This window comes from Saimiri boliviensis, chromosome 12, assembly GCF_048565385.1.
Source record: "Saimiri boliviensis isolate mSaiBol1 chromosome 12, mSaiBol1.pri, whole genome shotgun sequence".
Classification (NCBI taxonomy): Eukaryota; Metazoa; Chordata; class Mammalia; order Primates; family Cebidae; genus Saimiri; species Saimiri boliviensis.
Window position 1 is genome coordinate 22296618 of NC_133460.1, and position 121896 is coordinate 22418513.

A 121896-nucleotide genomic window follows, 5' to 3' on the forward strand; every position below is an offset into this window, starting at 1 on the left:
AGTGGCTCCTTTTTCCTATTAAGAAATAAAGGGAGTCACTGTTAAAACGGTGAGGAATTTGAGCACATGACATGGGAAGCCTGCAGTCCTGGTTTGTGGTTCGGAGGTCTCCAGAGGGGCTTGAAGGAAAGGTTTTGATAAGGTGCATGAGGAAACAGACCAAATTAAATAACCGATGGGTTACAGTTCTGTAGTTGCCTTATTTAGACTATACAGGTGAAAGTTTCCTGCTTATATAGTCAGGGGTGAATTGAAGGGTTGTGGATCGTTAAGTCTGAATTTTGTTTTCCCCTAATGTTGTAATTTACAAGAAATGCATTGGTTTGGTTTTTCTTCCTAGAAACCCAGGGCACTGTAACCACTTCCGTACGATCGCCTGCTTGTTAATCATCTTAACACTGCCCAGAACTGGTTTTCCCCCTGCGGTTTCCTAACATGTGGCACGCAGAGTCCGAAATCCACCATTGCGTTCCCCCAGCCTAACTGGGGTTTGCAGTAAAATATTAAATTTCCAGTTTCTTCCTGATATTTCCAAAGACTGGTTTCCCCTCTCCAGTTCACTGCATTATTAACTATTGGTCATTTACTGTACATTTCAGACAGAGTATTTTACTCGTTAATCATTATTTCACAGAGCAGTGGATGACACTTTTTTAAAGTTTAGGGTTTTTTTGGTATACATTTCATGTGAGAGAAAAGCAGAGAATAAATCCCTGACACTGCACTGCAAAAAAGTCTTTGTGCCTCTTTTTCTTTAATCTTCCCTAGGCACAGAGACATCAGAAAGAATGTCTTTTGACTTCAAGTTTTGCTTTGGAAACTTTACACGGCCCTGTGTAGCCACCCTCCGTCCAGTCTTTTCCAGTTCCTGAGATTCAGAACTGTCTGGGATGACTCAAGATGCCCACAGTGGTCATGTGTCTTGGAGTGTTTAGTGACTGTCAGCCCCGTGTCATCTCTTAGAGGACCGCCCAAGGTATGGAAGTGTAGCCCCCTAGGGGAGTAGCTGGATGCTCTGGGGCTGAGAGAAATCTCCTGGGATACCCTTAACCAAAAAAGCTAACCCCCTGGGACATAAAGATTTTATTCAAACCTAGTTTTCATCCCTTGGAGACACATTGCTGGTCAGCCAATCGCTGATATTTAGAGGAAACAGTCACAAATGATTCCTGCCCTCTGGATTCATTATTTGTGAAGGGAGAAAAACTTCCAAAGGACCAAAAAACAAAAACCCCACCCCAGTGAGGTGGTGCAAACTCCGCTGCAGTGTTCATGGGGGCACAGTGCAGGATTTCCTGGGAGGAAGGTCCCTGAGCATTTTAATGAGCAGTATTGGGATAGGATAATGTCCCAAATGATACCGTGACCTGACTTGACACTTGAGCCAGCTATGTCTGTGTTCCAATTAGCATTGCCATTCCCTGAGTTTGCTGCCTTAGAAAGATTTGTTCATTTATTTCAATTTCAGTTTTTTAATTAGTGTACATTTCATTAGTAGAGCTTGAAAGATAAAAAAAAAACATTTCCAAGGCTGTGAAAGGTGGATTTCAGAAAATTAAAATATCAAGTCATATACTTCATTGTTAAAAATACTTATTGTCCTTTTCTTCAGCAGAGTGAGCATAGTAAGTTTCTCAGAGTGTTCTTATTTTGGGAGTAATTTAAAAGAATCTTAGGGCTCACCTTTGGAAATGCTGTCTGGGAAAAGGAATGGAGAAATGGAGAAAAATCTTTCATTATTGACTGTAGAAAGTGAATACATTTTCACAACAATGTGTGGTAGATTAATTGGTGAATTCTATAGATTCATCAAAACATCAGTTTTTCTTTTTTGTAGGGTGAAGTTGTGACAGTGGATATCTTTGTTCCAGTGGATATCTTTGTTCTTTATCTTCTTGTCTGGATGTTGAGTTTATTTTTTATTTTTTGTTTTTGGAGACAGGATCTCCCTCTGTGACCCAGACTGAAATGCTGTGGTGTGATCATAGCTCACTCAACCTCCTGGGCTCAAGTGATCCTCTCACCTCAGCCTTCTGAGTAGCTGGGACTTAAAGGGGTGCTCTACTGTGGCTGGCTTTTTTTTTTTTTTTTTCTTTTTGTAGAGATGTGGATCTCACTACTGGGCTCAAACTCTTGGGCTCAAGCAATCCCCCTGCCTTGGCCTCCAAAGTGCTGGGATAACAGGCACGAGCCACCATGCCTAGCCTTGGATATATGGTTTTAATGCTAAATTTTATGAGACAGAACGTGGCACCTGCTAGAAGTGTTTATATATGATTAATTATTTACTAAATGATCTGTCATTATGGAAATAAGTAAGTGGCATATTAATTGTCTGAAAGGGATGGATACTTTTGCATTTTCTGTTGAGGTATAACTTGTAAAGGTGTTTTAGTTTCCTTCACTTCTATGAACACTGAGTAGTTTTGCTTTCTTCAAATGCTGGGCATTTTCTCATTTAATACTAAGTGAATAACCCTGACAGGGAAGCAGAAGGCTGAGCTCAGTGAGTGCAAACTAACCCAGTCTTGAGCCTGCAAGAAGAGGTCACTGAAGGCCCAGTTAGTTCTTCCTAGGGAGCTTCACCTGCAGGTTTCCCAGCCTGCTCACCTCAACCATGGAAGGAGCCCTTTATACTGAGAAGCTACAGAACCCTGGAAAGCTGAAAATGCACAGAAAGAGGCAGATAGGGTTGGGATGGAAGTAGGGTTGGGAGGCTCTTTCTGAGGATACAAATTGTCATTGTCCTGGGGCTATTTGGTTTGGTTTTTCTCCCTAGAAACTGCGGGCACTAAAACCACTTCCATATGGTATAATCGCCTACCTGTTAATCATTTTAACACTGCCCCCAACAACTGGTTTTCCCCCTGTGTTTTCCTAATGGGTGGCACGCAGAATCTCAAATCCACCACTGTGTTCCCCCAGCCTGAGGCTTGCAGTAAAATACTAAATTTCCAGTTCCTTCCCCACATTTTATTTGATTTTGTCAAATAGGACCAATTCAGGTTTAGGTAAGAAATTCCTTAATTCTAAAGGAGTATTGCTACAGGGGGAAAGCACCCACTGTAAGATCTTTGTGGATCTCAAAGGTTGGGCAGACAATGGCTTTCTTTCACAGGGAGGAACAAACAAGCACAGAAAGAAGGTGGGAGGGGAAGGGCAGGATTAGGTGCCAAAATCAGATTCTAGATCAGAGGATGTTTCACGCTGAGGTCAGCCTGTTCTTAGGAGGGGCAAAAGGAGGGGTTGAGCTGTGGGTATGTCAAAGTCCAGCAACCTGGAGAAAAAAGGTTGGTTAAGTAGTTCATTCTGAATACTGAAGACACAACTGTTCAGCTGAGTCAGAAAGGGGGAGTGTGGAGAGTCTGTGGCTTTGTGATGACTAAATCAGGGGCATCATTGAAGTCATAATAGGGTGGGTGTTTGCAGTAAGCTACTCTTGGGGAACACAAAAGATAGGGGATTTCTTTAATCACAGCTATTTACCAGGTTACTATTCCTATCTTTTCCTACTGCTTTTCTTGGTCCTATATGTATTTATCCCATTTGGCTGTTCTGAACTCTATCCTTATGATAACCTGATAAACATAAGTAAAGTGATTTGCTGAGTTCTGTGAGTAGATCTTTGAAATGAGTGAACTTAAGGATAGGGTTATGGGTGCCCTTGATTTATAGGCAGTAGCTTGGAAGTATAGTTGTGCCTCCAGGAATTGTGACTGACATCTGAAGTGGGGGCAGTGTTGTGGGACTGAACCCAGAACTTGTAGGGCCTGTGCTGACTCTGGGTGGTGTCAGAATTAAGTTGTTTGCCAAACACCTTAATTGTTGGAGGATTGGTTGGTCTTCAGCAAACTCTACACGTTTGGTGTCAGAAGACAGACCTCACAGGGGCCTGGGCTGGAGAGAGACTCCAAGTGTCTGGGGGAAGGGAGGCTCTGTTCTGCACACAGGCTGCCCCACTGTGCATCGTCCTTTGATTCCAGGAGTGCTAGGGTGACAGGGGACTGAAGACTGAGAAGAAAGGAGTTCTGGGAAGAGACCCCCTCCCCCACCGAGCTGCCACTATATGATTCCTGCCCACCACTCCTGAACATACCCACTAGGCATTGACATGTCCCTGCCCCTCCCAGCAGAAGGCTTGACCCTCAGGAATTGCACCGACAGCACTTTTGCGTCTAGTTTCTTGCCAAAAACTCACACAAGTGCCTGAGGGCCCCTGACTCATCAACCCAGACACTGAATCTGTAGCAGCGGCTTACTTTCTCCATCAGCCTAGGCTTGTGGACCACCTAATCATAATCTCACCTGCCTGCATGGACCCAGGAATATGTCAGAGCATAGCACCACCTGGGCCAGTATCTGTAGCACAAACCAACAAGTCCTTCCACCAACTTGGCACTGGCCCCTGCTCGTGGTTCCCCAGTAGCATCTTCTTCTTTTCTGCCTTTTACTTCCCCACAAGCCCCCTTTTTTTATGTGTACAATGTTCCCAAGGTCACCCCTCAGGTGCCTGAATCCAGCACCTATCGGAATTCAGATGTCCATGAGCTCAAGACCATGGCCCTAGACCTGGCTGTTGTAAGAGCAAATACAAATGAGGAATACAAGACTTAATCTTTCTTGAAAATAAGATGATCGGGTGCAGTGGCTCATGCCTGTAATCCCAGCACTTTGGGAGGCCGAGGCGGGTGGATCACAAGGTTAGGAATTCGAGACCAGCCTGGCCAAACACAGTGAAACCCCGTCTCTACTAAAGGCACAAAATTAGCTGGGCGGGGTGGTACGTGCCTGTAGTCCCATCTACTTGGGAGGCTGAGGCAGGAGAATCACTTGAAACCGGGAGGCAAAGGTTGCAGTGAACCGAGATTGCACCACTGCACTCCAGCCTAGGCGACAGGGCAAGACCCCGTCTCTAAAAAAAAAAAAGGAAAGAAATATTTTTTTTCTTAAAGCATTTACTTTGGAAAAGTTTCATATGTAAATTATTTTTGTTTTACAATCTGTCTAAATCATTCTAACAGCTAAATAGGCCATTTGTCAGTCTTTTTGACTCAGGACTGCCTTTCTCTAGGAACTGGGAATCACTGATATAAAATGTAAATAGCAAAGAAAATACAGCTGTATCCCACAGTTTCTCTAGGAGAGCAGGCACCTAGCTCCAAGTTGCAAATCTACCTGTCACGAAGACATGAAGTTCATTTTTCCATTGAATATAGCCAGTTAAAAAACAAAGATGGCCTCCCAATTCCCAGGTGAATTTAGCGTGAAATATATCTGACAAATAGTGCTGTTAGGTCTTCTACTTGAGGACTAATTATGGTAACTTTCACCAGTGGATGTTTTTCTAGTCTCTTCGCAGGTTGCCTATTATGTCCTTTACATTCTGGTCTAATTGTGTAATAAAACAGTTTTCTTTCTTTTCTACCATTGTAGATAGTTTTTCTGGGGTTAGAGATGATTTTGTGATTTTCTTCTTAATAACATTTTTCAAACATTGCCCAGAATTACCCCACAGAATATAAACATGTAAGATGCCCATAAGACTTCACTCCAAAGGGTCCTTTCCCTCTTCGATTTTCATTCGCAACCTACAGTTGTGCAGCAAAGTGCCCATTGCCCCCAAAATCTGTAAGCAGAATGGTCTCTCTGCTTAGTTGGGATCTTCAGTCCTTTCTAGAACCGTTTGACTAGATTTCTACAAAAATAAGTTCACAGGGCATCATTTAGCTGTTCCACTTCTGTCTTTCCATGCCCCTGGCATCTTTAGACCTGAAACTGATTCAGAGACCACGGGGCCTGGAAACCAACCGGGCACAAACACATGCATTGAGTAGACCTGAGAATCTCAACATTCCCCTCATCCTCCTGCCCAAATGCCCACGAGTGTGCATAGGGCGCCTGCCACTTCCTTGCCCCTCCAGCAGCTAAATCCGCAGCTGCGACTTCTGAACCCAGGTCCTGGGGTTCTCCAGGATGTGTGAGAGCAGCCTTCCTGAGGAGCTGTTTCCTCTAGTTTTCCTTTCTTTACAGCAACACTCAAGAATGCAGAGCCAGGTTGATTCCACCTGGAGTCTGGAGGTGAAGGCTGATCACCACCTGGGATCCACAAGACAGGGCCAGACTCTGGACCAAGGATGTATAGAAAATCCAGGGGTCGGCCGGGCGTGGTGGCTCAAGCCTGTAATCCCAGCACTTTGGGAGGCCGAGGCGGGTGGATCACGAGGTCAAGAGATCGAGACCATCCTGGTCAACATGGTGAAACCCCGTCTCTACTAAAAATACAAAAAAAAAATTAGCTGGGCGTGGTGGCGCGTGCCTGTAATCCCAGCTACTCAGGAGGCTGAGGCAGGAGAATTGCCTGAACCAAGGAGGCGGAGGTTGCGGTGAGCCGAGATCGTGCCATTGCACTCCAGCCTGGGTAACAAGAGTGAAACTCCGTCTCAAAAAAAAAAAAAAGAAAAAAAAAAAAGAAAATCCAGGGGACATTTTCTGCATTGTGAGAGATCAACATGGACTTTGTAACGCCCTCCTTTTGGAGTGAGGCCCTCAGAGTTTTCAAGATCTTGCCCAGCGAAGTACAGCAGTTCTGTGAGGGGTTCCTTTTATAAACAATCTGGTGGCAGAATCTGTAAGTGTAAGACAGCACCTTAGCAGTGGGAGGGCAGGGCCACAACTGTCCAGATCTGTGAGTGAAGCTACACCTACCCGTGAGCTGTGTTACTGGAGTAGGGTAATCTTGTCCTCTCTTGTACCCAAGAGTTAGCTGATCAGGTGTAGGTAATAACATATCTGGATCCAGGAACTGGGGCCCTACCATGACAACTCAGTTTTCTACTCTGGTTCCACAAGGACAATTTGAGTCTTTCCTGCCTAAATCACCATTGGGTTTTCATCCCAGGGTTACCAGGGACTCTTCACCAGCACCTAGGGATCCTTGAGATACTTGGTTATATCCTGTGCAGGCGGGGTTCAGGCTGACAATGGGCTAATCTTGCTTCAGTCTCAGAGGAAGAGGAATGAGTTATCCAGGTTTTGTTTCTCCTTTAACATAAGGAATGTCTTTATTTGGTATCCAAAGGGGCATTGCTCCAGTTTTCTAATGTGTGGGTGAAGAACAAGGAGGAGGTCTGAAGACTCATACTGATAGGTAAACCAATTGCTTCCATTTCATATGGCCATTAGAAAAACAGATGTAGCAGCGATAGTCCCTACTATCCAGGAACTTTCAGTCTAGAGCAGATAGATAATGGTTGAATTCACCATCATGTCAGGAGCAAGAACAGAGGTGTATAGGGAACTTGCGCTTCATTTGGGACACTGCCTGTATGTTAACATTGTGAGTTCTGATGTCAACACATGAAGGGCTGCCCATGGACAAAATACTTGTTATTATAATTATTATTTATATTGCTTTTTTTCTTGTTAAGGATAATTGTATAGCTACTAATATAACTTTCTTAGAAAGCCCTACGTATTTTGGTTAAATTGCTTGTTATTGCATGTTACAAAATAGGATGAAGCTTAAACCGTTAAAACAAGGCAAACCATGGGAGTCAAGTTCTTGTTGGTCAGGCTTAGGAAAGACAGAACTGAAAATAAACCAGCAAGGTAGAGATGAGAAGCCTAGGGCCCACTTCCACCCTCATCTGCTCTGTCCAAATCCACCCTCTTCTGAGCCTTGGCCAGGTCTGCCTCTACCCTGGAGCCTCCCCTCACAGAACTGACTAGAGGAGATCGGATTTCTGGGTGGCTGCTGCTGCCATTTCTTCAGAGGTGGTGCTCACAGTTTTCCCAAATCCAAAGCAAGTAAATGAGAGCAAAAGACTCACTTTAAAAATTGTTTGGAAATTTAATTTTTTTTCTTATTGAAACCAGTACCTCTAGAAACATTCCACCTGGCAACCTTTTTTCTATTTCTGCAGATCCAGTAGTTGCTCCACAAGTTGTAATGAAGTCAATGTAAAGATGTAAAGACAATAATGAGAAATTCTGCTCTCGCTCTGTTCCCAGGCTGGAGTGCAGTGTTGCAATCTTGGCTTACTGCAGCCTCTGCCTCCCCAGTTCAGGTGATTCTACTGCCCTAGCCTCCTGAGAAGCTGGGATTACAGGCATGCCATCACGCCCAGCTAATTTTTGTATTTTTAGTAGAGACAGGGCTTCACAATGTTGACCAGGCCGGTCTTGAACTACTAACCTCAAGCGATCCACCGGCCTTGGCCCCCCAAAGTGCTGGGATTTCAGGCATGAGCCACCGTGCCTGGCCAAGAAATTCTTCTAAACTAAATTTCACTCCTTTCAGTATCCCTCCCATATGTCTATAGTTAGCTTTTATAGTGATAGGGAAACAGAAGAAGAAATAGAAAGGCTGGGCCATCATCTAAATCCTGCTGGGAATTATGGGATCCTCAGGACCTGCATCCCAGGGGTTTATATGGTTTAAATCACACCATATGATGTTCTCAGCACAGTGCATGCTGTGAGCACATAGTACAAGCTCAGTAAACACTGCTTTAATGCAGGTATCCATGCTGTTTTCCAAATGCTGTCTTAGACGTTACTGTCTTCTCCAGCCTCTGTAGACTTTAAATGGCTGGCAAAGGATGTGATCTTTCAGGACAGTGGTTGGTGGTTCTTGCTGTGAACAAAAAGTATTCGTGTTGTGAGGAAAAGTACTGTGGGTGAGGGACCCTGTGTGCTGTGTCTGCTTCCTTTAGCTGAGTGACATTGATAATGGGTCTAGGAGGAGCAATATCGGCACTGACTGCGGACTTGTTAAAGAAGCCAGTTCATGGAAACTTTCCAAACATGCAGAATCACATTACATAGAGGGGGCCCAGAATGCCAAATGGTATGTATGCATATTGAACCTTGAGAGACAATGCTTAGCTAAGTGATTCTCAGCCCCGGCTTCTAAGTAGGGTCACCTGGCCAGTTTGAGGAACTATGGTCACCTGTATCTTCCCCCACAGATTGCTTTTTATGATTATACTAAGATTATGATTTACTTTTCCCCTCCACTCATATCACAGCAGTGATTATGGGCTCATCTGTACATCAGCACTATTACCTATTGGTCTTATTACAGCCGATGCTAACTTCATTCACCTGGTTCAGGTGCTCTTTGCCAGATTCCTTCACTATAAAGTTAATCATTTTTCTCTTTGTCTTTAATGAGTATCTAGGAGGGAGGATTTACTGAGTGATGTGTATAAACCATCACATTTAATCCAGAGACTCCCATTTCTTTTTAGTTTCCCTTTGCTTGTAGCTTTCTTTGCAGAGTGAAGGCTCTTACATTTGTTGACAGGAGATAATAGCTTTTGAGCCTGAAAGTTCTGAAGCAGCTCTTAGTTCTGTAGATTTCCATTTTATTTCATCTCATGTCACAAGCATATCCTTATTCCTTCTCTATATTTTCAGAGAAAGAGCAATAATTAACGTATAGTAAATATAACATAGTAAATATATCTATCGTCTATTAACATATACTAAATATGTCTTATTGTCTATTAACATATAGTAAATAAACATAGTAAATATGTTGTCTTGAAATTCTAAGATATATAATAGCACATAGAATAAACATAAGAAAAACTTGAAAAAAAGTACCAGACTCAGAAACAAGAGCTTTTAGTTTATATCATTGTATGTATTGGTCTTTATAAAGTTATTTAAAAACACAAAGACATCATCAACAAAGAGTTTTATAGTTTTTATACAATTTTTAAAATTTTCTAATTCTGTTTACACAGATATATTCTCTTACTTTTAATGTGTATATAGTTACCATTTCTGTGTGTGTGCGCAAAAAATGAAAGCATTATTTGATCAATATTGTGTGGCTGCCTTCCTGTTTTCATTACTCAGTTACGAAATTTTCTCTAAACATTCCGTTAAGGTTGTTTTTGTATATTGGTCTGCATGTCCTTTTGAGATAAATTCTAAATCAGATAAACTGAGGCAAAATACAAGCTTTACTATGTAGCAAACATTTGGAAAATATTTTTCTATAAGAGGAAGAATCCTATAATTTTTCTCATACATTATTTATTGGGTTTTGTATATGTAAACAACTGTTAGGATGACATCTGATATACAGTATATGTTCAAAAAGGATTACTACCATTCTAGCTATTATGTTGTAACTTGCAAATTTCATAAAACTCTCAGTTTCACATCATGCCTGAATTCTTTCCTCAGTGTTCTGCCTCTCTGCTATTCAAAAGTGGCCTCTGGGCCTGAAGCATTAACACTACTGGTGAACTTGTTAGAAATGTAGATACTCAGACAGCTGTGGTGGCTCATGCCTAGAGCTTCAGCTACTCAGGAGGCTGAGACAAGAAGATCACCTGAGCCCAGGAGGTCGAAGCTGCAGTGAACCAAGATTCCATCACTGCACTCCAGCCTGGGTGGTAGAGCGAGACCCTGTGTCAAAATAAAAAATTAAAAACCATAGAAATGCAGAAACTCAGGCCAAAACCTAGATCATAATCTGCATTTGAATAAGATCTCCAGTTTATTGTTGTATACAATAAAACTTGGGAAGTATGCCTCTAAGTTACCATGACTTTTCCACCTGAGAATTATACATAACTGATTCTGGGTGGTGGAAATATAGCACTCAAAAATGTATATTCCTGTTTTTGAATTTTAAAGTGTTGGCAACAATAGTTTATGTCGACCAATTTCTAGACTCATTACTAGAATGAAACTTACACATCACCTCAAATAAAAAGGCAAATTTCAAGATCAAACATGAAATTTTTTCTACGTCAGATTATAAACAGATTATAAAAACATACATTCCCAGCCTTTCTAGTGTTTTTGCAAAGCAAAAAAAAAAAAAAAAATTGTACAGAAAGTGGCAGTGTTGATTCATTTGAGGGGAATAAGATATCTTTACAGTACCAACTTACATTAAATGCAAAAAATTCTAATGAACATATTGGTTTTACTAAAAAATAATGAAGCCAGCTAATTACCATCAGGTTACAACTTAACTTTACAAAATGAAGCAGCAAAGAGCTAAAGCAGAAAAGACATAGTTTTATGTTTTACATATGCTTGAGTTTTATATTTTACATTCTGTGTAAATAATATCTGCACTAGTTTTGAGAATTTTATGTAACTCTCCACAGAGATTGAGACTACATTAGAAAATACTACTGTGTTAAAAATTATCTTATTGAATAATTCAGGTCACTCATATAAGTCAGAACCAATAACTGTCTTTTCATCTAGGGACAAATGAAGAACTCTGCTATGGCCACATGGTCAGTATATTATTTATTTTTATTTCAGGGACTGTTGACATTCAGGGATGTGGCCATAGAATTCTCTGTGGAGGAGTGGGAACACCTGGAACCAGCTCAGAAGACTTTGTATTGGGATGTGATGTTAGAGAACTACAGAAACCTGGTCTCTCTGGGTGAGGATAACTAAGAGATTTATTTCTTTTCTTTTCAGAACGTCTCTTGGGATCTTGTGCTTTCTATGAATTAGTTTCAGATTCTTGTTTTCAGGATAAAAAAATGGGGGTTTTGCTGATGTAGAAAAAAATGTCATAATGTTTGATCTTGATGTTTGCCTTTTTATTTGAGGTGATGTGCAAGTTTCACTCTAGTAGAGTCTAGAAATTGGTTGACGTAAACTATTGTTGCCAACACTTTAAAATCCAATATTTTAAAATTTTGATTCAGATTTATAAGAGAACTCAGGATCCCCAAATTTAAAATGTTTCCTAAATATTCTAAAGAAGCTGGTAGGAAACAGTATTTTGAGAAACCCTTTTCTAGAATCTTCTACAATGTCTTCTTTTTTCTACTGAGCACAGTAGAAAAAAGAAATTAGAAATTGTTAGAAATTAATCCTGTCCTGTGGGGCCAAAAAAAGTATAAAAACATAAAAAGAACTGTCAGAATCATGTGAGTTTTTCTAATAAAACAGGTCTTACTGTCTCTAAGCCGGACCTGATCACCTTTTTGGAGCAAAGGAAAGAGCCCTGGAATGTGAAGAGTGCGGAGACAGTAGCCAGCCAGCCAGGTAGGTGGGAGTGAATGAATAGATGACATGGGTGAGAGGTCCAGAGGTCAGGAAAGAACCAGACATTGATGTGTGGATTGGGAAGTTCTCCAGTGGAAGTGATTTTTTAGATGGCTGAGTTTATTTCTCTTGCTGTCACAGAGGGACATCTTCTGTCTCATGCTCTGAAATTATCTAATGATTCTCCTTTCCCTTCCACGATCCACCATTAAATTCACAGTGACAGCCAAAGTGCTCCCCTTGGCCTGTGAGGGCCTGTGTGATCTGACTGCTGTTCCATTGATTTGGGGGCTCTGGGAAAGTCTGCATGTTTCTATCTCTACATGAAACCACTTTTAAAGTTCTGTTTTTGCCTCATGTCAGAAGTGTGTGAGGGGAGTGATGGACAATGGGATTTTTTTCAGAAGTTCCAGGAATTCTGTGGACAGATGTCACATATTTTTGATATGTTAATTTTTAATTCTATTGTGGTTTCTGGGGTGATCCTACCGAAATTAAGATGCAGTAATTTTATCAAACCACAAAGCATCTTCCTAACTATAAGAAAATCTAATTTTATGTTTCACTTCAACTTTTCATTTTCCCTAGCTTGAGCTAAGATGAGAAATTTAAACCCTATAGGCACAAATTCCACAAATGTAAAATAGCTTAATGTGTATTACTCATTATGTAGAATTCTTATCTAACTTTTGTCTATGGGAAGCTTAGAACATTGCTTAGTATGTAACAAACCCTAAACTCTTGCCTTGTATCTTAACTATCATTTTATAATTTTGTCTGGTTAAGTATGAAGCTTACTGAGAATATGTCCTTTAGTTCTTTTTTTTCTTGACATAAGTATAAATGATATCTATTTAAAGGGTACATCTTGATGATTTGATATGCATACACATTGTGTAATGACTAACACAACAAAGTTAATTACCATATCAGTTATCTCATATTAGATGCCAGTTGTTTTGTGTGTGGTGAGAACTCTTAAGATGTACACTGTTAACAAATTTCAAGTATACTATAGAGCAGAGGTCTATAGTACTGGTCTGTGACCTGTTAGGAATCCGGCCATGCAGCAGGAGGTGACCATTATTGAGCCAGCAAGCATTACTGCCTGAGCCTGCCTCCTGTCAGATCAGTGGCAGCATTCAGTTCTCATAGAAGTGTGAAGCCTATTGTGAATTGTGCATGTAAAAGATCCAGGCTGTGTGTTCTTTATGAGAATCTATCTAATGCCTGATGCTTTGAGGTAAAACAATTTCATCTCCAAACCATCCCCCCACTCGACCTCCATCCATGGAAAAATTATCTTCCATAAGACTGGTCCCTGCTGCCAAAAAGGTTGGGGACTGCTACTACAGAGTTTTGTTAACTATATTTACAAGGCTTTACATTGGATATTCAGAATTTATCTTGTAAATGAAAGTTTGTATTCATTACCATTACGTCCACCTGGTTTATTCATCCATGTTGTAAAAATTGTAGGAGTACCTTCTTTGTTACGGCTGAAAAATATTCTGTGTATTGTGAATAATTGGCTATGAACATAGGGGTACAGATATATCTTTGACATACTGATTTTATTTTCTTTGCTTATACTGTTAGAAGTAGGATACTTATATTTTTAATTTTTTTGAGGTGCCTTCATGCCATTTTTTCATAATGGCTGGATCAATTTACATTTCCACTGACAGTGTACAAGGGTTTTCTTTTCTCCATGCTCTGACTCTTATTATTGTTAATATTTCTTGACTCTAACAGCAGTCATTCTAACAAGTGTGAATATTTATTTCTTGACTCTTTGACAGTAATTATTCTAACACGTGTGAGGTGATATCTGTTGAGGTTTTACTTGCATTTTCCTGATGAATAATGCCAGTGAGAACCTTTTCATAAATCTGTTGGCTACTTCCATGTCATATTTGGTGAAATTTCTACTTGGGTCCTTTGCAAATTTTTAAGTCAGATTTACTTTTTTTTTTGCTATTGAAGTGTGTGCGATTCCTACATATTTTGGATATAAGAGTCTTATCAGATATATTTTTTCACAATCCCTGGGTTGCTTTTTCGTGCTCTGTGTTTTCTTTGCTGTGCACACATCTTTTTGTTTGATGTAATTTTACTTGTTTTTATTTTTTGCTTTTTTTTGCTTGTGATTTTTTGGTGTGATATCCAGAAAAATTATTGCCAAGGCCAGTGTCAAAGAGATTGTTTCTTATGCTTTGTTCTAGAAGTTATATAGTTTTTGGTTTTGCATTTAAGTGTTAATTCTTTTGAGTTAATTTTTGTACATGGTATAAATGTTCAATTTTATCCTTTTGCACATGACTAATTTTTTTCAACATTATTTGTTGAAGAGATTATACCCTTAGTGTATCTTGGTTCCCTTGTCAAAGTATTAGTTGACTGTATACACCGTGGGTTTCTTTCTGGTTTCTGTATTCTATTCCATTGGTCTATGTGTCTGTTTTTATGTCAGTATCATACTCTTGATTAGTATAGCTGTGTAATAGTTTGAAATGAAGAAGTGTGATGTCTCTAGCTTTGTTCTTTTTCAATATTGCATTGTCTATTTGGAGTTATTTGTGATTCTGTAGAAGTTTTAGAATTTTTTCTATTTCTGTGAAAAATGTCATTAAAATTTTAATACAGATTGCATTGGATTAGTAAATCACTTTGTGAAGTATGGACATTTTAGCAATATTATTTTTTCTTATCCATGAAAAAGAAATATATGTGTCTTTTTCAATTACTTTCAACAGTGTTTTATAGATTTTGGCCAGATCTTTCACCTCCTTTGTTAAATGAAGTTATAGAAATTCTTAAATTTTTTATACTATTATAAATAAGATTTTTTTGTAACTTTTTTCTCAGTTTATTGTTAGTAAATGGAAATGCAACTAATTTTTGTATATTTTTGTGGCCTCAACTTTACTGAATGGATTTATTAGCTCTATTTTTTTGTTTTGGTTTGGTATGGTCTTTAGGGTTTTCTATATTTTAAAATCACCTCATCTGTAAACAGTGAGCAATTTTACTTCTTTATTCCTGATTTGAATTTTTTTTTGTTTCTTTTTCTTACCTAATTGTTCTGACTTGATTTCTCACTACTCTGTTGAATAGAAGTGTTGTGATTGGGCACCCCTGTCTTCTTTCTTATACTAGAGGAAACTTTCAGCATTTCACTGTTGAGTATTACCTGAAAGCTTGTTATGTATATGGCCTTTATTGTGTTGAGGTGGATATTTTTGTATGTATGTTGTTTGGAGTTTTTATTATGAAAATGTGCTTAATTTTATCATAGGCTTTTAATAGATTTTTTGAGAGGATTATGTGATTTTCATATTTTTGTTATTGTATTAAGACAGTCTTGCATCTCAGGGATAAATCCTATTTGATAATGATGTGTGATCCTTTTAATGCGGTTTTGAATTTGGTATCTAGTATTTTGTTGGGAATTTTTGCTTGTATCTTTATAAGGAATATTGGCTTGTTCTTTTTTTGCTGTGTCTTTATCTGGCTTCATTATGAGATGTTGGTGGTCTCATAAAATGAGTTTGAAAGTGTTTTTTTCTTTAAATGAATAATTTGTCTTCATATATGTGGATATACAGTTTTTTTAAGCAGCAGTTATTGAAAAAACTGTCCTTTCTTTAATGTATGTTCTTAACATCTTTGTTGAAAATTAGTCCACTCAAGGTGTGTGGAATTGTTTTTTGGATTCTCTATTCTGTTCCATTGATCTCTGTGTCTGTTTTTATGCCAGTACCATGCCATTTTGGTTACTATAGCTCTGTAGTGTAATTTCAAGTATGGTAATGTGAATCCTTAAGTTTTGTTCTTTTTGCTTAGGATAGCTTTGTTAGACTGAGTCTTTTGTGGTTCCATATATATTTTAGGATTGTTTTTTGTATTTTTTTGAAGGATGTCATTGGTTGTTTGATAAGAGATTGTGTTGAATCTGTAGGCTGTTTTGAGTAGTATGGATATTTTAACAATATTGATTCTTCCAGTCTGTTGACATGGAATATTTTTCCTTTGTGTGTGTGTGTGTGTGTGTGTGTGTGTGTGTGTGTGTGTGTTCGTGTCCTGTTTTTTTTTTGTTTTTTTTTTTTTTTTGAGATGGAGTCTCACTGTGTTGCTCAGGCTGGCGTGCCATGGCACGATCTCAGCTCACTGCAACCTCTGCCTCCCAAATTCAAGTGATTCTCTTGTTGCAGCCTCCTGAGTAGCTAGGACCATAGGCACATGCCACCATGCTCGGTGAATGTTTTGTATTTTTAGTAGAGATGAGGTTTCACCATGTTGGCTAGGCTGGTCTCGAACTCCTGACCTCAAGTGATCTGCCTGCCTCAGTCTCCCAAAGTGCTGGGATTACAGGTGAGAGCCACTGCACCCAGCCACCCTCTTCAATTTCTTTCATTCATCTTTTATAGTTTTCATTGTAGGGATCTTTCACTTACTTGGGTAAGTCAGTGTCTAGGTATTTAATTTTATTTGTGGCTATTGTAAATAGAATTACTTTCTGATCTCTTTTTCAGATTGTTCCCTGTTGGCATATAGAAATGCTACTGATGTTTGTATGTTCATTTTATATCCTGCAACTTTGTTTATCTGTTCTAATAGCTTTTGGTAGTCTTTAGATTTTTCTAAATATAAGACTATACCATCTGCAAACAAGGATAATTTGACTTCTTCCTTTCCAGTTTGGATGGCATTTAGTTTTTTCTCTTGTCTTCCTGCTGCTTTAGGTAGCACTTCCAGTACTATGTTGAATAACAGTGGTGAAAGTGGGCATCCTTGTTATGTTCCAGATCTTTGAGAAAAGACTTTCAGGTGTTTTGTTTTGTTTTTTTTCTCCATTCAATATGATGCTAGCTATGTATCTGTCATATATGGTTTTTATTATTTTGAGGCATGTTCTTTTATACCCAGCTTTTTGAGGGTTTTTTAAAAATCATCAAAGGATGTTGAATTTTATTAAATGCCTTTTCAGCAGCAGTTGAAATGATCATATGATTTTGTCCTTCATTCTGTTGATATGATGTATTATATTAATTGCATATGATGAACCATTCTTGCATCCCTGGGATAAATCCCACTTTGTCATAATGAACAGTCTTTTAATGTGTTGTTGAATTCTGTTTGCTAATATTTTGTTGATTATTTTTACATAAATATTTATTATAGATATTGGCCTATAGTTTTCATCCTTTGATGTATCTTTTTCTGATTTAGGTATTATGGTAATACTGGCCTCAAAGAATGAATTTGGAAGTATTCCTTCCTCCTCTTATGTTTTGGAAGAGTTTTTGAGTATGGTGGGTATTAGTCCTTTAAGTGTTTGGTAGAATTTAGTGATGAAGCCATCAGGTCTTGGGCTTTTCTTTACTGGGAGACTTTTTATTATGGCTTTGATCTTGTTACTTGTTATTGATCTGTTCATGTTTTGGATTTCTTCCTTGATTAATCTTGGTAGGTTGTATATATCCAAGAACTTACCCATTTTTGCTGGATTTTCCAATTAATTGGCATACAGTTGTTAATAGTAGCCACTAATAATCTTTTGAAATTCTGCAGTATCAGGTATAATGTCTCCTTTTTCATCTCCGATTCTATTTTGGCCTTCTTTTTTTCTTAGTCAAGCTAAAGATTTATACACATTATTTATCTGCTTAAAAAATCAACTTTTCATTAATCTTTTGTATTTTTTAATTTCAATTTTATTTCTGCTGTGATCTTTATTATTATAATTTTTGGTTTGTTTTGCTGTTGTTTATTTCAAGATGCAACTTTAGGTTATTCGATTTTTTTTCTTTCTATTTTGATATAAAAACATACTCTATATATTTCTCTCTTAGTACTTCTTTTGCTGTATCCCATAGGTTTTGGTATGTGGTTTTTTTCATTATTTGTTTGGAGAAGTTTTTCAATTTGCTTCTTAATTCCTTTATTGATTCACTTTTCATTCAGGGGCATACTGTTTAATTTCTATTTGTTTGTACGGTTTCCAAACTTCTTGTTACTGATTTCTAGTTATATTCCATCGTGAGCAGAGATGTTTGATATTATTTCACTTTTCTGAATAAGTCTTGTTTTGTAATGTAAAATGTTGTGTATCTTTGAAAATTATGTGTTGAGAACAATCTGTGTTCTGTAGCCATTAGATAAAATGTCTGTTAATATTTATTAGGTATATTTGGCTTCAGATTAAGTCTGATGTTTCTTTCATGATTTTCTGTCTGTAAGATCTGTACAATGCTGAAAGTGGTGTGTTAAGTCTCAATTGTTACTGTATTGGAGCCTCTCTTTTTAGCTGAATATGATTTGCTACATATGTCTCAGTGTTTTAGTGTAGGGTGCATGTATATTTAAAATTATTATATTTTCTGGCTGAATTGATTCCTTTATCATCATAAAATGACTTCCTTTCTGTCTTCTTACAGTTTTTGTCTTGAAATATATTTTGTCTACATATAGCTTCTCCTGTTTTTTTTTTCTCCCCCATTGGCATCAAACGTTTTTCCATTCCTTTATTTTCAGTCTTTGTGTATGTTTACAGGTGAAGTGTGTTTCTTGTAGGTAGCAGACCACTGGGTCTTTCTTGTTCTTTTTCTCACTCATTCTGTGTTATTTAGTTGGAGTACTTAATGCATTTCCATTCAGTGTTATTATTGATAAGTATGTGTTTACTTCTGCCATTTTTTTTCTGGTTTTGTATCTTCTCTTTCTTTTGTCCTTCCTGTCTTCATTTTAGTGAATGTGATTTTTCTTGGTGGTATAATTTTTTGCTTTTTATTGCATTGTTTATTTGTTGTATTTTTTTTTTTTAATTTGAGGTTACTGTGAAGCTTACAAATACTATTTTATAGCCTATTATTTTTAATTGATGACTGAACAAATAAGCAACAGTAAAACTAGTAAAAACTCTACCTTTAACTTTGTTTCCCCATTTTTAAACTTTGTCGGTTCTCTTTATGTCTTATTTTACTGTCTGTGTCTCGAAACTTATTGTAGTTGTATTGATTCATCAATGGGTATTTCTACTTGAGTATTTTACATACCACAATTACCATATTATATTCAGTTTTTCTCTGTGCTATTACCAATGAGTTCCATACCTTCAGATGACTTCTTATTTATTGTTCATTAACATTCTCTTCTTACAGATGAAAGAGAATGCCCCTCAGTATTACTTGTAGGACAGGTCTGGTTTTGATGAAATCCCTCAGTGTTTGTCTGGGAAGGTTGTTTTTTCTTTTCTCCTTCATGCTTATGGGATATTTTCACTGGTTACACTATTCTAGGGTAAAAGCTTTTGTTCCTTCAGCACTTTAAATATGTCATGCTACTTTCTTCTGGCCTGTAAGGTTTCCACTGAAAGTCTGCTGCCAGACATACTAGAGTTTCATTGTATGCTGTTTCTTTTCTCTTGCTGTTTTTAGGATCCTTTATTCTTAATTTTGGGGAGTTTGATTATTAAACGTTTTGAGGTAGTTGTCTTTGAGTTCAATATGCTTTGTGTTCTGTAACCTGATTGTACTTGGATATTGATATCTTTCTATGGATTTGGGAAGTTCTCTGATCATATTCCTTGAATAAACTTTCTATACCTATCTCTTTCTCTCTTTAAGGTGAATAAGCCTTAGATTTGCTCTTTTCAGGCTTTTTTCTAGATCATGTAGGCCTGTTTTTTTGTTTTTTTTTTGTTTTTTTGGTTTTTTTTTGTCTTCTCTATATATTTTCAAACTGCCTGTGTTCAAGCTCAATAATTTTTTCTTCTGCTTGATCAGTTTTGCTATTAAGAGACTTTGATGCATTCTTCAGTATGCCAGTTGCATTTTTAAATTTCAATTGCTGCTTGATTCCTTTTATTTTAATGTTTGTTCAGTTTATCTGATAGAATCTGAATTCCTTCTTCATGTTACTTTAATTTGTTTCCTCAACACGACTATTGTGAATTATCTGTCTCAAAAGTAACTTATTTTGTTTCTTCAGAATTGGTCTCTTATTCAGTTTGTTAAGTGAGGCCACATTTTCCTGGATGGTTTTAATGTATAAGTGTTTGTCTGTGTCTGGGCATTGATTGTAGCCTTCACAGTCTGGACTTAGTGCCTACCCTTGTTGGGAAGGCTTTCTAGGAATTTGAAGGTACTTGGACATCAAACTCAGTAATATAGTTCTTGCAGACTCATAGAGGTACTATATTGTTGGTCTTGGTTAAAATCTGAATGAATTATCTGGATTACCAAGCAGAGACTCTTGTTCTCTTCCTTTAGTTTCTTCCAGACAAATGGAGTTCTCTGTCTTTGCTGTGTTACCTGGAGCTGGGGTGGGGTGACACAAGCTTCCCTCTTGCCCCCACCACTGGGACTGTGGTAACTTAGATCTAAAGTGAGCACAGCACTGGGTCTCACCCAAGGCCCAGTGTAACTACTGCTTGGCTACCGCCTAAGTTTACTCAAGACCTTAGGGGTCTACAATCAGCAGGTGGCAACAAGCCATGTTTGTGTCTCCTCGGGGCTATAAGTTACCCTTTGGCCCCAGGTAGGTCAAGAGATGCTGTGTGGAAGCCAGGTATTGAAGTCAGAAACCTTATTTATCTCATGTTCTGTTCTACTGCAGCTGGCATTCAAACCACCAGACAACATCCTTCCCACTCCCTTGCTGCAGGCAGAGGAGCCTCATGCTCTCTGCCACCACCACCAGTCACCACCACCAGCCCACAGGGGTTTTCACTGGGCTATCACTGATGTTCATTCAACACCCAAGTGCTCTTCAGTCAGCTTGTGATGACTGCTTCCATGTCTGGAACTTACTCTTTGGTCTAGGGCAGGTCCAGAAATGCTGGCTTGGGGACCCCAAGAGTCTGCTTGGTTCTCTATCTCACTGTGGCCAAGCAGTGCAAAACAGAGTCCCCTTTGCTTTTTCCTCTTCTTTGCTGAAACAGAAGGTGTCTTTCACTATACCCACCACAGTGGGAAATGTTCTGGGTCACAACTAAAGCCAGTACATCTCAGAATCCAATGTTCATGTGTTACTGGAGTATCACCGTTGGTTATTTAGAGATCAGCAGCTCCTAAGTCAGAAGGTGATGAATCCTGCCAGGTCTACGCTGTGACAGAGCAGCCCTGGGTTCTATGTAGTCCTCTAGTCACTGTGCTCTCTGTCTCCGAAATGTACAGTTTTCTCCCAGTGTCATGTAGATGCTGCTGAGGGGCAAGGGAGGGGTGGCATAAGCATTCCCTTTCTTCCACTGTTGGTGTCTTAGTAGTTCACATGCCACTTTATTGTAGTAAGGTTATTGTATTAAAGTTTGCATATCAGTTGAGGAAATAGGACCTCAAGCTTTTCACTCAACTGTTGTGTTCTTAACTTAGCATAATTTTGTATATTAGATTTATAAAATATATGTACCTGAATCTAGTAATTGGAATTCTTAAAACTTTTATATCTTTCAGATATGTTTTCACATGATAACAAGGACCTGTTGACAGAGCACTGCACAGAGGCATCATTCCAAAAAGTGATACCGAGGAGACATGAGAGCTGTGATCTTGAGAATTTACATATAAGGAAAAGGTGGGAAAGGGAGGAGTGTGAAGGGCACAGTGGGTGTTATGATGAAAAGACTTTTAAATATGATCAGTTTGATGAGCCCTCTATTGAAAGTTTGTTTCACCAACAAATACTTTCTTCTTGTGCCAAAAGCTATAACTTTGATCAATATAGGAAGATCTTTACTCATTCATCATTGCTTAATCAACAACAGGAAATTGATATTTGGGAAAAACATCACATATATGATAAACCTTCAGTGTTCTTTGGGCAGGTCTCTACTCTAAATGGTTACCAAGATATTTTTATTGGAGAGAAAAATTATCAGTGCAATAATTCTGATAAAATCTTGAACCAAAGGTCAAGCCCTAAAAATCATCAGGAAAATTATTTTCTAGAGAAACAGTACAAATGTAAAGAATTTGAGAAAGTCTTTCTTCAGAGTATGCATGTGCAAGAGAAGCAAGAAGAGTCTTACAAATGTGATAAATGTGTAGAAGTTTGTACCCAGTCATTAAAACACATTCAACATCAGACCATCCCTATCAGAGAAGACTCACATAGATATAATAAATATGATAAAGACCTTAGTCAATCATCAAATCTTAGAAAGCAGGTAATCCATAACGGAGAGAAACCATACAAATGTGAAAAATGTGGTGATAGCTTTAACCATAGTTTGTACCTTACTCAAAATCAGATTGTTCCTACTGAAGAGAAAGCTTATAAATGGAAAGAATGTGGCCAAGTTTTTAACCTTAAGTGTAGTTTATACCTTACTAAACATCAGCAAATTCATACTGGAGAAAACCTCTACAAATGTAAAGCATGTAGCAAATCTTTTACTCGTTCCTCCAATCTTATTGTGCATCAGAGAATTCATACTGGAGAGAAACCCTACAAATGTAAAGAATGTGGCAAAGCCTTTCGCTGTAGTTCATACCTTACTAAACATAAGCGAATTCATACTGGAGAGAAACCTTATAAATGTAAGGAATGTGGCAAAGCTTTTAACCGTAGTTCATGCCTTACTCAACATCAGACAACTCATACAGGAGAAAAACTTTACAAATGTAAAGTATGTAGCAAATCTTATGCTCGTTCTTCAAATCTTATTATGCATCAGAGAGTTCATACCGGAGAGAAGCCTTTTAAGTGTAAAGAATGTGGCAAAGTCTTTAGCCGTAGTTCATGCCTTACTCAACATCGGAAAATTCATACTGGAGAAAATCTTTACAAATGTAAAGTATGTGCCAAACCTTTTACTTGTTTCTCAAATCTTATTGTGCATGAGAGAATTCATACTGGAGAGAAACCCTATAAATGTAAAGAATGTGGCAAAGCCTTTCCTTATAGTTCACACCTTATTCGGCATCATAGAACTCATACTGGAGAAAAACCATATAAATGTAAAGCATGTAGCAAATCTTTTAGTGACTCCTCAGGTCTTACTGTGCATCGGAGAAGTCATACTGGCGAGAAACCCTATACCTGTAAAGAATGTGGCAAAGCCTTTAGTTACAGTTCTGATGTTATTCAGCATCAGAGAATTCATACTGACCAGAGACCCTACAAATGTGAAGAATGTGGCAAAGCCTTTAACTATAGGTCATACCTCACTACCCATCGGAGAAGTCATACTGGAGAGAGACCCTACAAATGTGAGGTATGTGGCAAAGCCTTTAACTCTAGGTCATATCTCACTACCCATCGGAGAAGTCATACTGGAGAGAGACCCTACAAATGTGAAGAATGTGGCAAAGCCTTTAATTATAGGTCATACCTCGCTACACATCAGAGAAGTCATACTGGAGAGAGACCTTATAAATGTGAAGAATGTGGCAAAGCCTTTAACTCTAGGTCGTACCTCACTGCACATCAGAGAAGTCATACTAGAGAAAAACTTTAAAAATGTAAAACATGGAGCAAATTTTTTACTTGTTACCTATATCTTATTGTGCATCAGATAATTTATATGGGAGTGAAACCCTACAAAGGTTAAGAATGTGCATAACCTTTAACCATTTTTCAAGCTTTAGACAACAGCAGAGAATATAAACTGGAAAAAAGCCACACAGATGTGGCAAATTATTTAAACTGTGCTTAACCCTTACTCAGGGTAATCCATACTAGAGAAAAAGTATAGATATAAAAATGTGAAAAGTTTTACTCAAGATATCAAACTTATGAGTCACCTAGGGGTTCATAGAAAAAGTTTGCAGATGTGGTAAATGTGAGGAAGTATTTAATAAAAAATGAAGTCTAAATGTGTCAGAATTTACTCAAGAAAGGACTGAAGCACAGACACTTTCAGCCTTTACGCTAAATAAGAGTATTTTTTATACAGAATAAAGGCAAAATAATTAGATAATTTATTTGCTTATATGTTTTAAAGTAGCAAGAACATTGATATTTTGACAGGTACATTTCGTGGATACTTCATTTGTATTTACAGTATTCAGGGTTTTTGGAAAGCAAATATTATTTATATAATTCAGCTCTCAAATCCATTGCTGCTTTTCCTTAATCCATGGTGTTCATGTGAAAATATGTGTTGTTTTTTTTTTTTCTGCATCAGAACAATGTGAGATCCTTCTACAGTAGGTGAACATCACTATTATCCACATTTTTCATGGAAGTTTAATACCAAATGTAAAACACATGAAGAGAATGTTTAAAAATATGCTCTTTGTGTTTGAATAAAGTGGTAATGGATGTAAACATATGATATGTGTTTAGAGCATTTTTTTCTATATTAGAGTAAGAGGGATATTCTGAATTTTTAAGAATATCATCAAATTACATCATCAATTCCCCCGTAAGTAAAAGAAAACAAAGTTCATTTAAACCAGGGGTCCCCATTCCCCAGGCTGCACACTGGTACTGGTCTGTGTGGTCTGTTAGAAACTGGGCAGCACAGAGGATGTGAGTGGTGGGGGAGTGAGCATTACCACCTGAGCTCTGCCTCCTCTCAGATGAGTGGTGTTACTAGATTTTCACAAACCCTATTGTGAACTCTGCATGCGAAGGATCTAGGTTTGTGCTCCTTAGGAGACTTCAACTAATGCCTGATGATCTGAGATAGAATATTTCATACCAAAACCATCTCTCTCCTTGCCGGTTTGTAGGAAAATTGTCTTCCATGAAACTAGTCCCTGGTACCAAAAAGATTAGAGACCACTGAGTTAAAGTACTAACATATCTTTAAAATAGAATAAAGAAGGTGTCTTTGGTATTATTTGATGTGATAGAAGACAGTGAAAGAGTTGAATATATGATGTGATGAAAATAACATCTTCACCTGTATCAGGGAAATATGAAGATAGTTCCTGTTAACATTCACTAAGTAATTAGCCTCACTTTAAAAAAAAATGTAGAAACAGAACTGCATGATTAGTATATTTGGACAAAGAATGCTTCTTGAGTACTTGCAACTGTATTTTGACCAGGAAGAGTATAGTGGATTTTAAAATGCTCTGCTTAGACTATGGGTGAACCTACATTTCTTTTAATAAAATTAGATGGTTTTTAATGTTTTAACACTGATGTACAATGAATGAAATGTACTGCCACTAATGTTAAACTATTCTGTCTTATCTAAGATTGTGGTCAACAGATGAAAATAATATACTGTGGGATAACTGTGAAATGTCTTCCCTAATATTTCTTTTTTTGGAGGACTTAAACTTTCAGTAATTTGGAGAATAGTTTTCTCATAGTGACTGTCTTGTTATGAGTAGATTAATGCAGGTAAGACTGAAAGGCCACAACTTAGCAACAAATGTTTTACACTCATTTGAGAGCCAGTTTGGAAGTAGTTCACCAAAAGGTATTGGGTTAAAGCAGTGGTTTGTATTAACTGTATAGCATTCTTATAACAGAATACAACTCAGCCATACAAAGAAACAAAGAACTAAAGCTCATACCCCAGATGAATCTCATAGACCTCCTAAATGAAAAAAGCTAGACATAAAATTGTGTTTTGTGTTGGGCATGGTGGCTCACGCCTGTAATCCAGCACTTTGGGAGGCTGAGGCAGGCAGATCATGAAATTAGGAGTTTGAGATCAGCCTGACCAACATGATGAAACCCCATCTCTACTAAAAAAAAAAAAAAAATCCAAAAAATTAGCCGGGCATAGTGGTGCATGCCTGTAATCCCAGCTACTCAGGAGGCTGAGGCAGGAGAATCGCTTGAATCCAGAAGGCAGAGGTTGAAGTGAGATATCATGCCACTGGGTGACAGAGTGAGACTCCATCTCAAAAAAAAAAATTGTGTTTTGTGTATTTATGTATTGTATTATTTCAAGCAAAATAAACCTATGGTGAAATAAATCACATTGATAGCCTCTGGTTAAGGAAAAAAAGATTCCTGGGACAAAACACAAGTGAATTTTTTAAAGATGTTGAAAATTTTCTGTTTCTAAACTAGGTGAAGGTCATATGGCCTTATTTGTCAAAAATTTATAGCTAGAGTTTGTGTCAGCCAGTTGGTGCTGTGGAGTCTATGTCATTTGGGTTGGGACCTCATTCCTTGGGTTGGGACCTCACCTCACTGAATTTCTGACAGAGTCTCTAGAAGAGATGTGATGATCTTGTCCCAGACCCCAAGAGTGGTTTCTTGGATCTCACACAGGAAGGAATTCTTGGTGAGTTGCAGAGTAAAGTTATAATAGTTAATTAGAGATTACTCAGTTACAGAGTAGGGCAGCCTCAGTAAACAAGAAGAGGAATGCCTTGCAGTGAGAAGAGATAATTTATTGAACCTACTCTGTTAGAGTAGGCCTTCCTCAGAAAGCAAGAGGAGAAATCCACCCATTTCAAATGGTTATGTAGGTGAAGAATAGTGCACTTTATTACAGAGGCTTGTAATCAGCTTGTGACAGGCTATTAGCATTGTTACTTTTCTATGTTACTATTGATTTTAGCAAGAATTTATGAGCGTATTATTTTTAAAGGAAAACAAATAATTCTTTTTGTTCTTAAAATACTGTGACATTTATAAGTTTTGAGTTTTATTTAGTTGGTTAACATCATTAACTCAGTGTCTCAGGCATAAATATCTTGGGACCAAGAGTGCCCAACCCCCTTGGGAAGTAATCCAGCAGGTTTGGCATTTTTTTTTTTTTTTTTTTTTTTTTTTTTTTTTTTGAGACAGAGTCTCACTCAGTTGCCCAGACTGGAATGCAATGGTGCGATCTTGGCTCACTGCAACCTCTGCCTCCCAGCTCAAGCCATTCTTCTGCCTCAGCCTCCTGAGTAGCTGGGATTACAGGAACCCACCACCACACCTGGCTAATTTTTGTGTTTTTAGTAGAGACAGGGTCTCCCCATGTTGGTCAGGCTGTTCTTGAACACCTGACCTCAGGTGATCTGCCCACCTTGGCCTCCCAAAGTGCTGGGATTATAGGCATGAGCCACCGTGCCCAGCCACAAGGTTGGCTTTACCTGGCCTTTATTCAACATAGGGTCACTGGTTGGGATACTTCTGGCAGGTTTAGCATGATTGTTATCTGAGAGCTGTCTATCACACTGCAGTGAGGAAGGGTGGTGAGCAACGACTGAGGTTTTAGCAGCTCCTCATTTGGTTACAGAGGTCCAGCTAGCAGCAAAAGCAAAAGTATAATGACTTGACTAGTAATTACAATTAAGAAAAGAATCATTAAAGAGCTCTACAGTCAAACGCTGACTTATTAAAACTGATATTTAGTCTATGTACATACTCATATGCATTATTTTAAGATTCTCTGTAAAACAATCAGTCAAATGAATTCTGTTTCTCCATTTACTTCTGTCTTTCCTTACTCTTGCCACTCCAAATGTCACATGAGGGCCCACCCCAAGAAAAGATTGCTAACAAGCCTAGAATCACTTAAGGAAAACAGAAAAGCAGGTTCCTCCCAAAAGGAACCTGCTTTTTCTCATGAGGCTCTCAGAGTTGTAAGCAGACAGATTCCTCTGAGGTCTGACACTCTGCCCTTTTTTTGTATTGCATCACTTGATCTCCTTGGCTTTGGGGGATACCAGAGATTGCATTGTATATTGTGAGAGAACTTGACTAGGTGTGTGTAATTGCTGATGAGTCATTGGCAAGAGCTGTGGTGTTAGAGGCTGACAGCAGTTGCTTACAGTAAATGTTTATCACTCTAGAGAATTGCTTATTTCTTTGGGTGATTGGATAGAAAAATTCCCACCCACCTCATTGAGGGGTAGGACACCCATGTGGGATGGACTCATCATAGTGTGTGCTAACTGGCATAGAATTGCCCACCAACCTCAAAGGAATGTCCCTCTACTGAGGCACACTGTGGAATCATTGAACTGTCCAGTCCTCTGGCATTTCCTTTCTTTTGGGAGCCCAGAATTCAATGTAAAAATGGGATTCTTGATTTTTGAGTATCTAAGTGTTTTGCCTTCCAGCTGTTCCTACTTTGCACATATTTAAATATTAAGCTCTAAAAACTGCATGCATGCTTTCTTTGCTTTATTAAGTGGCTCCACCCTGAAGCCAGCAATCTAAGAAACAAGCTAAGTTAAGAAGCCCACCTATCCAACTAAATCCGTCTCCAAAATGTGCAACTTTCTGACATTTAGCTGGCTGGTTTGATACTCTTTGGAAAAAAAAAAAAAAAAAAAAAAGCTTTAGAAAACAAACTCAGAAATGCTTTTCTCCAGGACCGGGAACAATGTATTTGAAATATAAATATGAAAAAAGATAGTGCCCTATTCCACAAGTTTGCAGTAGGATAGAAGCCTAATTTTATCAGGAGCTTAGCTCCAAGTTGCAAAACCATTTTCTGTCACAAAGATTAGAAGTTTATTTTTCCATTTAATAAAGCCAATTATCAAACCTAGATCATCTTTCTGGTTACCAGGTGAATTTGGGATAAACTGTGGCAGCTGGTGCTGTCAAATCTTCCTACTTGAGGACTATTATTATTAATCTTGACAACACATGTTTTATAACTCAAACCAGACTATGATGTTTAAACGCTATGTTTGCCTCTGATGCACATCACATTCTGTTTTGAGTTACATAAAACAGTTTTATCTCTCTTCTGCCTTTGTAGAAAGGCATTCTAGATTGGGAGACAATTTTGTTTTAATTATTTTCCCAAGCACTGTTCAGAAATACGAGATCAAATATAAAAGGTACCCACCAGGCTTCCTACTAGAAGGGCCTTTGGCAAATACCCAGCAAATTTTCTTTCAGGCTTTCTTCCCCCAAGCCACAATTGTTCAGTGAAGATCTTGCCTGCCCTCAAAATCTGAATGTAGTATGATCTCGCTGCCTATTTGGATTCTGCAGTTTCATCTGGGGCATAGTTAGAAAAGATTTGTAATAAAATAACCTCAAAAAGTGGCAATCATCAGTTCCAGTCATGTCTTTCAATGCACCTGGAGACTTTATAACAAATCGATTCAGAGGGCACGGGGCCTGGAAGCCCAATCAGACAAGTACTTGTGCATTCAGTTGACCTCTTCCACTCCCTGTCTCTCTGGGGACCTAAATGTGCACCTCTAAATTTTGAATGCAGGACCCGGGGCTCTTCAGAATGCTCTATAGCAGCCTTCCGGTCTCTTCTCCAACTTTTCTTGCCGTCAAACCCAGGAATACAGAACAGGTGTGATCCCCACAGAATTTGCATATAAGGGGAATTTGTCTCCCCCTGAGGTTCATAAAAAAGGAGCAGCCTTCAGTCAGGATTACAAAAAATGCAGGGCAGACCTGTCTTGTATCATGAGAGATCAATATAGACTCCATAAAGCAGGAGGATGGCTCAAGGTGGGGCCCCCAGAATTTTTTAGAGCTTGTTCATGGACCTGCTGCCATTGTGTGAAGGGTTTCTGGTGGTCAGTGTAGAATCTATACGTGTAAACAAGCATTAACATTAAAACCAGCACTTCCAGGGACACCAGAACCTGCCTTGTTTAGAATGTTAAATATATATTTTCCAAAAAATTGGCCAGCATATCTAATCAAAATATTATAACTGTACATTAACACTTACATAGAAAGATGTTAAAATTCTGTATAACTTTCCTGAATTTTGTTTATCTAAATGAGTCACCGTGTTTTGAAAGAAATCTCAGGAACATATTCCACTTTTGGGATTCTCATAAACAGTTTGGCCACAGTCAAGGAGAGAACACTGGAGTGTCTGAGAGCATGAGTCTTGACTAATTTTAATCAGGGTTCCTAAGCACAGAGGACATACCCTCCATTTCATTCCTGATTGAATAGTTGATGTAGTTCACATTACTATAATCTTGTTACTGTGATACACAGAAATAGGAGGTTAAAAGACCTTTAAATCTTTTAGGAAGAAAAAATGTTATATTTTGCTCATCTTTTTGGGTTTTGTGGTCAGAAGCATGCACTGGCAGACAGGATTTTTAAAGTGTCCGATTATTTGTAGCTCAGGATTTGTGTCCAATGTTTTTCTGTCTCCTAACCCTGCACCTTCTCTGGCTCATGTTTTTCTCACATGAGCTGAGAATAAATTGTCTTGAGATTGTGAGTGTCCGTGATTTCTAATGTATTTTACTCTGTTAAATAATGAAAGGAAAAATAATAATGAAAGAGTAGGTATACACATGCCATGGTGGTTTGCTGCCTCCATCCCCCCATCATCTACATTAGGTATTTCTCCCAATGTTATCTCTCCCCAATCTCCCCAACCCTTGTTATCCCTCCCCTAGCCCCCCATCCCCAACAGACCCCAATGTGTGATGTTACTTTCCCTGTGTCCATGTGTTCTCATTGTTCAACACCCATCTATGAGTGAGAACATGCAGTGTTTGGTTTTCTGTTCTTGTGTCAGTTTGCTGAGAATGATGGTTTCCAGATTTATCCATGTCCCTGCAAAAGACATGAACTCATCCTTTTTTATGGCTGCATAGTATTCCGTGGTGTATATGTGCCACATTTTCTTTATCCAGTCTATCCTTGATGGGCATTTGGGTTGGTTCCAGGTCTTTGCTATTGCAAACATGGCATGCATATACCTGTGTAACAATCCTGCAAGATCTGCACATGTCACCCAGAACTTAAACAAAGAAAAAGAATTTAAAAAAAAAAAAAAAAAAAAAAGAATAGTAGATGCATTTCAGCTTTTTGATGGCATCTAAAGTACCATAATTCTTATCTTGCCATTTGTATATTACACAAATATTTAACAAAACTGTTATAGCCAGGAAGGGCAATTCCCTTTTTTGATATTTCCAGCTGTGTTTCTTGGGTTGCCACTATTGCCACTGAATGAAAAACATCTTTCCTTCATCAAACCAGGTAATCTGCAGTTCTCATGCTTTGTGCTGTTGATGAGTAGTCATATGTTTTTCAGTGCTATTTATAAAATACAGTAAAATTGATGAGGAATATGATGCTTTTGATTGTTATACTAATAAAACAGGATATTTTGTGATATATAGCTATACTTAAATATGTCAGAAGAATGCAAGTAACAATATTATTCATAAAATGATGTCATAGAATTCCAAATTCTGGCTCATGTACCTGATGCACAGCTGAGGCCAAACTGTCACCGGTGCTTGAAGATAGAGAAAGGTTTATTCAGTGGGGCCAAAGTAAGAATGTAGGAGAAAAAATTTCTCAAATCCACCTGAAAAAAAAAGAAGCATGAGGGGATATTTATTCATCTAGAAGATAAGGAAAGGGGAGTTTAAGGGAATTGAGAGGAAAAGTCTGTATTTCTTCAGTTTCAGATAACTTGACCAACAGGACTTCTCGGTGACATCAGCTGGTTAACGGTGTCCTTCAAGGCATGTATTTCTTCTGCAAAATGTTTTTGTAACCCTTCTGCTTGACAAAGAAAATTACCTCTTCCTGCTTGACAGAGAACAGTACCTCAACAATTTATAATTTTATTGTAGAAACAAGGGATGCTGGCTTTTGTGCAAGCAAGCAAGGATTTAATTATACATTTTATTATTTCAGTCACTAAAAATGCTGGGGTGCTGAAATCTCAAGGGGCTTGGTTATAATACAACACTAAACAGTAGATATTATTATAAAACTGAGGAAATACATCTTGTAAAACTTTTTTTTTGTCTAAGAGAACATTCCATAATACAAAATAACATTGGTTTTGGAAATGGCTTGTATCTTTCTTTGAAGTCCTTATTTTTTTTCTGACATTTGATCTAAGCCCATAGACTTTATGATTAGTTTTTAGTTCCTGGTTCACTTGATGATGTTTTTCCTAACATTTCCATGATTGCATAGATGCTTTCACGCTTGCAATATCATAAACAAGCTAAGATGAAAGTAAGAATAAGGAAGATGAACTTTATCTGTCTCTCAGAGTACTCAGGGGCTTCCCCCTCAGCCCAAGGACAAACTGTCACTGCTCAGAGCAATCTGAGATGTGCATTCAGATCCACATGTTTGTATGGTATCAGATAGGACACAATTCTCCTCCATGCTCATTCCAATCTATGTGACCTCTACGGGTTTTTCTTCTTTTGCTTTTCTCCCAGGTTTGCATCATGTTTTCAGATCCTATGATTATTTCATGCTGCAGTTGATGGATTCAGCAGGTAAAACTACCAGACACACGGTTACATCCTAAAAACAGAAAGACAGCTACAAACTCTGTAGTACCAGCATTTGGATACTCTATATGTAATTCACTATCTGAAAGTTGCTTACTGACTATCTTACACTTTATACACGGGAGGATAACAATGCAGAAACGAGGTACCTGCCAGGAAGCAGTGTCCTGGGGAGACGCTGAAAAGAGAAGCTAGGTCAGCCAGGGAGGCTGCTGGCATCTGAAACCAGAGCTCCGGATGGAAGTCTTCACTGGGACGGGGACTCACGGCCGTACTCAACAGGGCAGAGTCCATCTGAGGGGACCTTCTGTTAAACAGTGGCCTCAGAACATAAAGCAGCTTGGCAAGATGACACTGAAACCCAGACATGCACAGGACACTGCATGGAAGGGGCCTCTGTGTGCACCAGGCTCCTCCTGAGAGTCACTGCTACTCATACCATGGTCATGACCTTCAGGACTGTGGGTTGGAACCTGCAGATCTTCTCCAGGGCATTGGAGGCCTTAATATGGCACAGCTTGAGCAAGGGGGACAGAAGTGGTCTTGAGCTTACAGGGGCTTTATTAGTTTCAAAGAATTTCATCATTTCTGCTTTAATTTCATTGTTTACCCAAAAATCATTCAGGAGCATGTTGTTTGATTTCCAAGTAATTGTATGGTTTTGATCAATTTTCTTAGTATTAATTTCTATTTTTCTTGCTCTGTGGTCTGTGAGTGTGGTTGTTATGATTTGTTAAAAATTTGCTGAGGATTATTTTATGTCTAATGTGCAGTCGGTCTTAGAATATGTGTGCCATGTGCAGATGAGAAGAATGTCTATTCTGGTGTTTGGGGGAAGAGAGTTCTGTAGATGTCTATTAGGTTCATTTGGTCAAGTGGTGAGTTCAGGTTTTAAATACTTTTGTTAGTTTTCTACCTCAGTGATCTATCAGATAACTCTGAATTAGTTGTTGAAGTCTCCCACTATTGTGTGGTTAAGTTTCTTCACAGGTCTCTAAGAATTTGCTTCGTGAACCTGGGTACTTCTGTGATATGGGACTATATATTTATGATAGGTGTTTTTGTTTGAGTTCTTTACCATTATGTAATGTCCTTCTTTGTCTTTTTTGATCTTTGTTAATTTGAAGTCTGTTTTGTCTGGAATTAAAATAAGAATCCCAGCCTTTTTTCTGTTGGCTTGGTAGAGTTTTCTCCATCCCTTTTCTTCAGGCTACAGGTATCATTGCCTGTGAGATGTTTCCCTCAAAGACAGCATATCATCGGATGTTGCTTCTTTGTCTAACTTGTCACTCTGTGCCAATTACTAGCACAGAATGGATAATAGAAGCCATAATCTAACCGTATGCTGTCTACATAACATTGAAAAGCTCAAATTGTTTAAAAGTGAAAGAATCAAAAAAGGGTATTATAGTCATGCAAACAATCACCAGAGGAAAGGTGGTCGGTATACTAATATCAGAAAATAACAGGCTTTACATCAAAGTTGTAACAAGAGACAAAGGGCATTATGTATTGATAATAGGGTCAATCCAGTAAGAAGATATAAAAATTATAAGCATATGCATATGTTACAGAAGGATCCTCAAATATATGAAATATATTAAATACACAATGTTAAAAATGGACGGAATTCAAGAGAAAATGAACAGTTCTCCAGTAATGAATGAATACCTCAATACCACACTTTCAACAATAAATAGACACTCACCATCAGACAGACCATCAATAAGCAGTAGGGGACTGGTACAACACTATGATCAAATTAGACCTAAGAAATACATATATGAAACACTCTAGCCACCCCTACAATAAAAGCAGAATACTTACTTTTCAAGTGCACATGGAACAATTTCCAGGATACATTATATATTGTTAGGGCACAAAAAAACTCTGAAATTAAAAATGATTATAATTACACAAAGAATTTTCCCTGGTCAAATGGAATAACGAGAAATCAATATCAAAAAGGAAAACTAGAAAATCTGTAAATAGATTTAAATAAAACAATAAACTCAAAGAAAGAGAAATCATACTTTTTTTTTTTGAGATGGAGTCTCACTCTGTCACCTAGGCTGGAGTGCAGTTGCACGATCTTGGCTCACTGCAACCTTTGCCTCCTGGGTTCAAGTGATTCTCCTGCCTCAGCCTCCTGAGTAGCTGAGATTACAGGCTCCTGGCTAATTTTTTGTATTTTTAGTAGCGATGGGGTTTCACCATGTTGGCCAGACTGGTCTGGAACTCCTTACCTCAAGTGATCTGCCCACCTCAGACTCTCAAAGTGCTGGGATTACAGGCGTGAGCCACCACACCCAGCTGATAATGAACATTTAAAAATACTTTGACACAAATAATGTTAAAAATTAACCTACCAAAATTTAAGAAATACAGCAAAAAGAGAAATAACAGGCAAATTTATAACTGTCAATGTTTACATCAAAAAGAGAGATTTATATTAGCCTAACTCTCTACCTAAATGAATGAGTAAAAGAACAAATTAAATGTAAACTGACATGAGGGTAATAAAATTAGAGCTGAGATCAGATAAACACAGTATCCAAAGACAAAACATTAATCAAAACTTTTTTGAAGATTTTTTTTTTTTTTTTTTGAGACGGAGTTTTGCTCGTTACCCAGGCTGGAGTGCAATGGCGCAATCTCGGTTCACCGCAACCTCCACCTCCCGTGTTCAAGTAATACACCTGCCTCAGCCTCCCGAGTAGCCGGGACTACAGGCGTGCGCGATCACACCCAGCTAATTTTTGTATTTTTAGTAGAGATGGGGGTTTCTCCGAGTTGACCTGGATGGTCTCGATCTCTTGACCTCGTGATCCACCCGCCTCAGCCTTCCAATGAAGTTTTTTTTTTTTTTTTTTTTTTTTTGAGACGGAGTTTCGCTCTTGTTACCCAGGCTGGAGTGCAATGGCGCGATCTCGGCTCACCGCAACCTCTGCCTCCTGGGTTCAGGTAATTCTCCCGCCTCAGCCTCCTGAGTAGCTGGGATTACAGGCACGGGCCACCATGCCCAGCTAATTTTTTTTGTATTTTTAGTAGAGACGGGGTTTCACCATGTTGACCAGGATGGTCTCGATCTCTTGACCTCGTGATCCACCCGCCTCGGCCTCCCAAAGTGCTGGGATTACAGGCTTGAGCCACCGCGCCCAGCCCCAATGAAGATTTTTAATGTCAACAAATTTTAGCTAAGAAGGGAGAGAAAAATTAAGTTAATAAAATGACTAATAAAAGGCCTTATAGAAATAAGGAGGATAAAAAGAGGATACTATGAACAACTGTATGCCAAAAAACTAGGTTGAAATAGGCAAACAAAAAAAATACAAAAAATGACATTAGAAATAGAAAATATAATGAGGTAAATCTGATGCAAGAAATCAAATCCACAAACAGGAAATGCTCAACTAAGAGAAGGCCAGGCCCAGATGGCTTCACTGAATTCTACCAAACATTTATAAAAGAATCGACTACTCTTCTAAATCTCCTCTGCACAAAGAGGAAGAGAAAACACTTCCTGACTCATTTTATGATGTTAAGATTGCCTTGATATCAAGGCTATAAAAAGACACTAGAAAATAGAAAACGTCATACCAACCTCCCTTAAAAATATAAAAGTAAAAATAATAAATACAATGCTAGCAAACTTAATTCAGGGGATAATAAAATGTTATATATCATGAACACATGGGCTTTATTCTAGGAATGGAAAGGTATTTCAACATAAAATATCAATCAATTTAACATGCAATACACCACATTAACAAAAAAAGACAATTTTAATTGATGCATGATAGGCATTTTACAAAATCTAATAGCCATTAATGGAAAAAAAAAACTCAATAAATTAGAAATAAAAGAGAGTTCTGCAACCTGATTCAGGTAATTTATGAGAACCACACAGGTAAGATCATATTCAATGGCTGAACACTAAACTCTCTCTTCTTGGGACCGGAAGAAAGACAAAAATGCCCAATTTTGCCACTTCTAGAACCACACAGGTAAGATCATATTCAATGGTTGAACACTAAACTCTCTCTTCTTGGGACCGGAAGAAAGACAAAAATGCCCAATTTTGCCACTTCTACTGAATATCATGATGATAGTTTTAGCCAGAACATTTGGTCACAAAATTATTAAAAAGCATGTAACTTGGAAAACAAAATGTAATACTATTTATTTGCAGGTGGACTGATACATAAAACCTTTAAGAAAATGATAAAATAACTATTAAAACTAAAATTTAGCAAATATCAGCACAATAACAATATTTTATTCCTGTATACTAGCCATAATCATTCTGAAAAATAAACACTATTACATTTACAAAAGCATCAAAAAGAATAAAATAGGTATCATCAAAAATATGAGGTAGGGAACTGCAAGGTCTTATTCCCACCACAAAACCATCACAAAATAAACCAAAAATGTCCAAGCCAAACTGTACAGAACTCTACAGAACATATCAGCCTGGAGCAATGAAGCAAATGCTGAATAAAATAAAAGACAACTTTAAAAATGATAGAAAACAGTAGTGTATGTTTTCATTGCAATTGCCTTATTTTCTCTCTGCCTTAGCCACAGTTGTTAAGACAGCAACATGTTTTTCCAGTGTGACATCCTAGTACCTGGTCACAGAAGGAGAATAGAAGACCCTACTCACAAATTATGTGTTTGCATATTCAAACCTGTCTCAGGGATACCGGAAATATTGAAACAAGGCACTCATTTCTGTTTTGCATAGCTGAGAAATCAGAAAAGTAGTGATCCTTGCTGAAATATTGTTTAGGAGATTCAAAACAACTGTAACAACCTAGTAACCTGGGAATAAGATTGTGATTAATCTTTAGTCAAAAATAGACAAAATAGACAGCTGCTATGGTCTAAATGTTTGTGCCTTCTTTAAAATTCATGTTGCAGCTTAATCTCCAATGCAATAATATTGACAGGTTGGACTTTTAGGAGGTGATTAAGTCGTGAGGGTTTCTCTCTTGTAACTGGGATGAATGCCAATACAACAGAGGCTTCTCACAGTGTTTGCTCCTTTTGCCCATTTGCCTTTCACCATTTGAGAATACAGCAGTAAGATGCCATGGGAAGCAGAAAATAATTTTTACACAACAACAAAATTACCAGTGCCTTGATCTTGAACTTCTCTGCCTCCAGAACAATGAGAAATGAATTTCCATTATTTACAAATTTCCTAGTCTCAAGTATTTTTCTATAGCAGTATAAATAGACTAAGACAATAGTTTAACATCTGAGATGAAAAGTTGCAAAGAGAATAAAAAGTGACATCGGAAACATGAAAGACTTGGAAGCTCCAGAGTCTGGCCCCCATGGCAACATCAAATGTACAACTACCGGCTGAGTAAAATACCTTTATAGCCATTCTAAAAGCTAGTTAATCAATGTCAAGAAAAAGACATTAAAAGTGGTAGAAATTTTTGTGTCCTTTTAACTTATCCTTGCCCCAACCCCTTCCTGCATGGTGTAACAGTCAGAGGAAGTGTGATCCAAGTCCCAGTTCCCACCGTTACGAAAACGAACAGCACGTAGCTTGATTGAAATGTTCAAGTTTGTGTGTGGCCTACCCAAAAGACTGGGTTCTGTCTCCCCTGACTTGGAGTTTAGACAAAGAAAGGTGGCATGGTGTGGATGTCAAATTAGATTCGATGGAAGGAGAGAGAGCTGCTCTGATAAGCAAAAACTACAGAGGGATACTAAGATCCTCAGACACCTATGAAAAAGAAACGAGAGAGGAATATAATGGCAAATTTAAGACCCTGGGAAAAAGCTTGGGTGATAATCTTTTAAAAAATTAAGACAGTTAAATGCAGGTAAGAAATATTGAAGAAAATAATAAAACTACAACACAGGCCCAGACAGTTCCAGGCCTGGAAAATACCTGATGATTCCTTATGTCTTCACTCTAGGATAAACTCAATGCTTAGAGGCCTGCTAATTAGTAAAGGTCTTTCTTACCAGTCTACAAATAGTGGGAGATGTGGCTGCTTTGCTTCATACCAAATTTTGACAGAAGATTACAAGGCATACCAAAAAAAAAAAAAAAGAAAGAAAGAAAGAAAACATGATCCACTGAAAGAGAAAAATGGATATCCACAAACAAACCCTATAGAAACATAGATATTTGGTGACTAGATAAAGACTTTAAAATAACTGTCTTAAACATGTTAAATGTCTAAAGGAAAATATGGGCAAATAACTAAAAGATATCAGAAAAGCAATGTATTAAGAAAATGAGAATGTTCATAAAGAGAGATTAGAAAAATAACCAAAGAAAGACCCAGGCATATTGAAAGAGAAATTTTACAAGATATGTAACCAACCATCAGGGAAACACGAATCATAAACACAATGAGACATCATCTTATCTCGGTTGGGATGGCTATAATTAAAAAAAAAAATTACAAATGCTGGTATGTGGACAAAGAGAAACATTTATACACTATTGGTGGACATTTAAATTAGTACAGCATTAGGAAACACAGTATAAAGATTCCCCAAATATTATCAATGGAACTACCAAATAATTCACCAAATCCAATGCTGGATATATATCCCCAAAAGAGTAATCAGTATATTGAAGAGACATCACTTCCATATCTAGCACGGTTTACAAGAGCAAAGACATGGAATCAACCTAAGTGTCTATCAGTAGATAAATGAATTTACAAATGTGGCACACATACACAATGAAATACTGTCCAGTAAGATTCTGTCCTTCGAAGCAACATGAATGAAACTGAAGGACGTGTTAAGTGAAATAAGCCAGGTATCAAAAAGATAATACTGCATGTGTTCACTAATATATGGAATCTTAAAAAGTTGATCTCATGGAAGTATGAGTGGAATGGTGGTTACTAAAGGCTAGAGGGAGCAAGAGAGGGAGAACAAGAAGAGACTGGTTGATGAGCACAAAGTTACCGTTAGGTAGGAGGAATCTATTCCAGTGCACAGTAGGGTGACTATGGTTAAAATTTTTGTATTATGTATTCTTAAATAGCTAGGAGAGGGAATTCTGAATGTTCTGTTTTGAATTTTGAACAATTCTGAATTTCTTCATTAATAAACGTGTGAAGTGATGGATATAAATCCCCTAATTTGATTACACACAATGTAAAAAATGTATCAAAGCATCACACCATACCCCATCTATATGTACAACTATGGTGTCAATTAAAAACAAAATTGAAAAAAAGAAAAATGAGGTCATCAGCTAAACTTCTGCCCTTTAATTATACAGAAAGACATACATATACAGAGAATTGCAACTCACCAGAAGAGAAACCCATAAGCGAAACCTGCAGTAACAATCTCTACTGGGGTGGGAACCCAACACTGTAATTGAGGAATCACTGAGGGCTGAGAATGGACAAGTTTAAGAGTTAACTCCAGAGGGGCCAGCCTTGGATCCTAGTTTTCACTTTTGAGAGTTTTTTTTTTTTTTTTTTTTTTAATTTTTTTTTAGATGGAATCTGGCTCTGTCGCCTAGGCTGGAGTGCAGTGGCATAATCCTGGCTCACTGCAACCTCTACCTCCCGGGGTCAAGCAACTCCCCTGCCTCAGCTTCCTGGGTAGCTGGATTACAGGAACCCACCACCAAGACCAGTTAATTTTTCTTGTATTTTTAGTAGAGACAGGGTTTCACCATGTTGGCCAGGCTGGTTCAGAAGGCCTGACCTCAAGTAATCCGCCCACCTTGACCTCCCAAAGTGCTGGGATTACAGGTATGAGCCACCGTGCCCGGCCCTACCTTTGAGTTTTATTTTCAGAAGACTTACCAGATTCTCACAAGTATAGGTAGAAAAATCTATCGTGTTTCTGACATAGGGAAGGGAAATATACCCATTTTAAAAGTCATTCAGTGTACTCTGTTCTTACCAAGCTCTGCCAGGTGTAAAAGTGTTTTAGCAGCGTTGAACCTACTGGGGTTTTGTCAGAGGTTAACCAAGCTGAGGTAAGGGAAACAGCCATCTTAAGACTCCTCTAGTTTTTAATGGCAGAAAAGAGAAATATTCTACTTTGGACCACTAGAACCCTTCATGTGAGGGAAGGGACATAAGCAACTCCCATCTCTTCTAGTCTTTCTGTTAAACCTAGGGGAATGGGAAATGTGAAGCGTTATCTTATTTTCTAAGATAACAGCACAGAAACATAGACTCACTAAAAGCCCTATGCTCACAGGGGTTAAAATGAAGATATCCTTCTGTGCTCAATAAATGCAACTGAATAAATTAATGGAGGGGCAGGGGTGAAAGCAACCTTCATTTTGCTCCCAATATCTGCTATTCTGAGATGTATCCTTTGGAGGACTGAACACTTTGCCTATGTAGATCTTATAGAAATCACATTTTTCTGATTTCCACAAACACTTTTTTTTTTTTAATCTAATTATGACCCTAAAAACTAGAGACCACTGAGTGACATATATGAAAAACACTGAATCACTGGAACCAGCAGGAATACACTGGGAAATTTGACTTTGCATTTTACTCATTTTGAAGGTCGGATTATTGGGAGACATGTTGTTTAAAGAACTGAGAACATCAAGTATACTGAGCCAGAGTAGATGAGCTCACATATGAAAAAGTTTGGAGCACAGCTGTTCCTGTTGTGTTTTGCAAAATTATTTAAGTTTCTTTTTCCCTATGGTGACTTCCTTTTCCATCATAATATGTGTAGATATTGTCCTCCTTTTCAGTTGACATAAAAATTATAGGCCTGGAGGGAGATGAGCTAATGGCATTGTCTTCTTATAATGATATCCTGTGAGCCTCATCCTTTATATGTGGACTCACTCCAGGATTTACTGGGGAAATGTCTATCTGTCAGCATTATTAACAGTGGAAGTGCAAGACACAGGTGAGTGATAGAATGAGGCAGGATTTTTCACTGAAGGGCTGGAGAATCATCTTCTCATAATTAATATTTCAGTGCATAATAAGTACAGTAGATATTTCCAAATCAAAAGGTTAGTTTTATAAATCTTAAGAAGTCATAAATGTGCTCATTTTAAACAGAATCTTGGTAATTTTGTACTATTGTATTTGCGTTGCAATTGTATTTTACTGTTTCTTACTTTTCTTAGTTTAATTTATGATGCTCGTAGGTTAAATTTCATATTTCATAATAAGAACTCTGAGCTAATTCTGAACAATTTAGTCATTCTTTTTAAAATTTTAAAATACCTTAGTATAATATTTATAACCATTTAAAATAAATGTCATAAAACATAAGATTACTTTTTAACATTTTATATTACTTAACTTTTAGCAAATGACCATAAAATTATTTTGTTCTGTTACATTAATGCTAATACAGATATGTTTCTGGTTGTTAAAATCTGTCTAGTGTTCATGTTGTTATTTATTACATTTTAAAAATAATTAGTGTGCATAGGTTACTGTAGTTAGTGCCCTATACTTAGTCCCCTTAGGTTTAAGAGGTATAGGAGCTTGTAATATTAACCATGATTACAAGTACTTAAATTTAATTTCAATATTTAGTAATTTATTAATATACTAAATTTTATAAAATGTTCTCTGTATTAGCAAGAGTAACATTTTTTATTTTTCATTCTATTTATTTATTTTTTGAGATGAAGTCTCACTCTGTCACCCAGGCTGGAGTGCAGTTGCACGATCTTGGCTCATTGCAACCTCTGCCTCCCAGGTTCAGGCAATTCTCCTGCCTCAGCCTCCTGAGTAGCTGGGATTACAGGTGTGTGCTGCCACGCCCAGCTAATTTTTGTATTTTTAGTAGAGACAAGGTTTCACCATTTTGGTCAGGCTGGTCTCGAACTCCTGACCTTGTGATCCACCTGCCTCAGCCTCCCAAAGTGCTGGGATTACAGGCATGAGCCACCGCACCCAGCTGAATAACATTTATTATTATGAGAAAACAATTATTTGCAAAGTCTGAAGGATGTAACATTCCCTTTTTATTTAAAAAAGTCGTCCAAACTGTGTGTCTATATAGTCTCTGAAAGTTTCAAATTTGTAATCTGCTTATTGAAACTTATATTCACAAATGTGACAAGCATATTTCACTTCTGTTGTCAAAATTGACAAGTTAGCATCATCTGATTTCAGTTGGGATAGTGCCCTCATATCGTCTATGTTTCCTACATGAAGGCCCAGAGAATGGAGTAAGGTTAACTAGAAACAGAAAAAAAATGATGATTGTCCATTTGTGATCAATGAGAGCACAAACCCATCAAGAAAAGTTTACAGTACAAAATCATGTGTCTGTGAATGTTAGACAAAGATATTAAAGCACTTTAAATGCTGAAAAGTTCTGCATTTTATGCATTTAGGGTAGAGGATAATGTCAGAACCTCAATTGCTTTTAATTAGTGAACATAAAGAGAAAAGATGCATTTCTTCTTATTTCAGTTCCCACTTGGAAATTTTCCTTCAAATTTAATTTTTGACACAGTTAATAAGTGTGACTTATAATCTCTTTCCTGTGACACACAAGGATATCATGGTTTTAAAAAAAAGCCTTGCAAGCCTTGAGGAAAGAAGGGTATCACACTCATATCTTCATGGTTGAGGTGATCAGAAAACAAACAAAATATAAACTAAAAATGTTTCCATACAATTTTTAGTTTTTCAAAATTGGCCACACATGGTTGTAGACCACATCTGTCCTGTGATTTTTGTGCCTCCTACTTCTGCAGTGATACTTTCCCTGCTTATGCTTCTCCCCAAGTCAGCTGAGAATCAAATGTATTGGAATTAGCAATAGGCTTGTCAGCAAGAGTTGTGTTTTCAGCTGTACCCCAAAATAGGTTTAATTTCTAAAGAATTGTTGATACATTACAGTCATTCAATGATATCTAATGCTTACCATAGTTGTTCTTTTGGCATTTGTGTATTTTATACAGACGTGTTTAAGGCACTAACTTTGGTGGAAAATAAGTTTTTCTTTTCTGGATTTTCCAGCTGATTTTTTTAGGTTGATACATATTGCCACTTATCAATTAACCCTCTCAAGCTGACACCCAAAATACTCATAATCACTTTTTGCTATTAAGACTAATCACAAGTCTTAAAAGATGATGCAACTAATGTAGGAAAATTTGTGATGAAAAGAACACTTTTGATTAATATAATAATAAAAGGTTTTCTTCAAATGAATATTTTAAATCTTTAATAGGCAGAGTGAAATAATATTCGTGATATTGTTTATAAAAGTTAAATGTTATCATGAAGATATGAAAACAGAATTTTATCTAACTACTTTTTAGTCAAAAGAACATCATCATTTGATGCAAATAGCTCTTGGATTTCTATAAATGGCTTCTTTCTTTCATTATGCCCCTCCTCTGTTCTTCAGATGTCTGATCTAAGCCCACACACTTTATGATGTCTTTTGCTCCTAGTACATTTAATGGTGTTATTTCTTTACCGTTATTCATGATTATGTCTCCACTTTGGAACTTACAATACTGAGAACAGTCCTAGGGGAAAGCCAGTATAATGAAAGTAAACTTGATCTGCATTGATTGTTCCTGGTTGTGTTCAGAGGCTTCATCTTCAGCTCTGGACATCTCTAGTTGTCAATTCTCATAGTGAGAGCTAAAATGTTCATTCTCACTAAATTTTTTAATGTATCAAATATAACTCATTTTTATTGCATTCTGACCAAAATGTAGGTAACTTCTCATTGATATTTCTTCTGTTTTATGACTTCCAATTTGTTAAGATATTTGAGCAAATCCTATGACTTTTTCATAATGGAGTTGTCAGAATTATGTTTTTTAAACTTTCTGAAAGTTTAAAATGTGGATATAATCAATAACTTTTTGATATATTGAAAGCAATCAGCAGTTTAGTTCTGACATTTGAGATAACATTTTAAATGCATAATAAAAATGAGTTATTATAATCAATCATTTTTACACCATAATCATGGGAACCATGGTTCTTTACTGGCCTGGCTCAGTAGCCATACCCTGCAGATTGTCATGGAGAAACATAACATTTGAGAATCTAGAAAATTAAGTCCTTTTTAGTACGTGATGGTCACTTCCAGGGTGAAGGATATGAATTAGAGGAGATGAGCTGAATATCTGTCGGTAGTGAAGAAAAGAAATACTGAACTTATTTTTGACATTACTTTAATTATTTGTACTGTCTATATTTCTAATGTATGGCTTATAACCTAGCATATATACTAATAAAATTACATAAAGATAGTTAATAAAACATTGTACACAGACGATTAGTCCATGTCCAACTATTCTGTTAGTAGTACTAGAGTGTGAGTTTAATATCTGAAGAACATTAAGCTATTAATTTAATGTGATCCACCATTGCTTCTGGTTCCAAATTCCTAGTACAACCAAACTGCTAACAGTGCCAGTGTATGCTGCTAGGCGCTCTCTGTATTTCGGTTCTTGCAACTAAAATAAATGTGTTCCCTTACTAGAGTAAGCCTTTAAAGAAATCACTTAACTAACTATATCATCATGTAGACACTAAAAATCTATAAAATCATACACATTAGGCAACTTTAGAGCAATTTTTACTGCAGCCAATACTTTATGATTATTAGGCAGAAATGTGAATTGTCAAAAATTTGGCATTGTCTGCATATGTATATTTAAGGGACAGCAGAATGATAAGTGACCTGGAATATAGAGGTGGACACACTCTCATCTCGTAGGAATCTGAGTAAATATGGTGGTTTCTATTTCTTCATGTCATGAAGCTAAACTGTTCTAAGTCCTGGATTAAATTCAATTGCTAAAAAATGATGCCTAAATTCAAGTTAAGTAACATGAAATAGCAACTGCAAAATTATTTTCTGAAAATTTACAAGATATTCTGGTATTAGAAATATTCTGAGAAAACCTTAGGGGAATTATCTTAGTTATTAGAGAGGTTATTTTTTTCTGGGCATATGAGAATATCCTGTAGTAAGTGACATCTTAGGAAAAAGATCAACGTAGGTTATTTTGATGCAACCTCATGGTTGTCATAAAATGATTAATGTGATTTTTTTCTGGACAATCGAGTGGTGGCAATCTTGTACTGAGAGGAAGAGAGTCTCATAAGACATCTCTGGAATGGACAGTAAAGTTGGAGAAAGCCAGGACCATTTTTAGATGATGAGTTAGTAGAGTTTGGTAAGCATAATACTGACCCCTAAAGATGTCCATGTGAATTCCCAGACTGCGAACATATTACAATTCATGGCAATGGAAATACAAGGTTTCAGATAAAATCACGATCGCTAATTTTCTGATTAAAAATGAGATTATAATGACTTATTTTAGAGGATTCAGCAAAGTCACCAGAATCTAAGAGCATAGAAGAGTCATGAGGAATAGGATGTGTCCAAGTGATGGGATGGGAGAAAGTGCCAACTGGATTTTAAAAATTATTAATTTTAGTTATCCTTTTTACATTACCATTCACTTCAACTGTATAAATATTGCTGAGTAATTTTATATGTCCCTCACAATTCTGGGTGCTAAATATATGAGGGCATATAAGGCAATGATACCATTTCTAGGAAGAGAGGTCTTGGTACAATAGAAGTTGAGAAATTGTGCACTGCACAAGGCATAGACGTGTCAATGTTTTATTTATATAAGTTATTTGATGTAGAAAATAGTGCCAAGGCTGGATTATGCAGAATTTGTATGAGGTAGCCAGAGCTAACCAAAAAGAAGTAGTAAAAATTAAAATGATAATGATGATTATATGGATCACTAAAGAAAAAATCATTGGTAATGAGAAATCTATTTTTTCCCAGCTTAGGAAATACGTTTCTTTGCCATTAAGATGAACACACTTTCCACTTACCTTGTGCTTAAAAATGCCTTTTTTTCCCAAGCTGCCATTGGACTTTCAGCCAACATCTTATGTCTTTTCTTCCACATTTTCACATTCATTCAGCATCACAAACCTAAGCCCCATGACCTGATCAGCTGTCACTTGGCCTTCATTCATGTATTGATGTTCCTCACTGCACTGGATGTTTTGCCTTCAGGACTGCTTGAGTCACATTTTGGAAATTACATCAAATGTATGTCATCATTCTACATAAACAGAGTGATGAGGGGCCTAAGCATCTGTACCACCTGCCTCCTGAGTGTCCACCAAGCCAGCACCATCAGCCCTAGAAATGTCTGGTTGGCAAGATTTAAACATAAATTCACAAATAACACTGTCAGTGTCATCTTTTTGTTTTGGCCACTCAATTTGTCTCTCAGTAGTAACATAATACTCTTCACTGTGGCTTCTTCCAACATATCCCAGACCAATCTGCTTCAGATCACTACACACTGCTCACGTTCTCCTTTGAACTCCATCATCAGGGGAGTGTTTTTCACTCTGACAATATCAAGAGATTTCTGCCTTCTAGGAGTTACCCTGCTCTCAGGCATGTACATGGTGATCCTTTTGTCCAGGCATCAGAGGCGATCCCAGCACCTGCACAGCACCAGTCTATACCCAAGATCCTCACCAGAGAAAAAAGCAACTCAGACTATCCTGTTGCTGGTCAGTTTCTTTGTGGTCATGTATTCAGTGGATGTCATCATCTCATCCTCTTCAACCTTGTTATGGATGTATAACCCAGTCATCCTGAATGTGCAGAACCTGGTGGGCAATGCCTATGCTACTGTTGCTCCATTTGTACAAATCAGCTCTAATAGAAGACTAGGTGATACTCTTCAAAATATGCAATCAGAGTGCTACAAACTTTTAACAAGTTAGGTGAAAAATATTTCTAAAAAATAAATTATTCTATAAATTGTTTAAATAATCCAAAATTTATTTTATCTGATTTAAATAAAATGTATGGAATCACACTTTGATTACCTTTAAATACCTTTGAAATGGATGCATTTAAGGACTATGTAATTTCTTTAGTTCAGTGTCCACCATGAGTTGATATTCCCCTATCAAGACCTTTACACACTTGCCTTCATTTAACCTAGGTAGAAAAAATATTTTTGTTGTCTTGAAGCATACTCTTTTTTAAAAAATTTATTTTATTGCATTTTAGGTTTGGGGTACATGTGAAGAACATGCAAGATTGTTGCATAGGTACACATGTGGCAGTGTGATTTGCTGCCTTCCTCCCCATCACCTATATCTGGCATTTCTCCCCGTGCTATATCTCCCAACTCCTCAACCCCCACTGTCTCTCCCCTATTTCCCCCCAGCAGACCCCAGTGTGTAGTGCTCCCCTCCCTGTGTCCATGTGTTCTCATTGTTCAACACCTGCCTATGAGTGAGAACATGTGGTGTTTGATTTTCTGCTCTTGTGTCAGTTTGCTGAGAATGATGGTTTCCAGGTTCATCCATGTCCCTACAAATGACACAAACTCATCGTTTTTGATGGCTACATAATATTCCATGGTGTATATGTGCCACATTTTCCCTGTCCAGTCTATCATCGATGGACATTTGGGTTGGTTCCAGGTCTTTGCTATTGTAAACAGTGCTGCAATGAACATTCGTGTGCATGTGTCCTTATAGTAGAACGATTTATAATCTTTTGGATATACACCCAGTAATGGGATTGCTGGGTCAAATGGAATTTCTATTTCTACGTCCTTGAGGAATCGCCACACTCTCTTCCACAATGGTTGAACTAATTTACACTCCCACCAACAGAAAAAAGAATAAAAAGGAATGAACAAAGCCTCTGAGAAATATGGTACTATGTGAAAACACCAAATCATGATTGATTGGTGTACCTTAAAGTGACAGGAAGAATGAAACAAAGTTCGAAAATACACATCAGAATATTATCCAGGAGAATTTCCCCAACCTAGCAAGACAGGTCAACATTCTAATTCAGGAAAATACAAAAAACACCACTAAGATACTCCTTGGAAAGTGAAACCCTGAGACACATAATTGTCAGATTCACCAATGTTGAAACAAAGAAAAAAAATGTTAAAGGCAGCCAGAGAGCAAGGTCGAGTTACCTACAAAGGGAAGCCCATCATTCTAACAGTGGATCTCTCTGCAGAAACCTACAAGCCAGAACACAGTGGGGCCAATATGCAACACTCTTAAATAAAAGAATTTTTAACCCGAAATTTAATATCCAGCCAAGCTAAGCTTTGTAAGAGAAGGAGAAATAAAATCCTTTACAGACAAGGAAGTGAGGAATTTTGTCACCACCAGGCCTACCTTACAAGAGCTTCTGAGGGAAGCACTAAATATGGAAAGGAAAAGCCAGTACCAGCCACCACAGAAACATACCAAAATATAAAGACCAATGACACTACGAAGAAACTGCATTAACTAATGTACAAAATAACCAGCTAACATCATGATGACAGGATCCAATTCACACATAACAATATTAACTTTATAAGTAAATGGGCTAAATGGCCCAATTAAAAGACAGAGACTGGCAAATTGGATAAAGAGTTAAGACTGATAGGTGTACTGTATTCAGGAGACTCATCTCATGTGCAAAGACACATATCGGCTCAAAATAAAGGGATAGAGGAATATATACCATGCAAATGGAAAACAAAAGAAAAGCAAGAATTGCAATTCTAGTCTCTAATAAAATAGACTTTAAACCGTAAAAGATAAAATAAGACAAAGAAGGGAATTACATAACGGTAAAGGGATAAATAAAACAAGAAGAGCAAGGTATCCTAAATATATATGCACCCAATACAGGAGCACCCAGATTCATAAAGTAAGTTCTTAGAAACCTACAACGAGACTTAAGACTCCTACACAATAATATTGGGAGACTTCAAGACTCCACGGCCATTATTAGACAGATCAATGAGAACGAAAATTAACAAAATATTCAGGACTTGAACTCAGCTCTGGACCAAGTGGACCTTATAGACATCTACACAATTCTCCACCCAAAATCAACAGAATATACATTCTTCTCAGCACTGTATCACACTTATTCTAAAATTGACCACATAATTGGAGGTAAAAAACACCTCAGCAAATAAAAAACAATGGAAATCATAATAAGCAGCCTCTCAGACCACACTGCAATCAAATTAGAACTCAGGAATAAGAAACTCACTCAAAACCACCCAACTACATGGAAACTGAACAACATGCTATGAATGACTACTGGATAAATAACAAAATTAAGGCAGAAATAAATACGTTCTTTGAAACCAATGAGAATGAAGACACAAAGTAGCAGAATCTCTGAGACACAGTAAAGCAGTGTTTAGAGGGAAGTTTAGAGTACTAAATCCCCACAGAAGAAAGCAGAAAAAATCTAAAATTGACATCTTAACATCACAATTAAAAGAACTAGAGAAGCAAGAACAAACAAATTCTAAAGCTAGCAGAATATAAGAAATAACTAAGGACAGAGCAGAACTGAAAGAGGTAGACAAAAACCCTTCAAATAATTAATGAATCCAGGAGCTAGTTTTTAAAAAAAGATTAACAAAATAGATAGACTGCCAGCTAGACTAATAAAGGAAAAAAAGGAGAATCAAAACACACAATAAAAAATGATAAAGGAATATCTCCACTGATCTCACAAAGCTATAAAATACCATCAGAGAATACTATAAACACCTCTATGCAAATCAACTAGAAATCTAGAAGAAACAGGTGAATTCCTGGACACATACACCATCCCAAGACTAAACCAGAGCAAAGAAAAATCCATGAATAGACCAAAACAAGGTCTGAAATTGAGGCGGTAATTAGTCTACCAACCAAAAAAAGGGCAGGACCAAATGAATTCACGGCTAAATTCTACCAGAGGTACAAAGAGCAGGTCTTTACATTGCTTCTGAAGCTATTCCAAACAACAAATAGAAAAAGGAGGAATCCCCTCTAACTCATTTTATGAGGTCAGCATTATCCTGATACCAAAACCTGGCAAAGACACAAGAAAACAAAATTTCAGGTCCATATCCTTGATGAACATCAATGCGAAAATCCTCAGTAAAACACTGGCAGCAGCACATCAAAAACTTATCCACCACAATCAACTTGGTTTCATCCCTGGGGTGCAAGGCTGGTTTAATATATGCAAATCAATAAAGGTAATTCATCACATAAACATAACCAATGACAAAAACCACATGATTATCTCAATAGATGCAGAAAAGACCTTCAATAAAATTCAACACCCCTTTATGCTATAAACACTCAATAAACTAGGTATTGATGAAACATATCTCAAAATAATAAGAGCTATTTATGACAGACCCATAGCCAATATCATACTGAATGAGCAAAACCTGGGAACATTCCCTTTGAAAACTGGCACAAGACAAGGATGCCAGCTCTTTCCACTATTATTCAACATAATATTGAAAGTTCTGGCCAGAGCAATCAGGCAGGAGAAAGCAATAAAGAGCATTCAAATAGGAAGAGAGGAAATCAACTTGTGTCTGTTTGCAGACCACATGATTATTTAGAAAATTCTATTGTCTCAGCCCCAAAACTCCTTAAGCCAATAAGCAACTTCAACAAAGTCTCAGAATACAAAATCATTATGCAAAAATCACAAGCATTCCTTTACACCCATAATAGACAGAGAGCCAACTCATGAGTGAACTCCCATTCACAATGGCTACAAAGAGAATAAAACACCTAGGAATACAACTTACAAGGGATGTAAAGGACCTCTTCAGAGAGGTCCTTCAGAGAGAACTACAAACCACTGCTCCAGGAAATAACAGAAGACAAAAGCAAATGGAAAAACATTACATGTTCATGGATGGAAGGAATCAGTATCATAAAAACGACCATATTGCCCAAAGTAAAATAGATTTAATGCTATTTCCACCAAGCTACCATTGACTCTCTTCATAGAATTAGAAAAAAAACTACTTTAAATTTTTTATAAAACTGTAAAAAAGCCCATACAGCCAAGACAATCCTAAGCAAAAAGAACAAAGCTGGAGGCATCATGCTACCTGACTTCAAACTATACTACAAGGCTACAGTAATCAAAACAGCATAGTTGGTACTGGTACCAAAACAGACATATAGACTAATGGAACAGAACAGAGGCCTCAGAAGTAAAGCCACATGTCTAAAACCATCTGATCTTTGACAAACTTGACAGAAACAAGCAATGAGGAAATAATTTTCTGTTTAATAAATGGTGTTGGGAAAATTAGCTAGCCATGTGCAGAAAGCTGAAACTAGACCCTTTTCTAACACCTTACACTAAAATTAACTCCAGATGGATTAAAGATCTAAACATAAGCCCTAACACCATAAACACCCTAGAAGAAAACCTAGGCAATACGATTCAGGGCATAGGCATAGGCAAGGACTTCATGACTAAAACACCAAAGCAACGGCAATAAAAGCCAAAATAGACAAACAGGATCAAATTAAACTTAAGAGCTTCTGCACAGTAAAAGTAACAATCATTAGAGTGTACCAGCAACCAACAGAATGGGAAAAGATTTCTGCAAGCTACCCATCTGACAAAGGGCAATAACCAGAATCTACAAAGAACTAAAAAAAATTTACAAGAGAAAAAAAAAACCATCAAAAAGTGGGTGAAGAATATGAACAGACACATTTCAAAGGAAGACACTTATGCAGCCAACTAACATACAAAAAACTGCTTATCATCACTGGTCATTAGAAATGCAAATCAAAACCACAATGAGATACCATCTCACACCAGTTAGAATGGCAATCATTAAATAATCTGCAGACAACAGATGCTGGAGAGGATGTGGAGAAATAGGAACACTTTTACACTGTTGGTGGGAGTGTAAATTAGTTCAACCATTGTGAAAGACAGTGTAGCAATTCCTCAGGGATCTAGAAATAGAAATTCCATTTGACCCAGCAATCCCATTACTGGGTGTATACTCAAAGGATTATAAATTGTTCTATTATAAAGGCACATGCACATGTATATCCATTGCAGCACTATTTACAATAGCAAAAACTTGGAACCAACTCACATGCCCATCAATGATAGAATGGATAAAGAAAATGTGGCACATATACATTATGGAATATTATGCAGCCATAACAATGGATGAGTTCATGTCCTTTGCACGGACATGGATGAATCTGGAAATCATCATTCTCAGCAAACTGACACAAAAACAGAAAACCAAATACTGCATGTTCTCATTCATAAGTGGGTGGTGAACAATGAGAACACATGGACACAGGAAGGGGAACACCACACACTGGGGTGTGTTGAGGGGTCGGGGTACTAGGGGAAGGATAGAAGGAGGTGGGGAGATTGGAGAGAGATAACATTAGGAGAAATACTTAATGTAGATAATGGGGGGATGGAGGCAGCAAACATCATGACATGTGTATATCTATGTAACAATCCTGCAAGATCTACACATCTACACCAAAACTTAGTGTAAATAAACCCACCAGAATGTCTAGAGGGTGTAAAACCAAGTGCAGCATGGCAAAGCCACTGCAGCCAGACTGCCTCTCTAGGTTCCTCTTCACTGGGCAGGGCACCTCTGCAAAACGCAGCAGCCCCAGTCAAGGGCTTATAGAGAAACTCCCATCTTCCTGGGATGGAGACCTGGAGAAAGGGGTAGCTGTGGCCACAGCTTCAGCTGACTAATGTTCCTGCCTGCCGGCTCTGAAGAGAGCAGTGAATCTCCCAGTACAGTGCTTGAGCTTGGCTAAGGGACAGACTGCCTCCTCACGTAGGTCCCTGACTTCTGTGCCTCCTGACTGAGAGATAACTTCCAGTGGGTGGACAGATACCTCATACAGGAGAGCACTGGATGCTATCTGGTAGGTGCCACTCTGGGATGAAGCTTCCAGAGGAAGGAGCAGGCAGCAATCTTTGCTGCTCTGATGTTAATACCCAGGCAAACAGTGTCTGTAGTGGACCTCCAGCAGACCTGCAGAAGAGACGCATGACCATTAGAACGGAATCTAACAAACAGAAAAGCAGTAACATTAATATCAACAAAAAAGATGCCCTTACAAAAAACCCATCTGAAGATCATCAACATAAAGATGAAAGGTAGATAAATCCATGAAATTGAGGAAAAACCAGTGCAAAAATTCTCACAGTCTCAAAAACCAGAATGCCTGTTTTCTTCCAAAGATCACAATACCTCACCAGCAAGAAAACAAAATAGGATGGAGAATGAGTTTGACAAGTTAACAAAAGTAGGCTTCATAACGTCGGTAATCATAAACTTATCTGAGATAAAGGAGCATGTTCTAAATCAATGCAAGGAAGCTAAGAACCTTGATAAAAGGTAAGGGAATCTGCTAACTAGAATAACCAATTTAGAAAAGAACATAAATGTCCTGATCGAGCTGAAAAACACAGCACAAGAACTTCATAAAGCATACACAAGTGTCAATAGTCAAATCAAGCAAGTGGAATAAAGAATATCAGAGACTGAAGATCAACTTAATGAAATAAAGCATGAAGATAGATTAGAGAAAAAAGAATTAAAAGGAACAAACAAAACCTCCAAGAAATATGGTACTATGTAAAAAGACCAAACCTATGATTGATTAGTGTACATGAAAGTGACATGAAGAATGGGAAAAAGTTGGAAAACACATTTCAGAATATTATCCAGGAGAACTTCCCCAACCTAGCAAGACAGGTCAACATTTAAATTCAGGAAAATACGGAGACCACCACTAAAATACTCCTTGAGAAGAGAAACCCCAAGGCACACAATTGTCAGATTCACTAAGATTGAAACAAAGAAAAAAATTGTTAAGTGCAGCCAGAGAGCAAGGTCAGGTTACCAACAAAAGGAAACCCATCTGTCTAACAGTGGATCTCTCTGCAGAAATCCTACATGCCAGAAGACATTAGGGGCCAATGTTCAACATTCCTAAAGAAAAGAATTTTCAACCCAGAATTTAATATCCAGCCAAGCTAAACTTCATAAGGGAAGGAGAAATAAAATCCTTTACAGACAAGGAAATGTTGAGGAATTTTGTCACCACCAGGCCTGCCTTACAAGAGCTTCTGAGGGAAGCACTAAATATGGAAAGGAAAAGCTAGTACCAGCCATTGCAGAAACATACCAAAATATAAAGGCCAAAACACTATGAAGAAATTGCATCAACTAATTTGCAAAATAGCCAGCCAGCATCATGATAATGGGATCAAATTCACACATAACAGTATTAACTTTAAATGTAAATAGGCTAAATGGCTCAATTAAAGGTATAGACTGGCAAATTGGATAAACAGTTAACACCCATATGTGTGCTGCATTCAGGAGACTCATCTCACGTTCAAAGACACATATAGGCTCAAAATAAAGGGATGGACAAATATATATCAAGCAAATGGAAAACAAAACAAAAAAGGAATTGCAATCCTAATCTCTGATAAGACAGACTTTAAACCAACAAAGATAAAATAAGACAAGGAAGGGAATTACATAATGCTAAACAGATCGATGAAACTAGAAGAGCTAACTATTCTAAATATATATGCATCCGGTCCTGCCTGCCGCACCTCTCATTTCTTCTGTTATCTCCAGCCGAAGCCGCACATCCGGCCCGGATCCCCGCACCATGTGCTTCGGCTCGGAGCACTACCAGTGCTCTTCCTCCTCCTACCGCAAGGTGTTCAGGGATGCCTCCCGCCTGTCCGGGCGCCTCTCCGGGGCCGGTGGCGCGGGCGGCTTCCGCTCGCAGTCCCTGGCCCGCTGCAATGTGGCCTCCTCGACCGCCTGCTCCTCGGCCTCGTCGCTCGGCCTCGGCCTGGCCTATCGCCGGCCGCCGGCATCCGACGGGCCGAACCCGAGCCAGGCGACGGCGCGCACCAAGGAGTACAAGATCATCCGCACCAACGAGGAGCAGCTGCAGGGACTCACCGACCATCATCCGCACCAACAAGAAGGAGCAGCTGCAGGGACTCACCGACCGCTTCGCGGTGTTCATCGGGAAGGTGCATCAGCTGGAGACGCAGAACCGCGCGCTGGAGGCCGAGCCATTGGCGCTGCGGCGGCGCCACACCGAGCAGTCGCGGGCCGCGAGCTCTTCCAGCGTGAGCTGCGCGACCTGCGCGCGCAGCTGGAGGAGGCGAGCTCGGCGCGCGCGCAGGCCCTGCTGGAGCGCGGCGGGCTGGCCCAGGAGGTGCAGCGGCTGCTCGCCCTGCGAGGAGGAGGGCCGCGGTCGCGAAGGTGCTGAGCGCGCCCTGAAGGCGCAGCAGCGCGACAGGGAATGCGCCACGCTGGCCCGCCTGGACCTGGAGAAGAAGGTGGACTCGCTGCTGGACGGGCTGGCCTTCGTGCGCCAGGTGCGACGAGGAGGTAGCAGGCGTCGTCACAGGCCGCGGCCGAGGTGGACGTGGCTGTGGCTAAACCAGACCTGAGCTCCGCGCTGACGGAGATCAGCGCCCAATATGAGTCCCTGGCTGCTAAGAACCTGCAGTCCGCCGAAGAAGGGTACAAGTCCAAGTTCGCCAACGTGAAGGAGCAGGCGGCGCGCAGCACCGAAACCATCCGAGCCAGTCGCGAAGAGATCCACGAGTACTGGCGCCAGCTGCAGGCTCACACCATCAAGATCGAGGGCCTGCGCGGGCCCAACGAGTCCTTGGAAAGGCAGATCCTGGAACTGGAGGAGCGGCACAATGCCGAGGTGGCTGGTTACCAGGATGCTTTGGGCAGCTAGAGAATGATCTGAGGAACACCAGGCGTGAGATGGCATGCCACCTTCGGGAATACCAGGACTTGCTCAATGTCAAAATGGCTCTTGACATTGAGATATCAGCTTACAGGAAACTGCTGGAAGGCGAAGAAACATGTTTTAGCACCAGTGGGTTAAGCACTTCGGGGCTGAATCCACTTCCCATTCCAAGTTATCTGCTCCCATCTAGAATCCTCAGTTCTACAAACTTCAAAGTCTCATCCACTGGGCTATCACTTAAGAAAAAGGAAGAGGAGGAGGCGGCATCTAAGGTAGCCTCTAAGAAAACCTCCGAGATAGGGGAAAGTTTTGAAGAAATATTAGAGGAGACAGTCATATCTACTAAGAAAACCGAGAAATCAAATATAGAAGAAACCACCATTTCGAGGCAAAAAATGTAATTCTATTGCTTTGAAAGAGTTAATGCTTAAGAGGGAATGATATGCATTTGACTTGTTAAACAGCCTGTTTCTGAAACATAACACCTGCCACACCACTATGAAATATCTTCAAGGCTTCAGTCTCATATTTAGTATTGAAAACTTACATTCTCTAATAAGAAAACCACCCCTTTGATTAAAGTAAACTGCAGTCCTGGAGCAATCACAGATGAGTTATCTAAGAATACAGCTTTCTGACCTGCTCACGCTTCACAGTGATTGATGATTCATTCAGGTGCAGAGGAATTACAAACTAAGGTGCTAAATCTGTGATCATCGTCATTTGCTGTGAACTGAAATTATTCACACTATCCAGCCATTATCCAGCTAAATAATCTTACTCTAGATACCTAAAACATAAGATCACTGCCAAAGATAAACTAATGGTCCACACCCAGTTCCACTCTGATAGAACTGGTTCACAAATAATAGGTGTTTGTTTTAATGGACACTTTCCACCTCCCTCAATTCCATATATCCTTTTCTTCTATGCAGGAAAAAAAAATAGTCTAGTGTAGTATTCTTCCCTTTTAAACACATTTTGTTTCTTCTCGAAAGAACTTACCCATGTTAGCTCTCTTTGCTCAGTGAGTAAAATTAGTTGCACATTGACCATATCTATGATTCGTGTAGTGACTCATCCCTGCCCGATTAATATTCTTTCAATCCTATAGGTTAAAAAAAATGGCAGTGATGAATTTTAAGGGCTTCCCCCAACAAATAAAATAATGAAAAGCATCCCTAGACTTTAGGCTTTCAGCTTACACAAATCCATTTAATTAGGAGAAAAAAACTATTAAGGATGTAGCTTTTCACCTTTACTTTAGAAGCTCAGTAAATAGTCATTCCAAATAGTGATTAAGCTGAACTTAGATGTAGTAGTATAAGCTAGAAGAAGTGAGTGTTTCTATGAGTGGAAAAAGCCAAGGTGTCATTTATGTGTCAGTTCATTTGTGGTGATATAGAATTAGCCTTTTCATGCCCTTACCCTTAGAATCCACTCATTCCCTTTCCCACTAGTCTAGGTCCTAAAGAGGCCTTGCTTTCACTCTCTTATGCCTTTTACGAGTACTAAGTATAGGATATTTTGTCACCAGAACACAATGCTATTGCCCCAAAGTGAAAGCAACCACTTCTGGTCAATCAACACCACCAGCAAATATAAAAAAGAAATCTTTCTCTTTTCTAAAAGACTTCCCCAACATTTACCCCATGGCTGCACAGCTGGTGGGGTCCTGCCAGAGAGGAAGAGACACTCAGACCAGAGGAGGGGTGTGCATGCACCTACTCTCTTTCTAGAAGTAGATTTTGGACAGTCAGCTCTTAATTTGCTCAACTGCGTAGCATCTATGTTGCCCAGTCTTTCACTTATGCCAAGGTTGATGCAGGATTTGTTCTCTGTCCAGCAGTCACTTCTGCCAGAGCTGAAGAGTTTCCCCGTCTCTCTTCCACATCTCCTTTAAGAGCTCTGGTGATAAGAACATGATGCTTTTACTGAACTTTCTTATCCTAGCACATGCTTCAATTGTTCAAGGAACTTGAAAGATACTTTTCTCTTCCTTACCTTTATCCCATCCCTATCTTTACTCCTCACACTTACTGTAAAACATTAGTAAAATAGGAAATTAAAAGTCACATGAATCCCACCAAAGTAAATATATATATATATATATATATATATCTCCAATACAGGAGCACTCAGATTCATAAAACAAATTATTAGAGACCTACAAAGAGTCTTAGACTCCCACACAATAATAATGGGAGACTTTAACACCTCACTCTCATTATTCAACAGAACAATGGGACAGAAAATTAACAAGGATATTCAGTACTTGAACTCAGTTCTGGACCAAGCAGACCTAATAGACATCTACAGAACTCTCCTCCCTAAGTCAATAGAATATACATTCTTCTCAGTATCACATCACACTTATTCTAAAATTGACCACATATTTGGAGGTAAAAAGCACCTCAGCAAATGCAAAAGAATGGAAATCATAATAAACAGCCTCTCAGACCACTGTGCAATCAAATTAGAAATCAGGAATAAGAAACTCTCTCAAAACCACACCACTACATCGAAATTGAACAACCTGCTCTTAATGACTACTGGATAAATAACAAAATTAAGGCAGAAATGTGTAAGTTTTTTTCAAACCAATGAGAATGAAGACACAAAGTACCAGAATCTCTGAGACACAGCAAAGCAGTGGTTAGGAAGAAAATTATAGCACTAAATGCCCACAGGAGAAAGCAGGAATATCCTAAAATCAACAGCTTAACATCACAATTAAAAGAAATAGAGAAGTAAAAGCAAAGAAATTCAAAGGCTGGCAGAAGACCAGACATAAATAAGATCATAGCAGAACTGAAGGCGATAGAGACACGAAAAACCCTTCAAAAAATAAATGAACCCAGGAGCTAGTATTTTTAAAAGATTAACAAAATAGACGGCTAGCTAGACTGATAAAGAAAAAAAAGAATCAAATACTCACAATAAAAAAAGATAAAGTAATATCAACTGTTATTCACAATTGCTACAAAAAGAATAAAATACCTAGGAATAAAACTTACAAGGGATGTGAAGAACCTCTTCATGGAGAACTACAAAATAATGCTCAGTGAAATAACACGGGACACAAACAAATGGAAAAACATTTCACGTTCATGGATAGAAAGAATCAATATCATGAAAATAACCATACTGCCCAAAGTGAATTATAGATTCAATGCTATTCCCGTCAAGCTACCATTGACTTTCTTCACAGAATTAGAAAAAAACTACTTTAAATTTTATATGGAACCAAAAATGAGTCCGTATAGCCAAGACAATCCTAAGCAAAAAAGACAAAGCTGGACGCATCATGCTACCTGACTTCAAACTATACTGTAAGGCTACAGTAACCAAAACAACATGGTACTGGTACCAAAACAGACATATAGATCAATGGAAGAGAACAGAGACCTCAGAAATAACACCACACACCTACCACCCTCTGATCTTTAATAAACCTGACAAAAACAAGCAATGGGAAAAGATTCCCTATTTAATAAATGGTGTTGGGAGAACTGGCTAGCCACATGCAGAAAACTGAAACTGGACCCTGTCCTTACATCTTAGACAAAAATTAACTCAAGACAGATTAAAGACTTAAAAGTAAGACCTAAAACCATAAAAACACTAGCAGAAAAGGTAGGCAATACCATTCAGACATAGGCATAAGCAAAAACATCATGACTAAAACACCAAAAGCAATTCCAATAAAAGCCAGAATTGACAAATGGGATCTAATTAAACCAAAGAACTTCTGCACGGCAAAAGAAACTATCATCAGAGTGAACAGGCAACCTAGAGAATGGGAGAAAATTTTTGCAATCTACCCATCTGACAAAGGGCTAATATCCAGAATCTGTAAGAAACTTAAACAAATCTACAAATAAAACAAAACAACCCCATTGAAAACTACACAAAGGGTATGAACAGACACTCCCCAAAAGAAGATATTTATGTGTCCAGTAAACGTATGGAAACAAGCTCATCATCCCTGGTAATTAGAAAAATGCAAATCAAAATCCCAGTGAAATACCATCTCTTACCAGTTAGAATGGCAATCATTAAAAAGCCAGGAAACAACAGGTGCTGGAGAGGATGTGGAGAAATAGGAATGCTTTTACACTGTTGGTGGGAGTGTAAATTAGTTCAACCATTGTGGAAGACAGTGTGGTGATTTTTCAAGGATCTAGAACCAGAAAAACCATTTGACCCAGCAATCCTATTACTGGGTATATATCCAAAGAATTATAAATTATTCTACTATAAAGACACATGCACGTGTATGTTTACTGCAACACTATTTACAATAGCAAAGAACTGAAATCAACCCAAATGCCCATCAATTGACAGACCAGATAAAGAAAATGGGGCACATATACAACATGGAATACAATGCAGCCATAAAGACAAATGAGTTTATATCTTTTGCAGGGGTATGAATGAAGGTGAAAACCGTCATTCTCAGAAAACTAACACAGAAACAGAAAACCAAACACCACATGTTCTCACTCATAAGTGGAAGTTGAACAACGAGAACACATGGAAACAGGGAGGGAAACATCACACACCATGGCCTGTCAGTGGCTGGGGGACAAGGGGTGGGACAGCATTAGGAGAAATAACTAATGCATGCAAGGCTTAAAACCTAGATGACAGGTTGATGTGTGCAGCAAACCACTGTGGCACATGCATACCTATGTAACAAACCTGCACATTCTTCACATGTATCCTAGAACTGAAGGTATAATTTTTATAAAGAGAAAAAAATTACTAATAATACTAGACAAACACAAAAACTACTTCAACACAAGACAAAAATGTTTAAAACCCACAGATAACATTATACACAGTGGTAAAATATAAGTCTTGTCCTGACCAACAAGGTGAAATCCCGTCGCTACTAAATATACAAAAATTAGCAGAGTGTGGTGGCAGACCCCTGTAATCCCAGCTACTCAGGAGGCTGAGAGAGTAGAATTGCTTGAATCCAGAAGGTGGACATTGCAGCAAACCAAGATCACATCTCTGCACTCCAGCCTGGGCAATAGAGTGGGATTCTATCTCAAAAACAATAAATAGATAGATGATAGATAGATAGATAGATAGATAGATAGATAGATAGATAGATAGATATTTTCTATGAGATCAGGAACAAGGCAAGGATGCCTACTTTCATGACTTCTATTCAACATTGTACTGAAGTCATAGCCAGATAAATTAATCATGAGAATGAAATAAAATCCAGGCATATTGAAAAGGAAGTTTTACAAGACACACCACCAACCATCAGAAAAACATGAACAATAAACACAATGAGACATCATCTTATCTCACTTAGAATGGGTACAATTTTAACAGAATTACAAATGCCAGTATGAATATGAATGAAGAGAAACATTTATACACTGTTAGTAGAAATTTAAATTAGTACAGCCACTAGGAAAAGATGTATAAAGTGTCCCCAGAAATATCAATACAGCTACCAAATGATTCAGCAATTCCAATGCTGGGTATATATTCCCAAAACTGTAATCAGTATATTGAAGAGACATCTTCAATTCCATATCTAGCAGTATTTACAATAGCTAAGACATAAACCTAAGTGTTTATCAGTGGATAAATGAATTTACAAATGTGACACATATACACAATGAAATATTATCCAGTCATAAAAATGCTAAGATTCTGTTCTTTGCAGCAACATGAATGGAACTGAAGGCTTGTGTTGAGTGAAATAAGCTAGATATTAAAAGATAGCACTACATGTGTTTACTAATACATGGTATTAAAATAGTTGATCTTACGGAAGTGTGAGTGGAATGGTGGTTACTAAAGGCTAGAGGGAGCAAGGGAGAAGGGAGGAAGAAGAGACTGGTTGATGAGCACAAAGTTACAGTTAGGTAGAAGGAATCTATTCCAGGGCACAGTAGGGTGACTATGGTTAAAATTTTTGTATTATGTGTTTTTAGGGAGCTAGGAGAGAGAATTCTGAACATTTTCACCACAAATTAGTAAATGTATGAGATGATGGATATAAGTCCCTTAATTTGATCATACACAGTGTAAAAACTATATCAAAACATCACACCATAGCCCATCTGTATGTACATTCAAAGTGTCATTTAAAAACAAAAATTTTTAAATGAGGTCATCAGCTAAACTTTGGCCATCTAATTGTATAGAAAGATGTACAAATATAGAGAATTATAACTCTCCAGAAGAGAAACCCATAAGAGGAAATCTTCAGTAACAATCAGTACGAGGGTAGGAAACCTACACTATAATTGAGGAATCACTGAAGACTGAGAGTGGACAAGTTTAAGAGTTAACAATTCCACGGGCCTCAGCCTTAGGTCCTCCTTTTCACTATTGAGAGTTTTATCTTCAGAAGCCTCACCGGATTCTTACAATACAGATAAAAAATCTCATCATGTTTCTGGCACAGGGAAGGGAAATGTACCCATTTAAAAAATCACTCAGTGTATTCTGTGCTTACCAAGCTCTGCCATCAGTAAAATTGTTTTAGTAGAGTCGAACCTGCTAAACTTGTCAGAAATTAACCAAGCTGAGGTAAGGGAAATACTAATTTTCAGACTTCTAGTTTTCAATGTGGGAGGAGGGAAACATTCAACTGTAGACCACAGGAGCCCTCCATGTGAGGGAAGGAACATAAGCAACTCCCATCTCTTCTAGCCTTCCTGTTAAACCGGAGGAGATGGGAAGCACAAAGCATTTTTAAAGATAACAACACAGAGACAAAGACTCACTAAAAGTTCCCAAACTCACAGTAATTAAAAAAAAGAAATCCTTATGTTCTCAATAAATGCACCTGGATAAAGTAATGGAGGGGTGGAGATGAGAAGCAATCTACATTTGCTCCCCATATCTGTTCTTCTGACTATAGATGTATCCTCTGGAAAACTTTGTCTATGTAGATCTTATACAAGTAACATTTTGCTGATTTCCATAAAAAGAAGAGACCACTAGAGAATACTGAGTGGCACATCTGAAGAGCACTGTGAATCACTGGAACAGTAGGGACGCTTTGGGAAACTTGACTGCATTTTGTTCATTTTGAAGGTTGGATTATTGGGAGACGTGTATTGTTTACAAGTACTGAGAACATGGAATCCTCCGGGCCAAAGTAGATGAGGTCACATATGAAAACGTTTGGGGCACAGCTGTTCCTATTGTGTTTTCCAAAATTAGATAATTTCCTTTTTCCCTTTGGTGACATTCTTTTCCGTAAGTTCCAAGTCTAGGTCTTGTCCTCCTTCTTCAGTTGACATAAAAATTATATCCCTGGAGAAAGATGAGCTGATGACATTGTTTTCTTCTAGTGATATATTGTGAGCCTCATCCTTCATATGCGGACTCACTCTAGGACTTATCTGTGTAGATGTCTATCTGTCAGCATTATTAACAGTGAAAGAGCAACACACAGGTGAGTAATAGAATGAGGCAGGAGGCTTTCGTTGAAGAGCTGAAGAGCTGCCTTCTCATAATTCACATTCCCATGAATAATAATTAAGTACGGTGGATATATCCAAAAAAAGAAAACTAGTTTTATGACTCTTATGAGGGCATAAATGTGTTACACTTAAAAGAATCTTGGTAATTTTGTAGTATTGTATTTGAGTTGCAATTGTATTTTATTTTTCTTAGTTTAATTTACTATGTTCTTAGGTTAAATTTCATATTTCATAACAAGTCATCTGAACTAATTCTGAAGAAGTTAGTCATCCTTCCTTGTTCTTTTAAATTTAAAAATATCTTAGTATATTTATATTATTTATAACCATTTAAAATTAAGATATCATAAAACCTGAGATTACTTTTCAACATTTTACATTACTTATCTTTTAGCAAATGACCATGAAAATTTTTTGGTTCTATTATGTTACATGAATGCTAATATAGAGACTTTTCTGGTTGTTACACTCTGTCTGGAAATGTTCATTTTGTCATCTATTATATTTTTGTATAGTTAATATCTACATCACAGACATAGAAGCTTGTAATATTAAGCATAATTGCAACTACTTCAATTCAGTTTTTATATTTAATATTTTATTAATATGCTAAGTTGTATTAGGCTAAAATGTTAAGAGTAATATATTTTAGTCTAAAAAATTATTTGCAAATATTTTATTTTAAAAATTATATAAATTTTATATCCATACACTTCTGAAAGTTTCAAATCTGCAATGTGCTTATTGATACTTACATTCACAATATGATAAGCATATTTCACTTTTCTTGTCAAAATTGACAAGTTAGACATGTCTGATTTCGGTAGGGATGGTGCCTTCCCATTGTCTGTTTCAAGGAAGGCCCACAGAATGGACTAAGTTTAACCCAAAACAGAAAGAAAAAAATGATGATTGTTTATTTATGATTAATGAGAGCATAAAACCATCAAGAAAATTTTACAGTACAAAAGTATTATATCTGGGAATGTTAGACAAAGATATTAAAGCATTTTAAATGCTGAAAATTTCTCATTTTATGCATTTAGGGAGGATAATGTCAGAGCAAAAAAACCTCAATAGCGTTTAATCAGTGTATATAAAATGGAAAGATGCATTTCTTCACATTCCAATTCCCGCTAGAAATTTTTTCTCCAAATTTAATATTTAACAGAGTTAATAAGTATGACTTATAATCTCTTTACTGTAACAAGCAGGGACATGATGATTAAAGGAAAAAAAGCCTTGCAATTCTTGAGGTAAAAAGAGTGTCCCACTCACTTATATCTAAGAAGATATAAGTTGAGGTGATCAGAAAACAGCCAAACAAAATATAAACTAAAAATGTTTCCATAGAAGTTTTCAAGTTTTACAAAATTGGCAGCACATGTGTGGGGACCACGTCTGTCCAGTGACTTCTGTGCCTCCTACTTCCGCAGTGATACTTCTCCTGCCTGTGCTTTCCCCAAGGGAAGGTGAGAATTAAATGTCTTGGAATTAGCAATAGGCTTGTCAGCTAGAGTCCTGCTTTCAGCTTCACCCCATGCTAAGTTTAACTTCGAAAGAATTGTTGATGTATTGCAGTCATTCAGTGATATCTAATGCTTACTGTAGTTATTCTTTTGACATTTGCATAGTTTATAAAGACATGTTTATGGCAGTAACTTTGCTGGATAAAGAGATTTTCTTTTCTGAATTTTCCAGCTGACTTTTTGAGGTTGCCACATACAGGTATTCCTATTTATCAACCACCTTCTCAAGTTGGCATCCAAAATACTGTAAATCCCTTATTGCTATTAGAACCAATCACAAGTCTTAAAAGAGGGCTCAACTAACTTAAGAAAATTGGGCATTAAAATAACACTTTTGATTAATATAATAATAAAATAAAAGGGTTTTTCAAATGGATTATATATATATATATATATATATATTTTTTTTTTTTTTTTTTTTTTTTTTTTTTTTTTGAGACAGAGTCTCTGTCACTCAGGTTGGTGTGCAGTGGTGTGATCTCGGCCCACTGCAACCTCCGCCTCTCAGGTTCAAACGATTCTCCTGCCGAGTCGCTGGGATTACAAGTATGTGCTGACACACCCGGCTAATTTTTGTATTTTTTACTAGAGACGGGGTTTCACCATGTTGGTCGGGCTGGTCTGGAACTGCTCACCTTGTGATCCACATGCCTTGGCCTCCCAGAGTGCTGGTATTACAGGAGCGAGCCACCAAGCCCAGTCAGATAATATTTTTAAATCTACAAAAGGCAAGTGGAATGATCACTATTCAAATGTTCTTATTTATAAAAGTAGTAGTTAAATGTTGTCATGAAGATAAGAAAACAGACTTTTATCTAACTACTTTTTAGTCAAAGGAACATAGTCCTTCAATGCAAATAGCTTTTGGATTTTTGAAAATGGCTCTTTTCTTTCATTATGCCCATCTTCTGTTCTTCAGATATCTGGTTCAAGCCCACACACTTTATGATGTCCTTTGTTCTTACTGCATTAAACTGTGTTAATTCTCTCGCATTATTGATGATTATGGTTACACCTTGGGGCTTTCAATAGTGACAGTAGTCCTAGGTGGAAGCCGGTATAATGAGAGTAAACTTGATCTGCATTGATTGTTCCCAGGAGTGCTCAAAGGCTTCTTCCTCAGCCCTGGCCATCTCTAGTTGTCACTTCACACAATAAGAGCCAATTTGAATTTTTGGATTTTGGATTTTTTAATGTAACAAATATAACTCAATTCTTTATTGCACTCTGATCAAAATGTAAGTAACTTCACATTGACAAGGCTTTGGTTTTTATAACTCCTAGTTTGTTAACCTATTTTTGCAAATCCCACAATTTTTTTATAATGAAGTTGCCAGAATTATATTTTTTAAAGTTTCTAAATGTTAAAATGTGGACAAGGGTCAATAACTTTTTTGATATGTCAATAGCAACTCAGTTTAGTTCTGGCATTTGAGATAATGTTTTAAATGCATGATAAAAATGAGTAATAAAATCAGTGATTTTTACACCACAGTCTGTGGGGACCATGATCCTTTCCTGGCCTGGCTCAGTAGCCATGCCTTGCAGATTGTTATGGAGAAACACATCATTTCATATTCCAGAAAATCAAGTCTTTTTTAGTGTGTGATGGTTACTTACAGAGTAAAGGACATGAATTAGAGGGAGTGAGCTGAATATCTGTTGCTAGTAAGAGAAAAAAGCACTAAAATTATTATCAATGTCACTTTATGTAATTATTTGTACTATCTGTTTCTAATGTTTGCCTTATATCCTGGAAAATATAGTATTAAAATTACATAAAATAGTTAATAAAACATTGTACACATATTAGTAGTCTATATCCAACTAGTCTGTTAATGGTACTGGTGTGTGAGCTTAATATTTGAAGAACATTAAGCCATTAATTCAATGTGATCCCACAATTGTTTCTGGTTCCAAATTGCTAGTAGAACCCAACTGTGCTGAGGATGCCAGTGTATAATGCTAGGAACTCTGTGTTGTTTGGTTCTTGCAGCTAAAATAAATGTGTTCCCTTATTAGAGTAAACCTTTGAAAAAATTACTTAACCAACTATGCCATCATATAGACACTAAAATATGTAAAATCATATATATGATGCAGCTTTAGGGCAATTTTTACCCCAGCCATCGATTCCTGATTATTAGGCAGAAATGTGAATTGTCAAAAATTTGGCATTGCCCACAGACGTATGTTTACAGGACAGTAGAGTGATAAGTGACCTGGAATATAGAGTTGGACACACTCTCATCTCATAGGAATCTGAGTGAATAGCGTGGTTTCTATTTCTCCATGTTATGAAGCTAAACTGTTCTAAGTCCTGGATTAAATTCAATTGCTAGAATATGATTCCTGAATTCAAGCTAGGTAACACGAGATAGCAATGGCAGAATTGCTTTGTAAAATTTTACAAGATATTCTGATATTGGAGATATTCTGAGAAAACCTTAGGGGAATTATCTTCATTGTTAGAGAGGGTATTTTTTTCTGGGTATGTGAGAGTATCCCTGCAGTAAGTGACATCTCAGAGAAAAGATCAACATAGGTTATTTTGATGCAACCTCATGGTTTTCATAAAGTGATTAATGTAGTGATTTTTTTTCTTGACAATTGAGTGGTGACAATCTTGTACTGAGTGGAAGAGGGTCCCATAAGACATCTCAGGGATAGAAAGTAAACTTGGAGAAAGCCAGAAATGTAGTTATTCTTTTTAGATTACCATTTACTTCAACTGTACAAATTCTATTGCATAATTTTATGTCTTTCACAATTCTGTCTGCTAAATATAAAATGAGAAAATATAAAATGATAATATCATTTCTAGAAAGAGAGGCCTTGGTACAATAGAAGTTGAGAAATTGTGCACTCTGCACAGGCATAGATGTGTCAATGTTTTTTGTATATGAGTTATTTGATGTAGAATATAGTGCAGAGGTTGGATTATGCAGAATGTATATGAGATAGTCAGAGCTATCAAAAAGTAATGGCTAAAATTACAATGGTAGTGGTCATATGGATCACTAAAGAAAAAGACATTGGTAATGTGAAATTTATTTTTTCCCAGCTTAGGAAATACGTTTCTTTGCCATTAAGATGAACACACTTTCCACTTACCTTGTGCTTAAAAGTGTCTTTTTGTCCCAAGCTGCCATTGGACTTTCAGCCAACAGCTTATGTCTTTTCTTCCATATTTTCACATTCCTTCAGCATCGCAAACCTAAGCCCCATGACTTGATCAGCTGTCACTTGGCCTTCATTCATGTACTGATGCTCCTCACTGCACTGGATGTTGTCCCTCTGCTTGAATCACTACCTTTTGAGAATGACTTCAAATGTAAGTCATCATTCTACATAAACAGAGTGATGAGGGGCCTAAGCATCTGTACCACCTGCCTCCTGAGTGTCCACCAAGCCAGCACCATCAGCCCTAGAAATATCTGGTTGGCAAGATTTAAACATAGATTCACAAATAACATTGTCAGTGTCATCTTTTTGTTTTGGCCACTCAATTTGTCTCTCAATAGTAACATAATGCTCTTCACTGTGGCTTCTTTCAACATGTCACAGGCCAGTCTACTTCAGATCACTACATACTGCTCATTTTCTCCCATGAACTACATCATCAGGGGAGTGTTTTCTACTCTGAAAGTATCAAGAGATTTCTTCCTTGTAGGAATTATGCTGCTGTCAGGCATGTACATGGTGATTCTTTTGTCCAGGCATCAGATGCGATCCCAGCACCTCCACAGCACCAATCTATCCTCAAGATCCTCAGCAGAGAAAAAAGCAACTCAGACCATCCTGTTGCTGGTCAGTTTCTTTGTGGTCATGTATTCAGTGGATGTCATCATCTCATTCTCTTCAACCTTCTTATGGACATATAACCCAGTCGTCCTGAATGTGCAGAACCTGGTGGGCAATGTCTATGCTACTGTTGCTCCATTTGTACAAATCAGCTCTGATAAAAGAATAGGTGAAACTCTTCAAAATATACAATCAGAGTGCTATAAACCTTTAACAAGTTAGTAATAAAAAAATTCTAAAAAATAAATTCTTCTCCTCTGAATTGTTTAAATAATCCAATATTTATTTGATCTGATTTAAATAAAATGTGTGGGACACCCTTTGATTATATTTAAATACTTTTGAAATGGATGCATCCAAGGACTATGCAATTTCTTTAGTTCAGTGTCCACCGTAAGTCGATAGTTCCCTGTCCAGACTCTTACACACTTACCTTCATTTAATCTGAGTAGAAAAATTTTTTTGTCATCTTCCAGTATGCCCTTAACAATGTGCCAATGGTAGTGAATTTTCTCAATATTTTTACTTTTGATTTTAATCCACTCTTATTAAGAAAAGGTACTCTAGCTAAATATCCAATTTTCTTTTATGCCATTCTTGTCCATTCAAACTTTTTTGACTGGAAAAGTTATGTCAATTTGAATTTTTTGTTTAATCTAGTATTCATTTTAAAAGCATTTTTAATAAAATTGGCATGTGGTGAGATATTATTTCAATCATGCTTTTTTCTCACATTTATTGAGGAATGATTAATAAATAAAATCATGTGTATTTACGATGCATAATGTGATGTTTTGATATATGTGTATATAGTGAAATTATTACCACAATCAAGCTAAATGACTGTCTATCACTTCCTATAGTTATTTTATTTTGTCTGTGTGTGGTGAGAACACTTAAGATATAGATAGATAGATAGATAGATAGATAGATAGATATAGATATTTATTTATTTATTTTATTATTTTTTTTTTTTTTTGAGACAAAATCTTTCTCTGTCACCAGGCTGGAGTGCAGTGGCTCAATCTCAGTTCACTGCAATCTCTGCCTCCCTTAGTAGACACAGGGTTTCATCGTGTTGGCCAGGATGTCTCCATCTCTTGGCCTTGCGATCTGCCCACCTCAGCCTCTCAAAGTGCTGGAATTATGGGTGTGAGCCACTGTGCCTGGCCAAGATCTAAATTCTTAATAATATTCCCTTTTATAAACCTTATTATTAACTCTAGTCTCCATGCTGTTCATTAGGTCCCCAGTATTCATATAATTCAGTTATGCACCATTTGATTAATACCTCATTACCACAAACCCCATCTTCTGGTCATCAACGTTCTACTTTACATAACTATAATTCAAACCCTTTTAAAGATTCTATGTGTAACATAGATAATTCAGTGTTCATCTTTCTCTTCTCCTAAAGAAATACAGGAGATGTCATCAAATGGGCCAACATTTGCATTATGGGTATTCCAGAATGAGTACAGAGAGAGAAAGGCAGAAAATTTATTTAAAGAAATACTGAATGAACACTTCCCAAATTTTAGGAAAGGTATTAAAAAATAAAAGTTTTCTATATGTTAATTAAAATAAACCCTAAGATTCACACCAACACATTTAAAGCAAGCAGTTAAAAGGCAAACATAAGGAGAATATTGAAAATAACAAGAGGACAGTGATTTATTACATGCAAGGAATCACAGAAAAGATTACTGGCAGGTTTCTCAGTAGCAGCATTGTAGGAAGAAGGTAGTGAGATGATAATTTCAAGGTTTAAAAGAAAACAAACGTCAAAACAAATAAAAAACAACGGAAAACAAAACAAAGAAATATAAACCCAGACTTCTACATCTGATGAAATTGTTTTACAAAAATATGGGAAAAATTAAGACATTTCCAGGCAAACAAAACCTAGAGAGTAGTTGTTTATTACCCCTAGACCTGCCCTGCAAAAATGCTAAAGAAAATCCTTCCTTCAGGTTAAAATAAAAAATTCGTTTATAAAAGGTACCCCAAACCATATGAAAATATGAAGTTATCCAGTAAAGTTAAACACATTGACAAATATTCTTTTTTCTTAAAATTATATTTTAAGTTCTAGGGTACATGTGTGGATCATGCAGGATTGTTATATAGGTATACACATGCCATGGTGGTTTGCAGCATTCATCTCCCCATCATCTACATTAGGTATTTCTCCTAATGTTATTTCTCCCCAATCCCCCCACACCCTGCAGTCTCTCCCCTAGCCCCTCCACTCCCCCCACAGGTCCTGGTGTGTGATGTTACCCTCCCTATGTCTATGTGTTCTCATTGTTCAACATCCACTTATGAGTGAGTACATGCAGTGTTCTGTTTTCTGTTTTCGTGTCAGTTTGCTGAGAATGACCACCTTCATCCATGTTGCTTCAAAGGGCATAAACTCATCCTTTTTTATGGCTGCATAGTATTCCATGGTGTATATGTGCCACATTTATTATATCCACTCTATCACTGATGGGCATTTCAGTCAGTTCCAAGTCTTCACTATTATAAAAAGTGCCCCAATGAACATATATGTGCATGTATCTGTATAGTAGAATGATTTATAATCCTTTGGGTATATACCCAGTAACGGGATTGGTGGGTCTAATGATATTTTTATTTCTAGATTCTTGAAAAATCACCAAACTGTCTCACAAAGGTCGAACTAAATTACATTCCCACCAACAATGTAAAAGTGTTCCTATTTCTCCACATGCTCTCCAGTGTCTATTGTCTCCATATTTTTTTAATGATCACCATTCTAACTGGTGTGAGGTGGTATCTCAATGTGGTTTTGATTTGCGTTTCTCTAATGACCAGTAATGATGAGCATTTTTTCATATGTTTGTTGGCTGCATAAATGTCTTCTATTGAAAAGTGTCTGTTCATATCCTTTGCCCACATTTTGAAGGGGTTGTTTGTTTTTTCCTTGTAAATTTGTTTAAATTCTTTGTAGATTCTGGATATTAACCCTTTGTCAGATGGGTAGATTGCAAAACGTTTTTCACATTCTGTTGGTTGCCAGGTCACTCTAATGATAGTTTCTTTGCTGTGCAGAAGCTCTTCAGTTTAATTAGATCCCATTTGTCTATTTTGGCTTTTGTTGCCATTGCTATTGGTGTTTTAGTCATGAATTCCTTGCCCACGCCTATGTCCTGAATAATATTGCCTAGGTTTTCTTCTCAGGTTTTTATGGTGTTAGATCTTATGTTTAGATCTTTAATCCATCTGGAGTTAATTTTTGTATAAGGCGTAGGGAAGGGGTCCAGTTTCAGTTTTCTACATATAGCTAGCCAGTTCTCACAACACCATTATTAAATAGGGAATTCTTACCCCATTGCTTGTTTTTGTCAGGTTTGTCAAAGATCAGGTCATTGTAGATGTGTGGTGTTACTTACAAGGCCTCTGTTCTGTTCCATTTGTCTTCATCTCTGTTTTGGTAGGAGTACCATGCTGTTTTGATGACTGTAGCCTTATAGTATAGTTTGAAGCCTCCAGCTTTGTTTATTTTGCTTAGGATTGTCTTGGCTATGTGGGTTCTTTTTGGTTCCACATGAAGTTTAAGGTGTTTTTTTCCAGTTCTGTGAAGAAGGTGAATGGTAGCTTGAAGAGGATAGCACTGAATCTGTAAATTACTTTGGGCAGTATGACCATTTTTACGATATTGATTCTTCCTAACTTTGAGCATAAAATGTTTTTCCATCTGTTTGTGTCCTCTCTTACTTTCTTGAGCAGTGGTTTGCAGTTCTTTTTCAAGAGGTCCTTCACATTCCTTGTCAGTGGTATTCTCAGTTGTATTCTCTTTGCAGCAATTGTGAATGGGAGTTCACTCATGATTTGACTCTCTGTCTGTCTTTTTTTTGGTGTATAGGAATGCTTGTGATTTTTGCAGATTGATTTTTTATCCTGAGACTTTGCTGAAGTTGCTTATCATCCTAAGGAGATTTTGGGCTGAGACAATGGAGTCTTCTAAATATACAATCATGTCATCTGCAAATAGAGATAATTTGACTTCCTCTTTTCCTAATTGAATAAATACTCTTTATTTCTTGCCTGATTGCTCTAACCAGAACTTCCAATACTATGCTGAATAGGAGTGGTGAGAGAGGGCACTTTTGTCATGTGTCAGCTTTCAAAGGAAATGCTTCCAGTTTTTGCCCATTTGGTATGATATCGGCTGTGGGTTTGTCGTAAATAATTTATCATAAATTGGGTTTGTCATAGATTATTTATTATTTTGAGATACATTTCATCAATACCTAGTTTATTAAGAGTTGTTAGCATAAAGGCTGTTGACTTTTGTCAAAGGCCTTCTCTGCATCTATTGAGATAATCATGCGGTTTTTGTTTTTGATTTAGATTTGTATGTTTAACCAGCCTTGCATTCAAGGGATGAAGCCGACTTGATCATGCTGGATAAGCTTTTTGATATGCTGTTGGATTCAGTTTGCCAGTAGTTTATTGAAGATTTTTGCATCAATGTTCATCATGGATATTGGTCTAAAGTTTTCTTTTTTACTTGTGTGTCTGCCAGGTTTTGGCAACAGGATGATGTTGGTCTCATCAAATGAACTAGGGAGAATTCCCTTTTTTTGTATTGCTTGGAATAATTTCAGAAGGAATGGTACCAGGTTCTGCTTGTACCTCCAGTTGATTTCAGCTGTGAACTCATCTGGTCCTGGACTTTTTCCGGTTCGTAGGCTATTAATTGCTGCCTCAACTTCAGACCTTTTTATTGGTCTACTCAGGAATTCAACTTGTTCCTGCTTTCCTCTTGGGAGAGTGCATGTGTCCCAGAATGTAACCACATCTTCTAAATTTACTGGTTTCTGTGCATAGAGATGTTTGTAGTAATCTCTGAAGGTAGCTCCTATTTATGTGGGATCAGTGGTGATACCTCCTTCATCATTTTTTATTGAATCTATTCAATTCATCTCTCTTTCCTTTTTTATTGGTCTGGCTATTGGTCTGGTTTTTTTTTTTAATTTTTTTCAAAAAACCACCTCCTGGATTTATTAATTTTTGAAGGGTTTTTTTGTGTCTCTATCTCCTTCAGTTCTGCTCTGATCTTAGTTATATCGTGTCTTCTGCTAGCTTTTGAATTTGTTTGAACTTTCTCCCTAGTTCTTTTAATTGTGATGTTAGGGTGTTGATTTTAGATCTTTCCTCTTTTCTCATGTGGGCATTTAGTGCTATAATTTTTTTTCTAGACACTGCTTTAAATGTGTCCCAGAGATTCTGGTTTGTTTTGTCTTCATTCTTATTGGCTTCAAAGAACATCTTTATTTCTGCCTTCATTTCATTATTTATCCAGTATTCATTCAGTAGCAGGTTGTTTGGTTTCCATGTAGTTGTGTGGTTTTGAGCGAGTTTCTTAATCCTGAGTTCTACTTTGATTGCACTGTGGTCTTAGAGAGTATTTGTTATGAATTTCATTCTTTTGCATTTGCTCAGGAGTGATTTACTTCCAATTACGTGGTCAGTTTTTGAGTAAGTGAGATGTGGTGCTGAGAAGAATGTATATTCTATGGATTTGGGGTGGAGAGTTCTGTAGATGTCTATTAGGTCTACTTGGTCTAGATCAGAGTTCAAGTCCTGGATATCCTTAATTTTCTATCTCATACATCTGTCTAATATTGACAGTGGAGTGTGACAGTCTCCTGCTGTTATTGTGTGGAAGTCTAAGTCTTTTTGTAGGTCATTTAGCACTTGCTTTATGTATCTGGGTACTCCTGTATTGAGTGCATACATATTTAGGATAGTTAGCTCTTCTTGTTGCATTGATCCCTTCACCATTATGAAATGCCTTTCTTTGTCTCTTTTGATCTTTGTTGCTTTTAAGCCTGTTTTATCAGAGAGTAGGGTTGCAACCGCTGCTTTTTTTGCTCTTCATTTGCTTGGTAAGTCTTCCTCCATCTTTTTATTTTGAGCCTATATGTGTCTTGCATGTGAGATGAAGCTTCTAAATATAGGACACTGATGAGTCTTGACTCTTTATCCAGTTTTCCAGTCTGTGTCTTTTGATTGGTGCATTTAGCCGATTTACATTTAAGGTTAATATTGTTATGCATGAATTTGATCCTGTCGTTTTGATGCTAGCTGGTTGTTTTGCCCATTAGTTGATGCAGTTTTTTTCATTGTGTTGATGCTCTTTGCAATTTGATACATTTTTACAGTGGCTGGTACCGGTTGTTCCTTTCCATGTTTAGTGCTTCCTTCAGGAGCTCTTGTAAGTCAGGCCTGGTTCTGATGAAATCTCTCAGCAATTGCTTGTTCATAAAAGATTTTATTTCTCCTTTGCTTATGAAACTAGTTTGGCTTGATATGAAATTCTGGGTTGAAAGTTGTTTTCAATAAAAATATTGAATACTGGCCCCCACTCTCTTCTGGCTTGTTGGGTTTCTGCTGAGAGATTTGCTGTGAGTCAGATTGGTTTCCCTTTGTGAGTGACCTGACCTTTCTCTCTGGCTGCCCTTAGCACTTTTTCCTTCATTACAACCCTGGTGAATCTGGCGATTATGTGCCTTGGGGTTGCTCTTCTCGAGGAATATCTTTGTGGTATTCTCTGTATTTCCTGAATCTCAATGTTGGCCTGACTTGCTAGATTGGGAAAGTCCTCCTGGATAATATCTGAAGAGTGTTTTCCAGCTTGGTTTCAGTCTCCTCATCACATTCAGGTACATTGATCAAACATAGATTTGGTATTTTCACATAATCTCATATTTCTTGTAGGCTTTTTTTGTTTCTTTTCTCTTTTTTCTGCAATCTTGCTATCTCATTTTATTTCATTGAGTTTTTTTAAATTTTTATTCTCATAATCATGGAAAATCAGGCCAAAAATAAAGTCAGAAATTATTCAAGAATGTCAGATCCGCTTTATTTTTATAAGATAGATAAAAACAAATAAAATATTTGTTTTTGTAAAGGATGTCACACAGGTTTTCTTTAGACTATAAATAGCAGGAACCATTTCCTACATATGTTCCAAATAATAAGTGATACTAAATGCTCAATCAATATTTCTTCAATAACAAGCCAGCACTAGTATCGGGTGTTAGAAATAAAAAATCTTAAAATTATTTCAATTATTCATCTTGAAATAAAATTTAAAGATCTTTTTTGTTGTGATTTTTCATCAGGTATGCATGCATGATGAGGCATAACTGACCAACACATAACATTCCAGACTAAAGATGGGGTCCTTGTCCCATGGTCATGAAATATTAGGGCTCACAGACACTTTGAAAAGTGAGAAAAATAAAATTTATTAAGCAAAAAGGATAAAGAGGAACCAGGGACCCTCAGCAGAGCAAGAGTCCTGCTAGCATAGGCTTCCCGCCTCACAGATTGAATTCCAGGTTCCGTCCAGGAAGGGAAGAGACCAGGCTCCCCACACTGCAAACAGCACAGACTTCCCGAGGCTCCACTCCAGTGCTCACTCCTAGTGTGCAGGCCTGATGGAGGTTCTCTGATGACCCCTTTACACTCAGCTGCCTCATTCCTCCCTTTAAAGAAGTACATCAATTGCTGTTAGAATAAGGACACTGCTTCCTACTGTCAGGGGCAGTTTTGGAAAAACAGCACTCAGAGTCCCCTCTGAGGCCTATCTAAAGGTCCCTGGCAGAAGGGGTCATTGTCCGAGGCTCCAGCTGCATGACCATTCAAAGTTTGATGGCTGAAGGTGAGACAACACACACCAGATTATTAGAAAACATGTATCAAAACAAAATGAGCCAGGTGTGGTGGTTCGCGCCTGTAATCCCAGCACGTTTTGGAGGCTAAGGCAGGTGGATTGCCTGAGGTCAGGAGTTTGAGACCAGCCTGACCAACATAGTGAAACCCTGTCTCTATTAAAAATACAAAAAATTAGCTGGGCATGGTGGCAGGCTCCTGTAATCCCAGCTACTAGGGAAGCTGAGGCAGGAGAATCACTTTAACCTGGGAGGTGGAGGTTGGTGGGCCGAGATCTCGCCATTGCCCTCCAGCCTGGGCAACAAGAGAGAAACTCTGTCTTAAACAAAACAAAACAAATCGAAGCGAATCAAAACAAGGGGAGGGGTAAGGACCGCTCAGAAATCCCAAGGCCTTTTACCAGTTTGCACAGGGAGGCCAAAAACCCCACTGGTTTAAAAACAAAAACAAAAACACACTTGACCCTTTGGCCAGCATGTTTTGCTTCTGGGTTCCCTTCCCCTGAGCCCAATCCTAAGTCAACCAGTTTAAGGTTTGAAAAATTAACTTTTCTCAGTTTGGAGGATGCATCTGAGGAAAGTGTCTCATAGTATAGAGACAGAATTACCTCTCTGTGAAGAGAGGACAGAAGAGGAGAAAGAAAAAGATATTTTTTCAAAGGCATCCCAGGGTTTCACAATGCATTTCAAAGGGGTACAGATGCAAGATGGGTGGCTACCCATCTAAAAACAGGGGAGCCGGCACACCTGGTTCCCTTCTCTTCCTAGTAGATACACCCTGGGTATGTGAGGGAGAGAAGGGGGTCCTCTTTCCCTCTTCTGTCCTTGCATCCCTGAGTCCCAGCAACCTTGGCAGGTGCCACCCATAGGTGCCAAAGCAGCTTGCATTCATGAAGCAGGGAGGCCCTAGGGAATAAGGATTATCCACTCTCACCCATGTCTCTATCCCACCTACTCTCAGTAGCCTTGGAGTTCCCTAGACCTCACTGATGCCCTGGATACTGCTCACCCATGAAAAGGAATATAATGGATGAGACTGGAGACCATTATTCTCAGTAAAGTAACCAGGGAACAGAAAACCAAACATCTTAGGTTTGCACTCATAAGTGGGAACTAAGCTATGAGGATGCCAAGGCCTAAGAATGATACAATGGATTCTGGGGCCTTGGGGGAAAGGGTAGGAGGTGGGTGAGGGATAAAAGACTACACATTGGGTAGTGTACACTGCTCAGGTGATGGGTGGACCAAAATCTCAAAACTTGCCACTAAAGAACAAGAAAGCAGAAAGCATTTTCTACATATGTTCCAAATAATGTGATATTAAATGCTCAATCAATATTTCTTCAATACCAAGCCAGCACTAGTACCAAGTGTTTTAAATAAAAACAGCAAAATCATTTCAATTATTCATTTTGAAATAAAATTTAAAGAACTACCTTTTTTTGTGGTGGTGATTTTGTTGTGGTCTAACCAAACACCTGTTCCCCAAAAACGTACTTAAATAAAAAAAATATATACAAATGCAAATACAAAAAAATTTCTCAAGGATAGAAAAAAGAGGTCTTATGAATCTGTAAGACATATTTCTGTCAGCATGCCTAATAGATTTATGTATTTATGTCTTGTGTATGCAATTTTTCTCTACTATAAATGGAAAGCTCTAATTCATTGACTTAAATAAAAATATAAGTATGTAAATCAACCATTTTATCAATAAGAATAGACAAATGCTTTATCACATGTATGTGACTTGAGTAAAATCTTTTATAAATAAGCTGGCTTTCAAGTTATTAAAAAATATTAGAAATGCTGTAATAATTTCCAGCATTTTTGTTTGCATTTGTTGATCAAGTGATTTCATGCTTACGCCTGCAGAATACTATAAGACTTGTTACAAGGGTTATAAAACTATAAAACCCCCAGCCCAAGATAGAATGATCTTCGCTTGTGTAATTTTTGATAAATAAGACATGGAATAATTTGATTTAAAGAAAATATCTACATTCTGAGTTATTGGTAAAAATACCCTTATATTTATCCCTAAGAAAATTGCTTAAACAGGCTGGGCATGGTGGTTCACGCCTGTTATTCGCGAGTACTCTGAGAGGCCGAGGAAGGCCCGATCACCTCATCAGAAGTTCAAGATCAGCCTGGCCAACATGGTGAAACCCTCTCTCTATTAAAAATACAAAAAATTAGCCTGTGTGGTGGCTGGTGCCTGTAGTCCCAGCTACTTGGAGGCTGAGGCAAGAGAATCACTTGAACCCAGGAGGCAGAGGTGGTAGTGAGCCTGGGCAATAAAAGCAAAACTGTCTCAAACAAAAAATAAAAATAAAAAATAAAGAAAATTACTTAAGCTCCTGAAATAAAAATGGTTAACAGGGAATTTACTTTGAAAACTATCACAGTTTCATAATCTAGATAAAATATTAAATAATTTTGTAAATGTAATGGAATAAATGGTTGTCAACATACATGTCATATGATTTGGCATATATGGTTATTAACAGATATTAACTAGCTGGGTAATTTCCAATTTAAAAAATGTAAGAAAACATTTTTTAAACGTTCTTATTAGAAAGTAAATTATCTTTGTCTAATTCAAACCTTCCATAAAAGTTATGTATAAAATGAGGTAAAAGGAACCAGGAAATATGAGATGTAAAGAAAGTTAAAGATATAAAGAGGTATTTTTGATAAAGAAGGTGGAAAAAAAAGCAATTTTATGTAAGAAGGAATTTCATGTGGTAAATTTTTTGTCCTAAAATAAAATGACCAGGTTGTTTAAGAAAGATAATATTTAGGCAAAACAGAAAGGCTAAGCATGTTGTGAATCATCTATGTAAATTGTAATAAGATTAGTTAATAGTAACGTTGTTGTTGCTGTTTTTAGAAAACAGGGTGGTATAATTTAGTTGGATATGAGTAAGAAGAAAATCACAATAGTCTTTCTAGAGGTGGGTCTTTTATATTAACAAAATTGCATGAAAACAAACAATAATTGGTTAAAACAAGATTTTATTTAAAATGTTTAAAAGATTTTATTTAAAATATTTATTTATTTATTTGAGACAGAGTCTCACTCTGTCACCCTGGAGTGCACTGGTACAATTTCAGCTCACTGCAAACTTTGCCTTCTGGGTTCCAGCAATTCCATCTGTATTTCTGTCCATAAATCATGGGCTTTCCTAACTCCCTGGCTCAAGTTTAACAATTCAATAAAACTACTTACAGAACTTAGCAGAGAAACTTTACCTATGTTTACCAGGTTATTATATAGGATACACCTCAGAAAAATCAAATGAAAAAAAATTGTAGAGGACAGAGTAAAGTGGGGAAAAGGATGGGGTGGGTAGTCAATCTTGGTAAACAGGCATGGTTAAGAACTCTCCATCCTTTGTGTTCTGCAGAAAGAGTTTACAGCAAATACCCTTTTCATTATGACTTAGATGATCCTTCCTCTTTTAGGTGTCACAAATGCACAAACTCTCTAATTTTTCATTTTCACCTTATAAACGATTTTGTCTTCAGTGTTCAGAACAAAATACCTGTTAAATACACTGCATAAGTTTCTCTCCTTTCCCCAGCTTCCCGGACTCTGCTCTGCTTTCAGTCTGAGCCAAAATACAAACTCTGTTTCTACCCCTCCTAAGAACAGGCTGCCTTTTGGGTGCAACATTCCCTAAGCCTGACTCTGATCTTGCCATTCTCCGCTCTTCCTCCCACCTTCCTTCTCATGTTGTTTGCTCCTCCATATAAACAGCCCTTTTCTCCCTCTTTTGAGATACTTATAGATCTGATGCTTGGTGCTTTCCCATTGCAATGCTCCTTTAGAATTAAGTCATGTTCTACCTACATCTAAATTTGTTTGACAATATCTCAAAACAGCCTCAAGACAATAACAATTGCAGAGGACCTCACAACCCACCTCCCATCTCCACTCTCACACGTCTGCCTGTGCATTCCCAGCTTCCCAGGGCTCTGCAGCTTCTCTCAGTATACAGGCCCCTTCTATGGCTGCTGTGAGCAGGCTGGGACCCCTGCAGGGAAGGATCCCCAGGAAGAAAAGACTGTGCTATTCATGAACTCCTCTGACACGTGTTAATACTAATAGTGCATTGATTTCAAATGCATATGCAGCAATTTGGGGGGTGGAAATATTTTTTTTAAAAAAACTGAAAAGTTATCTTTAAAATCTAAAAAATTTAAACTATTGTTTTAAAAGCCTTACAGAGGCCAGGCGTACCTGTAAATCCCAGCTACTTAAAAAATTTAATTAAGGAGGGAGGCTGAGGCAGGAGAACGGTTTGAACCCAGGAGGTGGAGAATGCAGTGAACCGAGATCGAGCCACTGCACTCCAGCCTGGCAACAGAGTGAGACTCATCTCAAATCAAACAAACAAAAGCCTTACATAGTTCACAGCTATCAGCCCACACTAAGCTGGTATCTGTGTGTGGGCAGAAGGAGCCTTCACTTTGGAGTGGTTTCTATAACTCCGTTTACATGAAAACGGACACAAGAGTGTAAGACTGTGTTGTTGCCCTGACAAGGCCCCATTCTTTTCTAGGATGTGCAGCCTTAGTTGTCCTTGAGTTAACTGGAATTGAGGTGTTTCTTCTTTTGAAAACACTAGCTTTACTATTTCTTTAGCAGGAGAGGTGGTATCTTCCTGTCTTTTTTGATGAGGGGTGCGGATGTTACATTACCCCTCATTACTTCCTTCAGGAGAGGATGGCCTTAGAGCGCTGAAGACGAATCAAATCATCAGCACTCAAAGACCTGTTCTTGTGGGCAGTAGAGAAGACTTCGTCTCCTTCCATCCTTGAAAAAGCCTAAGAATGTCAAATAGAAAAGAGGTACAATTTTAAAAAGGGTTCCAACCTTATAACTATCACCACTGATGATAAGCCACACATGCAGACTCCTTTAGATAGTTCAGCTACAGCTACTGAGGCTCTGAGGTTTACACTGCCAACAATAGTTCAGCTACAGCTACTGAGGCTCTGAGGTTTACACTGCCAACTTCTGGCAGCTCACTACAGTAATCACCTTTCAGGGCTAGAATTAGATTGCTGGAGCAAAGGAAAGCTTGCTTTATTAAGTTACTTAAAAATTGGGCTCCCAAAAATGTCACAGTACTGTGACAGGCTTCTAACAGTATCATCTGTTACCTATGCACTTGCTCCTTAAACATAATGAACGCACACTTTTGCAAAAAGTCAATTTATTAATGTAATCAAATTCTACCCAATCTATAAGTTATCATACACTCAAAGCAAATTTTAACGAGGCAGGCATGTGCTGGATTGTACTGAAATGTAAACGAAGTCTAATGACTAAAGCATCAAAAGGCACTACTTCACTTGCACTAATTATGGTAGAAAAATGTATTATTTCAAAATACTTCCATGTTGCCACAGAACATGTCTATTTTAAATGTTCATCCTTGTCAGCTGTGAGTAATTTTGCTGTGTACTTACCAAAAGTCACAAATATTAGTTTGTCCTATAAAAGTTATCATTTCCAGTAAAATCCCATGTACTTCCTGCATCCAGTCCTTGAGACACGCACAACCTCATACAGTCTAAGTGCAGGCCTCTCGGCTTAGGCACTAATGGTTTGTCTAACAAACCCATGGGACTGACTGCACTGTGGTATACACCGCAGAAAATGACATAAATTTGCAAACCGAGTAATAAAAAGTAGTCAATAGGGGTAACTGCATTATGTATGTAGACCTCAGTAGAAATAAAATGGCAAGAAATCATTTATGTGCGATTATTTGCAAAGGCAAAGGTTCAAATTCATTAATAATTAAATTTTGATTAAAACATTCTGAATTATGGTCACAAAAGAGATAATATCTATACTTTTGAAATAAAGTGAATCTTTATAAAAACCATAAAAGACATAGGAAACAGAATGCCAAAAGGTTAATAAGCTCTTCAGTATATTAGTTAATTTTGAAGCTTTCCATTTTTCTAACCATTACTTAATATGACCTAGTCACAGATGTCGGCATTGGTGTTTGACTGAAAACCCACTTAGTGACTTCGCAGCCTTACCTGCAGCTCCCATGCTCTTTCTCTCTCAAGAAGGTAAACTGGCAAACGCAGGCCATGCTTGTGTGCCAAGGCACGAAGACAGAAGTAGTATCTGGTATAAACCTTTCCAGGAACTATGAAATTATAATTAATTAGCTCCACAAAGTACTCTTCCAACTCGTTCCTGGAGAAGGAGAAACACGACAAAACCAACACAGGACGATGTTAGTTCACCGGGCTATCTTCAAAAACATTATTCTCATGTAAGAAATGTGGCAAAGCCATCATGTGCTCTAGTTTATTAGCATTCATGAAATAAGGCACACTGGACAGAACCCTATTGAGAAAAGACATATAAGAAAGCATGCAATGTTCCCAGTTCTCTTTGAAAACTTAGAAATAACTTGTACCAGAAAAGAAACATGAATGTAAAAAGTGTGTTAATAACTTCATTTTCCCGTGTGCTTTCAAAGACATATTCACATTTAATATGGAGAAAAATGACATAATCTTAAGAAACATGGTAAAGCCTTCAGCTTTTTCATTTCTTTGAAAACATGAAAGGAATCAATGGAGAAAATCCTTATAAATACAAGCATGTGGTAAGGTCTGCAGTTGTTCCACTTCCACTGAGGATAAGAACTCATTTCTGAAATAAAATCCACGTATGTACAGAATGTAGAAATGCCTTCATTTCCATGATCTTTGCTCAAAGACCCATGATAATACACAATGTGGACAGACCTTATAAATATAAGAAAGCACATTGAATTGGAATCCCAGTAGATTAATACTAATTAATACAAATAAAGAAAAGTTTTCAAATACCAAAATACAGAAAAGTTTTCAGCTTTAAGAATTTCTTCAACATTTATGTGAAAACTTTCCCTAGAGGGAAATCCTATTAATGTTCATAAATTGGAAAGCCCGATGCAAACTGATTCTTGTATAATCTTTAAAAATGTACATAAGTAAATGTTATACTACTTATATTTTGTTTCTCAGTGGTTCTTCATTTGAAAGGGTCTCTGTACTTAATTCTGCTTCTTTTGCAAGAAAACATTGAGGTTACAATTTTGTAGATACTCTTTAAACAATACTATATGCATTTAAAAGGCAGTGTTTTTTTGTTAAGTCAGTTAATAAAATATATCTATTTATTTTAAAATGTCACACTGAGCTACTAGAACGGCTCCAAATTTTGTTTTGAAATGAATACAGCCTATGCAGGTGGGTTCCCACGCTAATGTCCAAACAGGGCACAGCTGCTTGCAGTCCATTCTGCACTCAGCACCCCAAGTTTGGGATGAGGAGAAAGGTGACAGCCTCCTCTGCACTTGTGCAGCTGACTCGGGCTCATTCTTCAGGGTTCCATTGCACAAATCAGACTTCATGCTCACTCCCAAGGCACTGCAATAGTGATCAGATGACAGAAATGATGGATGCCATTTATTAGCTGTCACTATTAAGGGGCAGGAATACTCTTTACACTTCAAATGATAGAAGGATCAGAGAGAGACGTCTTGGCTAGACTAAACCCATTTTATGAGATGCCTTCTGGTAGGGTGCTGTCCTTACACAGTGTTTCTCCTGAGTTGAGTTAGAAATGAAACCCCAAGGTGCTCAGCATCTGTCACCCCTGGCCAGAACAGACTGTGGGGATGAGTTGAATGCACTGAGAGGGGAAGAGGCTGGAAGCAGCCCTCTGCTGCATGATTATTCAGCTGTCCTGGCCAAAGGTTTTGTTTTTGTTTTTGTGTGTGTGTGACAGGGTCTTGCTCTGTTACCCAGGCTAACGTGCAGTGGCATGATCCTAGCTCACAGCCAACTCAACCTCCCAGGCTCAAGTGGCCCATTCATCTAAGCCCTTCAAGGCTTGGAACTACAGGCTCATGCCACTTAGCTGGGCTATTTTAAAAAATTCTTTTTGTGGAGACAGGGTCTCGCTTTTTGCCCAGGCTGGTGTTAAACTCCTGTGATCAAGTGGTTACTCCCACCTTGGTCTCCCAAAGTGCTGGTATTACAGACATGAGCCACTGTATCCAGTACTTGGTCAAATGCTTAAATAAATACAAAACCAGAGTAATCTTACCACTCCCATAGTAATTCCTATAAAGAGTTAATTGTATAAAAGCAGTACCTCAACAACACATTGGTTCCTTGGTATTAAAGTTACAATGTTTTATCCACTGGCTAAACATCTGTTGACTTAAAAATGCTTGAAGTTCTCCAGTATGGAAAGCAGGATACAAGCAGATATGTGGTCTTCTCATTTGTTTAACTGAAAAACCAGCTGAAACTACTTCCAACATTAATTTCCTATTCATATAACCACAAGGCTATGGGGATGTAGAGGGAATGTAGATCAGATAATATTTGAATAATCAGCTGATCAGGACTTAATTGACTATACGAATATATGCACATCATAATCTCTTTTGTGTTTTTCCAGAAACATATTTTAACGGTGTAAAATATGGTTTTTTATAAAATTATCATGTTTATTAATAGTTATTGAAAAACACGATTATCCCTACAGGATATGTATCTTCTTACTTTTTGTCAGTTTTTAAATGGCTGAATAGCATACCCTTTACGAGCACAGCGAATTTTCTGAATAGGAGCTGCTCAGTTTAACTTACAGGTGTATGTGTGTGTGTGTGTGTGTATATATATAAGTTGTTTATCAGTAATGTTTTTAAATTTTATTTCAATAGTTTTTGAGGTACAGGTGGTTTTGGTTACATGTTTAATTTCTTTAGGGGTGACATTGGAGCTTCTGGTTTACCTACCACTTGGGCATTGTACACTGTACCCAATATGTAATCTTAATCTTTTATCCATCACCCCCTCCCATCCTTCCTCCCATAATCCCCAAAGGCCATTGTATCTTTTTTTTTTTTTTGAGATGCTGTCTTGCTCTGTTGCCAGGCTGGAGTGCAGTGGCGCAAACTTGGCTCACTGCAACCTCTGCCTCCTGGGTTCAAGCGATTCTTCCACCTCAGCCTCCTGTGTACCTGGGACCACAGGCATGTGCCACCATGCCCAGCTTTTTGTATTTTTAGTAGAGACGGTTTCACCATGTTGGCCAGGATGGTCTCCATCTCTTGACCTCGTGATCTGCCCACCTTGGCCTCCCAAAGTGCTGGGATTACAGGCATGAACCACCTCGCCCGGCCTATTGTATCATTCTTATGCCTTTGGATCCTCATGGCTTAGCTCCCACCTATAAGTGAGAACATACGATATTTGGTTTTCCATTCCTGACTTACTTGACTTAGGATAATGGCCTCCAGCTCCATCCAGGTTGCTGTCAAGGCTATTATTTAATTCTGTTTTATGGCTCAGCAGTATTTCATGGTGTATACATTCCACATTTTCTTTATCTACCCATTAACTGATGGGCATTGAGGCTAGTTCCACATTTTTGCAATGGCAAATTGTGCTGCTATCAACATGCATGTGCATGTGTCTTTTTCATATGACTTCCTTTCCTTTGGGTAGATACCCAGTGTCAGATTGCTGGATTGAATGGCAGTACTGTTTTCCATAGTGGTTGTACTAGTTTACATCCCCATCAGCAGTGTAAGTGTTCCCTTTTTACTAAATCCATATCAACATGTATGATTTTTTAAATTTTTTCATTATGGCCATTCTTGCAGGAGTAAGGTGGTATTACATTGTGCCTTTTAATTTGCCTTTCCCTCATAATTAGTAATGTTTCTTAAGGAAAATATATTCTAACAAGATTAACAGCTGTTGGTGAAAAGTTTGAAGAAAAATCTGATAGACATTAATTTTTAAATGGTTCAGTTTACCATCAAAAAGAGATTATTACAAATAATCAACAGCAGAGGGACAAGATAAATGTCCATTAAACACTTTGTTGTAATGTTTTTCAATTTCCAAAGATCACGAACATAGCTCCTGTTCAGAGCATAGTTCCTGATGCTTCTGCATTCATAAATGGCACTATGTAGAACTGATCCTCTTGGGGCTGGCCTCTGTCATCACTGCCTCTGGAGCTCACATCTGTGGAAACCTGCACATTTCCCTGTGTATTCTCTGACCTTGGAACTAGAGCTAGAGCCCCACCAGATTAGCCGCAGGTCTTGAGATCAATTTAACTGCCACTATAGTGGAGCTAAGTGTTCATAATTACAAATTTTGCTTCCTTCAAGAAACCAGGTTACAAGCTGGGCACAGTGGCTCACACCTGTAATCTCAGCACTTTGGGAGGCTCAGGTGGGTGGATCACCTGAGGTCGGGAGTTCAAAACCAGCATGACCCATGGAGAAACAACATGGAGAAACCCCTGAAGAGGGAGATTAAATAATAACAATAGTAGTCTGTAATTGCTACATAATACATTTACTGTGTTGTGTTCAATATAAAACCTAACCCCCAGCTCTGCTTGAAATTAACTAACTCCCTGTAAAATCTACCTTGTCTACTCTCCCCACTTTCTCAGTAAAGTTCCCAGGTAGCTCAAGACTCCTGTTTTTCTTGCAGACCAGCTGCAAGAAAAAGAGTCACAGGGTAAGATAAAACCCGAAGAATGTGCAATGTGTTTCTGAAAATGCTATTTTCAAATGTAACGTACATCACAAGACATGTCACAAATTAACTGTTCTTTGTCTGGCTTCTGCAAACCTGTTAGCTGCTACATCATCCTGGATGTACAAAAAGTCAAGCCCTGTCTTTGTTAGGAGCTCAGCCCTGGGATGCAGATCTGCTGAGCTGGTGGCCGCCTTAATAAAATCCTCCTGTTTAACCTATTGGTCTATCCAGTCTCCTGAATATTATGTAACACCCCAACTCTACTAAAAATAGAAAATAAGCCAGGTGTGGTGGCACATGCCTGTAATCCCAGCTATTTGGGAGGATGCGTCAGGAGAATCGCTTGAACCCAGGAAGCGGAGGTTGTGGTGAGCCAACATCGTGCCATTGCACTTGAGCCTAGGCAACAAGAGCAAAACTCCTTCTAACAAACAAACAAAAACAACAGTTTACCTATTGATGCCAGCAGTGATTAAGAGCACTTTAGCTTCTGCAGCTTTCAAAGTACCTTCATGTTGTTACCTCCTTTACTAAAATGGCTACTAGCAATATCACCGTGACAACTCAGTTTATGCTATTAGCAGAGTGGTAAGTTAGCAGCCATTTCAACAGCAACCAACCATCACTAGTCTCTTCTTGGTTACAAGAAGCCTCATTTTGGTTGTAAATATACACTGTGTTAATTCTGAATGAAAGTCTTTTTTTGGGGGGGTACACTATATATTTATAGGGTATATAAAATTATTTGATACAGGCCCAGAATGTGTAATAATCACATCAGGGTAAACAGAGACTCCATCACACCTCAAGCATGTATCCTTTTATTTATTATTATTGTTATTGTTACAAATAATTCAATCACATTTTTAGTTACTGTAAAATGTACAATTAAACTGTTGTCACCCTGTTGTGCTATCAAATACTAGATGTTATTAATTCTTTCTAGCAAAATGTGTGTACCTATTAACCATTATCCTTACTCCTCTCATTCTGCATACCACTTTTACCAGCTGCTGCTAACAATTCTACTCTGTATCTTCATGAGTCGAATTGTTTTAATTTTTAGTTCCCACAAATAAGTGAGAATATGAGAAGCTTGTCTTTCTGTTTCTGTGTCTGGCTTATTTCACTTAACATTTCCATCCATGTTGTTGCAAATAACTATCTCATTCTCTTTGATGGTTGAATATTGCTCCATTGTGTCTATGTACAATTTTCTTTAGCCACTTATCTGTTGATGAACACCTGCAATGCTTCCAAATCTTGGCTGTTGTGAATAATGCTGCAACATCCATGAGTGCAGGTATCTCTCTGATACACTGATTTCCTTTCTTTTGGGTATATAACCAGCAGTGGAATTCCCTGATCATATGGTAGCTCTATTTTTAGTTCTGAGGACCTCCAAACTCTTCTCCATAGTGGTTGTATTTAAATTACATTTCCACTAACAGAGTAGGAGCGTTATCTTTTCTTTACATCCTCGCAAGCACTTGTTATAAAAGCCATTTTAAGTGAGGTGAGATAATCTCTAATTGTAATTTTGATTTGCATTTCTCTGAAGATCAACAATATTGATTTTGAGTATCTTTTCATTTACCTGTTTGCCTTTTTTGTTTGTTTGTTTGTTTTTTTGAGTCAGAGTCTTGGTTTGTCACCAGGCTAGAGTGCAGTGGCGGAATCTCTGCTTACTGCAACCTCCGCCTCCCGGGTTCAAGCAATTCTCCTGCCTCAGTCTCCCAAGTAGCTGGGACTATAGGTGCGCACCACCACACCCATATAATTTTTCTTTTTTAAGTAGAGAGGGGGTTTCACCCTGTTTGCCAGGATGATTTTGATCTCTTGACCTCATGATCTACCGGCCTCAGACTCCCAAAGAGTTGGGATTACAGGTGTGAGCCACCATGCCTGGCCTGGTATGCTTTTCATAAGGAGTTTTGAAACAGGTGTCACTTTGTCACTCAGGTTGGAGTGCAGTGGCACAATCACAGCTTACTGCAGCCTTCACCTGGCAGGCTCAGGTAATTTTCACACCTAAACCTCCTAAACAGCTGAAATTACAGGCGCATGCCACCAAGCCTGTCTTATGTGTCCTCTTTGAGAAATGCCTATTCAGATATTTTGTCCATTTTAAAAATCAGATTGTTAGATGTTTTTCTTCTATGGAGTTGAGCTCTTTAAATATTCTGGTAATTAATCCCTTGTCAGATAGTTTTCAAAACCTTCGTCCACTCTGTGGGTTGTCTCTTCACTTTGTTGACTATTTCCTTTGCTGTGCACAAGCTTTCTAACTTGATGTGACCTAATGTGCCCATTTTTGCTTTGGTTGCCTGTGCTTATAAAACATTATGCAAGAAATATTTACCCAGCCCAATATCCTGGAGAATTTTCCCAATGTCTTATTTTAGTTTCATATTTGGGGTCTTAGATTTAAATCTTAAAAAAAAAATTTTTTTTTAAATAGACACACTGCATTGCCCAGGTAGTCTTGAACTCCTGAGCTAAAGCGATTCTCCCATCTTGGCCTCCCAAAGTGCTGGGATTACAGGCGTGAGCCACTGCACCCAGCTGAGATTTACATCTTTAATCTGCTTTGATTTGATTTTTGTATAAGGTGAGAAATAGAGGCCTAGTCTCGTTCTTCTGCATATAGATATCCAGTTTTCCCAGCACCACTTATTGATGAGACTGTCATTCCCGCATTGTATGTACTCAGCACCTTCGGAGAAAATGAGGTTACCGAAGATGTGTGAATCGGTTTCTGGGTTTACTACTCTGCTGCATTGCTCTATGTGTCTGTATTTAAACACAGTGCCATGCTGTTCTGGTTCCTATAGCTGTAGAGAATAATTTGAAATCAGATAATGCAATTCAACCAGGTTTGCTTGTTTTTTATTCTGAGTCTTTTGTAATTGCCTAAAAATTTTAGGATTCCCTTTTTATTTCTATTTCTGTGAAGAACGTCATTGGGTTTTGCAGACTTGTGGAGGTACGACATTGGTGGTCTGAAATCAGACCTGGAGGAATTCTCTAGATTAGTGGACAGAGACTCACTTCTTCCCTTACTTTCACACAAATGAGGTCTGCCTCCCTCTGCTAGGGTGCCTGGAGCTGGCAGAGAACAGATACAAGCACCCCTGTGGCCACGACCTCTGGGACAGCACTAGGTCTGTCCAGACGGCACTAGGTCTGAAGCCGGCACAGCACTGTGACTACACAAGGCTCACTCTAACAACTACCCAGTGCCACCTATGTCACTCAAGGCCCCTGGGCTCTACAATTAGCAGGTAGTGACGCCAGCCAAGCCTCTGTCCTTCCCTTAAGCACAGTGAGTTCCCCTGGTCCCTGGGTGAGTTCATGGTGCTGTCTGGGAGCCAGGGTAAAGTCGTAAACCTTAGACATCTACTGGCGTTCTGTTCTACCATGGCTGAGCTGGCACTGAATCCACCAGGCCTTCCCACTCTTCCCTTCCTTTTCCCCAAGCACAGTAGTCTGTCCCCACATACAACATCATTGCAGTCCCATGGGGATTAATGCCAGGTCACCACTGATGTTCACTTAACGCCCAGGGGCTCTCAGTCAGCTTGTGGTGAGTGCTGCCTGCCCTGGAACTCACTCTTCAGGGCAGTGGGCTCTCTTCTGGCTTAGGTAGGTCCAGAGACGCCATCAAAGGGCCAAGGCCTGGATCAGGGATCCTACAGCTCACTTGGTGCTCTTCTCACTGTAGTTGAGCCGGTATCTAAGCTCAAGAAAAATCCTCTTCACTCTTCCCTCAGCATTTATCAAGCAGAGGGAGTCTTTCCTCATGGCCACCACAGCTGGGAATGTGCTGGGGTGCACCAGAAGCCAACACATCTCTCAGTCTCAATCCAGGCCCATGGCATGTACTACCTGGTCACCACTGATGATTCCTCCAGGCCCAAGGGCTCTTTCATCAGAAAGTGAGGAATCCTGCCACTACTGAGTCCTTCCCTTTAAGGTAGTAGGTTCCCTCTGGCCCGGAGTTTGTCTAGAGATGTTATCCCGAAGCTGGGACCTGAAATGGAGGGGTCTTAAGACTCTGACCAGTGCCCTCTCCCGCTGTGGCTGAGCCAGTATCCGAGGTGCAAGACAAAGTCCTCTTTCCTCTCCTCAAGCGGAAGAAACAGGTCTTTGTCAGAGCTGCGAGCTGCACTGTCTAGGGATGGAGGAGGCGTGGGCAAGCACTGCCTAGCTGCCGCAGCTGCTGTCTCCCTGGGTCACCTGCCCTCAAACACACTGGCTCCAAGCGCAGCACGGCACTCGGACTTGCCTAAGAGTTGCAGTCCCTGTGACCTAGACAGACTTTCAGCTTATTAAGGACCCCAGAGTATTTTATCCCACAGCAGCCAGGCTTCCACAACTCAAGTTCAACCACAGGGATGAAGAACTCCCCTCTGGCTGGGGCTAGTCTCAATGTTTTCTCCGTGGGTGGGCATTGGGTGAGTTCAGCCTTGTTTTACTTTCTGCTATTAGAAGGCAGCACTGAGTTCAGGCAGAGCCCCACAGCTGCTGTGCTCTCCCTCCCACAAGCATGTAGCCTCTCTCCTGGTAGGAGACAGGTTCATGGTGGTCGCATCGACAACTCAAGACTGTCTTTTCTATGCTGTTCAGTGCCTCTTTCAGTGATATGAAGTTAAAACCACCTAGAATGATCACTTACCTAATTTTCAGGTCTTAGAAAGGTGCTTCTTTATTTAGATAGTTGCTAAATTTGTAATTCCTGTGGGGAGCACAATTGGCAGAGACTTCTATTCAGCCATCATGCTCCACCTCTGTGACTGCATACATTCTGAATGACAGTCTTATCTGGAGTAATACGCAAACATAAAAGCAAACAAACAAAAAAACCCCAAAACAAAAACCTCTTGCCACTGCCTGAAGATCTTGATCTTCATATGCCTCATATGCTTCAATGTCATCAAGGGGTGTTGCTTCAGATTTTCTTAAGTGTTACCCACAAAGGTATTCTCGATGTCCAGTGGACACTGAGAGCCTCTGTTGGAAATGCCTCCCTGGCTCACCCTGCCAACCAGCTTCAAGACTCTTCCTTTTACAGCACTCAGGAGGCCAGAGTGGAAGAAAGACCCATGAAGCTCCTGCTTCAGTGGCATGTTGGTGCCAGCTGTGAGCAACCCCATGACTCAGCAAGATTTCTTGCACTCTCATAGGTAACTTGGGTCCCCCCACCCCCACCCCAACAAGTGCTGCTGTGGTTGCATGAGGGCCCCGGGAACCTCCTGAGTGTGACGAGCATTGGGTGACACTCAAGCAACGTTTCTTAGACCGCCCGAGGGGAACCCTGGAACTTCTAACTCATCAGCCCAGTGATGCAACACTCCTAATGGGGCACAGGGATCTGTGGCTATTCTGTATCCAAGGTTTCTATAAAACAGATCTTCAGATAAAAGCAGGGGAACACCAGCAATAGCAAATACACAATGTATGAGTCAGGGTGAAGCTATACTTCACAATGCAGAGGCCCTAGACTTGTCAATGGCCAAATAATTATTTCAAAGGCCAGACATGTGCTCCTCACAGAGACAGGAACTTGCAGACAGCTTGTAAAAAGCCATAAGGATATTTACCGTACTATTATGTTCTGGTAGTACACTGGTAAGATATTTGCCAAAAACATTCACCAGAAAAATACTTTTCCATTTATGAGATAATTACAACAGCAGTTTACCAAGACCTACCAATGAACAGTGAAAAATATGAACTGTTGCTGTAAGGCTGGGGAGAAAGAGGATGTGGTATTTATGCCCATTCTTATTATCTGCATCATGTAACCTTTAAAAATATTTCTTAAAGCGTTTAAGTTTATGGGAGCAAATAAAGTATTCAAAAATGGTTAGAAAGTTCACAAAAACCATGCAAACTCACATATCCTCAACTGTAAGGTTCTCAAAGAGCTCGCAGTAGTCCTCAAGGCATACAGCCTCTTCACTCCTAACCTTGAGGGCAAGAAGAATGGCTCCTAAGATAATCCTCTTCCAGTTGGTTGGACAAATGTCGAGATCAGCATAACGTATAAGTCTTTTAATGTATACCTGCAAAACAGAGCGCTGGCCTTTGATTTAGCTCAGTGGAAGTGCTGTGATAAGAACTCTTGTGAAAAACCATCTGGTTTTGACCAGAAAGTAAATGCCTTTTATTCTTATGTCCTACAGAGATTTTGTTTCATCAGGTTAAGCAAGGGGCCATATCACAATCATAGGCCAAATATTTCTGCTACCTACCCAGCCCAGCAGGGGTAGATTAACACATCCAAGGAACAATGAATTGAGGGCAGTAGCTCTCAGTCACAACATACATCAGAATTGCCTGGGGGTACACCCTGGGACTCAGCTTAGACCTACAATGGCATCCCTTCCTGCCCATCAACTGGATGGTTTTGTTACTACTCCCCATTCCAAGCCCTCCACATGCCCCAGGTGTGTGCACTGTGTGTGCATGTGTGCACTGAAGCGTGCGGGGAGAAATCAGAACTCCTTCCTGCTGCCTTTAACAGCAACTGTTCTGTAACGAGAAAAGCAATGGCAACATTTTAAGCCATAATGATGATTCCACTCAAATGTATTTGCTTTAAGTTTCTCTTAAAGTTCTGAGATAATTTCAGAAACCTACTTTCATTTAAAAACAGGACCAATACTACCCCGTTTACAAGGTCAACTTCTTTTTTTTTGAAATGGAGTCTTGCTCTGTTGCCTAGACTGGAGTACAGTGGCTTGATCACTTCAACCTCTGCCTCCTGAGTTCAAGCAATTCTCCTGCCTCAGTCTCCGGAGTAGCTGGGACTACAGGGGCATGCTACCATGCCTGGCTAATTTTTTTTATTTTTGGTAGAGACAGGGTTTAACCATGTTGGCTAGGCTGCTCTGTAAGACCAATTTCTAAAGATGCTTTATAAATAGAAAATATCTTACCAAACTAACGATTGCTAACTCAGCTCTTAGCTTTTTGGCTTTAAACAGAGTACGAACAAATCTGAAAATCACTTTGTGTCTAGGATCATACTTAAAGTGTTCCTCCGGAAGCTGTTCTCGCTGAAAGAAGAAAGGATGCAATGTAAGTATCCATTGAAGAAAAAACATGAAGTGCTCTTAAGACACCGGTGTTCACATTTGTGCCCATGAATCATTTACAGTAATTTTGATTGGTGAGATGTCATTCAGTTTTTACAATATGAACAGTAAGATCTTAAAATACCGTAATGATTTAATACTCATCAACATTCATTTAAAAATCATATGAGTGAAATTTCAGAAAATGTTTGCTCTTTTTTACTCTTTGACCCACATAATTCTATCCAAAATGTAAGCTACTCTTAGGCTTTAATGTCTTACTGATCATATGTCATTCTTTTCTGCAATAAATTTGGAGAAAATATAGTTTCCTGTAATCATGAGGCTCTAAGCCTATGCTTTAAAATACAATAGTCACTAGACACATGTAGCTATTATGCACCTGAGGAAGTACATTTTTAAATTTTTATACCATATACGTTGATTTAAACTTAAATTATTTTTAACTCTCTTGATAAAATCATGCTTCTGTGTTAAAAGTATTTACATATTCTCATATTGCTTGATGCTACGGACAACTGTCTTTTAAAAGATACATTTTCTGTTATTTGGATAGTATATTTTCTATCCAAACATACTATCTTTTGGATAGTATAAAAGATACATTTTCTGTTATTTGGATAGCTACTCATACTAGCTCACTAACTAAACAGAGCTGCAGATCAGTTCTTATTCCAGCACATTCTTTTTACAACACTTAACATGACTAAACGCAACACAAAATGGGGAAGATTTAAAGACGGCTTTGACTTCAGCATGAAACAAATACAAGTCTGTGATAAAAATACAACCTCGATAAAGTGTCACTTACTGTCAACGGGTATGATCGTTCATCAAATACATCCAGAGTTTTATCCGCCCCTCTATAAAATAAGAATGTGCATTACTTTAAAAACTGTTAATATCTTAGTATAATATCTGTTTAGTATAATAATGCCTCCTATGTGCTTTGGTGTCTACTTCAACACAGCAAACAGTTTTTACAGATTCTTCTCCTGGATCCTGACCTGCAGAGGGTTTCCTGACCTCTTCTTCCTCAGCACGTGTCCTGTATTGTGAAATCTTTTTCACAATAACAAGTCAGAACTGCCTATAGGTACTGACCCTCCCTAACAGGCAATGGCAATAAACCAAACATATTTTCACTCTTCTTAACCACACATTGAAACACAAGAATGTTTTACAAAGCAGCTACACAGGAGCCTGAGGTGGGCAATAAAGTCTTTAGAACTTTAATAAATGTAAATGTCAATCAGATATCCTAGCTTCCTTTCTTTTTACTCCTCTGTAGTATACTCTCATGATATATTTACTTTCTGTTGTTTGAATGAAAAACTCATCTGCCTTTTTATTTTAAAAGAGGCCAGTCTTTGATAAACTTTCAATTTTGTAAAACTAATGCATTGTGCCTGTGTGGTAAACCAGTGGTTCTCCAAATGTGCTCTGTAGATCTCTGGGGATCTCCAAGACCCTTTTCCGGAAGGCCTAAGAGGTCAACAGTTTTTTGTTTGTTTGTTTGTTTTCTGAGATAGAGTTTCACTCTTGTTGCCCAGGCTGGAGTGCAATGGTGCAATCTTGGCTTCCTGCAACCTCCGCCTCCCAGGTTCAGACGATTCTTCTGCCTCAGTCTCCCAAGTAGCTGGGATTACAGGCATTACAGATGCCTACCACCAGACCCAGCTAATTTTTGTGTTTTTAGTAGAAATGGGGTTTCACCATGCTGTCAAGGCTGGTCTTGAACTCCTGACCTCAGGTGATCCACCTGCCTGGCTTCCCAAAGTGCTGGGATTACAGGCCTGAGCCACTGTGCCTGCTGGACACTATTCTGATAATCATACTAATTGAACCTCAGAAAGCTGATTTTAAAAATTTTAAGAAATGAAGAAAGTAATACAAAGACATTGACTGTTTTTTTCATAGATACTTGCCATAACTGTATAAAAGCAAAAGTAAATAAAATTGCTGGTTTCTCAGCCTAAATCAAGATAGTGGTAAAAATTACACTGGTAGTAATTATATTCTTTATTGTCCCTTACAATTAAAAAAGATAGCCTGAAGCACTTAAGAATGTTTTTGTTGAGGCAGTAAAAATTAATGTTGTTACTAAATCTTGACATGTGTCTTTAATATTCTGAATCAGTGGAAAGTTAATAAAAAGTGCTTCTGCTGACTGTAGTATGGTTGTGTCTTTAAAAAATTCATGATTTAATTGTGAGCTGAACAATCACTTTTTTGGCAGAAATCATTTTTACTTAAAAGTACAACTGGGCCAGTGCAATGGCTCATGCCTATAAAATCCCAGCACTTTGGGAGGCCAAAGCAGGCAGATCACTTGAGCTCCTTCAGAAGTTTGAGACTAGCCTGGGCAACAAGGTGAAACTCTGTCTCTACCAAAAATACATATAAATTAGCCGGGCATGGTGCCACACATGTGGTCCCAGCTACACAGGAGCCTGAGGTGAGAGGATTGCTTGAGCTGAGATCATGCCAATGTACTACAGCCAAGTGACAGAGACTCAGTCTAAAAAAAAAGTACAACTATCATTCTCAAAAATAAAGGAAGTGAGGTTGTCACTTCAAGGAAAATAAGTATTTGTTCCCAATGATAAAATTTAAGCTTTCCTGAGGACTTTGAAAAACTCCTTCCTTCTACTGTAGGCCTGACAGCTTTTCAATACTTAAAGATGCTTTAAAATAAGACTGGAGGTTAAACTAAGAGTGATTTTTGATGTAATAAAACATAAACCACTATATTGCAAATAACTAATGCATAATATTATAAATGCAAGTATGGGGGAAGAGATCCATTTACCGTGCAAGGCAGATTAGTGAGCACTGATGGAATAAATGTATTAATATGTAAAATGCCACTGTAACTAAGAAAGTAGCACTTGTAAAGTTTTCACTTAGTATTGAAGAATACATACAACTGTCTCAAAATTTTAAAAATGCACCTTTTACCAACTACATATTTGCATGAGATTACGCCATGTTATTGCTGCTGCTGTTTCTTTTTTTGCTGTCTTCTCTTAAGTGCAACATTAGCAATTTTTAATAATATAAATACATGACACACTTTTTACTCAGTATTTTGTTGTAGAAAAGGTATTTCTTCATTAAAAAATTATATTAACAATATTGTTCTTAAGAAATATTTTCTGTTGTCACAACCTGGCTCATGGGTTACCACTGACATTAGTTGGTAGAGGATATCAGCGCTGCTAAACTTTCTGCACCGCACAGGGCGGTCCTCATAACAAAGTGTTATCTAGCTCATGATATCAACAGTGGTAGAGATGTGAAATCTAAACTAAAAATAAAGTTTGAAAAACAATCTCAATTTTATACTTCTACAATAATAAATATCAATATAATCAATAATCAATATAGACACATATTCTGAGATTCCCAATCATTTAAGAATTAAAAGAGTCTTTTTTTTTTTTTTGGCTTAGTGCCATATTAAGTTACAAATTGCTTTGAGAGCTCTGAAGAAGGAGTAATTAATTCCAGTTGGGATGAAAGCTCCAGTTTTACATGTTCAATTTACTAGTGCTTAATGTATGAATAAGGTATGAATTAAAAGAGTCTTAAGGTATGAATTAAAAGAGTCTTAAGGACCAAAGAAAACACAAATAATTTGCTTGGATATTTTAGCAGGCCCAATACAGCTCATGATGTCTACAGCTGTGACCTAAAATGCTTGATAGCTTGCAGAGTAATTAGCTGGAATAACAAGACAGGTTTTTAAAAAGCTCACCTTTGCCGGATAAGATAATATATCACCAAGGCCACACTGTGGAAGAAAAAACATTCATAACAATAGATGTTATCATTTGTTAGGCCAGAAGACATTTTATAAAAAGGGTACAGAGGAAACTCTCCTAGCGGCCCTGAAATTAAAATCTTCTGGTTCAGAACAGTACCATAAGGGCACTTTCTTGTTTTCATTTCTTGGCTTTTAGCAAAAATATGAGAACCAAATTGCAAGGCAATATGCTGTTAGAAGACATGTTTCTGTTGATGATTATATATATAAATAATAACCTATTTCCCTGTTATATTTTCTTCTATCCACAAAAGCTTTTCTCACATGCAATTTATTTTATCAGTTTATTTACTGTTTGACCTAGAGTCTTGCTCTGTTGCCCAGAGTGATCTTGGCTCACCATAACCTCCACCTGCCAGATTCAAGCAATTCTCATGCCTCAGCCTCCCAAGTAGCTGAGACTATAGGTTTGTGCGACTACACTTGGCTAATCTTTGTATTTTTAGTAGGGATGGAGTTTTGCCATGATGGTCAGGTTGGTCTCAAACTCCTGGTCTCAAGTGATCTGCCTGTCTAAGCCTCCCAAAGTGCTGGGATACAGGCTTGAGCCGTCATGCCCAGCCTCATACATTTTATATCTATGTGTACATATGTTTACATTTCAGCCACACTGTAGTGGTTTCTTTTTTAAGATTTTAGGCCTTGCATTTTAGTTCCGTTCACTAACTCCTACCCACCCATTTTTAAAATTATTCCCAAAAAATCCAAACAAAAGTGCTTTATAACAAATAAAATTACTTCAAATTGCTTTTGCATAATTATTAGAAAACATGTTAGTAAACATAAGCTCACATGACGTCAATGATAGGTAGAGCAAATCCTAAAATAAGCAGTGCTAATAAGGCAGTGTAACATGACAAAGTGTAATATAATGGCAGGTATCTTCGATTAGTTTAACTGAAATATTTACGAACAGATACAACTCTTCAGATACATGTAACTGTATTTCTAAGTTACCCACTGTTGCTGTGTATCAGAAAACAAGAGGTTTTCTTAGATAAGTTATGTGCTTCCATTTGCCCTCAGTGTCTAGAATGAGGCTCAGAATAACTGAGGGAAGGCAAATCTCATTTTAGTAATAGGTCTGTACAATATCAGCACTTGTTAAAAAGCCTGTAACATTAGCACTTAAGATGGATATATCTATAGTGCTTCAAGTAGTTTTCATCTATGAAATGGTATTAAAATCACAGAATTTGAAGATACATGCTGGAAAGGACGGAGCTTACATGACATTTAATCCAACATTCATTTTACAGGTCAGGGAAACAAATCTTAAAATTGACCTGCCCAAGGTCCCACCAGATAGGAGCAGTTTCTTGTCCTAAACTAAATTAGGCAGTGGCTGTCAAATTTTGCTGCACATTAAAATCACCTGAAAAGCTTTAATAACTGACTCATTTTCAACATGAGACATTTTGATTTAATTAACATTGGATATAACTTTGGGTATCAGGGTTGTTGCTAAAAGTTTCCCAGGTGATTTCAATGTGCAGCAAAATTTGAAATGATGGAGTTGGGGTAAAAATCAGAATCTTCTGGGATGCTTTTCTTCACATAAAGATGCTATGTTTTCCCAAAAGTCTTCTCAGTGCCTGAAGATAGAGGGAAAGTGGAGATTGGAGGATACATGTATTTGCAGACATGTATTTTGAAGAAAAACTTTGCAAAAATGATCCCAATGAGTTCCATGTATCCCATTGATAACAGTGCAATACTAACTTTTGATGAACATTTTTCAAAATCTTTTCTTGAAGCCAATTTGCCCTATTAATTTGCTCAGTAAACCTCTATTTCACCAGTAGTGAATACACCAAATGATCATTTCTCAAACTTGCTGATGGCAAATTAAAACTTACTTTACTTTCAAAAGTAGACTTCTAAAAATTAGAATAATGAGGAAAAAACATGAAATTTGTTTAAGCAAGATTAATTTTCAAAGCTGCTTTTAAATTGTATGCTAACACATCAAAATATTTTGAATTCAAAAGCAGCCAGGGACTCTAGCCAAAGTAGTTTGTTTGTTTTTGTGCTCAAAGATTTAAGACACAGCCAGGTACACTGGCTCACACCTGTAATCACAGAACTTTCAGAGGCGGAGGCAGGCGGACCACCTGAGGTCAAGAGTTCACATGAAGAAACCTCATCTCTACTAAAAAAAAAAAAAAAAAAAAAATACAGAATCAGCTGGGCATGGCGGTGCATGCCTGTAATCTAGCTACTTGTGAGGCTGAGGCAGAAGAATTGCTTAAACCTGGGAGGTGGAGGCTGCAGTGAGCCAAGATGGTGCCATTCCACTCCAGTCTGGGCAAAAGGACAAGAGTGAAACTGTCACAAAAAAAAAAGAAAAAAAGAAAAGAAAAAGAGTAAAGACTGAAGAGACTTGGCTGAGTACAGACATTTAGTGATTATTCAATAGGTCCTGAAGCTCAGCACCTGAGACAGAGTTTGATTCCAGTTTTTGCTGAAACATAATTTCATCTCAACTATTGTTATAAGGGAGGGAGAAAAGTGACATTATTATAAGTGTAAACTTACCATTTTTAATTAAAGTAAAACTTACTGACAACAGAATCAGCTAAAAAGGCTAGGGCATTCAAAACAAAATTGTTGATAAGCTAGCGAGTTATGTTTCTAGAATGAAAAGTAAAACTAACGAAAAAGACATTAATATTCTAAATGAGCACTTTCTGAACTGTGCTCCAAAAATCAACTCATAACCCAACGAGATGATAATAATGTACACTCCACAGCCCCTATGGTGGTGGTGGTGGTTGTTCCTTTTAAAATAAACTTCATCTCAGCGTGCTCTCAAAGTGCATCTTTGTGGCCCATGCGGTGCTCATGCACAATGGAAGAAATTCAAATGCAGATACACTGTGGTGCCAGAGGAGAAAAAGCTGTTCCTTCTTCTAAGACTAAATCCAAAGTAGTACACATTGACTTAGGCCTGCAACACACTGAAAAATTAATTTTTCACAAAAAACATTCAACACAGGGAACCTATCCTTCTCACTGCGTTCAACATTGTCTTAAGGCAAAACGGCATCAAATAAACGCTACACTTTTTCTAAAATGGCTTATTTGCTAACAGATTTTTCTTTCCATCATGACATGTAAGATGAAGAGAGAAACTGAGACTTAATATTTAGAATCTGGTATCAATATATAGTTGACTCCAATTTCTTAAACTGATTGGAGAGGACAAAATGGCTGAAATAATTTTAGTCTGTCCCTTAGCAGTACAGTTGTACTCACGATTTTAGCGTCATTGTAAAATGAGGGCGGCTGGCTGTGCTGTCATCGAGGAATATAGTTGAGCACGAACTACATTTTTGAATAAAATGCTCAGTAAATACCTGAAGAGGAAGGGAAGGAGAGGTAAACTTATCAAAGTATATATATTTTTTTCTCAGTTAAAATGTCAAATGACAAAGCACTAAGATATTTCTTACACTCCATGAACTGCCTGAGTGTGGTGTCATGTGCACTCTACAGAAAAACCATGGGAGGCTCTTAACTTCCAGAGATGATACTGAGATATGGGTTATAAAATGCTGCTCTAAATATGGTACCTGTCATCAAACCTAACACGGATTTTATGAATTCCCTTTATAAATGATGACAAAAGTTTAAAATAAAATGTCATCATTTTTGTTTCTACCATGCTATAAAGCAGCTAAGAATTTCTATTATTTATTTACTACGATAAAATGTAATGTATTAAATAATACTGGTACAAGAGAAGTTTATTGCAATGTATACAAAACTAATGTATTTACTAAGTTACTAATCCTAAATGTATTATTTCAGGTGATATTGTGACAAAACAGGTGTTTCAGATTCAGAGGTTGTGTGCCAGTGTTGCTAGGCCACCACCAAGTGAGGAAGCCATAGGTTTCTCTAGTCCTGTTTCTTTATGTGGAGAATAAAAAGATTATCACTTAAATATTCTCTCACACCCTGAAAACAGAGGACAACTTATAAAATGTAACTGCCACTTCATGTTTAAATAAGACTGCCATGACATGACTCAAATGAAACTCTCAGAGAATATTTGCCATTCATTTCAAAAGTTGATTAGTTTCATTCTATAAATCATCTGACCTGCACCTAGGCATTTTCCTGCTATAGCTCCGCTCTCTGCCTAGAATACTGTTTTTCTCTCTCCTTGTTTCAGCAAGCTTGGCTCCATCTACTCTCTTGGATCTCCTTGCCAGCAGCCATACCAAAACATGTTTTTTTGTACACTAATGAATCAAATTCACCATTGGTTACAAGATACTAATTCTTGCAGCGTATTCCCCTCATGAGGAAGTATGCCTAGCCACAAGAGTAAGAGAGGGCCCTAACTGTTCCTACATCCAGCTGCTGAGCATAGAATTATGCTCATAAAGGAACAAAAACTTCAACAAGTGTTTAATAAATTAATTCAGTTATAATTTGGAAAAGAAGTCTTAATACATTTAATTACACCAAAAACAGTACTAACAGTTTACTGTTTGTAGGTATTATTTAAGGTAGTCACAAAATAGAAACAAATCATCCAATTTCAGTCAGCATAAATCAAGAGTATGAAATTTTACCATCTTTAACAAGAAATGGAAGGGTTTAATAACAAAAACATAGCAGTTTAATAACAAATATAAAAATAAAAATAAAAAAATAGCAGTTTAATAACAAAAACTAGAAAATAATTATATCTAGTAATTTAGTAAGTCAAAACCAAAAGGCTTACCATCAAAGGTCCAGTACCCATTGGATGCTGATTGCCCACCCACTGACTTCTTCTACTGTACCTACTGCCTTTCCATTAAAAATACTAAAACCCATTAAAAATACTAAAGTTGTTTTTCTTATAGAGGTCTTTCACCTCCTTGGTTAGGTCTATTCCTAAGTATTTTATTTTATTTTTGCAACTATTATAAAAGGGGCTGAGTTCTTGGTTTAATTCTCAGTGTGGTCACTGTTAGGGCATAACAGAGTTACTGACTTGTATACTTGCTAAATTCATTTATCAGTTTCTAGGAGCTTTTTGGTGGGGTCTTTAGGGTTTTCTAAGTACATAATCATATCATCGGCAAAGAGTAACGGTTTGACCTCCTATTTACTGATCTGGATGCCCTTTATTTCTCTCTCTCGTGTGCTCTGGCTAGGTCTTCCAGTACTACGCTGAACAGAAGTGGTGGCCTAGGCATCCTTGTCTTGTTCCAGTTTTCAAGGGGAATTCTTTCAACTTTTCCCTCTTCAGTATTATGTTGGCCGTGGGTGTGTCATAGATGGCTTTTATTACACTAAGGTATGACACTTGTATGCCAATTTTGCTGAGGATCTTAACCATAAAAGGATGCTGGATTTTTGTCAAATGCTTTTTCTGTGTCTATTGAGATGATCATGTGATTTTTGTTTTGAATTCTCTGTTCATGTAGTGTATCACATTTATGGACCTGTGTATGTTAAATCATCCCTGGATCACTGGTATGAAACCCATTTCATCATCATGGATTATATTTTTGATATGCTGTTGGGAATGACAAACCATTGATGAATGAAATGATGGACACAAACGAATGGAAAGGCATGTGCTGCTCATAAATAGGTAGTATGAATATTGTAAAAATGACCATATTGCCAAAAGCAATCTACAAATTCAATAAAATTCCCATCAAAATACCATCAACCTTCTTCACAGAACCAAAAAAATTTTAAAAATTTTTTAAAAATTTAAAAAAAGAAATCCTAAAACTCATATGGGACCAAACAAGGCTCCACATAGCCAGAACAAAATTAAGCAAAACAACAAATCTGGAGGCATCAATCACACTCCCTAATTTCACACTATACTATAAAGCCAGAGTCACCAAAACAGCATGGAACTGGTATAAAAACAGGCACATAGACCAATGGAACAGAACAAAGAACCCAGAAATAAACCCAAATATCTATAGCCAAATGATCTTCAACAAAGCCAACTAACACATAAAGTAAAGAAAGTAAACCCTATTCAACAAATGATGCTGGGATAATTGGCAAGCTACATGCAGGAGAGTGAAACTGGATCCTCAACTACCACCTTACACAAAAATCAACTCAAGATGGATCAAGCACATAAATCTATGCCTGAAACTACAAAAATTCTAGAAGACAACATTGGAAAAACCCTTCTAGACACAGGCTTAGGCGAAGACTTCATGAGCAAGAACCCAAAAGGAAATGCAAGAAAAACAAACAGGTAAGACTTAATTGAAGAGTTTCTGTACAGAAAAAGAAACAATCAGCAGAGTAAACAGACAACCCACAGAGTGGGAGAAAGTTTACACGCTTCATAATATCTGACAAAGAGCTATTATACAGAATCTACAAGGAACTCAAACAAATTACAATTTACAAATTACAATTACAAAAATATGGAACCAGCCCAAATGCCCATCAGTCAATGAGTGGATAAAGAAACTGTGATATACATAAGTGTGTGTGTGTGTGTATGTGTGTGTGCGTGTGTGTGTGTGTAAAATGGAATACCATTCAACTATAATAAGGAGTAAATTAATGGCATTCCCAGCAACCTGGATGGAGTTGGAGACTATTATTCTAAGTGAAGTAACTCGGACATGGAAAACTAAACGTTCTATGTTCTCATTCACACATGGGAGCTAAGCTATGGGGATGCAAAGGCGTAAGAATGATACAGTGGACTTGGGGACTTTGGGGAAAGTCTGAAAAAACAGTGAAAGATAAAAGACTATAAATCAGGTTTAGTGGACACTGCTCAGGTTACGGGTGCACCAAAATCTCACAAATCATCACTAAAGAACTTACTCATGAAACCAGATACCACCTGGTCCCCCCAGAACCTATGGAAATAAAAAATAAATAAACTACAGCATTCTTCTCAGCAAACATAAATTAAATAAAATAAAAACTGAAGTTTATGTTTTCCCTCTCCTTTTTGGCAGGACAAATTTTAGGTATATTTTTAAATAGCATTTTTTTTTCTTTATTCTGAGAAAAGGGTCTCACTTTGCTGCCCAGGCTGGAGGGCAGTGGTGCAATTATGGTTAACCACAGCCTCAAACTCCTGAGCTCAAGCAATCCTCTACCTCAGCTGGCTTAGTAGGTAAACTAAAGGCATATGCCACCATGCCTGGCTAATTTGTTATTTCACCTTTTTGTAGAGATGAGGTCTTGCTATGTTGACCAGGCTGGAAATAAATCTTAATTAACTTAAGTATTTCTAACACCGTGAGCATTCACGAAAACAGCTCCATCTACGTTGTGATGTAATAGGATATGGCAGTGTATAAAGTTTGAATGAAAGTATTAAACAAGGCCTTAGAAAACAACTGTAATATGCTTATTATAGACACATCACTAAAAAACTGTCTGGGTTAATATCATTAATGATATTGAAATTAAACTTTGATTTACACTTAAATATAGGTCCTAAATTTGGATTAAATACAATAGATGGATCACAAATTTATGTCCTCTCTCTGGAAATCTCATTAGTCAGAAAATAAAGGTTACACACAGGACCACGAGAGAAGGTTGACAGAGATAATTTTTAATAAATGCTGAGACTTAAAAAGTAGATAAAGGAGTCATAAATAACACAGAAGCACAACTCTGGTGCCTACAGAAAGTGACTGGAGACTAGACAAGGCGGCTCACACCTATAATCCTACCACTTTGGCAGACCGAGGTGGGTGGGTCACGAGGTCAGGAGTTCAAGACCAGCCTGGCAAAGATGGTGAAACACTATCTCTACTAAAAATACAAAATTCAGCCGGGTGTGGTGGCAGGTACCTGCAATCCCAGCTACTCAGGAAGCTGAGGCAGAGAACTGCTTGAACCTGGGAGGATGAGGTTGCAGTGCACTGAGATCTCACCACTGCAGTCCAGCCCAGGCGACAAACCAAGACTCTGTCTCAAAAAAAAAAAAAAAAAAAAAAAAAAAAAAAAAAAAGAAAGAAAGAAAGAAAAGGAAAAAGAAAGTGAATGGAACAGAAGTGAGCAGTAGTTTGTCTTGCAGAACTAAAGGCAGGCTATGAACTTAAGAGGCAAACAGCACTTCAAAAAGTAGTGCAAAATGTAAAACAAAAGCCTACAAGGTCAGCTGAAAATCTGCAGTTAGAGACCCAAGTCCACCTGTCCTCCCATCTGATAACAAACTTAGATATATGTTCCCTGGATATACCAAACCTGAGAATTTCTGGTTCACAGCTACCGTGGCTTAAACCTGAGATATAAAGAAAACTGTATACCAAAAATAGAACTCCAATTTTCTTTCCCAACTCTGCTTTTGGAAAGCAAGTAGCCAGGCAGAAACTTGGGAGATCCTTCTCAAGAAACTGAACTGTCTCAAATAAAGATCCCCAGATAATACACTGCGGTCCCCCAAATGAAAAGCTAGTTTGGCTTCCAAAACCTCACACTGAGTGCCATCAGTTAATACAAGTCCTGCTTCCAAATAAAGCAAGCAAGCCAGGGACCACCACACATTGGCTAAAAGCCTCCAACAAGCGATCGAAACAACACAAAAAAGGGAATTCAGGGGACCAGTCAAAATCAGGAGCAAAACTTTAAAAAAAAAATTAAAACTCTCAAAAAATACATAAAATTCAATAGATATAGTAGAGGACAAACTCAAAGGATATCCCAGAAGTAGAATAAAAAGACAAACTGAAAAAAATAGAAGGGGAAAAATTGGAAACCAGTGCAGGTCTACTGGTCTAAGCAGTCTAGCGTCTGAGTAACAAGACTATCAGAAAAAAGTAACAGGGAAAATAAAAAACATTCTCAAAAAGCGTCTGCAGACTTAGTAGCCTCAATAAAATGAAAAGATCCCCACCAAGCTCTTACGTTGAAATTTCAAAACCTCAGAGAGAGAAAAGCTCCTAAAAAGTTTGCAGAGATACATAAAACCCGGTTATAAACAACATGTCATGCAAGGGCAATAGATTCAACAACAACACTGTGATGAGAGCACAATTGCAGAATATCTTCAGAACCTTACGATTTAGATTCAGCCTAGAAGTTTGCTCTCTATCAAGGCGGAAGGATTTTAAGACTGGTCAGATCTAAACATCTCCGCCCAGGAAAATGTGCAACTAGAGAGGGTAACAGGACAGAAGGAAACATAAAATCTAGGACTCAGGCGATCCCACACAGGCGGCAGTTATGTGAGATCCCAAAAGACTTTAAAGAGATAGCACAGAAAAGCAGACAGCCAGCGTATCTAGGGAAAGCCACTCTATACTGAACTAGTAAGAAAAAAGGCCAAAGAATGTTGCCTACCAATTGCCAAAAAGAAAAAGAGGAACAGATATGATTTAGCAGATGGAGAATATCTTTGAAAGGAATGTGATAAATGCTACAACACTGGGCTGGAGGGAGGGGGAACAGCTGTTAGAAAACAGGCAAATGAATACAGTCAGAAAATTAGCTTCATGCTAAAAAATAATGGATGTGAAATGTAAATTATATGTAAAATATAATTTAGCAATAATTATTAAAATCATTTTTCAATAAAGTGACAGACCACCCAGAGGCTACTTACTGCATTTGGCTGGATAAACCAGCATAGGCTAGGAAAAAAGAGATTATTTAGAAGAAGTGCAGAAGTGCTCAGATTTCAGAACTGTCTCAGAGAAAGGATGAAGGAATATGTAATGCAGAGACACAGCGAAAACACCATATGACTTAGCAGTGAACAATATTAGCATAGTCATAATCATGTCAATATTACTGATTTAATTAAAAAGTGTGCTACAATTGAAAGAAGCAGAGGGAGAAAAATAAGGTCATGGTGTAGCGGGGAAGGTATGCTTCCACCTGCTGTGACAGAAAGTCAACAGACCGTGCTGACAATTAACTTAGCTCTTCTATTTTTGCTATTTCATTAAGAATAAGATTAACTGTTTAAAGCAGATCTTTATACCACAACCAGATTATTAAAATTTAACTTAAATGTCAGCAATCCTTAAAAGGTGGGCATACTGAGCTGAAGACTTTTCTGGATAAATTTGACAGGAAAGTAGAAAAGATTCAGAAAATCCACAAAACAAGGTCCATGCTATCACCACTGCGTCCCCATTATCATTTAAAGGAATCAAGAGAGACACACTTTTACATCAAACTATCAATTGCTCAGCTTTTTGACTATTTACTTACATGGTTTGCAGAGTCACTTTCTCTTATTTCTTGTACTAAGAATGAAAGAAAAAAATCGTCACTGCTGACACAAATAATATAAAAAGTAGTTGTTAACATCTTACTGACTACTCCTTTCTACAATGAGAAAAAACTCCATGCAAAAAAAAATTAATTTCAATAATTTATAATTTAAACCATCTGGCATGATAAATCTCATAAAGTAAAATCTGAAAGCTTACATTTACTTTTTGACCTAGTTTACTTTTAGTTATTTTACATACGAAGGAAATAATACTGATGTACAAAAGAAGAGGGCAAAAAAATTAGGCCAGATGAAAAATTTAGCTGATCGAAAAGTTTAACTGTTGCATCTATGAGCCATGATCTGTTAGTATTCTCCTATTCTGCATTTACACATAGCTTAATTACCAGAATCTAAGAGCTAACAGCTCTAAGAACTACTTCCTGGCCAGGCACCCATCTCTAGATGCACCAGAATCCCTGTAAGCATCTCCAACCACACTTAGTGGTCATCTACTAACATGTCACTACAAACAAAACAAAAACAGGTCTTTATACAAGGGAAAAGTAACCTATCTTAAATTTAATCTTTTGTTTATTGTGTCTTTTTTGAGAAGGAGTCTCATTCTGTCAACCAGGCTGGAGTGCAATGGTGTGACCTCGGCTCACTGCAACCTCTGCCTCCAGGGTTCAAATGATTCTCCTGCCTCAGACTCCCAAGTAGCTGGGATTACAGGCGCACCCCACCATGCCCAGCTAGTTTTTGTATTTTCAGTAGAGAGGGTTTCACCATGTTGGTCAGACTGGTCTCAAACTCCTGACCTCATGATCCACCCACCTCCGCCTCCCAAAGTGCTGGAATCACAGGTGTGAGCCACTGCGTCCAGCCAAATTTAAATCTTAAAATAAGTAACAAACCTAATTGGACATGGTGTCTGCAGCAAAAAAAAAAAAAAAAAAAAAAAAAAGGCCAGAATAATAAAAGCTCCAAGAGGGACTGGGACCATGCTTTGTTTCCTACACGGCCTCTGCCTTTAATGCTGGAAGGGCCTTGTAGGCAAACATTCCTATCACTGAAGAGTGAGGGACATGGAATAGCTTTTCTTTTTTCTGCTTCCATGCTCTCTAGGTGTGAGAAGCCCATGGCTCTGGAAGGAACTGGGAAATACAACTCTGAAATGGTTTGGATATGTCTCCCTCTCTAAATCTCATGTTAAAATGGGACCTTTAACGTTGGAGACAGGGCCTAGTGGGAGGTGTCTGGGTAATAGCAATGGATTCCTTATGAATGGCTTGGTACCATCCCCGTGGTAATAAGCAAATTTTCATTCTGGTATTAAACCAATATGAGTTTTTCTTTTCTTTTCTTTGTTTGCAGAAAAGTGATCCATTTATTTAGAGAGAGAAACAGGAGAAGAGAGAAAGCTTCCACGAGAGAGAGTGGGTGGAGTGGGACCCCAAAGGGGAAATTCAGGAGGGGAAAGAGAGCTCCCACTATGTGAACCAGTATGAGCTTTTCTAAATACTTTCTATAATTCATCTGATCAAACAAGAGTTTTCACTCTTTTGCTTGGCAGAGAAAACAATGGTGACCCACTGTCTGTTTGAGATGTCTTTGCTTCTGGATGGTCAGAAGGGTTTGACTCCAAAGCCAAATCTATACAGAGAGAAAAGAAAAAAGATGTGATCACTTATGACAATTTATCAACTCATTTATTTGGCCAGGAGGCCATTTCACTACCTCTTTTATGCTTGCCCATTGGGAAAAGGGACAAAGAATTATACATAAAGATAAATCTAAGACTCCTCCATCACATGACAAATTGTATTAATTAAAAGATGGCAAAATGTATAAACAAAAAGTTAACATGTTTTCACTAATATGGTAACAAGTAAAGGAAAGTATATCATGTTAAAATAACACAAGTGAATATGTGAAAATTTAGAACATTTAAACCAATATGAGTTTTCCTAAATACTTTCTATAATTCATCTGATCAAACAAGAGTTTTCACTCTTTTTCTTGGTGGAAAAAACGATGTTGGCTCACCATCTGTTTCAGTTTTCTTTGCTTCTGGGTGGTCAGAAGGGTTGGACTCCAAAGCCGTATCAATACCGTCTGTTTGAGATTTCTTTGCTTCCAAATGGTCAGAAGGGTTGGACTTCAAATCTATACAGAGAGAAAAGAAAAAATATGTGATCACTTATAACAATTTATCAACTCGTTTATTTGAAGAGGAGGCCATTTCACTACCCCTACTCTTACCTTTATCTATTGAAATGAATGTATAGACATAAGATGGTGCCAGGCAAGGTGGCGCATGCCTGTAGTCCCAGCTACTCAGGAGGCTGAGATTGGAAAATTCCTCAAACCCAGGTCAGGAATTTGAGGGCAACATGAGTAACATAGTGAGACCCTCCTTTATTAAAAAAAAAAAAAAAAGAGGTAAATGTTCCCTTTGAGCTGTGTAAAATCAACTTTGTGTAAAATAAATCAAGATGGCAATACATTTTAAAACACGGGCCTATTTTATAGGCAAAATATAAAACATATTCCGGAGTTTGAAAAATTTAAAAAGAAGTGAATTCAGCATATTAGTCACTTCCATGTCATTCTGAAGACACAGGACCTTAGTTCTATTGGTGACTGTCTTCCAATAGTCACGTGAGATCTCTGTCTTCATTTCTTCACTAGCAACACATACAGAGAACATGCACAAGACTTCTTTGTATTGGAAGGAGCCAAATGAGACATATACAAACTCTGTTGTAACCCTAAAGAATGACAATAAAGAGCCTTTTTTGGGCTTTCATTCATCTACGAACTGATGTGTAAAATCACTCACAGACTTTCCTTACACCAGCAACCAGATTATAAGTATACACAACTACTTACACATTTTGTGTATAAAGGTATACTCAATTCACATATTTATTCTAAATTCTTAAACATCTTCAAAAGTGAGTATAATACTCCCAAGTTACAAAGTCACACTTATCATGAGTCTTCATTATTCTACCTCTGAAAAAAACTAAGAGCTGAACTAAAGTTGTTTTTTTAAGTTCTGAGATACATGTGCAGAACATGCAGGTTTGTTACATTCGTATACCTGTGCCATGGTGGTTTGCTGTACATATAAACGTATCATTGAGGTTTCAAACCCCACATGCATTAGGTATTTGTCCTAATGTTCTCTGTCCCCTGACCCCCATCCCACAACAGGCCCCACTGTGTGATGTTCCCCTCCCTGTGTCCATGTGTTCTCATTGTTCAACTCCCACTTATGAGTGAGAACTTGCGATGTCTGCTTTTTGTTCCTGTGTTAGTTTGCTGAGAATGATGGCTTCCAGCTTCTTAGGCTTTACTTTCTTATCTTTGAACAAGATGCTATTGTCAGGTGGGGGAAGAACAAAGGGGCACCAGTGGCAACAAACACCCTTACATAGGCAAGGTCTGGCATTTTAACATGCGATCTTTACATTACACGTTAAAAGACATTTCATGTCTTTTGAAAGTTTTCTGACCCTGAACCATCTCTACCTTTCTTTCACAGCAAGGAAGTAAATAAAGTCTCGTAAGTCACCAGAATAAATCTAGAGACACATTTTGTGTTAAAGTAAGAATTTTAAAGTAATCAGAGCCTCATGGGTAAACTCCTTTGGGGGAAAAAAACACTGGATTTTTCTGCAGCCCCGGCCGAGACATTTCACACCTTTCACAATTATTGTAAGAACCCTCCATTTTCTTTCCTTTTGTGTTCAAATTACAGTTAGAAGGACATAAGCACCTGTCAAGGTGACTTAAAGCCACCCATTAAGAATATCCTGTCATCTCTCCCTGGCAAACTTCATTCTGATTTCAAAGTAGAAATCCCCAAATAGTTCAGTATGAATTGTCCTGCGATTTAGCTACTTTAACAGAGGACACAATTAGGCACGTACCTGGTTCCTTCACTTAGGTACCATCTGGATAGGCACACAAAAAGAATGCGATGGCTACTGGAAAGTCGGGATATTTGAGTTTTTATTGAAAAAAGGAACAGAATATTCCAAAGAAGCCTCAACAAAGTCCCACAGAATAATAAACAGAGCTACAGACAAGAAGAGCCATAAATAAATGATCCCAGGCGAGCCTGAGAGAATGAGATGAGGGAGCAAGAACTGGGCGATTGGGAGGGGAGGAGACAAGAAACTGCCTGGACTCTGTGGAGAGAGACTAAGAGACTAAGAGGGGGGTGGGAAGGCGGGGCAGAGCCAGCCTTTGTTTCTGACCAGCCCTGGGAAAGCTGGCTACGGGCAAAAAGGAGCCTGAGGTGGGCGATACCCCCTAGGAGACCTCGGGGGCAGCAGCAGCCAGAGGTGTGGCCAGGGCAGAAGCCACTGTCACTTCCTTACCTTCAGGCATCTCCTGGTCACAGATCTGGCGCACATGAAGGCCATCACCAGCTTCAAAAGTCAGCTCGGCAGGCTCTGCAGCAGCAGCCATGGGCGCTGCTGCTACCGTGTCCTCAGCTGCGGCCTCACAGATTTCGGACTCAGCAGGACACTCTGACCCCTGGTGTTGGTCCAACTCAGGGCTGACCCTGGGGCTCACACAACAACACATCAGTATGTTCCCCATGGGGCACCCCTACTCCTGTCTGCCGCCGCCTGTGCCTCTGCTCACAGCGTTGGCCACGCGATCCCGCTGCCCAAGGCGAGGCTACGCTGCACTTGCAGAGATGGTCTTGCTGCTGCTCGCCTGGCTACCCCACAGCCCGGCCCCGGCCGGCCAGGGCTCGGGCCGAGGCCCGCACCCTGCCCCCTCCCTTGAGTTGACTTGTCTGGGAGGGTGAAGAATAACAGGCTAATTTAATAGGTTGTGAATCCAAAAAGTGCTGAGAGACACAACAACTGCCTATAGAGAGTACAGAATGAGCTTCTCCTCCTCCTGTAGTCACCTACAGACTGAAGCCCAGTGGCCCAGGTGGAAGCTCAGGCATGTGACTCACAATGCCCTGCCCCACACCTCACAATGCCCCACCCTGGCTGCCCGCCCCTCCCCCGCTGCCTGGGTGCCCCACCCTGTGGCTTATGATGTGGTTGCTCTCCTGGCCCCTCCTGCAGTGCCAGTGGGACTAAAGTTTTCATTCATCGACAGCTTCCTGAGCTTTTTAGTCCCAAGAAAAGCACAGAGTGGTTTGTTACTGAAAGCCATCTTCCACTATGAGTTCTGTACATAGTCTCAGTCAGCACAGTGGGTCCCATTAGCAACAAAGTTGAACTTTATTTGCTGACTGAATGTAGATACACCTGAACTGTTCACTGCTTTTTTAATGAAATATTCCTCTCCTGTTTTCCAATGAGTGGTAGTTTTTGTCTGCAGCTTGAACACAGCAATCCCTGGGCCCTAGCTCTACTCTCACTAAAGAGTTATGACTATATGTCTTGAATGACACCTTAGGACCCATCCTGCCTCCACCTCCTTCTCCATAAAATAGAAACCGAATTTGTCCCTCCAAGCTCTGAAATGCTGGAACTTACCAACTGCCTATTCTCCCCTCTGTTTCTTCCTTCCGTGGCAGCAACTTTCAGATTTTCTCTCGTTTACTAACAAAGTACTAAGCACAATTTTGTTATTCAAAATCAGGAGCTGCAAAGTGAGTGACTACAGTCCTAACTCAATAAAAATAAACACTCAACATCTGGCAAGCAGTATGTGCCTGACAGTGTTCCAAGTGGGCTATGCTCATTTAACCCTCAGAAACAACCTCACAGGTTTTGGAGAAGACATTAAGATTAAGAAGGTAAGTCATCTCCCCAATGGCCACATGACTGCTCAGGCTGGGGCCATGATTTGATCCCAGGTAGTATGAATTCCATAATTCCTCAAGTATGATTATCAGAAAGTGTACTGTTCCATTTTCACACTACTGTAAAGAAATACCTGAGGTTGGGTCATTTAGAAAGGAAATAAGTTTAATTGACTCACATTCCACATGGCTGTGGAGGCCAAAGGGAAACTGACATAGTAGAAGGGGAAGCAGTTACTTCTGACATGGCGGCAGGCCACAGAGTGTGTGCATGTGAAGGAGCAACTGTCAAACATGTATAAAACCATCAAATCTCATGAGAACTCACTCGCTATCACAAGAACAGCACGGGGGAAACAGCCCCCATGATCCAATTACCTCCCACTGAGTCCCTCCCTCACCACACAGGAATTATGGGGATTACAATTCGAGATGAGATTTGGGTGGGGACATGGCCAAACCATATCAGAAAGTACAGGTAGAAGTCAAGCTTGGAAGGGAAGTGACACTATAGATCAGCATACTGTTTTTAAAAACAACTTTTTTTTTAAAATGTGGATTTTAAAATGCCTCCTGTTGATCCAACACTGATGAAGTCCCTTCTATATGTGAGACACCGTATGTGTGAAACAGTCCCAAATCTCAGTGAGTGTAGGCAGATACACAAACAAAGGCTTAAGAAGTTCAGTTTTCTGAGACCACATTACTGGACAGTGTATGAACCTGAGACTGAAACCCACCTCTATTTGACCCCAAATGCTGGGGTGGTTTAAATTTTATTCTGAAAATTTGAGTCATTGAGCCATAAAAAGGTGAGGAGTCTCTGTCAGATATGTGTGCAGTGGTCTGTCTAAGAAGGAAGGACTGAAGGAAGGAACAAGACCAATCAAGAGACTACCTAAAGGAAGAGTAATGCTAAAGGCAGTGGCAGTGACAAAAGTGGAGGAAAGACCGATCACACGGAGTTACCGACCGGACGGTCCCGCGAACGGTGAGAGGCCCGCGGGGAATAAGCGTGGGGACCGAGGAAACCCTAGAACCATGTTTCTCAAACTTGCCTACCATGAAGTTGCAGTGTTCGCGGCTGCTCTCAGAGCTTTGAAATGCTGCCCAAGGATGACAAGAAAAAGAAAGACGCTGGAAAGTTGGCCAAGGAAGACAAAGACTCAATGAACAAATCTGGGGTAAGGCCAAGAAGAAGTGGTCCAAAGGAAAGTTCGCGACAAGCTCAATAACTTAGCCTTGTTTGACAACGCTACCTATGACAAACTCTGTAAGGAAGTTACCAACTATAAACTTAAAACCCCAGCTGTGGTTTCTGAGAGACTGAAGATTTGAGGCTCCCTGGCCAGGGCAGCCCTGCAGGAGCTCCTTAGCAAAAGACTTAACAAACTGGTTTCAAAGCACAGAGATCAAGTAATTTATACCGAAAATACCAAGGGTGGAGATGCTCCAGCTGCTGGTGAAGATGCATGGATAGGTCCAAACTACATTTGGAAAAATAAAACTATTAAATCCAAAAAAATGTTGCATATCTATATATGAAACACTGCACTACCACTTAAAAAAATTAATGTCCTTTGCAGCAACATGGATGCAGCTGGAGGCCATTATCCTAAGCAAATTAATGCAGGAACAGAAAATCAGATTACTCCATGTTCTCATTTATTAGTGGGAGCTAAACATTCAGTACCCATGAACACAAAGAGGGGACCAACAGATGTTCGGGCCTACTTGAGGGGGGACGGTGGGAGGAGGGAGAAGGTCCTAAAACTACCTATTGGATACTATGCTCACTACCTAGGTGACAAAATCATTTGTAAACCAAACTCCAGCAACATACAACTTACCCATTTAACAAACCTGCACATGTGCCCCTAAATCTAAAATGAAAAATTTAAAAAGAAAAAGAAAAATGAATAAATAAAAATAAAGAGGTTGGGTGCAAAAAAAAAAAAGTGGAGGAAAAAACTTTGTGATTATTTGGGAGACAGAATGGGAAGTGCTTGGTCATGAGATGTGAAAGTGGTAAAGTAGTGGGAAAAACGGGGCTGCTCAGGCTCTGCTGGGGAAGACTGGGTATAGAGTTGTACCTTTCTCCTGGCAGAGAATGTAGGAAGAGAAATAGGTAAGGAGGAAAAGATCATTTTTTACTCTCAGTGTCACATTAAAATAAAACTCTCTGGTCAAAGTTGACTTTAAATCTCTGTAGGCTAAGACCATTTGTGACATCCCAACATATGTTTCCAAAAATAACACACACAGTAAATCAAACCATTAAGAGTAACTGGGGAAATTTCCTAAAATTTACATGCTAAGAATATCACCATTTTTTATATTACTTTTATGGAGTAACTCTGAATCTATGGTTATAGCGAATGAGAAATCTTACATAAAATAAAGCTAACATTTTAAATTTAAAATTCGATTGTCCTTAGAGAATAGAGAAAGCAACTGAAGCTGTGGGCGTGGAAGCAATTGCCTTGAGAAGTTCTATATAGCAAGGAGAACTTGAAAGAAAGAAGATCTGGAGAATAGGGTGATTTACACGGCATTAAGTAAAGCTTGCAAAAGTGAGCACCCGGAGTCAAGAGACCTGCATATGAATCAGGATCGGCTGCTCCTGTGAGTCATTAGACAGGAGATGATGCCTGATTTCATTTCTGAAACAGCAGCACCTAGCACACTGCCTGATCAATAGCTACTTAATATTATCCCAATGCACAGAGTCAAATTTTGCTAGGAAGACAGGAAAGCTACAAGTCAGCTATGGCAACTTAGTGATTGGGCTTGCGCAAGGGAGTGAGTGATCTGGACGTCAGGCAGTGGGTAAAGTAGTGAACTGGAGGTGAGAAAACAGTGACACAAACTTAGGGCTTCTCTTCCCAAGTATTCGGCTGAGAATAGAGATGTAGTAGTTAAAGGGAGATATGTGGTAAAGAAAGCCTTTTATTCCAGGATTCAACAAATGTGTAAGAATAATTATATGTTAAACAGGAAGAGTCAACAGAGAAAACACATTATTGAGGTTAGAAGAGAAGGAAGAACAAATGCACAAGGGCCCCCAAAAGGCACAGATGCGTGCAATCTGGATCAGGAAGAGATTAGCTTTGGCATTCGGCAAAAGCAAGAAGGGAGAAAGGGCCATGTGACTCCAAAGGTATTTCTGGTAGAGGAAAGGTTTAGGAAGAGATCTTTTGATGACCTTTATTGTAACAGAGTTTAAAAAAAAAAACCATGGGAGAAAAAGAATATTATATATAGAAGTCTACACTTCTTGATACACCTAACAACCAAAAAAAGCTTGATACACTAATAGATTCCCTAAACGTGGGTAACTTGAAAAGCAATTTAAGCAAAAATCACAGAATCCAATTATAAATAAGTATATCTAGAAAGTGAAAAATGGGCTTAATTTTTCCCACAAAGAGTTAAGAGAAATAACAACAATTTTAGGGGAAAGGGAAAAAATAATTGAGAAGAAAATTATATGCAATCATAAAATATATGAATATTTACAAACTCTATCATAAGTAATTACAAAAATGACCAGAAGAATCATTATCATAAGCAAAGGGTCATTTCAAAAACATGGGGAGAAATGATTCCTATTTAATTTAATTCCACTGAAAATATTTCAGTGAAGTTTGAGGACAAGAATAGGTAATATGTTGAAATGTGAGAACCCACAGTGGAAGGAAAAAGAATCCAAGAAAGCTCAGTTTTAGTAACCAACATCAAATACAATCCTCAGGACCTAGTGGCTACAATCTGTGCTAATAGTGTCTGAACACCTGGAAGTGTCATTAGATATCATTGTGGATGATTCTTGTAGACTTGAGATGGTGTCTATTTAAAGTTACAAAATAGTGCCTGCATTTAACGACAGACACACTCAAAAACAGATATCCATGACTTTAAAAATGGAAGAATTTTGAACTTTCTAAACAGGAAAATATTGGGAAGCACTGCTATGAAAATAGATTTTAAAACATTTTTATTGAAGGCAATATTGAAGTAAGTTAAGAAAAAATCCTATCCTCCCATGACTTTGGCAAGTCTGAGAGAGCAAAGAGAAACAAATTAGAGTAGGGTCATTTGAATTAATCAGGAGTTTGAGTCTGTGAAATGAGCTGAGACCTTGTTTATTTTTGACTCCAGAGTAAACTAATACATCCATTCATTCAATACCCATTTAATACCTGAGCCCTTAGCAAAGACGCCATATACTGTGTGTAAGTGCTGGGATATTGATTGGACCAACATAAACAAGGTTATTAGTCTTGTGAAATTTATCTTCCAGTAAGGGAGTTAACATCCAACCCTGCAAATTCAAGGGTCCACACATGGCCAAGATCATGTCGGGGTGCACAGAACCCCTCCTCTGATCTGCAGACAAATGTGCCCTATATTCTGGCCCTCTACCAGCAAGTGAAGACCCTAGAAATTTCCAGACACACAACAGTGTTCTAAACTGCAGGCTGCTGTCCCATCCGATGGCAGAGTAGACCTTTTCTTCACCAGACTTGGCCTGTTATCCTGTTAAATGAAATGTCTTTTTTACACAGAAACAGAGCACAGAAACTAGTGTCCTTTGGCCCTGATCCCATCACATGGTTTGTAGGTACACACCAGGTCCGAACAAGTAACACAAAATTGAGGCCTCAGGCCCTAGAGTGTGCACATCGGCTCTGCTTTCAGAAAACATCAAGGTACTTTTGGCAAGTCTGCAGACTTTATGCAGAAAAACAAAAACAAAGACATAAACAAGTGATGAGGGCAAACACGCGTGCGCATACACACAAACACACACACCCCATAGTGACTAACAGAATCTCCCTCCAGGGGATTTGCAGACAAGGGAGCAGAAAACATCCCAGGGGCCTTTCACAGCTACTTCCTGGAGCCCCTTTTCAGACTGTGCTCTCTAGACCTGTCTCAGCCCAAGCACCACCGCCCTGATATGCAGGAGCTAGATTCCTTACCTGAAATTCAACATCAAGAAACAATCTCTTTTACTTAAAACTGATAGGACTGTCCTCAAGCAACAACTTTGTTGGCAGGGGTGAAGTTGGGGAGTTTCTTAAAATGTGAGGCCTCTGTCTACCACCTAGAGAACCTGGAAATTTCCACCTATGCCATGAAGTCCAAATCACTGGCCACTGCCCCAGTGTATGGCAGCGTATAGCCGATTAGACAGACCATCTCTCCGTCTCATAACATCAAAAAGACACAACCAGTCTTTATATGACTCCCAATAAAAAAAAAACCACCACCACCTGGGAAGAAGCTTTGCTGAAAAATAAAAAATCAAAATCAAATCTTATCCAGCTGCAGGCTGGGCGTGGTGGCTCACGCCTGTAATCCAAGCACTTTGGAGGCCAAGACGGGTGGATCACCTGAGGTCAGGAGTTCAAGACCAGCCTGACAAACATGGTGAAACCTCGTCTTTAAAAAAAAAAAAAAAAAAAAATTCTTATCCAGCTGCTAGATGTTTTGTCCATCAGGAAATTAGAACCATGTGTGGCTATATAAATATATCTTGAGATTAAATAAAATTTAAAGTTTAGTTCTCCCATCTCACTAACCAAACTTAAAGTGCTCAGTAACCATAAGTAGGCACAACCCACAACTCCAATATACATTCTGTTCATCACAGAATTTTTCTTAGTATTGCTCCCTACCCATTCACAGGAATTACAGGAGGGCCTGAGAAACTGCGGACGGGTGCAAAGCAATCCACGAAATCCAGAAGACAAGAAACTCTACAGACCAGCAACGTGGTTTCTTAAATAAAATGTAACCAAAAAAAAGAAATGGGAAGATTGTTGACTAAAAATTTTTAAAGAGACTGAAAAACAGTATTGAAAATCAGGCAAGAGCAAACTACGAGGCTTATGGAAGCATGGAGGAAGAAACCAGGAAGAAAAGGAAAGAGTCACCACAAGAGGCGGGACCACACCTCCTTCTACAGGGAGGAGGAGGACTGGGGCTGGTGTTACAATCAAGCAGCAAAGCTTGATTTCCCAGCCTGAGTGCCGAGTACACGGGTATTCACCTTCTGGCAACCCATTAAGTTAAACAATTGTTTTTATGTGGTTTTCTATATCTGTATTAAATTTCACCATTAAAAAATGGTTAAATAAAATCTCATGAAGAGCATTAAGTGTTACCTGGAAAATTATAATAGGCAGGATGAGAGCAATTGGGCCTCTGTGAGAAGCGACAGCTCAGCCAAACTGAACTGACAAAAAGGAAGGCAGCCCTTGGAAGTTCAGAATATTCCAGAAGAAAACATAGAGAAAGGGGTTGGCGTGATGGCTCACTACTATCCCAGCACTCTTGGGAGGGCAAGCCAGGGAGATCACCCTAGCCCAGAGTTTGAGACTGGCTCAACATGGTGAAACACTGTTTCTACAAAAAATGCAAAAAGCCTCCAGGCCTGGTGGTTCGTGCCTATAGTCCCAGCTACTCTGATGGCTGAGGTGGGAGGATCCCTCGAGCCCGGGAGGTCGAGGCTGCATTGGGCCGTATACTCGTGCCACTGCACTCCAGCCTGGACTGCAGAGCAAGACTGTGTCTCAAAAAAAGAAGAGTGAGAAAGAGAAAAGGCCCAAGAGGAGGATAAGTATGTGGAGCTTGAGTACTGAATGAATTCTAGTGTGACTACAAAGTGGTGAGCTGCAGGAGGAGCATTTACAGGTACCACAGATTTCTGTATGCTTTCAAATGGCAGAATCTATAAATGTTAACTCAGGAATGTTACGTATATCCTACGGATAAGACACAAAATACATCAGATGTATAGAAATTTATGTGTGATGCTTCAAAATAAAGATTGGCGCTACTGTTCACACTGGAAGCTGAACCTGTCCTCCAAGGGCTGTGCACATGGTCTAACTAAGCTCAGAACGTGTTATTGCTTACGATGCATAAAGTGCCCACTACACTATCTGGGAGGATGACCTGTCATCCTATAAAAATAAGAAGCCAACAACTGGTAAGCAATAGGGACATCACATAATCTTATTCTAGAACAGTTCTCTAATAAATCAAACCTACCACCCAGCCTTACCTCCTCGACATCCTAGTCATGGAGCGCCTCCACAAGAAATCTAGAGCAGTCCGAAGAGTCAGCCTTGTGCTCACACTCTCTGTCAGCCTGGCTGACACCAAACAACCCTCTAAGCTTTTCTCAGGTATCATTTTCATCTTCATTATCTTCTGTCACTAAAGAGAACACCATGGCAGAAAAGTGAGAACAAAAACTACATCCCTAGAGGACTCATTGTTTTCAACCGCTTAGGCCATGAGTCTTCAAACTCAGGAACTGAGGGCCTCTGTCTGTGGTGGGTATGGTGATGGCCACATATGAGTCAGGCACTGAGAGGGCAGGTCAGCCACAGGTGAAGAGAGGCCAGGAAGCCATTGCTGTACATGTGTGGGCGCTCCTGCACTCCTGCACGGCAGCAGCCAAGCAGTCAAGGAGGACTGCAAATATTAGGGGTTGAAGAAGGAAGTGACATTTAAAGGCAGAGCTTTAGATTATTAAAGAAGAGCTCTAAAGAGTGTTGAGCCTCTCATCACTGAGAGTACCCAGACAAAACCTGAATGAAAATCAGTACACAACAGCCCTCCCAATTCAGTGTGCCAAGGCCAAATGTCACCTTGAGGCCTTGATCTCATCATGCAGTAACCAGGGAGCATAGTATGAAGCTCACCAATTATTTATTTATTTCTGCATTAATTTGACCACAAAGAACGTATAGGTATGTTTAATAAAGCATAAAATCAGAGGACAAGGGAAGAACAAAATGTGTTATACAGGGTTCTCATTCTCAGAAAGAACAAAATAAAAATTTTTACGGGCAGAAATATTTTTCGGCCACCAAATTCTACAAAAATTTCTCATGAAGGACTTTTAAAAAGAAGATACAACATGACACAATGGACAGTACTTGCATTGAATTTTACAGCAAACCCATATGTGTACTTCACAAGACCAATGTGTGGTCCTCGGAAGCTGATGATTAAAGACATCTGCCAAGTAGGAAAGGTGACGGCCAG

The 121896-nt window shown here is 38.4% G+C and overlaps 2 protein-coding genes and 2 pseudogenes across 3 annotated transcripts in view; 3 read left to right on the forward strand and 1 right to left on the reverse strand.

The window, feature by feature from the left end:
• The window catches only part of ZNF267 (zinc finger protein 267), a 24276-nt gene extending 527 nt beyond the window's left edge, over nucleotides 1-23749 (forward strand). Inside the window, exons 1-4 of one of the 2 annotated variants that reach the window (XM_074382070.1) lie at nucleotides 802-976; nucleotides 11302-11428; nucleotides 11947-12042; nucleotides 21498-23749. In XM_074382070.1, coding sequence (XP_074238171.1) covers nucleotides 11395-11428; nucleotides 11947-12042; nucleotides 21498-23503 — 2136 coding nt within the window. In that variant the 5' untranslated portion in view covers nucleotides 802-976; nucleotides 11302-11394 and the 3' untranslated portion in view covers nucleotides 23504-23749. Of the gene's footprint in view, nucleotides 1-801; nucleotides 977-11301; nucleotides 11429-11946; nucleotides 12043-21497 lie in introns of those variants that run through there. The other variant, XM_010340642.3, reaches the window with a different exon arrangement.
• Nucleotides 23750-54697: 30948 nt separating this feature from the next.
• LOC101031482 (alpha-internexin-like) lies at nucleotides 54698-56214 on the forward strand (annotated as a pseudogene).
• Nucleotides 56215-81046: 24832 nt separating this feature from the next.
• LOC101037498 (cyclin-Y-like protein 2) lies at nucleotides 81047-112658 on the reverse strand. Its single transcript, XM_039477741.2, has 10 exons — nucleotides 112433-112658; nucleotides 109635-109694; nucleotides 108035-108069; nucleotides 101120-101220; nucleotides 97793-97828; nucleotides 94844-94895; nucleotides 93874-93993; nucleotides 92831-92997; nucleotides 82391-82553; nucleotides 81047-81157 (listed from the first exon to the last, which is right to left on the reverse strand). The coding sequence occupies exons 1-10, from the start codon at nucleotides 112656-112658 to the stop codon at nucleotides 81047-81049; spliced, it is 1071 nt and encodes a 356-aa protein (XP_039333675.2).
• Nucleotides 112659-114932: 2274 nt separating this feature from the next.
• On the forward strand, nucleotides 114933-115374 carry LOC141580502 (small ribosomal subunit protein eS25-like; annotated as a pseudogene).
• The last annotated feature ends 6522 nt before the right edge of the window (nucleotides 115375-121896 follow it).

Coding starts and splice junctions, on each gene's coding strand:
- LOC101037498 (XM_039477741.2), bottom strand. CDS start 112,658: ATGGGGAACATACTGATGTGTTGTTGTGTGAGCCCCAGGGTCAGCCCT. Junction 101,221..108,034: donor AAAGTGACTCTGCAAACCAT/GTAAGTAAATAG, acceptor CTTCCTCTTCAG/GTATTTACTGAGCATTTTAT. Junction 92,998..93,873: donor AGTTAGCAATCGTTAGTTTG/GTAAGATATTTT, acceptor TCTGTTTTGCAG/GTATACATTAAAAGACTTAT.